The sequence below is a fragment of the Carex rostrata genome, chromosome 11 (assembly GCF_964058835.1).
Source record: "Carex rostrata chromosome 11, lpCarRost1.2, whole genome shotgun sequence".
NCBI lineage: Eukaryota > Viridiplantae > Streptophyta > Magnoliopsida > Poales > Cyperaceae > Carex > Carex rostrata.
In genome coordinates, this window is record NC_135928.1 from 3,892,398 (window position 1) to 4,036,576 (window position 144,179).

Consider the following 144,179-nt stretch of genomic DNA (forward strand, 5'->3'; position numbering starts at 1 on the left):
TAGGTTGTAGCAGGATTCAAATCTTAAGAAAAGGAGCACCCTCCTATTTTTCAATTCGAACCGTTTAAAATCGATCAAATGGCTTCAATTACTTTTTTCTTTTATATCAATATAATATATTAAAATGAATCATATGTAATTGAAGTTGTTTGATCGCTTTTGGACGTTTTGCATTGAAGAACAAGAGGGTGCTCCTTTTCTCAAAAAAGGAGCAAATTTGGATCCGTCATATATAGCAAACTTTGTTTCCTCCGCAATCTCCTTGAAAGTATCACCTGGCGATCTGAATAAGAAATTTTGAGAGTCGACGAAGCCTCCGCTCTTCGCCCTTTGCCCTCCGCCCTCCCCTCTTTCATTCTGCCCGGTCTACTTCACATTACTCAATTCGAGCAGTGCTTTTATTAATGGATCTGGCGACCGCTCCGCCTCACTACTCTCTCATCTCGACTTACCGGGTTTGGATGAAGGTAAATTTGTTCCACCTCGTATGTAGTATCTACTATCTATATACATAAATAAGGTACGTGTTTTGGTTGATGATAGTGATGTGTTTGTAGTAATGTGATCTTCTTCCTTCTGTTCTTCTCTCTTCCTTCTTCTCTTCGTCCTCTATATTCTCCTCTGCTTCGACCTTTCTTTGTCCTCGCCATATCATCAGGCACAAATCTCATCTGAGCATGAAGGCTCTCCTGAATTTCTCTGTCTTGTTTGATTTCAACAGCACTGTTTTGTGCTAACGACAATAAATTATGCAGGTTCACAATCTACTAATCTGAGCACGAGCACAAAAAATCATGCATGCTCAATATATATCTACTAATCTGAACCCAGAAATCTCTGGTTCTGTTTTTATTTTCTGATTTTTCTTGTCTACTTTTGTAAAGGAATATTTAGTTGTAATATTTAATGTACTAGTACAAATATTGTATGTACTGATACGAAATTATGTGTAACTGGTTTGTCTTGATTAATGAAAATACCTACAGATTTTAAAACCAAAAAAAAAAAAATCATACATCTCCAACTTCGCTTATTTTTATTGCTTATCTCTGCACTATCTGTTTAAGTGCAGCTAGGGTTGGCAATGAACCGGTTCGGTCTAAGTTAGATCAAGCTCATCACTTGTTCATTTTAACAACGAGCGAGCCATAAGTGAGCCAACATTAGAGTCCAAGATGAAATAATGGCTTGTGGCCAGATCTCCAAATTCTTACAAACATAGTTCACAAAATAAATTTATGTATATCAAATTCACAAAAATTTATACTTGGATCAAGCTGGCTCACCAGCGAGCTAAACCTCAGCTCAAACTCGTTAATTTAGGACCGAATTAGTGGCGAGCTGGCTTGTTAACATTTCGAACCATTAACAAACAAGCTGTTAGCGAACAAGTCAGATGTGAGTCATGCAACAAGAATGTGATCACAGTATCCGCTACAGTATTTGCGAGGGTATCGCCGCTGATACTTCTGTCGGTAATACCAACACACCCAGTAAAAACACTTTTCTATCAGTGTACTCGCAGATTGTCACTTTTTACCCTTGCAGATACTGTTTCATTCTTATAGTATGATCAATTCACTAGCTACGAGTTTTTTTGCCACCACTAAGTGCAGCGCATGTTAAGCACCAAAATAATTAAATAAGCGATTATTTCGCAAAATCTGTGCTTCTGATATATTCATAGTTAAATTATTATGACACAAATTCTATAGTTGCATAAAACAAAAATAGAATAACTAGAAACTTCAAGTTGGTTAAATAGCGTATGTATACATAGTTGACTTTCAAATTACAGTGTGCAGTGTGCACAGTGTTCATACAATATTTGAATTTTAAGATAAATTTCTCCTATATATTACTGATTCGCCCCAACATTATATTTTCGTGTGTAGATGGTTTGATGCATGGCAAAGAATTGAAAATGAAATTAGTCCTTGGTAATAGAGACTGAGGCTAGCTAGTTTCTTGTCATATATATAATATAAAGATGCATATATAACAGAGGGAGAAAAAATGTACTACCTGGTTCTGAAGTACTTAATTAATTTGTTCTGTGATTTATTGGAGAAATATTGCCTGAAAATGCAGGCCATGTCATAACATCAATAGGAAAGTAGGTACGTACTCTTGAAATGAGAAAATATAATACATGGTCGTAATATACTCTTTTTGTAAAATGAAAAATGTGATGATTGTAATCTACTTGCTATATGTAATTATGAATGTATGGAGGTGATGTGTACTTTTCAAATTTCTGTGTTTAAAATGAAGATTTTGCTCTTGAATAGTAAGTTTTCTTATTTGCTTCAAAATAAATGGAATCTACTTTTTGCAGAGTTTAAAGATGTCAGTGCTCTAGACTATGAAAATTCACTAACATGAATCATAGTTTCAATTTCCAAACATGTACCTACGTTCCTTTATCTCTTTTTACCTCAAAAGCAGCCCCAGTGAGTTGTAGCTGTACCAATTCTCTCTCCTTTTGTACCACTCAAGTGCTCTAGTACTTTTCTTTGCTTAATCCCATCCTCTTATCTCAGCATTTCCACTGTCACGGAGAATGCAGTTCAACCAGTAATGGGACCCACATGCCAACTATATAAGAGGTACTGTACTGTTGTTACTATTCGTCATGTAAGGATCCTTTAAAAGCATCAAAACAACAAATAAACCCTTCAAAACATGAGACAATGATTAGTTGTTCTGTGCGCCGCTTCCTCGTTTATTTCAAAAGATGCTTCATTATTTGATTTCTCTCTTTACAAACATGAAAAAAGTAGGCAGGGAATATTTTATTATCTCTAATAAATATGAATGGAAATAGGTTTTGTAATTTAATGTTCTTGATATTTTAATATTGTTTGTATAGATTTATCTCAATAATTATAAACATCTCCAATATGAATGGCTCGCTTATTTTTTATAAACCATAACTAAAAAAAAGATTTTTATGAAACCAGCATGATTTTTTTTTTTTATAAAAACCATAAGAACTGAAATGTCATTTCGGTCCAAATATTTTTTTCCGAGACAAAAATGGCAATTCGGTCCGAGATATTTTCACAATTTTTCAACTTATTTTTTTCTCGAAATCTGTGAAAACGACTCGAACCGAATTGCTATTTCGATCCAAAAATAAAAATAAAATAGGACCGAAATGGCATCTCAGTTCCTATGAATTTTGTAAAAAACAAAGCAATAAAGTTGGTTTGGTAAAATCTATTTTTTTATTTATAGTTTTAAAAAAAAATTCCAAACAGTATTTACAAAAACCTCCCTAACAATAAATATGTTCCTCTTGACTTTTTCCCCTCATTAAAAATCCCCTTTTTTACATAGACGGAAACCATTCAGAAACGGGTGTAAATTCACTATTAATATTAATATTCCCACAATATTTTATATTTTTATTCCATCATCCGCGCGTTTCTAGCCTTTTTCCCACGAAAGTTTTTAACAGTTTAAACTGTGTAGCGTTCTGTGTAGTGAGTGAAAATCCTTAAAAATGCTAGAAAATGTAGGAATTCTGGAAAATCCTGGAAATTGTATTCTTTCATCAAGAATTATTGGTTTTTTGTTTTCTATAATCATGTTTGATGTGTGATTTTTGAGAATTTAGCAGCTGGAACGAAAAATAGTTAAGTTGTCATGTAGTTTGAATATATACAATAATAACAACAACAACAACAACAACAACAACAACAACTAAGTTTTTAGTCCCAAACGAGTTGGGCTAGACTAGAAATGAAACCCAATCACAATCAAACAATAAAGATAAGTAATAATAAAGTAGTCATAAAATAAAAGTGAAAGTGAAAGTGATAGTAATAATACTAATACTAATATTAACTATATTCTACCTAATTGTAGAGGTCAAAGTCCTAAACTTACATCATAGACTCCAACTTTCTACTCCTATGACCTAAGACCTATAATATTATATCTAAATAATCCCTAACCATCACTAGGTCATGGTTCTGGTACGTGGATCGCTAGCTTCCATGCGGTCCTGTCCGAAGCCGACTCCTTAGCTATATTCCACTCCTTCAAGTCTCTTTTTACTGCTTCGTCCCATGTCAATCGTGGCCGACCTCTGCCTCTCCTTGTGTTTTCGATACGCCTTATAATTCTAGTACGCACCGGTGCTTCAGGAGGCCTCCTTTGGAGATGTCCAAACCATCTCAAACGATTTTGGATGATCTTCTCTTCAATCGGTGCTACCCCAAGTCTGTCACGTATATCATCATTTCTGATGCGGTCCTGTCTTGTATGCCCACAACTCCATCGCAACATACGCATCTCTACCACACTTATCTTCTGAACATGTTGCCTTTTAGTAGCCCAACATTCTGCACCATATAATATCGCAGGTCTGATAGCCGTCTTGAATATATACACAAATCTTAAATCATAATATTATTGTTAATAAACAAAATTTTGAACTTATATTTATTCTTGAAAGTCCTCATCTCTAAACAGCTCCAATCTCCAACTATTTTTGGACCTTTTGTTTTAACAAAAAACCGAATAGACAAATATAAATTGTGCAATAATTAAGCATGTATTGTACATTTGTACAATAGACAAGTATGTAATTTACGTGTAGTCCGGATAATGAATACGAAAGTTAAACAAAATGTATTATGCATTATCAAACAAGCATTCTAAAATAACTTTTGGTATCTATTTTTGCAATAATCATGTATACAATTGATGAGATTAAGAAAATAAATTCAAAAGTTCAAGATAACTGTCAATATTAATTTGTTCTGAATTCCATAACATTTTCCAACCATGAACATCATATTACAATAAATAGTGTGTTACTTTATAAGAGTGAGGTTATGGTAATTTGTAAAGTATGGATCGGTCCATGATGTGAATTCATGATATTCTATCTTTAAAATTTAAAATAGTCGATTTGAGCTGCATATGAAGATCCTCTTGAACAGTTTAGATCGACTATTTGAACTTTAAAAATGAAAAAATGAATTTATAGCACAAAACGTTCCGCATTGTACAAAGTATTGTTACCTCACTCATTTTAGAATTAAATATTTATTTCAAAATTGCGTAAAAAAATTGTGATTTTTGTTTTTGTTTTTTTTTAAATATGGAGTTCATAAAAATAGTTACCATGCATGCTCGTTTTTTTTTGTTTTTTGTTTTGTTTATCTAGTAGATATAGAGAATATATAACATCTCATGTTCCTATTCTCTCAAACTCTTCCACGGGCTCTCAATATATAACAAAGAAGAATTCCGTGAGAGATAAATTAAATTAAGTTGGATTAAGAATATCCCAACTTCCCCGGCGATACATGCTTTCAAATTTAAGGCTTACAGCCCAAGTATTTATTAAAAGATATTGGATCAAAATTTGTTGCTAGAGGCTTGATAGCCCAACTATCATATGTTCCTATTGCCTCATTGGGCTTGAAATCCAACAGATTTGAAAATTCCCAATATTTTTGGAGCACCCAACCTGGAGTACAAACTCAGAGGATGAGGTTTAAAAAATACAAATTCATTGTATCTTTGGAATTTAACACCAATAGATTTGAAAAATAATAAACTAAACTAAAATCCATTTTTTTCTGTAAGAAAATGATGATAATTTATGGTGCAATTGTGAATACTTAATACAGATACATATAATTGTTAGATAAGGATATTTTTCACACTACGTATCCATTACGAACAGAGATGGATGCATTATTTCTGTCTGAGGGGCAAAGTCGGATTGAAATAATTTATCGGATTCAAATCCATTAACTAATTGAATACTATATAAATAGCTTATCATATTCAATTATGTGTTTCTAGCTCTCTTTTATGTATCTCTCTACAAAATAAAAAAATAATAATTATTGAATAAATTGATAACTCATATAACTTAAGAAGAGAGATTCAATTAACATCATTTTATGGTGACACATCTCGACACCATATACTTATATGTTATTTTTGTGATTTCAAAGTTCAAACAATTGATCCGAACCGCTCAACATGATTTTCATAATAAAATGTGCTGGAAGATCAAATTTTACATTTTTTGGAACTTTTTTTAGCATTCATAAAGAGGGCATAAAAATTGTTATTTCCACCCAATTCTAAACTATTGAAAAACAACGATTTTAAAAATTTCTAAAAAATAGTAAACAATTTCCAAAAAAAAATGTAAAATTTGGTCTCCAAGCACATTTTAATATAGAGATCATATTGATTGTTCAGATCAACTGTTTGAATTTTGAAATCACAAAAATGACTTATAAATATATGGTGTCAAAATGTGTCAGCGTAAAATAATGTAATTGGATCCCTCCTCATAATTTAATAAAATAATATAACAAATAAATAAAATATATCAAACTTATCACGTTTGTTATCATTAAATATAAAATTTATAATTTTTTATCCTATTATTTTTAAAAATATATAATTTATTAATTAAATAAAACCATTTAAAATGTTGTACAAATAAATTTTATCTCAAATTACTAATTAAAAACTAAATAAAAAATTAGATAAATCAAGCTTATCATAAATTACTAATTAAAAATTTTAAAAAATATTTTATAAATCAATCTAATTACAATAATAAAATTATATAGTCATAGTACAAATAAAAAATTATCATTGTAATATTATATTTATCAATTATCTTATAAGATAGTAAATACAAAATAATTTTTATCTATACTTTTACTTGATAAGTTATCAAAATATTTTTTCTACTCATACTCAATACTAATACATATCCATACTCGTTATTCTTGTTCACACTTATCTTATCAAATAACGAATCAGATGAAAATAAATAAATAAATAAAGTTTTATTGACACTTCTAACAAATGCTATTGGACTTATTTTTTCAAATGTTAACTTTTTCGTACTTATCTTATCGAATACAATACGAATAGTATAAAATAAATGAGCTTTATTGACACTTCCAACGAACGATATTTGCCTATTGAGCTTATCCTTTCCCGAATGCTAACTTCTCTAGTCAACAGATGACATATTTGGTTCACTTTTCTCCAACTTTGCCTATTAAGATAACCCATCAATAGTCCTTCAACCAGACATCAACCCACCATGCCGAATTTCTACTATTCAATCATTCACTCTTAAGTAACTAATTAACTTTTTTTTTTTTGTAAGGTTGCATGTTCAAATCAATCACCTATTGAATGCCGACAGTATTGTTTTATTAGAGACTGATAATTGCCGAATTTCTACTATTCAATCATTCACTCTTAAGTAACTAATTAACTTTTTTTTTTGTAAGGTTGCATGTTCGAATCAATCACCTGTTAAATATCGACAGTATTGTTTTATTAGAGACTGATAATTACTTCTGAAATTAATCTCCGATTGCAATGTTATTAGAACCGGACCGGACATCAATCCGGTAATGCTCTGGATCAATGGTTTATTGGTCGGACCGGTGGATCAACTGGTTCAATTGCTGATTTTTTAGTAACACTAGATTTATTAATAATAAAAAGGTTATTCTCCAAATAAAATGAAAGCATTAGTCATTAATTAATTTTAGCTAAGTGCAAGGGTATAAAAATAGATATTGTCGAACTATTTTTAAAAAAATATATTTTTTTGAAGCTCAAAATCTGGTGAACTTATTTTTAAGATTATTAAAATAAAACATCATACGAGCGGTTTTTTTTCATCAAAGAAATTTTACAGTTTTATACTTTTATTTTAGAATTGAATAATTAACAATATAGAAATTCTTCATTTTTTTTATAAAATGAATCCTCAACAATCTATATTAATATTTTTGCATTTTAATTTTTTTAATAAAAATATAATATTTTAACGATTGATAGTTTGATACACATAATTGTTTAAAATTGTTTGAAAGAAAACGTTGTAGCAACACAAAAGGTCATATAAATATGCTCACAGAATAACACATCTTAGGTGCTTCTACCCAGTGTTGTAAAAAATGGCCTTAATCGGAAACGGCGGCCAAACCGTCACGAATACACTTAACGGAGTACTTTTTGCGGATTTTTTCGATTAATCGGCCGTTTATTCCCGTTTTTTCCAAAAAAATTTAGATTTTTTTTTCACATTGATTTTTTTTTATGTGATAACTCAAAAGTATTTCTTCATAAATCTCATTTGAAAGAGAAAATCGAGTAGAAAACGTTCGTATTTTTAGATTCGTAAAATTTATCACGGATAGTTGGAAAAATAAACGAGAATGGTTAGAGAAAAAATAACAAAATAGTGGGTGAAAAAATATTTTATTTTTTAGCTTGAAGACAAAAATAGTTAATAGTTTAAAATACACAGATTTAGGATTTAAATGCTTGCAAATAGATGTTTAAATGCTTGAGAGTAATATTGTAAAATGTTATAAATATAATTTTAAAAATTTGGATATGAGTGTTGGAAATGAAAGCTAGGTAAAATTGAAAATTTTTTTTTTCTGTTAAACTAGTTGGGGGGTGCGCTCGGATATGATGGCTCGAGGGTCAGAACATTTGATAAGCATAAAATATATACACTTTTGCTTAGGGTTTTGTATTGATAACTTGACCAATCTCCACGTATTTAGGTTAATTTAGCATAATTTAGTTTAGAAATACATCAAGAACCAAGTTACTGCTGTTTGCTCATTTTATTTGTAGTTTTGGAGCATTTGCAAGCTTTGGAACGGTCTCTGAGGCACTTGGTGCCACCGTATCCACTTTTGAAGAAGCCTTGATAAAAAGGAACAAAACCAGCCGAGTCAGAGAGGTTGTGCGGCCTAAGGTGCAGCCTGGCCGACCCGCACACCTCTCAAAAGTGTCAGAAGACAACCACATCACATTAGTGCGACCCCCTATGTGGCCACCACTGCCCGCACTCCTGCCCGCACACCTCGGCAGAATGACACCCAAAATATAGTGGGCTTTTGCGAGTGAAGGTACAGCCACCCCTGCCCGCACACCTCCATCTCTTTTCACAGCGCAACCTGACTAGGTCGCACCCTGGGCGGCATCAGCTAGAATTTCAGTAGATTTTGTGAATTTATTACGAGATCTTCGCCCGATTCACTTTCAGATTGCGCCTGATTATTCCCCAAGTCACAAATTTGGTTATAAAAGGTAGTAGGCAGCCATTTGGAGACTCATCTTTGGATACCACATTTCTCTTCCATCAAACCCTAATCACCTTCTCCATCTATCTTATCTCTCAAGTGAATCAAAAGCGTGAAGGATTGAAGGACTTAGTAAATCTCGAGGAGCTTGCAAGAAAGAACTGGGGCGTAACTTGGAAATTGGCGTACTCTATTTCTCTTGTTATTATCTTATTTTTCTTGTATTAGTTTACTTGTTTTCTATCATGGATGTTATTAATTTTGTGATTGCACCCATGAGAGACTAATTTCCTCTCTAAGGGCTTAGGTTGTATCGTGAAATTGTGTTAGTTTATTTATTTGGATGTTCTTTTTATAATGATTATTTTGGCTTGATGTTTGGTTCTATTTTATATTTGTGAGTCATGCATGATTGTGTTTTGGTAACCGGACCTTGCGGAGGTAGTGACAGTACCTCCTGTCTCTATGGTTGCGTTGGTATAGAAGAAACCCTTTCATTGTACACAAATCACCTTAGGGATAATAGGTTAGATGGACCAAATCTAGTTTACCCTGGATTCATGGAACCAAAAGTTCGATATGGAAAGCTATGGGAAACCACATGTACGATTACATCCGTTAATCAGAAGTCTACCAAATACAAGTACCAAGTAGTAGTAGATGACTTTAATTAAAGAATCCAAATAGGTAGTGACAGACCTAGGCTGGAGGTATATTAATGTGAAGACATGAATTACAAAAGATAGATGTTAGGAGGTAGATATAATCCCCATCAAGACAATAACATGAATTTAGAGAACTCCAAAAGTAAATAGAATGATCAAGTGATTGTTGACCAAAAACCCTTAGACCTCTTGTTACAAACCAACTGCTTCGGGTATTGAATCCAAATTTAGTTACTTTGCTACAAAACCTCCCATTTACTTATTTGAATTTACTTAGATTTAATTTAGTTTAAGTAGAGATTACAACTGCCTTAGTCTTTGGATCGATACCTTATTTACTACAAAGATAGATTGTGCGCTTGCAATTCAATCTTCTTTGTGTATTTACGTTTATAAATTTAAAGAAAAAGTGTAAGAATTAGACCCAAAATATCTACACCTAAAATACACAACAACATTTCTCTTGTTTTTTTACAAATTAAAAAGGATAAATTTCACCAGTGGTCACTAAATTTTGTCCTCTATCAATCAAGTTTAATTTATCTCTATAGAGTGAGAGAAAATGAAATCAGGAAAGAGTTTGTGACACATTTCAAGAAAATTTATGCAGCGAACCCTATGTTTCAGCAAAATCTGCTTCAGGATTTAACGGGGGAGTTGGAGGGGAAAATTGCAAAAATTCCCCAATCAACGGTAGTAGACCTAGACAGGACCCCGACGGAGGCATAAATTTATTGGGCTGTGCATGCCCTTGGTCCAACAAAATCGCCCGGGCCAGGTATAATAGTAGCACTGGCCCAATAATCTCAGCAGAAGTCTTGAAATTCTTCCAATCGACTAAAATGGAATCGGCTATTGCTCACTCTAACTTGGTTCTCATACCTAAGGTTGAGTCACCGATCAAAGTCACTGACTTCCGCCCAGTTAGTGTCTGCAATCTAGTCTACAAGATAATATCAAAAATTCTCGCTAAACGTATGCAATCGCTGATGAATGGTATTATCTCCAATGCCCAAATGGCTTTTATTCCAGGGCGAGAGATCGGGGAGATATAACTCTATTGAGGGAGATCATACATAGCTTCAAAAAATCCTTTAATGCGGATCAATAATTTGTTCTAAAAGAAAATTTGGCGAAAGCTTTTGATAGACTAAATTAGAGCTACTTGTTCCATCTTCTGCCTCTCTACGGGTCCCACCGAGATTTTGTCAATGGATAGAAGCATGTGTGAAATCGGCGAAGTTCACTATTATGTTCAACGGCAGTGGAGACGAGTTTTTTAATCTGTCAAGAGGCTTACGACAGGGATGTGCCATGTCACCGTACTTGTTCATCATAACTATGGACCCCCTTAGCTCAAATCCTTAACCTCAACCAGAAATTGGGCCTCATAAGTGGTCTTAAGCTTGCCAGAACATCGAACCCACTGACTTGCTCCCTTTTTGCGGATGACCTACTACTCATGTGGAAACTTACCACAGTGGAGGTAATTAACTTTATCTCTACTCTTAACAGAGTTTTAGTGTTTCAGGTCTGAGCATAAATGAAGCAAAATCAAAAATTTGGTTTTCGGCAAATACGATGCAGCAGAGTAAGGAGATCCTCACAAGTAGACTAAGGGTCAGTAAGGAAACTTCTGAAGAAAAATACCTAGGCTGCCCGATCACGGTGGAAGGAGATAAAGCTTTCGACTACTTAATTGAAAAAGTGTGAAATGAGGCTCAACCACTGGAAGTCGAATTTTCTGTCTCACGCGGAAAGATTGGTGCTCATTCAATAGGTGCTCAATAGCCTCCCTATTTATGTCGTGGGTACTATACTGATTCCAAAAAAGGTGATTGTCAGACTCACGACAATTACATGGAATTTTTTCTGGGGGGGAGGTATGATAAACAAAGCCTTGCATATGTAGCATGGGTTGTGGTGACTACGCCTAAGGGAATGGGTGGACTGGGGTTAAGAAAATTGGAAGATGTTAACAAGACTTTGGTCCTTAAAACTTTATGGAAGATGGCTGAGGGATCAGAGGACCAATAGATACAAGCTATGGAGGCGAAATATTTCCCTAGGGGAGCTCTCTGGTCCACTCAAAGGAGAAGTAGGTGTTCAAAACTTTGGAAGCAACTCATGACCCTCAGACCCTTGATGGCAATCCATGTGGTGTGAAAGATTGGGAATGGAGCAAACATATCAATTTACTCACAGTCATGGGCGCTAGGGTGGCAACTGTACCGTGCAGTCTCAGGACAGCAGAGACATGCTAAGGTATCAACCCTTTTAGACCCATTAACCCGTCAATGGATCTTTGAAAAACTAGAGTAGGAATTTGGGTTTGTGAGAGCTTTGCAAATTGCAACTCTTAACACAATCCAACTTGCCCAAAGCCCGGCTTGTGATACCCTACTATTTACTTATGCAAAGAATGGTGCCTTCACTGTTAAAAAAATATATCAGCTCGTAAGAAGGATAAACATGCAGGGGACAGATAGAAAATTATGGGAGTGGGTGTGGAAGGGTACAAATCTGCCTCTCAAATTAAAATTATTCTTATGGAGGTCAGTTCATGGGGCCTTGCCAGTAAGGGCTGTGTTGGCTACAAGGATCCGACATACATCACACCTATGTCAGCTATGTGGGGTACAATCAGAAATGGTGATGCATGCCATCTTCCACTGCGAATTCGCTAAACGGGCATGGTTGGTCTCCACAGTACCATTGAGAACTGAATCATTGGTTGATAGCTTCAAAGATACTGTAACCTTCTTGGCACAATCGTTATCGGAGCAAGAAGTGTGCTTTTGTTTGCACGGCATGGGCGATATGGAGGTTGAGAAATGAAGCTGTGCATGCGAGCAAAAAGTAAACGATTGAGCTATGTAGAAGATATTATCAAAAGGAACTGGACTCATGCAACATCAGAAGACTAGCTCAAGGGAGATTAGTCACACCCCCAATGCAACAGGAATGAGGGATTCACAGTCAACAGGTACAACCTTTTGTGTGCCTTGTAGATGGGTCTTGAGAGCAGGAAGGCAAAGCTGGAATAGGGGTATGCCTAATGCACAATGGAGTGGTAGTACACTGGATCTCAAAGGCTGTTCAGGCAGTCAACCTAGCACAGGTAGAAGCAAAGGCAGTCTTAGAGGGGTACAAACTACTACTGCATAAGGCAAATGGTGTGGGGACTGTATTCTCGGATTCAAAGGAAACAATGTTTTCACTTGCTGGTACACTGCCCAATATACAAGATTGGAGATCATATGAGGATGTATAGTAGGCATGGTCAATCCAAACAAGTGAACCAATCTCAAGAGATGACCAAAACCTAATCATAGGAGATGGGCTATGGTGAGTTGCGAAGTAAAGCAACTATTTTACTTCACGCTCATATTTTGCGATTTTAAAGTTCAAAACGTCGATCCGAACTGTTCATCTTGTTCTCCATATTGAAATGTGATTGGAGACCAAATTTTACATTTTTTGGAATTTTTTTTACTATTTATTAAGCAATTTTGAAAGTCGCTGATTTGATGGTCCAAAAAATTTTACTGTTTTTTACTGTTCACAGCAAAACAACAATTTTCAAAAATGCTTAATAAATAGTAAAAAAATTCAAAAAAAATGTAAAATTTGGTCTCCAAGCACATTTCAATATGGATTAAACATCTAACGGTTCGGATCGATCGTTTGGACTTTCAAAATAAAAATACGACGTGAAGTAGAAACGCGTTTTACTTCGCAACTCACCGTAGCCCATCTCCTAATTATAGCACATAAGCTAGCAACACAGGGTAAAATGTATGGGTGAGATAATTGGAGTACATCAGAATCAATTTTTGAGATAGAGGAGATTTTGTAGGCCTACGGGCCATGGAAGAACCAAAAAAAAAAAAAATAACACATATATTTATGCGCCAATCCAATACAATGTTAAGAGAAATTTAGTCAGTTTTGTTAATTTTATAAACATAAAGTGAGATCAAATTTTAAAAATACAAAGAGGCGTACACAATGAATTGTAAATGAATTCAGCATATTTGTTTACGTATAATTCACGGACCAGTTGATTATAATATTTAGAGCACATTTATTAGTATTGAAGATTTTATAACATAACAATTGATTAAAAACAGGAACACAGGCAACGACCGAAATTTTTATTAATAGGAAATATAATAAATAAATATCCAAATTGAAGAACGCTTTTGGATTTTTTTGAGATATAGGGAAAACACGATGATTAATCACGGCCTCTGGCCGTTATGGTTTATCACGGACAGGATTAGCGATGCTAATCACACATATTAACTTAAAAAAAAAAAAAAAAAATTATGTCCGTGACTATCAATCACGGCCAAGCAAACTATAGGCAAATGATGTTACTTCATAGACAATTTCTGTCCGTGATTATCAATCACGGCCAGGATTATTTTTTTTTTTTTTTTTTTTTTTTAGTTAATTAATAAGTACGGTGATTAACATCGCTAATCCTGTCCGTGATAAACCATAACGGCCAGAGGCCGTGATTAATCATCGTGTTTTCCTTATATCTCAAAAAAATTCAAAAGCGTTCTTCAATTTGGATATTTATTTATTTTATTTCCTATTAATAAAAATTTCGGCAGGCAACGAGCTTCTCCTGTATCATTTATATATGTAGTCAGTCAAAGCAATAAATGCATATTTTCGTCTCGCCTGGCATTTATGATTTATTTATGTAATCACTAATCAGTGTATGTCTTCTCCGGGTCTCACTGGTCAAGTCGGGGTCTAAGGTCTGTAGACTGTACCTAACCAGGTACAAATTACAATGAGATTCAGATCGCTTATTTATATTATTTAAATCTGGCGGGAATATAAAATAACCCCAAGTCCCCAACCCCGTATAAAGTTGATATTTTATATGCAGTATTGCAGTATGCTGTGTGCCAGTATCCCCCGGTCTAGCTGAGAATAAATGAGTAAATCCGGACTGTTCTTTATCATGACACGAATCTCGAAACGGGTCCTCTGTATCTTTCAGGTTCCGGATTTCTTTTGATCGGCTGGGAATACTCGGCAAATATTAGACTGACAGGAGTCAGACGCGAAGGATCTTCGATGGTCCCCGAACTTGTCTGGTGATCGTTTGAACGTACGATCTTCATCCAACGGCATTGATAGGGTTAATTGGGTCCGGCCTGTCCTCAAGAGTGCGTATCCTCTGAGATATCTCAACTTTTGCGTGACCGACGTGTCCGGTGCCTATTCGGGGGTGTTGTAGGGGGTCAGTATTATGTGTGCTTTGAGATTCGTGCAGAACGTAGTTAAACGGTTGGGATTTTCCATAAAGTCACGCAAAGTTTGAGATATCTCATGAATTCTGTCCTCAAGACCCGAACCATTTATAACGCAGAGAAACTGAAAAAATTGTCTTCTAGAAGCGCTCCCTTTGGAAATATAACAGAAGAGTAAGAAAACAGCAGCTCACGTCAAATCAACCGGTGAATTTATTACCTTTATCTCTAATCTTGGTTCTCATATAAAAAATTTCTTTTATAAATTTTGGTGTTGATATGTTATGATTTTTTTGGGAAAAAGCCAAAAAAAAAAAGAGAATTTGATGCTCATATTAACGGTGGATTTATTACCATTAATTTAGATTATTTAATCGCTTTGCATGTGGTGATAAAAAGACGAGATAGAGAAGCAAGCGGCGGAGAGGTAAAGAGTGGGGTAGCAGAGCGTACTGAAGCAAAGCGCTATTCTCTCTCCGTCTCTATAAATCTCTCAAATTTAATTAAGGTAACTTGTTCTTTCTTTGTATCTATTGCTCAGTACTGGTTGCTTCTCTTGCATGGTTTCAGACGTAAAGCTAACGAGCGTAGATTCCTCGGGGTTTATAACTTTTTCTAACCCGGATTTGATGGCTTATTTCAACATTATATTATCTTAATTAAAGCAATAGATTCTTTTCTTTTCATTATACTGTTTACTATCAGCTGTTGTTGATAATTTTTGGACAGCATCGACTGTTTTGGGATTAAATATTTGGAATAAGTCTCTCACGAAGCATGAGAATTCCGTCATTGTGGACTTATTCCAATCAAATGGGGATTAAATATTTGGAATAAGTCTCCTAGAAAGCTTGAGAATTGCGTCATTAATTGTGGACTTCTTGTTGCAACCAATGGAAATTTAATATTTCTTTGATTTAGTCGTAATTACATTTCTGATAAAAGTTTTTAGCTTAAGATTCTATTGATCTTAAATTTCATCCAAGTGGAAACTGAGCCATAATGAGAATAAAAACTACAGTATAAGTAGCACTCCTCTTAGGACCTTGTTCCAATAGTCTTGTCCCTTTTTTGTGGTTTATTCCAATAAAAATTATTCTGATTCCTTACCTCTAGACAACTTGTGTGCCTTGTAAGAAATTGGTCCTTTTTCTCTATGTTAATTAATAAATGTTACTTTGTTCTACCATATGGGATCATGTGACAATTATATAAACTCGTGATAACCTAATGTATTATACTTGGTACTTCCACTTTCTCTTGGAATTTATTCCATTTTAATTTTTGTACAATCTCAACCGTTAATTGCTTCCTTTCTTCAAACTAGCATATTCTCTCATATCTTATACAGTGTCACATCATTACCTTTTAAGCTGCCCATAAATTGCTGAGTAGATCAACTTAGCAAGTTCAAGGTTCTTCTTCTAGGATCTACTGAGGGATAGAAGGGGGGGCAGAGAGTAAGAGAGACAGAGGAAGAGTCATGAGCACTGCAGGGGAGGCCAGGAATGCACCGCCGCAGTTTATCAGCAGCCATGCAAATAGGTCTGATTCAAATGGACATAGTGAACCATTAATTGATAGTATAGATGTTGATCAAATCGTTATTTCAGAGGTACCACCTATTCCTTCTATTCTCATTTCATATTGGGGCCAGTTTCCTTAATATTTTGAAAGGGTGTTTATTTTGATGAGAAGATAGTCGTCAAGGGAAGTCCATTACCAATTGTGCATTGATATTTATACTAAACTTTACTGGTGCATTTAGGTTTTAGGGTTTTCAGCCAAAGATCCTGAGAAAAACTTGTCAAGATAGAATGCGTGGTCCATACTAGAGCTGACTGGACACCACATCCACTGGCCACAAAATTTATGCAGTGATGAGCTGCAATTTGCACTTGCTCTGTCCAATCTAAATTGGACGGTTCAAATAAGATCAACTAAACCACCCAAAAACAATTGAAGTGAAATCTGGACCATTTTATTTTTGATTCAGCAGCCAAAAAACTGTTGCTTGGGTGCCTTAACTAATGTGTCAGCAGATGCAGACTTGAGCTGACCGGAATGGTGCTGAATCATAAGAAAGCGCATTACCTTAAAAGGCTCAATAATTAGATGCACTCGTCTTATGCATGCTAATTTTGTGATAATTTTTTTTAACAGAAAAGTAGCTGGAAGAACTTATTTGCGTATATGGGTCCTGGTTTTCTGGTATCCATAGCATATATTGATCCTGGAAATTGTAAAGTTTTATGCCTCTCCCCCCCAATTAACTTATATTTTTCCTTTATATAAATTCCTGAAAATAAGCAGGGGTAATTTTTTTTTTCCTGACATTTCAGTTGAGACTGACTTGCAATCTGGAGCCCAATACAAGTATGAGGTGAATGTATTTTCTGAATTAAGAACTGTATTCTATTGTACGCTGTATGTGGACTTAAATTATTAACCGTCAATTTCTTTATGTGTAATAGCTTCTGTGGATTATACTTTTAGCCTCTTGTGCTGCTCTTGTCATACAATCCCTTGCCGCCAAGTTAGGAGTTGTAACAGGTATTTGCAATTTGACTTTTCTTAAAGCTTTTGTCCAATAACAAAAATTGAAAAATCCTCCTTGAGATACACCTTTTCCATCTATGTAGATGTTCATTTTTGATACTTTTCTCTTTTTATGGAAAAATAGGGAAGCATTTGGCTGAGCATTGTAGAGCAGAATATGAAAAGGTACCTAATTTTATATTATGGATGCTCGCTGAGCTGGCAGTCATCGCGTGTGACATTCCTGAAGGTATCTCATCTTTGTCTTTTCCTATTTATTGTTATACCATTCCGATCAGTTGCAATTTAAAGTAGAGATCCAAAATGGTATGGTTTCAGTCAATAGCAAATTAAAGCCGAGATCCAGAAAAGAAAATAAAATTAAGCCAGTGCAATTTCTTAATTAAGTTTGCAACATTGGATCCTCAGCTGTTTTCAAATTTACCTTTTCAGTAATTGGTACTGCCTTTGCACTGAATATGCTTTTTAAGTTACCGGTATGGATTGGAGTTCTCGTAACAGGTCTCAGCACCCTTATGCTCCTTCTACTGCAACAATACGGAGTAAGATATTGTTTGTACCACAAATTACTATCTCACTGATTTGAGGCATGCTGGACCATGTCACCAGTAGGTGCTGCTTGGTTTTCATTTTTTTTTTTTTTTTGGCTTGCTTATTATTTATGAAAGATTTAGTACTTAGTTGATAATTCAAACTAACAAAGAGTTGCAGTTATTGTTTCAAAGAAACAAAGAGCTGACCTATTGTGCACTTGATGGTCTGTTGTTTCTTCATAGTTACTCTAGAATTACTTCTAGTTATGACCACAGTAGAGACATTACAGAGCTGCTTTTTATTGCAGATAATGATAAAACAGGGGCTTTATGCAATTATTAATAATATGGGAAAATCTTTGGTGTTTTCCTAAAAATCACTTTGATGTAGGTAAGAAAGCTCGAACTTTTTATATCGGGTCTGGTGTTTCTCATGGCTGCATGTTTCTTCGTTGAATTTGCTTATGCAAAACCGAATGCATCAGAGGTTTTAAGGGGTCTGTTTGTACCATCTCTCAAAGGAAATGGTGCAACTGCTTTGGCAATCTCTCTTCTTGGTGCCATGGTCATGCCGTAAGCCCAACTTACATTTATTTTTTGTTTATTTTTTATCTTTTGGGAAAATTTCATGCGGAAGGCATGGTTGTGATATATCAGGCTAGCTCTATAAGATGTTGGCATCATCATGTCTGCCCCTACATAAAGGATCAGGCAAATGATGCCCCCTTCCTGTTTTGCAGAATATAATTGAAATTCAATCCTTTGCAGGGGCACACCTTAAACTAATTCCACCTTTTGCTAAAATTGTTAATGTAGGCATAACCTCTTTCTACATTCGGCTTTAGTGCTATCGAGAAAAGTGCCTCGATCAGTCTGTGGAATCAAGGTAAACTAATAGTCTATATTTAAGGATAGAACCATCAGATCTGCTTGTTTGTATAAATACTGGTACAGATGAGTTAATAATTTTCTTTTTATTGAAGGCAAGTATGCCTTGGCCACCAAAAATATATTAAATTTATTAAATGAAAAAGGACATTTTATTTGCAAGCCCAAAATTGTTACAAGTCATAAGAAGATCCTTCATTCAAGTCATAAGAACATTTTGTCATAAATTCCTAAATTCACATTACATTTTCATTACATGTACAAAACGATCCTTGTTATAGAAGAACTTATAAAATACTTTTTTCCTAACAAAGCAAATTCCTTTGAACAAAGATAGCAAGCACAAAATCCCAGAAATTAAACCACTTTTACATGGTTTGTCCTTACTATCTTGCATAATTAACTACTTTGGCACTTTGTGGTCTACCTAAAACTTTAATAATTTATTTTGACTTGCTTATTATACAATTTTCAGGAGGCAATCACATTTTACACATTAGAGAGTGCATTTGCACTTACCATAGCATTTCTCATAAATGTGTCAATCATTTCTGTCAGTGGGGCCGTGTGCGGCTCGGACACTTTAAATCAGCAAGATCAAGCCAACTGTGATGACCTCGACCTTAACAAGGCCTCATTTCTACTAAAGGTTCCATAATATTTTCTAATGTTATTCTTTTTTTCTTGCAGTATATATTGTTAAAATGCCTTCTTGCCTCTGCAAATTGTCTGGGGTTTGATATTTGTAATTATGCAAGATGTGTGAAGCTCGAGAATTTTAGAACCTTCTTTTTCTCACCCTTGAGTTGTAGCAAGAGTTTAATTGTTTTTATTGTTGTAGAATGTGTTGGGGGCATGGAGTTCAAAATTATTCGCAGTGGCTTTATTGGCATCTGGTCAGAGCTCAACCATCACTGGTACTTACGCCGGCCAATATGTCATGCAGGTAAATCTGAATTCTATACCATAATTTGAGAGTATAAAGAAACTTTGGCTATGTTAAAACTTCACTTGTAGCATCAGAGGTAAAGGGAGGGGGCCAGGTCCGCCCTATAAATTGAAAATTTGCACTTTTGTCCTTTCAACTTTGTAATTTGTGCAGGCACCAATATTTTCAATCCCTCCCCCACCCCCCCCCCCCCCCCCCCCCCCCCGCCTATAAAATTAAACTGTGCAGCTCTGGATGAACTATGAACTAAAACTTCTCCATCAATGAGTTAGAAATTTGTACTCCTTGTCACTAAATTTTTAAATTTGATGCTAAATGCAACCTGAAAATATATTCTCAGACACAAAATCAATACTCTTTGTTGTTCTTTTATAGGGATTTCTGGATCTGAGGATGAAACCATGGAAAAGAAACTTCTTTACAAGAACTCTTGCAATTTTACCGAGCCTCATTGTCTCAATAATTGGAGGCTCTGCTGCAGCTGGAAAGCTTATAATCATTGCCTCGGTAGTTTTACTATCTACTATTTGTATTAAAGTTTTTCTTACCATATATCAATATCAATTAATGATATATATATCAATGCAGATGATACTATCTTTTGAACTTCCTTTCGCTCTAGTACCACTCCTAAAATTTACGAGCAGTAATACCAAGATGGGGCAATACAAAAATTCAATTATAGTAAGTTACTCTTAATCATTCATATTAGGCTGAAAGTTTTTGAAAAAATGATCCTTGTCAGAATAATCAACAAAGAGCCCTTACCCTTATTTATTTTTCTAGTGCCCAAAAAGTTATAGTACTGTTTGACGACTCTCTCACCAGGGGCACCATATTGATTTATGCAGATCGCAGCTCTCACATGGATAATAGGCTCCTTCATCATGATCATAAACACATACTACCTCACATCGAGCTTTTCAAAGCTCCTAATTCATAGTGGGCTGAATACTGTTTCAAAGGTCTTCGCAGGTATTTTTGGGTTTCTAGGCTTGCTCATTTACGTTGTAGCAGTTATCTATCTATCCTTAAGAAAAAACCGCAAATCAATGAAGCCTCTGCTACAGCAGTCTTCTGATGCAGAGCTAGCCTCAGTGGGAAATTCAGATTTGCCGACCGAGGCAACTAATGGTACACTATATCATTTGCCTAGGGAGGATATCACTAGCATGCAACTTCCCAATGGGACACCTGATAAGGATCCTGTTTTAAATTGATTTAATAGAAATTTTGGTCCGTGGGTTTCTGGGGTTTGTTGCTGCTACCTTACAATAAATATTTTAGCGACAAATATAGCAGTAGATTTAACGAGGAAGCAAAAATATGCTGGTTTTAAGTTATAACCGACCACCTTCTGTCTAGGATTTACAGCAATGTTTAGAAATTTTGGATCAAGACTACAAGGGGACGGATCAAATGCTTGTATTTTCATCCTCTGTCATGGCGTGGGATGTAAGACACTCAAATAGTTTTGACATAAAAACTCAAGTAATGATATACTACCATCATACATGATTTAGGTTTCTCAACTCTTGGCTCTTTATTCTGTTGATTTTGGATTTGAATGTTGCGTGAGAGCAAAACTTTTCTTTCTTGATTATTTTTCTACAAGGCCAAGACAATGTCAACTAATGGAGCTTTAATGTCAAACACTCGGACTCGTACATTGTTACATAATGCCTTAAATAATTATGCAAAAGTAGGCTTTTCTTTTGAAAAAAAAAAAAGAACAAACAAAACAGTCTTGTAACATTGAAATGAAAATGGAAAGCTAAGTCTGGCAATTTTACAATGTTTCCAGCTCAATAGTCACTTCAAGGCCACAGACATGAGAGAAATAAACTAGAGCAAGAACTAATGCAAAAGTGTACCAGTTGACAGTGCCAAAAATAATGGTAAAACAACCATTACAAATGCTAACCTTGATGCAAAGCTCATCCTTATTAGAATACAACAAGATCTTATCTAGCAAGCTAAAGAGAAAAAAAATATCACTAAATCCCTTGAGAATATACCCAGCTGAGTATTGTTCTTGAGCTAACTCTCCCCTGAATCCTTCAACAGCGTATCGGAGCCTTCCTCTTCGTTCTTTGATTGTCTGTAGATAGAACAAAAACGGCTGAAATAAAAGACAGATCTTTTGTTTTTCTAGAAATGATTATAAATAATAAAAAAACATAAGAATACAATTCAAAGCAAAATTAGAACCTTCTTCTGGGGGAGTTTGGCGACTAGAGGATCCCTTCAAGGCATCAGGAATGAGAACTGCTTTCATCTGAGCATCTGGAAAAGGAACAACAATTCTTGAACTGTCAGGGATATCAACCTCGTCACGGTATTCCAAAGAAAGACATTTTCCTTATTTTCAAGCTTGTTCTTCCAGACAAAATTAATTTCCTCGAAAGGATTAGCAGCGACATGGTTGACAAACTTCCACTCATCCTCAGTGAGCTTGAGTTTAATCAGACTGTTTATGCCACTAAATGTTTGGAGGATCACCCACCCATTGTTCATTAAAGGTAAATCTTCGATGTGTTCATTTTTGAAAGATTAGAAGAACCATTCAAACTTCCAACCCCTTTTTTCATCGGCAAGTCCCGTTTTTGGTGATAGATTCTTGGGCACGTCTAGAGAAAGTATAAAAACATCCTTTGCTGCCATGGTTTTTGGTGAGTTGGTAAAAGTAACGAAACAGCTCTGAAGTGGGCTTTAGGTTTTGCTGGTCGCAAGCCCAGGAAAACAGAGCCAAGACCCTCCAACCTTGAGGGGTAACTTGGGAAGAAGAAATTTCATAAAATCTAATCAGATCTACTATAAAAGACCTGACTGGAAATCGGAGACCATATTCAATGCATCTCGTAAAGATGCATTGAGCACTATCTGTCAGACACGAGATCTGACGATACACTCTGAAATCGCAATTGAGCCCAATTAGAGCTTCTTGGACGAATCTCAGTAAAAATGGATAACCATGGCGATAGAGAAAGGAGAGGTGAAAAAGATGGTTTTCATTAAAATTGACATAATCCAAACGGTTACAGCTATAGCCTATATATAGGCGAAGTAAAAGAACAACGTAATTTGGTAAAAGATACAACGGATCATTCTAATGAACCGCGAGTTGCCACGTAAGCTAGAGCAATGTCAGAGAGTAACAAACTTCTCTAACCGACTGCTGATATTTCCTCTCCGTTCCCAGCTTCGTTAGTCATCTCCATTTCGAACGAGGGCGACCCCACTTGCCATTCTGATGTTTCAAATAAAGGAACGGTCTCTTCCCTTATTGCTGGTCCCATCTGCAGCGCTTCAATTTCAAATGACGGGCTGCCCGTCTCCTCCTTCCTTCCTCTCTTCTCAACATTTTTCCCCAAATCGGTACCGCATCTTTCTTTGCTCACAACATTCATCTCCGATCGTGACACTATCGTCAGAGGCGTATGCTTCGTCTTTGCTAGGGAGGCGGCACAGCCATGTCTCTTCTAGATGTTTGTGTTTCTTTAGGAACTGTTTAAACTGTTCCTCTGTGAGTTCAGAACCCAAAACACAGCCGACAGCATTTTCAGAGGGTTTTCCTTTTTTATTGCCTCCCTTCTTTGATAAGGCAGATCTAGAGCTAGATTTAGGTTTCTTTTTCTTGACGGCCCTAGAGATTTTTTTTGGTAAACTTAGTTGATCTTCGTCTAGTTTTTTAAAATATTCAAGATCAGAATCAGAATTGGAATCAAAATCAGGACAAAGAGTTTCATCAAGTTGTTTAAAGTATTCCAGCTCTGAAGAACTATAACTTGAGTTGGAATTTGTTGAAGAACTTGCCATAATATACGGACTATTGGCAATAAAATAAGAAAGGAAGACAAAAAGGATATTTAGGTTGTATTTTGGAAAATAAGATTTGAGATCTCGGATGTACTTCCAAAGGGATAAAAGCTCAGAGAAGGAAAGAGTTAAATAAATCTTAAGAGTGAGAAAACAATGGAAGTAAAAGATAATGTTTTTCTCAGATTCTATTATAAAACCAAAGCCCACTAATAAAGCCCTTCCAATTGGCAGATTTAGGGTTTAGGGGTTAGGGTATCAAAGGTAAAATTCACTTTCGAACGGTCGCATTACAGTGCTATTATCTAATGTAACTGTCCAATTATGAAATGATTCGACAGCTGGCGTATTAGAGATTCCAGACAAACCCAGAAGTACTGAACGCATTATTAGAAGTTTGAAGGCCACAAAAACCATTCAAATCACGTGAAGTTGGCTGGTTTTATGTGATTAACAACCCATTACCATTGTATATTTCATAGACCACTATAAAGAACACAGTATTACAAAAATAAATATAGGTGACTCACTACACTGAAACCTTACAATTGAAATCTACGAACCGTGACATGACAAAGGACAACCTTTAGTTCTAAATTCCTAATATTGTTCAGTATGGAGAAGTCCTCTTAAATTGCTCCACAAACGATAGCTGTGCACTAATTTCCCCACGGGTGATTATGAGGAGAAAAGAGGCAATAAATTGCCTGTAAGTTATAACCCATTCAATGAAATACATAAATAAAGAAACACTAGTTTGCCAAATTTGTTCATTCTTTATAGCTTAACACTGACATTTGCAAGAGCCTTATTATCTCTCTCCAACAAAAAATCCATTTGAAATTTGTACTATGAAAGTTCAATCAAATACAAAAGGTAAGACTAAGCTCCTTTGCCCAGCAATGCTAGTATGGATAATGGAAAATAATCCAAATAAGGTGGGCCTAGTTTGACCACATTTTGTTATCAGTGTAAAGGAAAAAAACATAAGTGTATTAGCATCATAATTCAGATGCATTACCATTAGTGTGGCCAGAGACTGAGACAAGACATGATCACCAACAAGCAACCTGTGCCGATTTATGCGTGCAAGAGGGCAACTTCCTTGCTTTTTATCTTCACATCAGAATAAAATCTGGTGTGCAAAAATAAGATAGCATATAAATACGGGTATGTTCAAAGACACACAATGACTTAGAAGTCTCAGTGTAAGAAATTTTTTGAACAAGTTTACGTCTTCTCAAAATTAGGACATTTGAAAGATTACCTCTAGGAAGTCCCTTCCTCTTGCAAATAAATTTAAAGGTTACACAGTTAACTATTCGAAGGTGTTTAGAGATGTTCATACAAGTGTATTAAACTGTTGACGAGCAACAAAGATCGGCTTTTGGACCCTATGGTATAAAACAACTACTATGAACCCAACAATGAATTATCCGATATTCATAAATTGTCATATGAGCTTAAGTCCAAATACCAATAAATGTCACAAAAACCCAATCCAGTCCAAACCACGACAATATTAGATGATTAGGGATCATCCAATTGAAGAGCCTTACACCAACAATTGCTATCGAAAACATAAAATTTGAGCAATTGAATTTCTCACTCTCACAATCAGTGCCCATGAAAATAACATCATGCATTACTTGATTTCTAGTCTGCTGTTTAATTTTTCAAGTTCAAGTTCGTCACTATCGATGCTGAATCAACTATACACCAATTTAGCTACCTCGGAGAGGGTAGGTGATCTGGGTGCAACGGCGAACGCGTAGCAGGTAGACCACATCTAGGGTTCGAATCCGTCGTAAGCATTGTCGTTCTGCGGTACGGATGCAACTAAAAAAGAAGAAAGAATGGAGGTTTGTGAACTTGTGAATTGTGATATAATGAATTCATATCGTGAGGTAACTCAGATTTTGAGTTTAGATCCAGACCGTCCGATTTGTTCAGCGCGAATATTAGGGGCACAGTGCATTCTTTGCACCGGATTGGCCTGGATTCTGATCGGACGGTCCAGATTTAAACTCAAAATTTGAGTTACTAGGATCCGGACTAGTGTTATAATTCCTTCGGAAAAAGGGAAAAAAAAAGAGAGAGAAAGAAAGAGGGAGAGCCTGGGAGGCTAATGCTTAGCTGCAAATAGACTAGGATTCTGAATCCTCTGCCTCCTGGGTGCAGGAATTTTCTGCCCTTCAGTCACTGTATGTGGGGCCGGTCACTTTTAATTTTTGAACTGAGGGTCCATCTCGGATCCACACGCAGTGACTCTGGGGACAGAAAATTCCTGTCTGTGCGGGAGGCGCAGATGATTCAGTTCCATAGACTAGCGGGCCAGTCTGGGATGGGTTCATTGATTCAGCGACTTTCTTGTTCTTTTTGGGTTTTAAGATATTGGCCGGGACAGAAATGCTCATTTGTTTATTTCAGTTCAAAGAAACTATTCACAGTGGTAAAATGTGTGGTAAACAAAAAACATTTGAAGGTATTTGAAAGATAACTCTTACAATAACTATAGTATCCTCTTCATATATACATGTGTGAACCACAAATTTTAACTCCCGTCTCAGTTCTGTTTCGCATCTGAATTGGTACAAGTGGACTGATCTGAAGTAAAATTGACGACATCGAAACAAATGACTCGGTACATGAAATAAAACAAAACCTACGATAACCTGAACAAAAATTGATCTGACCCTTTGATGCTTCAATCTAATAAATATATATATTTCAAATTTCATAGGGCAACTTTAACAGAACCAGGCAGCAGTTGTCACCAAGAAAGATTGATATTATTACTAAAGCATTGTAATTATAATTTGGTTAAGCAAAAGTGAAATGATATAAGAGGAGGGATCAAGTTACAACAATTTTTGAGTTACAATAAGTTACAACAAGTTATAACAAGTATTTTTTACATTTTCAAAGTCTAAATGGTCGATCCAAATCGTTAGATGTGATCTCCATGCACATTTTATTGTAGAGATCACATCTAACGGTTTGGATCGACCATTTGGACTTTAAAAATGTAGAAAATGATTGTTGTAACTCAAAAATTATTGTAACTTGATCCCTCCTCATGATATAATACCATTGCCATTACCCACTCAGTGCCTGTCTATCATTGTAGAGAAATGAAGAGTCGGGATTATGGAGATAGCTCATATTATCCACATGGGCAGAATTATAAACTTTAAATTGAGGAGCTGAAACGTAAAATGTATAATGTGTGATCATTAATTAAATTACAAGAATGAAATTCTAACTCTTTAAGTTACAACCACACATTTAATCTTTCATAAAAAACCGAATTATATATAAAAAAAATCAATTAAGTTTCAATATATATAAATAATATTTTATAATTAAGTAACTACTGAAGCATTCCTGACTTGAGCCCTGATTATTCGCACAAGTTAAAAAAAAAAAAAAAAAAAAATTCAGAATTCAAGATTTTAAAGCTGAAACGGCGCACACAATCATGCATAAGCAATCCCAATGCCAATACCGGCAACCAATGGTTGTTGGTACACAGATCAAAAGATATGTCCCATACTTTACGGCTACAAGAATACAAAAACAGAAACACAACAATGAAAGGTACGCTTGCTTTTTTTCTAAAGAAGTACATAAAGTTATTTTCTTGCATATAGTTAGTTATACACTTATCCTTCAAAATGTTACCGAAAACAGAAAAGGAAAATTTACACAAAAATCTGAGAGTATATATCAACTATAAAGTGAGACGAGCTGCAATATATCAACTATCACGATAATGTTTTTTTGTTCTTTTGACTTTGATGGGTTTACTTCAATACACGCAAAAAGAAAGATCAGTCTTACCTTATATCAATATATTAAGACCAATATATTTTTCTATAATAGTTTATATCATAATGTTCAATATTCGTATGTAACAATCTATATTTAGTTTATGATAATTGCAGTGTACATTCAATTTTTAAGATAAATATATATGAAAATTATTATTCAAATTACAAGATTTAAATTGTAATTTGTTTTCAATTATTTAGATAGGACGTCGTGTATCATATTTGAACAATTTGGAATTTGATTGGTCTCTCATCATAAAATTATTATAATTTTAATGGTTAAAAATAAAAATGTATTGCTAGAAGGCTAAACGTTTTTTAAATTGATCAAAATTTAATACGTGCCCTATCTAAATAATTAAGAACACATTTACAATTTTAATTTTTAATTTGAGTAATATTTTTCAAAAATATGTACCATATATAACTGAGGCAGACTTACAAATAAATTTAGATGTATGCATGCTATACAATTACCCGTTGTTTTGTATATTGAAATATCCCTGTTATAAGAGCGGCTAAGGGTTTTTTTTCTTTTACTAAAAAGAAGAAGCGAGAAGGTTTATAATTATTTGTTGATCAAAATTAACGAGCTCCTGTTATGGTATATGGTATGTATGTCAGATAATAATTATTAGGGGGAATTTCACGTATATCCCTCAAAAACTTCGAAATTACGTATTTCTCCCTCTAAAATTTGAAATTACATATTTCCCCCTCTAAACATCAAAAACTCACATATTTACCCATTTTATTGTCTTTTCTATTAAAACACATTCTAAATTTATAAAATACCTATTTTACCCTTTTATTAAAAAGCATAAAACACTCATCTGACTCAAATTTGAATCTAAAGGTTCCTCTACAGTCTGAATTGCTTTGAGATCCGTGCGCACTAGATCAGCACAAATCTTGAAGCGAACAAACACTGAAATTGATGCAATGTACAGATCAAAATTGCTTTGAGATTTGTGCGGGCTAGATTAGCACGAATCTTGAAGCGAACACGCAATAATCTTATTGCAATACGTGCGGATCGGACGGTAGAGAAACCCTTCAGATTCAAATTTGAGTTCGATGGGGCATTTTATACTTTTAATGAAGGGTAAAATAGGTATTTTATATATTTAGAATGAGTTTTAATATAAAAGACAATGAAATGGGTAAATATGTGAGTTTTTGAACTTTAGAGGGGAAATACGTAATATCCAAATTTAGAGGGGAAAATACGTAATTTTGAAGTTTTTGAGGAGTATACGTGAAATTCCCCCTAATTATTAATTCATACAAAACATGCATTAAATAAGTGGCTCGTGATGTTAAAAAAAAAAAAAAACTTTGAACTGAAGATTTCAAAACAGTTTCATTCATATTTACACCAAAGACAACCCGTCATTCATAAACAAGAAATAAATTATCATTTGAAGCAGGGTGGATCTACTGTAGCATGACGGGCAGGGGGGGGAGGCGCCTCCTCTGAATTTCGAGTTATTTCTTAAATTATGATTAGTAATATTAATTATAAGTTATAGGATTAGAAATTATAAGTCAGTGTATTGGAAAATATAAGTTAAAACATTATTTTTTTTATCGAGTACTCAATTAATTAGTTAATGGATTTAAATCCGATTCGATATTTTTTAGCCCCCAATGAAAATACTAGGTCCGCCCCTAATTTGAAGCAAGATAATAATTTAATTAGTATGGGCCACTCAAACTTGGATTGTTCAATACCAACATTCAAAAATCAAAAGGAGTACAATGCATATAATTTAAAATGAGATTAGACCACTCACCAGTCTCCTTTTGACTTTATATATCCAATCAACTTAGAAGGGGTTTACACACACAAAAAAAAATATATATATATATATGGGAGTTTCCATGGGGACTAAACCCCTCTCTCCCATTTCCCTAATTCTCTTCTACTGTTTCTCTATTACCTTCCTCTTGTACTCTTGTTCTTGCTCTCAAGAGGAGCAAGTTGGTTATGGCTACCAGGTCGGATCGGTTGTGCGGGACCCATCAGAGAGGTGGCTCAGTGCCGAGCTTTCGGTCATAGAGAAATCGTCGGTGTATGGAGACGATATTGAAAATCTCAATCTCGTTGCGAGGTAATACACTAATCTCAATCTCAATCTCAATTCTTTGTAATGGATATTAGCATATTTGTTCTGAGCATGAATCCAAATATTAGTAATTTAGTGAAAGGTCAAGATAAATGTGAACACAAGCGCGGAAAATTTTAGCTGTAGCGTTGATCTCTTTGTACTGCAATTGCATTTTGCAGATGTTTATTCTCCCTAATTAATATATATATATATGAAATCAGTTTGTATTAGAAAAAAAAAGTTGTAATAGTGCATGAACACATTTTTTTTACTAATGACCATGAAAATAACTAAAATATTTTGTTTCTAAACTTATAAATTCTATTGACAGGAAATACATATTATTTAGCTAGCTATTTGTTTATATATATATATACCAGAGTTAGGCTGGGGTGCTATGGATAGCATAGTGGCCTCCCGTGCTACGGCTCAATATTCGAGTTTTCAAAATCCAAACGGTCGATCCGAACCGTTCATCTTATTCTCCATATTAATATCTGCTTGGAGACCAAATTTTATAATTTTCTGAATTTTTTTACTATTTATTAAGCCACTTTGAAAATCGATAATCCAACGGTTTTACTGTTTTGTGCAGCCACCGTTGGATCAACAATTTTGTAAAATACTTAATAAATAGTAAAAAAATTCAGAAAAATGTAAAATTTGGTCTCCAAGCAGATATTAATATGGAGAATAAGATGAACGGTTCGGATCGACCGTTTGGATTTTGAAAACTCGAATATTGAGCCGTAGCATAGAGGCCACTATGCTATCCATAGCACCCCAGCCTAACTCTATATACCAACTATCCATACAATATACAGTTACTCGTACTGATAAAATGAGTGAGAGCCTAATATAAAAATATATGTATTTAGAGTGATTTTACATAAAAAATAATCTGATTAGGATTCATTAACAATGACTTAATAATTTTCGCAAAATTTAACAAATAAAAATAAATTCTTACAAGAAAGACATGTTATTAACATCATTATTATAAGTTACTTATGAATCATTAACTTTCATATAACTGAAATATAATATTTTATCAAATCAAATATGTTGTCATCTGAATACTTCAAATAATTTGGAGCTATTTCATAAACGTTAGAACCTGTATCGAATTTCATCTTTTTTTATGAAGAGTATGTGAAAATTTATGAAGAATATATGAACTATTAATTCTGATGTCGTCAAGATTAGAAGTTAATTAGTTACTAATAAATTCTTAACAAATATTTTTCCTAATTCCACGAGCTATTTGTTAAGTTCTTTGGAAAATATGAAAGCTATTTGTTAAGTATCTCCTTTAGAGGTGGGGAGGACATACAATATCTGTGGCTATTGTCGAGTCAGGGACTCCAAAAAAGGCGGAGAATTATATGGCATGTGGTATGGGCAGCGGGTGCAAGGGCACTATAGAGAGAGAAACGGACGCTTGTTTACATACAAATGGAGAGTAGTCCCATATGTAATCAATGATACAACTCTGGAAGTTAAGAGATGACTGAATAATAACTGAGAATTTACTTACTGTTTTAGATCTGCTTAACGGAATTTACATTTTCTAATAAAAATACCTATTCATTGTACAGTTAGGAGGGGAGATGCAGTTTATTTTTACTAGGACTTTGTAAATACTCCTTTTTATCAATATATATGTTGTCGATAATGACCTACAACGATCCAAAGAAAAAAAAAGAACAATTTGACAATGACGATCCAACTTTCTCAAGATAAGCATGATCTCTCTTTGCACAAACGTGGTACACAGTGATATATCGGACCACTTGCAGTCAATTCCTAATTAAGACAATCATATTAATAAATTCATTGATCACGATAACGAACTGTCCTTCTCCTTCACTAATGAAATGATATCCCAATGATAAAACCCAAAAGCTACAATTGACTACTTGATTAATGCATGCCTGGATTTGAATGGTATTTATTGGGCCTGTATAATTATTGGAGCCGCCGTCCTGGCCCAATAGACATGTCTGCCTACTGCTAGAATTAATGCCATTCAGGATTAAATTGAAAGGTTGGAAAAAAATGATTTGCTAAAGAGTGGTGCATTTACATTAACGCTATGAGCACCTAAGTGATAGTAAATAAAAGAGGCTTGACATGCTTAATTTTAAAAATCTATCAAATTAATTTCAAACGACGAATTCTAACTGTTTAAACAAATATACTTCACAAATGATGCTTTTACATGTCAAATTGGTAAGTTTTCAAATTAATTTAGTATAAAGTTAAACGATAACAAATTGCCATTATTCTTCACAAATGATGTTTCAAGAAGTAAATCGATTTTAACAATTTAATTGATCGTTTGAAGTCAATTCAATTTATTTTAGAGTTAAACTCACTAAGAATTTAATGATGCCGGAATAGGAAAAAAAAATATTTTTTTTCAATCAATAATAACTGAATTATCCTTTGTAAATCGATTGGGTGGCTTGACCTTTAATCTTTACTTAAAAGAAAATTTATTTTTGATAAACTTAAGAACAACCTAGTTCTACTCTAGAAATATAAATTTTATTGGAGAATATTTATGTTCTTAACTTCTAGATTCAAATTCAACTTTGACTCTAGATACTTCAACAGTACATCTTCGCATAACGCGAAAGATATAGCCTGAATTTGGTGATATTAATTTGTTGCTCTTTCCTTGCATTACATGTGCTCAAGCAAAGTTTTGCATCTTGCAAAACTTAAATAATGATAACTGAAAACTTTTTTTTAGAAAAGAAAGGTAGAAAAAAACAATTTTTAAAACAGTTGGTTACTTAAAGGTTAAGAGTTCAATTCTTTTTTATAACTTTGCAATTTCGGTGAATATTTAAAAAAAAATAACTCAGTTAGTTAGAAAAAAGTTCTAAAATAATTGCTTAAAGATTGAGAGTTCGATTCTCTCTCACAATTTTACAGTTTCTGCGAAGATTTTTAAAAGAAATAACTGAAAACCTTGTAGTTTCTTCGAAGATTTTTAAAAGAAATAACTGAAAACCTTTTCAACTTTCGTTTTTTTTTTTAATTAAGAAGTCTCAAAGAAATCATTGTTACTTGACGTATTCAATAAAATACATGTAACTTTCCCTTGTATTCAGTTGAATAATGATCGCTTTATAGTTTTATGTTGAGCACTTGCAACTGAAAACTTTTTCATAAACCAAAATCGCTGATCTATTTTTTATTTTTTTTCGTTTTGTATTTTTTTTAAGTTAAAGCTTCACTGACGTGACATTGATAATTAAATAATAGTTATTTGGCATGTTTGTTAGGAGCATGAAATTATTTGTGAACCACTCAAGCTAAGCTCGGTGTGTTATATCATCACATTTTTTTATGTTTAATTGTGAAATTTAGATAGTAGAAAAGGAATAGTTGAAATTATTCTTGTTTTAAAAATATAAATAATAATGATAGTAATTAATAATAGAAAAATGATAACACCGGTAACATTAATAACAAAAATAAAACAAAAACTATAATAATTATAATATTAATTTTGTTGATAATAATAACAACAAAAATGTATCTTGATATGCCAATTACACCTAGACCAAGTAAAATGTAGCATGAACAACACAGCGTAGTGCCACAACAGATCTTCAAATAATAACTTAAGCTTTGTAGGTGCCTGAAAACAATCGACTGATCTTTAAAGTATATAAAAAGCGACTATTACTCTTATCAGTGGAATTATAATAGTTTTGAATTGCATTATATATATGATAATCACAAGTCAATTGACAACTCAACGGGGTCAAATTCGTGGTTAAAATGAGGGCCTCATTTACAACCCGTCTTCTCATTTGGTTTATGTTCTTAATCGCTTGCTCTGCTTCCTCTTGCTCTCATAAAAGTCGGGTTACCGGTTACGGGTATCATCTCGTATCAGTGTCCCTGAACCCGTCAAGTAATTCTTTTCATGCTCGTCTTCAGTTAATCCGCAATTCATCAGTCTATGGACCCGACATCCAAAATCTTGATATAATTGCAAGGCAAGTTTTAACACATATAATGAATCAATTTTTTCCATAGGTTGTTAACTGTAGGTATGTTGATTTATAAAGCAATGCAAGTTTGTCTGTATACTTTATGAAAATTTAATTTGTTATGAACTGTATATGAAAATTAAAACATAGCTTCACACTAGCATGTATTATGTTTTCACTTATTAATTAATTTATCAATCTTTCCTTGTGCAGCTATGAGACCAAAGACCGGTTGCGTGTCAGAATCACTGATTCAAAGCACCAGAGATGGGAAATCCCACAACATGTTATACCTCGCGAACCAATTCCCACTCACAAATTCATGCCCAAAATTAACCGGCCTGGATCCTTACCTGAAACCCAAATCCTCTCCTCAAAAAACTCCGACCTGGTTTTCACCCTCCATGACACATCACCTTCACGGTTTACTGTATCTCGTCGCTCAACCGGAGATATACTGTTCGACACTTCGCCTAGTATAGTGTTCAAGGATAAATACTTGGAGATCACTTCAAATTTACCCGCTGAAAAATCAAACCTATACGGTTTGGGAGAGCATACCAAAAGAACTTTTAGGCTGGTAACAAATGATACATTTACATTATGGAATGCAGATATAGGAGCACTTTCAGTGGATCTAAATTTGTATGGGTCCCATCCGTTTTACATGGATGTACGATCTTCTCCGGCCGGGGCAACACATGGCGTGCTACTTTTGAATAGTAACGGAATGGATGTGGTGTATGGAGGGTCCTATATAACATACAAGGTGATTGGAGGCATTTTCGACTTTTATTTCTTTGCTGGGCCAACACCGCTTGAGGTTGTGGATCAATATACTGAACTTATTGGGCGACCGGCTCCTATGCCGTACTGGTCTTTTGGTTAGTAAAATGATCTTTGCTATTAATTTTAACATGGGGAAATTTTTTCAAAGATAGAGGGATGAAGGGCTTGATACATCTTTTTTGTGTTTTGTACAGGTATACGAGAATTTTTTTTTTTTTGAAGAAAGTCTGAAAAGTGAAAACAGCCCATGTGTATTTACCAGTCAGATTTACAAAGTAACTTGCGCAACATTTAAAAAAGCAAAATGAACCCACTAAAAACATACAAGATAATCACATCAAGATTAGTTTACATAAGTATTTAGCAAGTACTTCTCTTGAGTTTTATAAGGCTATTGAGAGGCATAATTCTATTTTCTAACAGGATTCCACCAATGTCGGTACGGGTACAAAAATGTATCGGATCTAGAGGGCGTAGTAGCAGGATATGCCAAAGCAAATATCCCACTAGAAGTGATGTGGACTGACATCGATTACATGGATGCTTTCAAGGATTTCACACTCGATCCGGTCAATTTTCCTGCTGAAAAGATGCATAAATTTGTTGATAAACTTCATGAAAATGGGCAGAAATATGTTGTCATCCTTGATCCAGGTAAATGAAAACTTCATTAATTATACATTGATAAGTACTTTCAGAGTAACTGATATTTACATTTATTTTTTTTAGTAATATTTTCATGGGGATCTTCATTTATATTTATGTTTTCAGAACTTAGGTTATTATTTGTTCAATTTTTATCCGGGAATGTTTCCCTTAATATTTCTCTTTTGTAGGTATTAATGTAAATGAAAGCTATCCGACCTTCGTACGAGGAATGCAAGATGATGTATTTCTAAAGTGGAATGGAACTAATTACCTTGGAAAGGTCTGGCCGGGACCTGTTTACTTCCCAGATTTTCTTAACCCAGCTGCTGTGGAATTTTGGGCTCGTGAAATCTCAATCTTTCGAAAAACATTGCCAGTGGATGGCCTATGGATAGACATGAATGAGATATCAAATTTCATAGATCCTCCTGTGCTCAATTCCCTCGATGACCCGCCATATAAAATCAACAACTCTGGTGTGAAAAGACCCCTTAATGGAAAAACTGTACCTGCATCCGCAATCCACTATGGCAATGTGACAGAATACGATGCTCATAATTTGTTTGGGTTTCTGGAGTCAAGGGCTACCAACTATGCACTGATAAAGGATACTGGTAAAAGGCCATTTGTTCTTACCAGGTCGACCTTCGTCGGGTCTGGCAAGTATGTGGCTCACTGGACTGGTGATAATGCCGCGACTTGGAACGATTTGGGGTACTCCATCTCGACCATTCTTAATTTTGGACTGTTTGGTATGCCAATGGTTGGAGCAGATATATGTGGTTTTAATGGTGACACAACTGAGGAGCTTTGCAATCGTTGGATTCAGGTACATGAAATTTAATATACAATTTTCACATTTCAAAGGAAGTTACAAGAAAAGTTGCTGAATTTGTTCTATTTTTTTTTTAAGCTTGGTGCATTCTACCCATTTTCAAGAGACCACTCTGCAATTAATACAGTCCGACGTGAGCTCTATCTTTGGGAGTCTGTTGCCACATCAGCAAAAAAGGCTCTCGGTCTTCGCTACCGCCTCCTACCATACTTCTACACACTCATGTACGGGGCTCACATGACCGGTGCACCAATAGCACGACCCCTTTTCTTCTCTTTCCCGCAAGACACCAACACCTACGGCATAAACACCCAATTCTTATTAGGAAATGGTGTCATGATATCGCCAGTGCTTAATCCGGGAGAAGTAACAGTTGAAGCATATTTCCCCAAAGGGAGGTGGTTCAATCTTTTTGACTATGCACAAATCATTCATGAAGACAATGGCACACATGTAACTCTTGATGCGCCAGAGGATACGATCAACGTGCATTTGAATGGAGGGAATATAATTCCCATGCAACAAGAGGCGTTAACTACAGAATTAGTTAAAAAGAGCGAATTTGAATTGTTGGTTGCATATGGTGAGGAGAGGATTGCAAGTGGAGAGTTGTTTTTGGATGATGGTGAATCCGTGGAAATGGCGAGAGATGACAATCATTGGAGTTTAATTAGTTTTGAAAGTGAGGTAGTTGAAGGTAGTGAAATTAGGATTAGGTCAAAAGTGATGAATGGAGGAGATGGTTTTGGCAAAGACATGGTTGTAGAGAAGATCATTTTCTTGGGTTTGGATTTTGATTTGAAGGTAAATGGAGTTTCAATAAATGGAAATTATTCAGATGTGAAGGTTGAATATAAAAAGAAGGGTGAGTTTGGAGCTATGGAGATCCAAGGGCTTAAGCAATCAATTAGTGAGGTGTTTGAGATTAAAATTGAGATCTCAGAAGCTAATTCTTGAATTTTGTATTGAAACTGAGATTATGAAATAAGTTTTTATAATATATGTATATCATGTGATAAAATTTGATGTACTTGAATAATGGAGGTTCATAAATTTCTTTTTCTCATGATTTATCAAAAGAATTAGTTCGTGCTGTGAGAGATTGATCAACTATAATATCCTACATACATTAACAATAAGTTTAATGAAATATATTCCAATAATTATTCTCTTTTTGGTCAGGTATAAAAAGTTATGCAAGCAATTAAAGTATAATAGTACTTAAGTATGCAATAAAATAATAATATTATTTTCTCCATTTATCCAACACAAACCCTCTTTTCTCTTATCATGTCATAGCCCCACGACTATGCTAAACAGTAGTCTTATTGGGTCTGTTCCACAAGGGTGATACACCTAAATTAGGGAGAATTTCATAGATATCTCTAAAAAAAAAAATTAAAATTACGTATTTCTCTCTCTAAAATTCATAATATCATATTTATTCTTCTAAATTTTAAAATTTCACAAATTTACCTATATTATTTCCTTTCCTATTAAAACTCATTTTAAATTTGAAAAATACTTATTTTATTCTTTTATTAAAATAAAAGAAATCATGTTTAAGAAAAATCTAGTCTTGTTTTCAAGGACAAATAATGGGTTTCTCTATGTTTGGCACATGAGGAGGGTTCAAATGCCTCCATTTTTTGTGTCTCCATCATGCCTCCATTTTTTAAAACTTTAATAATTCAAAATTTAAAACTTAAAAATCAAAATAAAACCGTTGGATATGATCTACATCATTTTATCTATGCACATGTAAGAAATTATGACATTTCAATTTTATTTTGATTGTCATCAAGAGCTTGTAAAAAATGCACTAATTTGGATGATTTCTAGACGTTGATTTTTGAACTTATTGATTCACATAAAAACAAAATTGAAATGTGATAATTTTTTATGAGCACGTAGAGAAAATAACATATATCACATCTAACGGTTTTATTTTGACTTTTAAGTTTTAAATCTTGAGTTATTAAAGTTTTAAAAAATGGAGGCATGATGGAGGCACAAAAAATGGAGGCATTTGAACCCTCCTCTTGGCACATACACTAACATTTAGGTATATACTTGTGTAAGTGTCAGAAATAGAGAAATGAAGCATTTTTCCTATAAAACTAAACTATTAGAATACTAACATTTTTCTTTAACATGATACATATTTTTTATATTTTTTAATAAAAGTTAAAGTTGGCGTTTTATAAATTTAAAATGAGTTTTAATAAAAAATAATAATAAAATAGATAAATTTGTGAGTTTTTTTAAATTTAGAAGGTAATTATGATATTATGATTTATAGAGAGAGAAATATGTAATTTAATAAGTATACATGAAATTCCTCCTAAATTAACCTTAAAAAAAAACTTTAAGTTTTCTCAAGGAAGAAAGTATTTAGTAGCGAAATAGAAGATGAATAATTAATTTTGTTATGGACATTTTTAATGTGTCTTGAGCTATGAAAAATTTAGATAAACTTATAAAAAGTTAGCAAAAAAAAATCTCAAACCTTTTATAATAAAATACGTGCTTGACAATTTGCCCTTGAATCAGTGAATTCATTTACTGACATGGAGCACTTCATGCCGTTACTGACACTGTCATGTTGTAATCGGTACCATCACATTATGTTACGGTTACATCACGACACTTATATTGATTGCCAGCAGGTAAGTGACATCTCTTTTCGATAAAAAAATAACTTGTTACATCACATCATGTAATTGGATCATGTCGAATTCGCTCTATTTACACCACTACGTCTGTCTCTATCAAGATTCTAAATAGCGATTATAGCGGCATAGCGGGAAGACAAAAAAAAAAAACTATTGCGAATAGCGTAGCTATAGCGGAAGCTATCACACATAGCGATTTTTCCTTTTCAAACTTTATATTCTATATTTCTACTAATTATCAACATAATCAATATTAGAGAATTGATGTAACAACTACATGACAATTAATCTAAGTCTATACTTTTTATCAATTACACAAATAATAAGGAAAAAAATCTATAAAATAACATTATTTAATAGTTTATACTTCATGGTATTACATATTATAATAGACAAAGAGCAATTAATTTTATAAGGTAAATAAAGTCAATATACATATTTAAACATTTTATAATTATAATAATAATCAAAATCAGCTTTCAATTGAAACGAACGATAATAATTTTACAAATGAATACTATAAAAAGAGTAATCAAAATGAAGAATTAGTATTTAAATATTTCTCGATATAGAATGATAGAATACTATAATAATGTTACTGCCTATTTTCATTCTGTGGCAACTTCCAAAAAAAGGTCAAATAACATTCAGATAATTGAATATGAAGGACAGGAACATAGAAGTCAAGGTGCAAAGCTAAGGGTGTTCTGGAATTTCTATGCAAGATTAATGGGGCATAATTCAGCAGAAATGCCAGCAATAAATTGGGCAAATTTGTACTCAGACAATTTGGACCTTCAGGATATAACAAAGGAAATAACAGAAGAAGAAATTCAAGTGGTTATTAATAGCTTGCCAAACAACAAAAGCCCAGGACCAGATGGATTTACTGGCGAATTTTACAAGGAATTTCAAGATGTCATGATAAAGGACTTGTTAGCAGCACTGACAGAAGTAATGAACAATGATCTTGATTTGGAGGGCCTTAATACTTCTTTCATAATCCTCATCCCAAAGAAGGATGAAGCAAGGGAACCCAAAGACTTTAGACCAATAAGTTTAGTGCATTCGGTTCAAAAATTGTTCTCTAAAATCATGGCAAACAGGCTGCAACCTTTCATTCATCAGATGATCAAACACAATCAAACAGGATTTGTAAAGGGACGACAAATCACAGAGGGCTTCTTATACGCGCAGCAAGTAGTACAAATGGCGAAGGAAAGAGGAATTCCAATAGCACTGTTTAAAGCAGATATTCATAAAGCATTCGACACACTAAGTTGAGAATTCTTGATCAAGGTATTGACAGGGATAGGCTTTCCTGGTAAATGGATTGGATGGATACAAAACTGTGTTTTAAAAGGTTCTTCACAAATCATTATCAATGGTCTGTTGAGTAAAAGAATCCAATTGAGAAGAGGGGTTCGGCAAGGAGATCCAATATCACCTCTATTGTTCATATTGGCAATGGACTTTCTACCTAGATGGCTTGACAAACTGGTACAAAATGGAACTTGGCAGGTGCCTTTCGATGGAATGAAGCCATGTCTGCACTATGCTGATGACTCACTATTTTTTATCAAACCAGATCTAAGGCAAACACAGACTCTGAAGATCATTTTGACTGTGTTCCATGCAATTTCAGGATTATCAGTTAATATGGACAAATCAGAGTTACTGGTGTCAACGGAAAATCAGCATCTTTCTCATCAGATAGCAGAAGTTCTAGGATGTAAAAGAGGAGAATTCCCTTTTATTTACTTGGGCCTTCCACTCTCTGATAAAAGACTACCAAAAACAACATATGTGACTCTAATACAAAAAAATAAGTAACAGATTGCAAGGTTGGGCAGCAAGTAAATTGTCATTAGCAGGTCGGGTAGTTCTAATCAATTCAGTCCTTTCTTCAATTCCAACTTATTTCATGTCGGTGTTTAAGCTGCCATGCTGGACAATAAATGAGATTGACAAAATCAGAAGGAACTTCTTATGGAAAAGAAATTCAGAGGAAGGAAGAGGGATCCATTTGGCAAATTGGGAACTGGTTTGTAAACCGAAGAAACTTGGAGGGATGGGCATCATAGATCTAAAAACATTCAATGATGCACTTCTGGCAAAATGGTACTGGTATTGGATAAAACCAACGCAAAATTTATGGAAGTCAATTATTATAGCTGCACATGACATGGATAGACCTTCCTCTTTGCCAGAATGCAAATTCTTTCAACAAATTCTGAGCAAAATACAAAACTTCTGCGACTGCTTTATAACAAGAACACTGGGAGATGGCACAAAGATCAAATTCTGGACCCAAAATTGGGGATTTGGTCTTTTATACACAGTATATCCGATCCTTTTTAATGAGGCAAAAGACAAAGAAATATCTGTGCATCAGGTGTTTCACACTCAAAATATACCCCAATTGTTTCATTACGCAGATTCTGATGAATTCTCCAATCAGATGGAAGAGTTTCAAACATTTTTACAAACACCAATTCAGTTCAGCACAATTGAAGATGATGCTACATGGAATTTATCTGCTTCAGGATCCTTCACTGTCAGATCAGCATATCATGGGCTCAAAGACCTACCAAGAATTGCATTTGATGTACACAGAATATGGAAACTCAAAGTGCAGCCTAGATTAAAGATATTTGGTTGGTTAGTGTTTTACAAAAAAATACTAACAGCTGAAAATCTTGAGAAGAGAGGATGGCAACTACCAAGTATGTGTGTAATGTGTAGATGCCAATGTGAAACTGTACAACATCTTTTTTCCACTTGTCAGTTTGCATTAAACCTATACAGTAGGTTAAATCAGGTTTTTGATCTGCCACTACGAGATTGGAAGACACTATTTGCAGCGCAGGAAGCACATAATTGGATTGTAGGACAAGGAAATGATAAAAAGTCTACAGAGGTTATACTTATTGCAATGTTCATCTTATGGAGGGAGAGATGTACAAGAATCTTCAGAGAGACTTGCAAAGGGCTGACAAATTTAGTTGCAGAAGTAGAAGAACAGTGGAAATATTCACACTGAATTGAAAGAAGAAGATTTAAATTTTCAACCTTATTTTATTTTCTTTCATTTTTGTTTTCAAATTATTCAATGAAAATTGAATACACTCTGTAACTTTGCCTGACAGGTTTCACTTTGAAACCTTGATATCAATAAAGCAAATAAGGACTTAGATCCTTATTTTTTTTTCTCAAAAATAGAAGCATATAGTTTGGTTTAGTATACTTATCGTAGAAGACCATGTAGCATTAGAAATAATAATAGAAGTACAGAAGTTCATATAAATTGCAAAAAAAAAAACCATGTAGCATAGCGGTAGCTATAGCGGGTCTCATATAGCGGTAATAGCAGTCAGCTATTATAGCTATAGCGGTCGTAGCTGAGTTAGCGCAATTTTATCTCATAACTTAGCGTTTATGGTCCAGAAAAGCTATAGCGTAGCTATAGTGCCGCTATAGCTAGCTATTTAGAACTCTGGTCTCTATTCAATCAAAAATTTTACTCGTTTCAAAATAAATAAATCTAGTACATCCGGGCTGCCTAAGGTCCAAAGCACTGGTTATATTAATAACTTCAACATCGCTGGATACAAAGCGAATAATAAAAAAAAAGACGGCTCTGCTATTTTAGCGAGTTAGAGAGCAAAAAAAAGAAAGGTTGTTACTACTTCAGTTGTTCTCTGTTTTTTTATTTTATTTTATTTTATACTTTTGTTAGCATTTTGTATTTTAACTAATGAGATTCTATAGTAAAAATAAAATATTTTATATTGTTATTAATATTTTGTGTCTACTTCTGACTGAAATTTTGAATATCTCTGATTATAACCCAATCCTTTTTTTCTCTTTTTTATAGTTACATCTGTAGCTCCCGACATTTGATTTAGCATCGATAGTAACGAACTAGAACTTGAAAAAATAAATTCAATTGCAGACTTAGATCAAGTATAACTATGCAAAGCTAGTAGGGGTCCTGGTATTTGCATGGGAGTGTTCATTATGTTACTTGTATGCACTGATTGTGATGACTGTGAGAAATTCAATTGCTCAATTTTTATGTTTTTGTTAGTAGTTGTCGGTGTAATACTGTGTTCTTTATAGTGGTCTGTGAAATATACAATGGTAATGGGTTGTTAATCACATAAAACCAGCCAACTTCACGTGACGTAAATGGTTTTTGTGGCCTTAAAACTTCTAATAATGCAATCAGCATTCTTGGTTTTGTCTGGAGTCTCTAATATGCTAGTTGTCAAATCATTTCATAATTGGACAATTACATTAGAGAATAGCACTGCAATGTGAGCATTTGTGGGTGAATTTTACCTTTGATACTGTTGAAGAATAGAATAAAGTAGAAGGGTAAAATTGTAATTTATAATAGTTAGAAATGAACCGTTGGAATGTCAACGGTAAAATAGAAAGGAAGAGATATATACCCCTGTACATGCTTTAGAAAATACAAGGTAAAATCAGAAAAATTACAAGTTCTCTCATCTCTCTGTTTCTATAAAAATTAACATGGTATCAGAGCAATTCTAAAAATCCGATACAAATACCCAACAACTCGATAGAGTTTCAAGCTTCCAATAACTCTTGATAAAACCCATCACAGAAATCCTCTCCACAAGAAACTGTTCTTGTCAGAAACTACAAAATCCATATATTTCCTATATAAACAAAAGAATCTGTTCTTATCAGATTTATACCATAAAACGAGAAATACTCTTTTTCTTATCAATAACCCAAAAAGGAGGCTTCAAGCTTCCATGCTCATCCATATACCAATAAAAAAATTCCAAATAGGAAATACATACCAGCATACCAGGTCAGAATAAAATCCACCCTGTTCAGACTAGCAAAAACAGCAAAATCAGACCAGGAAACCAGAAAACAGAAACGAGCAAAACCAGTTACTTCATTTACTAGAAAACCCAAAAAAAGCAGTATCATACAAAAATCCAGCAGGGCACGTACCAGAAATTAGCAATACAAAGAATACCCCAAAAACACAAACCAGAAAAATCAGCAAAGAAAACAACTACGATGCAATCCAATCGAAACCCTAACCTCAAGTCGGAGACGGGAGGAGCCTCCATCACTGTTCGGTGCACCAATTGCAATATAGAGGGCCACACCAGTAACAGTTGTTGGTTTCTTCATCCTCATCTCCGACCGAAATGGTGGAAGGAGAACGGTGGAGGCGATCGGACGAAAAACCCTAAGGGGGAGAAAAATTTCGATGATGTGGCGCTCTGCCTCTCTGTCGGATCGAACGAAGAACCTAGCAATGGGAAGAAAGAAACAGCAGAGGGTAATGGGTCCGCTCAAGTAAACGGATCTAGATCCGCCCAAATAAGCCGTGCAGAACTGGCGTCTATTTTGGCCCAACTAAGTGAGCTGCTAAACAGGCCTACCTCAGGTTTTTCTAAATCTCACCCATTTTTGTCTTGGCCCAGCTCAGAAAACCATAGGGGAAATGACAATTGCAGAAAACTTTGTCTAAGCCCAAATTCAAACCATGAGAAATATATAATACCAAACAAAAGAGTGAATGAAAACCCAAACATATTTGAAACCGAAAACTGTGAAATAAAATCAGAAAAATTTACACATTTAGGAAATTTAAAGCAAGAATATTCCAAAAATAATTTAGATTGGATTTTAGATTCCGGTGCAACCGACCATATGACCGGAAATAAAGATTTATTACGTAATTATAAAATAAGAAAAGGTCAAGGATTTGTCTATGTTGCAAATGGTGAAAAAATGGAAATTTGTGGTTATGGCTCAATTATTGCTTTTTCAAAAGAAATTAAAGATGTCATACATGTAAAAAATTGCACCGCCAATTTATTATATATGGGTAAACTTTCAAAAGAATTAAATTGTGAAATTATTTTTTCACCTCAAAATGTATTTTTTCAAGATATAGTATCTAAGAGGATGATTGGTGAAGGTGTTTTCAAAAATGGATTATATTTTTTGTATAGTCGAAAATACAATTTTAACACCCAAGTGCAAGACATGGGACACTTATGGCATCGAAGAATTTGGCATCCTTCCAATAGAACCTTAAAATATTTTTTTGATTTTTCTAATTTAGATTGTAGTAATTGTGAAGTATGCAAACTAGCTAAACATACAAGACTTCCTTTTGCAAGCTCAAATTCTAAGAGTAATCATATATTTGAACTTGTTCATTCCGATGTTTGGGGACCCGCTCCCGTAAACTCTTATAATGATTTCAAATATTTTGTTACATTTATAGACGATTTTTCACGACTAACATACTTATATTTATTAAAAAATAAAAGTGAGGTTTTTTCTCATTTCCAAGATTTTTCGAATTTAATTGAAAATCAATACAATACTAGAATTAAAATTCTTAGAACCGATAATGGAACGGAATTTGTAAATCAAAAATTTTCAAATTATTTGAAACAAAAGGGAATCATACATCAAACAACTTGTGTTTATACTCCACAACAAAATGGAATTTCTGAAAGAAAAAATCGTCATTTACTTGAAATGACAAGAGCACTTATGTTTCAAACCAATGTTCCAAAAATCTATTGGTCGGATGCCGTTCTCACCGCAACTTATTTGATAAATAGGTTGCCAAGTGTTGTTTTAAAAAATAAAAGTCCATTAGAAATTATTTACCAAAGAAAAATAATTTTTAGCCACCTAAGAATTTTTGGATGTACATGTTATGTACACCAAAATAAAAGAGATAAATTAGATCATACTTCTATAAAAACTATTTTTTTAGGATATTCATCTCAAAAAAAGGGTTACAAATGTTATGATCCTATAAATAAAAAACTTTATATTTCTAGAGATGTAACATTTTTTGAAAATGAGCCATATTTTAAAAATAAAGATGAGATTGATAATCAAATAATCACAAATGACTTTGTCATTCCCATGTCTACTAATCAAATTATTGAGCAAAGGATTGTAGGAAATGACGAAGAAGAAGGAGAAGGAGAAGGAGAAGGAGAAGAAAATAATAATACTCCTCAAAGTGGAACCGGGGAGGAAGAAAATGAAAATATTGAAGAAGAAAATATTGAAGAAGAACCTAGGAGGAGGTCAACTCGTCATCGACAACCATCAACAAGGTTACGAGATTTCGTAACCTATAAGGTTCAATATCCTATTGAAAAGTTTATTTCATATAAAAATATTTCAAAATCCCACCGTGCATTTCTTAGTTCAATTTCTAAAATAGATGAGCCAAGAAATTTTGAGGAAGTCATTAACCAACCGGTGTGGTATAAGGCTATGGAAGAAGAACTTCAAGCCTTAGAAAAAAATAACACATGGACTATTGTACCATTACCAAAAAATAAAAAACCGGTTGGATGCAAATGGGTTTATAAAATAAAATACCAAAGTGATGGTACCATAGAACGGTATAAAGCCCGGCTAGTTGCCAAAGGGTATACCCAAACATATGGTATTGATTACCAAGAGACCTTTGCTCCGGTAGCAAAGATGAACACCATAAGGATTTTACTTTCCATCGCGGTAAATAATGAGTGGAATTTATATCAAATGGATGTTAAAAACGCATTTCTTCAAGGAACACTTGAGGAAGAGGTTTATATGACTCTACCACCGGGTCATGTAAAAGAAAAAAAATACTAACCTTGTTTGTAGGTTAAAAAAATCAATTTACGGACTTAAACAATCTCCAAGGGCATGGTATGAAAAACTTTCTCAATTTTTAATTTTTCTTGGTTTTAAAGTAAGCCAATCGGATACCTCACTGTTTTCAAAACATGAAAATAATGATACCACAATTGTCCTTGTTTATGTTGATGACATAATTATAACCGGAAATAATTGTGAAAAAATTAACAATGTTAAAAAATACTTGAAAGAAAAATTCGAAATTAAAGACCTTGGTAAACTTAAATATTTTCTAGGAATTGAAATAGCTCATTCGGTCAAGGGTTTATTTATCTCACAAAGAAAATATACCATTGATCTTCTAAAAGAAACGGGAAAATTAGGATCCAAACCGGTCTCAACACCAATTGATAGTAATTGTAAATTAAATTCCGAAGAAGGGGAACCGTTGGAAGATATTAACCAATTCCAACGGCTTGTAGGTAAGTTAATTTACTTAACGGTAACTAGGCCGGATATATCATTTGCGGTAAGCCAAATTAGTAAATTTATGCATGCACCAAGGAAACCTCACTTGGATGCCATAGATAGAATTTTGAGATACTTGAAAAAATCACCCAGAAAGGGTATATGGATGAAAAATAATAAATCTAATGAAGTGTGTGGCTATTCCGATGCAGATTGGGCCGGAAGCTTTGATATAAAATCAACAACCGGCTATTGCACATTTGTAGGCGGAAATTTAGTCACATGGAAAAGCAAGAAACAAAATGTCGTGGCTCGATCAAGTGCGGAAGCGGAATATCGTGCCATGGCATCCACCGCAAGCGAACTCACGTGGATTAAACAATTGCTTGAAGAGTTGAACTTTAAAATTGACAAGCCAATGAAGATGTTTTGTGATAACAATGCGGCAAGGCACATTGCTTCAAATGCCGTATTTCATGAAAGAACAAAGCATATTGAAATTGATTGTCATTTCATAAGAGAGAAAGTACAAGCAAAGGAGATCGAAACCCCTTATGTGAAGAGTCAAGACCAATTAGCTGATATCTTCACTAAGGGACTAATTCCGAGAATATTTGAACAAATAACAAGCAAGCTAGGATTAATTGATATTTATAATCCTAGCTTGAGGGGGAGTGTTGAAGAATAGAATAAAGTAGAAGGGTAAAATTGTAATTTATAATAGTTAGAAATGAACCGTTGGAATGTCAACGGTAAAATAGAAAGGAAGAGATATATACCCCTGTACATGCTTTAGAAAATACAAGGAAAAATCAGAAAAATTACAAGTTCTCTCATCTCTCTGTTTCTATAAAAATTAACAGATACCCTAAACCGTAAATCCTAAATCTGCCTATTGAGAAGGCTTTACTGCTGGCTTCTGTTTTATAGATAGAATCTGAGCAAAGCATCATCTTTTACTTTCATTGTTTTCTGACTTTTTACACTCTTAAAACTTCTTTACCTCTTTCTTTTTCTCTAAGCTTTTATCTCTTTGGAACCTCTGAGATCTTAAATCTTTTTTTTTTTTCCAAAATACAACCTAAATATCCTTTTGCCTTTCTTTCGTATTTTGTTGCCAATTGTCTGTATATTATGGCAAGATCTTCAACAATCTGACTCAAGTATTAAATCTTCAGATCTGGAATACTTTAAACATCTTGATTAAGTTCTTTGTCCTGATTATGATTCCAATTCTGATTTTGATTATAATTTGAGCATTATGTCTTCAGATCTTGAATACTTAAAAATCTAGATAAATATCAACAGAGTTCCCCAAAAAGAATCTCTAGGGCCATCAACAAAAAGAAATGAGAATCTAGCTCTCAATCTGCCTTATCAAATAAGGGAGGAAATAAGATGTCAGCAATGGAGTGTGCAGGATTGGGAGTTACCGTTGAACAAAAGTTTGAACGAGTCAAGCCAGCAGTGAAGGAGAAAGAGAAGAATGGCACAAGTTCAATTGGGCTTCAAAAGGGCCTTGTAACCTTTAACACTCACAAAGAAAGGCCCACTAGAGGAGATTATTGCTACAGGAGAAATAAATGAGTCACTGACCAAGGAGGTCCACACAGTCAGCTCCAATGCTAATAACGTGGAGGCGGCAGATCATGATGCGAATGGGGACAAGCCTTGTTAGTTGTTACCATAGTATTCTCACCATTGAAACCGCACTGGAGAGTCAGTGAGACTAAGAGGGATATCGCCACTTAGAAAGGAAAGGGAGAAGTGGTGAGCAGCTTTACAAATCATTAGAATCACAGAGAAGCAGCAGCATGACAGTAGAATCTCCAATAGTTGAATTTCCTTTTTATCTTCCCAGTAATTAGTAAATTCCAGCTGTGATTGGTATATGTATCTTCCTTATAGCATTTTTGTCTTATCAAGTTATCATCGTTGTAATGGAATCAAAAACCTTATTTCTTCCTATAATGCAATTTTAACCCCAAAATTCCTTATTTTACCCTTTATCTCAGTTTCTTATCAAAATTCCTGAAATTAAACTCAATTGTAAATTGAGTTCATTACATAAGAAAGGAAAACCCTCTGAAAATGCTGCTGGCTGTGTTTTGGGTTATCTGATTAGATTTTATGAAAAAAAAAATTTCCCAAGTTACCCCTCAAGGTTGGGATTTGTATCCCCCCAAGGTACCTGACTCAAGCAAATTGAAATTGACGGTTCAGATTAATTCCAGTCGGATCAGACTCAATCCAGCTCCTGTGGAGATTGTAGGGGTCCATTTTGAGATTCGTGCCAGGCTAAAAGAACCGTCCGATTATAGTTGTGCTCAGTCAGGTAACTTGAGGGGATGTGAATTCTCAAGGTTGGAGGCTCTTGGCTCCACCTTTTTCAGACCTTACACAGTAAATTCGGTTAGATTTTATGAAATTTAAGAAGGACAAAGTGATGCATTGGTACCACGTCTGATAAACTCCGTAGGTTTCGTTTCTTAATGAAATCGGTGGTATGTACCACTTTTATCAAAAAAAAAAAAAAAGTGATGCATTGGTATTTGGATTAAGCTCATATGACACTTTGTGAATATTAGATAATTCATTGTTGGGTTCAAGAAGTTGTTTTATACGACATAGGGTCTAAAAGCCAATCTTAGTTGCATCGTCAACAGTACACGCATATGAGCATCTCTAAACACTAAAATTAGCTTCAATACAACACTCAAGATTTAGCTCCTGAAATCTCAATTTTAATCTCAAACTCGTTGCTAATTGATTGCTTAAGCCCTTGAATCTCCATAGCTCCAAAATCACCCTTTTTTTCATACTCAACCTTCACATTTGAATACTTTCCATTTATTAAAACTCCATGTACCTTCAAACCAAAATCCAAACCCAAGAGAACAATCTTCTCTACAACCATGTCTTTGCCAAAACCGTCTCCTCCATTCATCACTTTTGACTCAATCCTAATTTCACTACCTTCAACTACCTCACTTTCAAAACTAATTAAACTCCAATGATTTTTATCTCCTGCCATTTCCACGGATTCGCCATCATCCAAAAACAGCTCTCCAGTTGCAATCCTCTCCTCACCATATGCAACCAACAATTCAAATCTGCTCTTTTTGACTAAATCTGTAGTTAATGCCTCTTGTTGCATGGGAATTATATTCCCTCCATTCAAATGAACATTGATCGCATCCTCTGGCGCATCGAGAGTTACATGTGCGCCGTTGTTTTCATGAATGATTTGTGCATACTCAAAAAGATTGAACCACCTCCCTTTGGGGAAATATGCTTCAACTATTACTTCTCCTGGATTAAGCACCGGCGATATCATGATACTATTGCCTAATAAGAATTGGGTGTTTATGCCGTAGGTGTTGGTGTCTTGCGGGAAAGAGAAGAAGAGGGGTCGTGCGATTGGTGCACCGGTCATGTGAGCCCCGTACATGAGTGTATAGAAGTATGGTAGGAGGCGATAGCGAAGACCGAGAGCCTTTTTTGCTGACTTGGCAACAGAATCCCAAAGATAGAGCTCACGTCGGACTGTGTCAATTTCAGAATGGTCTCTTGAAAATGGATAGAATGCACCAAGCTTTAAAAATAGAAAATAGAACCAATTCAGCAACTTTTCTTGTAACTTTATCATTGGTTTTATGTTAGAATGTTCTGGGAAAAAATAATAGTATTAGTCAATTCCATGACAAGGAAATGTGTGTTAATAATGGAATGTAAAAATTGTATATTAAATTCATGTACCTGGATCCAGCGATTACAAAGCTCCTCAGTTGTGTCACCACTAAACCCACAAATATCTGCTCCAATCATTGGAATACCAAACAATCCGAAATTAAGAATGGTCGGGATAGAGTATCCCAAATCGTCCCAAGTTGCAGCATTATCACCAGTCCAGTGAGCCGCGTACTTGCCAGAACCGACAAAGGTCGACCTGGTAAGAACAAATGGCCTTTTACCAGTATCATTTATCAGTGCATAGTTAGTAGCCCTCGACTCAAGAAACCCGTGCAAATTATGTGCATCGTATTCCGTCACATTGCCATAGTGGATTGCGGATGCTGGTACAGTTTTGTCGTCAAGGTGTCTTTTCACACCGGAGTTGTTGATTTTGTATGGCGGGTCATCGAGGGAATTTAGCACATGAGGATTTATGAAATTGGATAGCTCGTTCATGTCTATCCATAGACCATCCACTGGCAAAGTTTTTCGAAAGATTGAGATTTCACGAGCCCAAAATTCCACAACAGCTGGGTTTAGAAAATCTGGGAAATAAACGGGTCCCGGCCAGACCTTTCCTAGATAGTTTGTCCCATTCCATTTTAGAAATACATCATCTTGGATTCCTCGTAGAAAGGTTTGATAGCTTTCATTTACACTAATACCTACCAATTGAAGAAAAAAATTAAGTGAAACATTCTAGGATATAAAGTTGAAAACAATACAAATAACATGTTCAGTCAACTAAACTGAGTTCTGAAAATATAAATATTAAAGTAGATCCCCATCAAATACTACTAAAAAAGAAGTTAAACAACACTTTTAAACTACTTATAAAGTGCTCATTTACCTGGATCGACGATGACAACATATTTCTGCCCATTTTCATGTAGTTTTTCAACAAATTTTTTCATCTCTTCGGCAGGAAAATTGATCGGATCAAGTGTGAAATCCTTGTAAGCATCCATGTAATCGATGTCAGTCCACATCACTTCTAGTGGAATATTTGCTTTGGCATATCCTGCCACTACACTCTCTAGATCTGATATATTTTTGTACCCCCATCGACATTGGTGGAATCCTGTTAGAAAATTAGAATAATACCATGTTAAATAGAAAGAAAAATCTCAATAGCCTTACAAAACACAAAAAAGAAACATCAAGCCTTTCATGCCTCTTTTTTTTTTTTTCTGAAAACTTCCCCATTTTATAATTAAGAGCAGAAATTGTTTTACTAACCAAAAGACCAGTAAGGCATAGGAGCTGGTCGTCCAATAAGTTCAGTATATTGATCCACAACCTCAAGCGGTGTTGGCCCAGCAAAGAAATATAAGTCGAAAATGCCTCCAATCACCTTGTATGTTATATAGGACCCTCCATACACCACATCCATCCCGTTACTATTCAATAGTAGCACGCCATGTGTTGCCCCAGCCGGAGAAGATCGCACATCCATGTAAAATGGATGGGACCCATACAAATTTAGATCCTCTGTTAATGCTGCTATATCTGCATTCCACAATGTAAATGTATCATTTGTTACCAGCCTAAAAGTTCTTTTGGTATGCTCTCCTAAACCGTATAGATTTGATTTTTCAGGGGGTAAATTCGAAGTGATCTCTAAGTATTTATCCTTGAACACAATTCTAGGAGAAGTGTCGAATAGTATATCTCCAGTTGATCGACGAGATACAGTAAACCGAAATGGTGATGTGGCGTGGAGGGCAAAAATTAGGTCAGAGTTTTCTGAGGAGAGGATTTGTGTTTCGGGCATGGATCCAAACTGGTTGCTTCTGAGCATGAATCTGAGATTGGGAACTGGTTTGCGGTGTATGACATGTTGTGGGATTTCCCATCTCTGGTGCCTCGAATCAGTTATTCTGACACGCAACCGGTTCTTGGTCTCATAGCTGCATAAGGAAGATAAATTAATTAATTAATAAATGAAAACATAATAAATGCTAGCGGTGTTTTTTTTATTATTATTTTTTATGTGTCAGTGCATGAAGAATTGAAATTTTATGAAGTAAACAGAACAAGAATGCATTGCTTTATAAATCAACATACCTACAATTAACCAGCCTATGGAAAAAAAATGTTCCATTATATGCACTAAAACTTGCTTCGAAAATAAATCAAGACTTTGGATGTCAGGTCCATAGACTGATGAATTGCGGATTAACTGAAGACGGTCATGAAAAGAATTACTTGACAGGTTCAAGGACACTGATACAGTGATACTGTAACCGGTAACACAACGCTTATGAGAGCAAGAGTGAGCAGCGAAAAGTGATTATGAACAGAAACAATACGAGAAGACTAGTTGTAAATGAGCCCCTCATTTCTAACAAGAATTGGACCCCGTTGAGTTAACAATTGACTTGTGATTATCATATAATGCAATTTAAAACTTTAATAAATCAGGCACCCACAAAGCTTCTCTTGACCTTTCAGTAATTTATAAATTGACTCTATTTTAAAGTTTGAGAATTGAGTGTACCTATATATCTACTCTATTTGGGTTCATGCTCAGAACAAATGCTAATATCCATTACACTGAAGGTTCAGATAATAAAACCCTTTGAAACAAATTAATGTATTACCTCGCAATGAGATTCAGATTCTCAATATCGTCTCCATACACCGAAGATTTCTTTACGACCGAAAGCTCGGCACTGAGCCACCTCTCTGACGAGTCCCGCACGACAGAACCGACCTTGTAGCCATAGCCAACTACTCGAGAACAAGAACAAGGATACAAGACCAAGGTAATAGAGAAACTGTAGAAGAGTATTAGTGAAATGGGAGAAGAGAGGGGTTTGGACCCCATGCTTTATTGTGAGTATAAACCCCTTTCTCAGTTCATTGTGCTATATAAAGATAAAAGATGCTGGTGGGCTGGTCTAATCCAAGGAGTGTCAACTTCTTAAGACTGCATACGCAATTATGCCCGGTGGCATACACTAATTTACCTTGCTTCTTAGAAGGAACAAATGATTATTTACCTTTTCAGATGTTTATTAATGACTTGTTGTAATTATGAATGGCCCTGTGTTGACTGTTTCAGTGATCCAGAGCTCTAAGTATTGGTAGTTAACTTAATTGCAGCTCGTGCCGCTGACTTGATCCTCTCAGATTTTGTGCTAAAATTTTCCTGTTTCTATTTTTCAGTAACATTTTCAAGTATAAACGAAGTGTATCTTTTTTTGGTAGTTAACTTAATTGCAGGAAGTGTGGAAAAAACGTGCTGTGCCGTGCCGTGACTAACACGCCGTGACTTTGGTCTCGTGCCGTGCCGTGCCATGACCAAGTGAACAGTGATTCGTGCCGTGACCAAAATGTCAAGGGGTGGTCACGGCATGCGAGTCACGCCGTGACTCGCGTACTGTGACTATTCACTTGCTGTGTCCAAACGTGACTGATTACGTTTCTTACATTTAACTATTTTTCATAATTTAAGTTAGTTTATTCATGATTCACCATTTGATGGTCCTAATTATAAATGACTCGCGTGATTATGTGTCGTGCCGTGATCGGATCTTTTACGTGCCGTGCAGTGACCAAAATGTCAAGGGGTGGTCGCAGCACGGGACACGCGAGTCACGGCACGGAACATGTGCCCGTGCCGTTCCATGCTGTAACCGTACCGTTCCGTGACGAAGCCGGCTCCGCCTGCCATTTTTCCCACACTAATTGCAGCTAGACATTGGTAAATGCCCCCGGGGGCTCAACTCGGACTGGTCCGCCTGTGTCCGTGCCCATGCCACAGGTATGCACGGGTACACGGGCACGGGTATTAAACGGGTCGGACCCGGTTTTTCAAAAAAAAAACCCGTGCATACCCGGACTGTCGTACCCGTTAACCCGTACCCGTGAGTCTGTGCCCGTGTACCAGTACCCGTTTTTTTCAAATTTTAATTTATTTGAAAATTCCCTCCAAACCAATACATTTTCACATAAAAAATAATATTTTAAACTAATTATATTAGACATGCATAAATTTATTTTATATAAAGTGACTAAAATATATAATTTAAATGACAATTTCATTTGCAATTTAATAGATATATGATAATTTCATATATTTTAATGAAATTACTTTCAAAACGTGATATTGACAAGTATATTAATTTTTATTTGATCCATCTCATAAATTAATTTCATATATATATTTTTTATTTTTAAACACTAAAAGCAATAAAAAAAATTAATTGCATGAGTACATTGCTTTGTTTTTTTTTGGATTTATAATTTACATATGTTTTAATGAATTTGGATTTATAATTTATTTATATTTCAATGAAAAAATAAATTTTTTATTTATATTTAATTATAACAAAAATTATTGAGTTCAAATATACAACCATGTCAAATGAATTTTAATTTGTATGAATTTGGATTTACAATTTATTTGTTTTCAAAGAAAAAAAAAGAAACAAAAAAGAAACAAAAATGGAAAAAAAAAAAAACCGGACCGCCTGGCCCCCCTACCCGGACCGTCCTGCCCCCGAACCCATGATGGGCACGGGTATTAAACGGGCAGGACAGAATTTTTGAAAAAAAAACCAGTAATGCCCGGCCCGTTGTACCTGTGTGCCCGTGATGCCCGTGACTGTGTCTACCTGTATCCGTGCCCGGATTTTGCCCGGGCCGTCCTGCCCCCGAACCCATGATGGGCACGGATATTAAACGGGCAGGACAGAATTTTTGAAAAAAAAACCAGTAATGCCCGACCCGTTGTACCTGTGTGCCCGTGATGCCCGTGTCCGTGTCTACCTGTATTCGTGCCCGGATTTTGCCCGGACCGCTCAGTCCGGACCGTTTACCATACACTAATTGCAGCTATATGCAAGAAAGAACTTTATGTACTTCTTTAGAAAAAACCAAGTGTACCTTTTTTTTTTTTTTCTCTCTCTTTCTGTTTTTGTTTTATGTAAAGTATGGGAGTATGGGACGTATCTTTGGGTTTCTGCACCAATGACCATTGGTTGTCAGTATTGGGCCTATTGGCGTTGGAAATCCCAATTGGGGATTGCTATGCCAGCCTGTAAAAGATTTTGTGCGCCGCCAGCTCTGAACTCTTTCTGGAATTCTGCATGTGCTTCATTTTTCAACTTAAATGTAAAAAATATGAGCCATCTACCTACTCGAAGTCGGAGACCTCTACAATGATACTCGCCGAGGGTAAATTCATTTTTGACTAACCATGTCCAATCTTAAATCTCTGATTACAATCTTTTAATGTGTTACAATTTATGTCTACGAATCTTTAAATCCTAAAATATGATAGTTTAACTTCTAATTACTTTTGTCTCCAAATTAAAAATTAAAAATTAAAAAATTTATTTAACCCACTTTTTTTTTTTCACGGATTATCCTTATCAATTTCTCTGATGATCTATGACGAATTTTGTAAATCTAAAAATACAAATGTCTTCTACTCAATTTTCTCTTTCAAATAAGATATAGAAAGAAGTAGTTTTTAGTTATATTTATGTTGTTGTTGTTTTTTTTTATAATAAAAATCCATAAACACTTTTTATTCTAAAAGTTTTTAAATATTTATCTACAATCATTTAAAGTACTCTTATTAAGACTTTAAATCTCTGTGTACACCCTTTAAAATACTCATTTCAAGCCTTTAAACATCTACTACAATCTTTTAAAGACTCGTGTCAAGCCTTTAAACATTTGTCTACAATCTTTAATTTTTTATTTTATTTTGCTTAACAAACATTTAAACCTTTGTATACAATCCTTTAAAGTACTCGTTTCAAGTCTTTAAATCTATGTCTGCAATTATTTAGAGTATTTGTTTTAAGCCTTTAAATATTTGTTTATTACTCTTAAAAATACTTGTGTCAAATCTTTAAACCTTTGTCTATAACTCTTAAATTATTAGTTTAAAGTACTTGTTTTAAGTTTTTAAATCTCTTTCTACAATCCTTTGATGATCAGAGTCAGATCGAGGGACATATAAAGACTGACACGGTCAAACACAGGACACGTCCTAAACACACCATAGATATCCCTTAGACATGTTGCACAAATTTATCCCAATTTTACATGGACACACACACAGAATAGCTCTCCGCCATATAAGACCAAGAATTACATTGAAGCAAGCAAGGCTGTTACTGGTGATTTTGATCGCGTACTGTGGCAACTCTCTCTTGTGACCGCGCCAACACCAAAATCTTCATCCGTGTAGACCGCGCCAACGCCAATCTCCATCCCGCTTCTGTGTAGACTGCGCCAACGCCCAATTCCTTTGTGCGCGTCTGTGGTAGACCGCGCCAACACCAGAGCCTCTCTCTCTCTCTCCGTTTTTCCCTTCCTAAACCCTAAACCTCACCCTCCCAGCTCGATCAAGTTAGGCTCACCCTCCTTTTTTTCTTTTTTCTTTTTTACTGATCCCAATTCCGAACCTGGTAGGCTCTCTTCATTTTTTTTTCTCTTCTATGTGTTTTCTCCTTCATTGTTCTCGCTGTAGCTTTTTACCCCAATCGGAGAAGTTGCACAAGTTAATACATGATCAGATCTGAGATCTTATCGTACTTTACTGTGATTGTAGTAATTTATGAGTTATTCCCATGTGTAATTTGAAATATTTTGGTTCTTATTGATGTTTTCTCTGGTTGACTTGTGATTTTTTTAATTTTTTTCTCTCTCTTCTCTGGAATAATGTAGGAATCTATTCAACAAATTTGATTTTATATTCAAATCGCAAATACTCTGTCTTCATAAAGAATGGGGAGCTATAGAGGTTCTCTCTCTATCTCTCATACTTGTTTGTTGTGCCAGATTAAACCAGCATAACCAGACCAATTTAGTACCAATCCTGTTGGTACATTCGGATGATTTTTGGCCTTATGTTGCTGTTACCTTTTCATTGTAACACATCAATTATTAATCATCATTACATTAAGCATCCTAAAAGAAAAAAATGACAACCTCAAAGGAAAATTGCAGTTCAACAGTACCAAACTGGGTTGCATATCAACTGGTACCTACCATTGCTGCACTGGTTCATGCATGTTATTGTCAAGTTTAATGTGAATAACTAATTTCTTTAATAGGCTTGGTAAGAGGAATGATTGGGCTTAAGAGATGCCAAACCATTCTTCAACCTCTACACAGAAGATCCCCTCAGGTGGCTTTTCTTTTATGGGTTTTTATTTTTGTATACTTGCAGCTCTATGAAAGGTTAACCTAAGTTGTAGATATGCTAAAAGAATTGCCCTCATGGTATGTGGTGAGTACCATTCTATATTATACTGATAGTGGCATCCATAATGTACTGAACGCAATTGGTATCATCCAACCGGAAAAACATGGGTTTGTAAATTGTCATATGCCACAAACTACTAACATTGTTTTTGGCAGCTTACTGCATTATCACGAACAAGTGCTTCGGGGACTCTGTTCAATCGATATTTATGTAGTGTGTCTACAACTTCAGGAGGGCAAAGTGATACGAAAACATTGCCAAAATCTGATTATGACAAGGGAAAAGGAGACAGTGGATCAGGCAAGACTGATACTTCAGAAGGGCAAAGTGACACAAAAACATTACCAAAATCTGATTATGATAAGGAAAAAGGAGACAGCAGATCGGGCAAGACTGGTTCTTCCAAGAAAGACGTCCGTGGAGGGGTAATTAATTATGTAAATATCAAAATTACTACAAAGTAATAAGTTACTCAAACACTAACTTATATTCTGTGGCTCTGTTGTTTTTTTTTTTTACAAAAATGAATGAATGACAAAATAAAATTAATTTACATGGTTGCACGATTTGTAACCGTTTGAATGACATCTGCAGCCAGTATCATGGTTGAGCCTCATTTTACTGCTGATAACTGGAGGAGGAATTGTCGTTTACTTTGATAGGGAGAAGAAGCGGCATATTGAAGGTACTTTGGTGAGTTGAAGCTTTAGGTTTTCTTGGAGAGAGATTTCTTGTTTAGCCCTGAAATATATCAAATTAACTATGTATCCTTGAATGCATTGCACCACTTCCCTACTCTATCACTCGTTCATGAAGAAAAAGAGGAAGTGAGCACTCAGAGCATAAACAGTGCCATATTTTACTAAAATCAGAACAGTAAGTTTATGATGATTTTCCATTGCTTCATAGCGGCAGTAGGATATTTGTCCGAGGAAGCAAATGACACAAATTGGTCCCTTAAATACCATATTTACCATTGGTCTCTGAAATAGTATAATATTAATAATTTCCATTTTGATCCTTGAAATTTTGATTTGTACAAGTTTCTCTTGTTTTGGTTTCTGATTAAAAAATTGTAAAAAATTTATGCGACCACACATACCACATCAGTTGAAGGAATACAAGCATATAAATCTAATTTCATGTACCTCACTGTTGATGTAAGATTTCGTCTCAATATATGATACAAATTGCAAAGCTTATGACTAAATGGGAACATCTACACTTCAGGGACCATATGTGAATTGATGAATTCTGCTTTAGGCATTGTTGTTTAATTTGAATTCCCACTTTAGATAGGTTTATTTTAGCACAATGTTACAAGAGAAATTGACTTTTCAAGTGTTCCAAACTTCCAGTCATTGTCTTCGTAGAATTACATATTAAAAGAATAGAAAAATTTAGAACTATAATTTACGATCTTACTTTCTGTTCTTATCATGACAGAATTGAAATCAAGAACGAGCTCGGTGAAGCCTGGGCCATCAGCTGGTACTGCTGCCATAGGGGGCCCATTTAAGCTGGTGGACCATAATGGAAATATAAAAACTGACAAGAACTTTTTGGGAAAATGGACGTTGATCTACTTTGGTTTCACTCACTGCCCTGATATCTGCCCTGATGAGCTCCAAAAAATGGTCACTGCTATCGATAAGATAAGTATGTATGTAAGACTTGTGTTACCTAGTTGAACTTATACATGCACCAAGTTGAGAACAATCTTTTGCACTTCTTTGGGTTTTTTTTTTTCTTTTCTCATTTTTGGATTTGGTATGTTAATTGAACAGTTGAGGTTAAATTAAAGCTAAGCTGAGGCAGTTGCGCAATTCAGTGCTAGGCTCAATTCCCTTAGGCTGAATTGTGAGAATGAGAACCAGCTCGATTAAGTTAGCCTTAAATTATCCTCAAATTCGAACCTGCAATTATAAGGCTTGATTATACTGGCAGAAATGCCAAGGCCTGACTGTGCTAATATGTCTCACTTATCACTACTAGCATATAAATGGTTCTTTATTTATGTAACATGTAGAGGAGAAGACAAAGATGGAAATTGTACCTGTTTTTATATCAGTTGATCCTGAGAGAGATACTGTGGAGCAAATTCACGATTATGTCAATGGTTTGCTTTCTATCTTCTTAATGAAATTTAACCTTTTCTACTTACAACATGGCTTGCATTTTTGCATCAGTCTGTGCTGATAGCTAATTGTACAAAATTGTCTTAATCCCATGATCAGGCAAGTTGGCACTTGTACCGAATATCTAAATCCCACTATCAGGTGAGTTGCCACTTGTACCAAATATCTAAATCCCATGATCAGGCAAGTTGCCACTTGTACCAAATTTCTAATTCCCATGATCAGGCCCAAGTTGCCACTTACGTGATTTTGGTTTTGGTGGAAACTGACCGTTACCGTACCAGCACAAGACAGCGCTGGTACTGTATTGAGATTTAGTAATTTGCGAGCATTAATAATTACAAGTGGGTCTTACCACAAAATGTTATATGTAGTGTTATGTTAATTAATCTGGCATAGTTTTTTTGCAGAGTTTCATCCAAGATTGATAGGTTTAACTGGTAAGCCAGATGAGATAAGGCAAGTTGCGCGTGCATTCCGAGTTTATTATATGAAGACTGATGAGCAAGACTCTGATTACCTTGTCGACCATTCTATTGTCATGTATGCGCTTTACCTCTAATCTATTTACAGTCTAGTCATCAGTTGCAAGGTGAACAAGCTGTTACCTTGTTTGCATTTTGTTCTAGTCAATTTCTCTCCTTGGTTGCATTTTGTCCTAGTCATCACTGCTCTGCATCAAATTGAGGTCTTGAGTTGTCCATTTGGATCTTGTGCTCCATTTCCTTTTTTGGTTGGGCCAATCAGGGTAAACTAGTCATTTGTTTTTTGGTTTGGTTTGAGTTAGGCGTAGATCATTTCAAAGTTTTTAATCAAAAGTGCATGTCTTTTCAACTTAGATTTATTTTCCAGTTAGGTTAAGATCATGTTCCAGTTGTCTGGGTTGATTGCTTTGGGTTCTGTAATTTTTGACTGATGATTCCAAATCAATTCGGGTTTATGTGGATTGTTCTGGATCAGTTCACATTTGGCTCTTGCACTGAGTCATCGTATTCCATCAGGCTAGGAACCCATTATACCAGTTAAATCTATCAATTCTTGTTTCCCTTGTGTAAAGTTCTGAATTTGGAAAAGTGAATCGTCCGAAATATAGAAAGGTATATAACACTTGCTCGGGTAGTATACTTCTCAGTTGCCATACAGGAATGCAGTGTGGATAGGTATTTGGTATTAGTGATGGTATGTTCTATAGTTTGAATTTACCTAGGCATTCAGTTCTGTAGTTGACACAAGCAACTTTTAGCCTCCAGTTATAAAAAACAGGATATTTGTTTCTTGTTTCTTGTAACTCACTGTACTTCTTTTATGTTTTATGTTCTCTGAAGTTGATTAGTCCATCAATATTCTTAATTTTCATACTGATTGTCCGCCATTTTCAGGTACTTGATGAACCCAAAGATGGAGTTTGTCAAATTTTTTGGAAAGAATTATGATGTGGATACACTTACAGAAGGCATCATAAAGGAGATAACTGCTCACAAATGAGGCATGATTTATTCTTTTTCTTTAAATCTGGGTTCATTAAATAATTTTGCATACTAAACCCCTTTCGCTGATAATTTCATATTTGGGCATACTTTGATTAGCTTTTGGAGCTAATTTTTTGTTGTAATTTTGTTTCCTCGGAAAATCAAAATCAGTCGAGTTGCAAAATTTCCTGTTTGTATGTTGAATCAACAATGCCATTTTTTTTTATTATGAGAGGCAACTAACAATTCACCAGAAAAAAAAAACTTTGTTAGTTTTGAAATGGATATTATATGTATGTATACAATCATGTATGTTGATGCAAGAGTAAATGCTCAGCAAGTCAGTGTTATACGTTTATTACAAATTGAACTTCCCTCTAATTCTATTTGAACATATAATGTTCAATCATTCCCATCATTGTCAACATCACCGGGACAGCATGAACTAGCAAACCAGAGGTTCTATCATTAAAAAGATGTCGGTCTAATGCAATTTTGAGTGTGTCATTCTTACACTCGGACGAAGCACGGAAATAAATCTGCTACGATCCTAAGGAGATTGTAGGTCCTAAAATTCGAAATCCATCTTTTTAGTTTTTAGGTTGTACGAATTGTTTTTATGCACGAATCTCAAAACCAATAAAATATTGGATTTGGAATTTTAGGAACCTACAGTCTCCTCAGGATCGTAGCAGATTTATTTCCGACGAAGCACAAGGAGCTGGTTTCTGCATCTTCGCTATTGCTACAGCAGCACAACATTGGTATTTGGTAGCGTAACGCAAGTAGGAGTCTGGTTTTCTATGGGCTTTTAGCTAAGCCGTAACCTGTTTTAAATCTTAAATATTTATTGACCGGGCTCGGACTGAAAAGATAGAAATCTACTCCATATTCTTATCTCCTCGTCTGCTTTTACCTAAGCCGTAGCCTGTTTGGTTGTTTTCGTATTTTGGTGTACTATTCAAGTGAAAATTATCCAACTTCTATATGACTATATCCCATATGTTATTTGGGGCTGTTCGGCTGGACAAGATTAAGCCTCCTTAAGGCTAAAAGAGCCTCCTTTAGCTTTCTTAATCGCTTAATTCTATCGAATACCGGTTCCTTAGCACGGATTAAGTTTACCTCCTTTAGCCTCCTTTTGCCTGGATCTTAATCTGTTGCCCATTCCTTAAGGCACCTTCTCCCCCTCCTTTAGCTTCCTTAATCTGTTGCCCCTTCCTTTAGCTTACCAAACATCGGTTCCTTAAGCTTTCTTAGGACTTAATCCTAACTAAGATTAAGGGGTGTTGCTGAACAGCCCCGTTGTGTTGTTTTAAATTCCTAACGGGTTGATTTCTTAGAAGTATACTGTCCGTATTTTTTTATGCTGGTCAAATATGCCATATTGATCACAACGTAATACTCAATTATTAAGTTTGGTTGAGAAATTTTTTATTCATAGAAATCATAAAATTAGAACAAAGTATCTCGTTTGTATCAAATATAGTAAGACCGAACTTATTGAGTCTGATCCATAGATTTTTTTTTTCTTTTAAAAAGTCGCACAAAGAATTTGCAAAAAGAAAAAAAAATTATGGATCAGACTTAATGAGTCTTATGTGGCACAAACCCCTCTGTATTTACGGATACAAAGAGATACAAAGGGTTTTGTGCCACATAAAATCAGTTAGAAAATTTATGAATTGGACTCAATGATTCCGATCCATAAAGGGGTTGATTTTCTATGGCACAAAACCCTTTGTTTTCGTAGAAAATCAACCCATTCATAGATCGGAATTATTGAGTCTGATCCATAATTTTTTTTCTCTCTGCCACAATTAAAAAAAAAGAAAAAAAATCTATGGATCAGAATCAATGAGTCTGATCTTACTATATTTGATTATTTTTATCTTTGTACGTCTGAATTTTATAATTTTTATGGATAAAACATTTCCGTTTGGTAGAGTGTTGACATGGGTGTTAGTACAGATAACTTCCTTATTAGTTCTAAGAAAATATATAGTTAAAATTGTTATCGTTATAAAACGGGTTATAAATTGATTTATGAAGGTTGAGATGTCGTATATTGAATCTTTGCAAGAAGTTTTTTTTTGTTTTTTTTTTCTTTTCCAAATTCATTTTACTTATAATAAGGCATCACAACTAAAAATAAAACATTCAACGATAACAGATGCAATATTCTCAGAAAAGATAAAAAAAAAAATTATATGACACCCTGATATTTGCTGATTTCTTTTGTGTAACAAATTTAAACAGAAGCTCCTTCCTCTGTATTTCTTCCCGGCCGTAATGGTACAAATGAGAAAAGAGCGTCGATTGTGGCATTTTCTTTTCGTATTTATTGTCAACGTATATTATATAAGTACAAGAGCACATGATTGGAGCCTATTATTATAGATCCAACTTGGAATTAAATGGCATGCTAATTCCTTCTTGCACATAAATTAGTGCACGAGAATGATTGTTTGGATCTAGCACTCCTATTGAAGTAATATATTTATTGAACTAAGATATCAATTGGTGGGCCTGAATGAATTCATGTGTTGAGTTCTGACTTTTCTCTCTCATTCCTTTGCCACCCTTTTTTGAAACAAATTGCACATGATTAGTTTTTCATGTTTGAATAAACATAATTATTTTCCATCAAAGGAAAGAATCTTAAAATGATAAAAATATTCTTCCATATAATTAAAAACTTAAGCAAAAATTATCAACAATATCATAGGAAATTATGAATATATATTGTTAAAAATAAATAAAATCAATGGTTAATTAAAGTATAACTAATAATTGTCTCCTGTAGATATAATGAATGTTATATGTCGGAATAAATTTTTCTTGTTGGTTTCCAATAAACGGGCAGTCGCATGCCTTTTTAAAATATATATATATATATGTATATATATATATGTGTGTGTGTGTGTGTGTGTGTGTGTGTGTGTCGGAAAAGATATAAATTCAGATTATTAATTTGAACGCTACACATTTCTTTGTTGCGCTGCTGAGTATGTATCATTGAAAGAGTTAATTTTGTTTGGCCAAAAAAAAGTAGCACAATAAAATAGAGTTAATTAGTATTTTAATTTAAATAATTAATTTTTAATCTAACAAAATAATAAACTTTATTTACTGATCTTCTTTCATGCAAATTTATTTTAATATTGTATTCTTATCGTTTAAATGTCTTTTTCAATGTTATTGATGAATGATTGTTAGCTGATCAATCATTATGATTACTTATGTATTAAATACTGATGTAGACTAGTCTAAAGTGATGATTCGATCAGTACTTGCTTTGTATTGTTAAATTAAAATTTAGACAGTCTAAGTTTGATAGTTAGCTATATATGTGTTGCTTTCGATAATTGAATTGTTTAAGAAATAAAGGCTTGATCAAAGTAATATAATATAGTATATATATATATTGTCAACACAGGGAAGGAGTTTAGGTACACGTACTTGGTTGATTTCTTTGACTTGGGCTTTTAATTAATAGAAATGATTTTTCATTTCTGCTGCGCATTTCCCACCATGAGCTCTAGCATAATGCTATACCATTATGAAATAATAGAGGTTGGTTAAGTTCAAAATATTTTTTTCTAGCCTCCAGAATAAACAACTCGGTTTTTTGATTTTCAAAGTCCAAACAGTCGATCCAAACCGTTAGATGTTCAATCTATATTAAAATATACTTGGAGACCAAATTTTACATTTTTTTGAATTTTTTTACTATTTATTAAGATGGTTTGAAAATCGTTATTTTTATTAAATTTATTCACCATTAAAAAACAGAAATTTTCAAACCATCTTAATAAAAAGTAAAAAAAAAATTCAAAAAATGGGTACTGTGCAATCTTCTGAAATCATCAAAAAATGGGCACTGTAGATCCACCCTTGAATGAAATAATCCGGCCTCCTGTTTCTTTCCTCCTATAGATTTCAGAAGATTGCTTTTGAGAAAGCTGTTCTTCGATGCCTGCGGTATGGTTCTTTCTTAACTTGATCCAAGTCACCATCTGGCATGCGGCTGTCTATATGAGGCGGTTGCAAAAGGCACAGTGCCCACTAAACGGCCAATTCCTCTTTCTTACATTTACTGATATTAGTAGTCGATCTGTTTAATTTGATGAACCAGTCATAGAAAGATCTCTTAATTCTTCCTGGTACATATATGTTAATTTGCTATGTAGGATTGCACCCCACTACCCCAGTATCAATCAGCTAAGAAGTGGCAAGAGACAGAAGATTCCGTTTTGATCCCAATGCCATGTGGTGATGGTCCCATATATCACCAAGTTGCGTTTATAAATCATATTTTAATTTGTTCACTCAGATTTTATTAAAACACGACGCTGTAACAATTTGACATGTATTGTAGCCTTAAACCCAGAAATACAAGTTTTTGTTGTATTCGTTACTATCGTTAGCAGTATATAAAAGATTCAATGATATCTATTACATATATGCCCGCACATAATATAGTAAGGAGATATTTTCGTTCACTTTTTAATATGTTTATTAATTGTTTGCTCTTATATTTATCTGTCTAATTGCCAACAGAAACATATATGAGCACTTAAAATTGGTTAAGGTGCCGTAAAATATAACATTTATCCATTCCTTTGATGGATTTATGTATAGTTTTCTTTTTCCAAAAGGAAAAATAAAATAAAAAATAACCCAGAAAGCCCATTACTTATCCTCGAGTGCAGTAAATCACAAACAACACAAAGAGACTAGTTTTGTGTTCATGAGCAAACAAAACGCAATAAAATAATAAATTTTGTTATTATTTTCTGTATCAATATCATAAGTCTTTCAAAACAACACAAAATCCTTAGATAATTCAGTACTTGCAGAAACTATGTATAATCCAAAGTTAACCAATCATTCTTTAATTTTCAACGAACTTTTTCGTTTTGTTTCAGTACTATATACAAAGCCTAGATGAAACCAAGTTATCAGCCAAAAGCGCAATCCTAAAACAATTCCTGTCTGCTAAAAAAACAAGGGTTTCTCCAATCAATTCCACAGATTAATTAAACATGAATATTTCTCGCAATATGCAAATCATCACGCGATTCTCGCTCTTAACTAGCATGTATTCAGCAAATGAGAAAGACCGTTCTCCATCAAGTAGTTCTCAATTCCTGCTTGCCCCAAATTCTGAGGGGATTCTCTCTTTATAGCCCCATCAAACCTGGCAAATTGGTTGAAGGCTTTGTTTCCACCTTCTACCATCGGCACATGGTTGCTGCTAGTTGGCATTGCACTTTGGAGAAGTGTGGAGAAGCAGGACACTTGCTGATACCCTTCCATGCTTCGCTGTTGAGCCTGGTCAAAGTTTATAAATGTCGTGTCAACAAGGGGCGGGAGAGAGGTTGAGGCCGTGTCGGTCAGGTAGCTGTTCTCCATTGTAGGTCTATTATTAGAGGTAGCTATCATGCTCCGACTCTTGAAGAAAACGCGGCATAACACCCAATCCTCCTATTTCAAGAGAAGTAAACATAATTAATTAAAAGATTAATCTCTAGGTATAGGCTTCAAAAATATATATGTGATTGTTTATATTTATCTGATTACAGATTATTCTTTTTAGTTGAGTTATGTGATGTTAGTGACATAAATTAAAACTACCAAGCTAGACTAGTGATGGAAATATGGTATTTTCTTGAAGCCAGTCAAATAAAATAATTGCTATATATCAATTATGTCTTTTCGTTCTGTGGTATTCCCATTAGGAGGAGTCATATTCCTCACGTTTGGTATAAATTTTTTGCATACTTTTCCCATTTTTCTGAGTTCACAACACAAACTAAAAAAGAAAAAGCATCTTAACTATGTTTTCGGCTGTGGTTAGAATGCACTTGATCATAAAAAAAATAGAAGAAAACTTAGTGTCGAATTAGGAGATGTAATTCCTTAATTAGCATGCTCTTAACCATAGAAATAGAAGAAAACTTGGACTTGTAGTAAGATAAAAAAAAAAAAAAAAAAATTAAGTCCACTTCATTTTAATTATTTATATTTATTATATATATTGCTGGCGTCGGTTGTATTTTGTGCCTAATTGATCTCAGAAGAAATATTGTGTCACTGTTTAATTTGCTTGATAAGGATGTAATCAAGTAATTGCAAAATAAGATTTAGAAGCTAAACTATTCAATTTAATTAGACTTTGTTATGAGAGACTAGAAAATAGACCTGATGTTTTGCCTTAATCTTGAATAATTGGCGAATAATTAATATTCTTTGGGAATCTATAGAGAAAGAACTTATATTCTGAATACATGTAGTTGGCACAATAGTGACTTCATTTTCGTTCCAACTATATAAAAGATAAATATAAAAGGCACACTAATTTTCTTAGTTGAACTCGCCTCCAATCGCCTATGTGCACATGAGATTAGTATATATCTCTAGCATATGTACATGGATCTTTTATATGGCAAAGAATGATCTATCGCCTTTGTTTGAATCCAAAACCACATGCTATTAGTTTTTTCATTAAAAATAAGCATGGACTTTTCACATGAGTTTCAAGTAGACTTCTACATATATGCTTATGAAATTAGTATATATATCTTACATCATATCCATTCAAAGACAGCTCATTATCTCTACGTTGAGATGAAATACATGTTACAACTATATATACTACATGCGTCAAAAGTTAATTCATAGACCAAGTACGTAGTACTTTTAATTTTGTTAATAATCAAAAGTTCATTTTAGTTTACTAATTTTGACCCGAAAACTACTGCATGTTATCTTCATTATATAAAAATTAAAAAATATATTAGGATTGATCTTTTTGTACTTTAATATGCTGGGGATGAGCAGCTGTCACTCGTTCATATCAGTAAAATGAAATTTTTTTTATCACTTCCAAATTCCAATATAAACTTGTAATTAACTTATTTAAAAGAATTCTATTTTCAAGCAAAAATCGTAACCAGAAAGAACTACTTCAGAAACTTATCATAGGAAACAAGAATATCCTAATAGCACCTACACTTTTCATAAATCAATTAAGCATACTTAGTTGCGATCTAAAAAAAAAATATCATATAGCACGCCTACCTGACTCCTCTTTTTCTCTAAATGAATATCATCAAGAGATCCACAATTGTATGTAATGTCACTACTTTCAATTAGGAAGAAAGGTTTAATTAAACATAACTTAGACTTTAAAGACGTTAGCTAGGCTTGTAAACTATTTATAAATATAAAAATTCTAGGAACTTTGTCAGTTACCTTGAAGAACTTTGTCATTTCGCCTTGCCCTTCCCGACGGAACTCGTGCATAACCCAGTCGCTCTTCTTTCCCTTTGGCGCCCTTCCTTGGTAAAACACAAGTGTCTTTCTCATGCCGACGGGCACCCCTTTGCGGCTAACTTGGCGATCCTTTCCTGTTGCCTTCCAGTATCCTGATTCAGTTGCTCTGTTAGTACGCTGCCCGGTTGCGTACTTTCGGTCTCGCATGCTGTAAAAGTACCAATCCTTTCCTCCCACACATGCCTCCACTGTATTAAGGTCCAAAAATAAATAAATAAATATATAAATAAGAACATCTAATATATATATATTTTTTTTTTTTGTAAGTTAATTATGACTTGTACTCGGTAAATTTTTCTGAATTGTTCAATATATCCTTGTTGAAAAAGACTTTTCTAATATGTAATAAAATAGTAGAATCGTTTGCTATCATGAACTTCCTTTTCACAAATAATAAAATGAATTATTCCTCTTGAAATTCAAGTTTTGTTCCTTCTGCTTTATGCATTTATCAAAAAGAAGTAAATTGACCATATTAGAAAACTTTTCCATATTTCATAAAAAGAACCATATATAGTTGTTGCTCTGTTGGGAAAAATGCTCATTAATTTAAAAAAAAACGCAGAATTTATCTAACTTTTTTGGAATCTTCATAAGAAAGGAACAAAGCATATTTCCTACAAAATTTTGAGATGAGATATTTTTTTTTGTCCTTTTCCGAAATAAAATGGTTAGCATTTCCATCAATAGGTTGGATTAGTTTGTCCCCATCTGAATTTGGTTTTCGCAAAATTGAATTGGTTAAGGTGGTTTCTAAACTTTTATGGCATCTATTAATGTTGTATTGTATAGAGAATTGAATATATGCCTAAGCAGTGAATTGTTGCATATTAATTTATTCAACAAAAGACACAGAAAAACCAATTTTCTTTATAAGGGGATATAAAGTGAGCACGCCATCATGTTAGAGGCATGCCACATCCCACATGTAAGAGGTTTAGAAGGGGCCACACTCTTTCGGAAAAAGGAATAATTTTCTGTTATTTTAGGATTTTTTTGTGGAAAAAGCCAAAATAAGAAAACAAGACGTGTGAACTTGTTCTCATTAATTATAAATTGATGCTCTTGTATCCTAGGAACATACTATTTAAGGGATATTACCCACTTCATAAAATAAAAAAATTCCCCAAGTAAATTAAATTAATTTCTTGAATTCCGTTAATTCCGAGGACAAAAAATGAAAATAATTGTAGTGGAGCAACGCATGTGCAAGGTGCTTTCTGAAAATAGTAGAAGTCATATTAAATTATTATTTTAGAAAGTTGAAATATCACAAGTGTCAGGGACCTATACGACAAAAGTATCGATCGATCAAATTAAATAAAAATCTTCAGAAGTGATGCCACATGAATTTGATATATTAATTACATCAAAGCAGAGATCAATCAAGTTTTACTTAGTTCATAATAATGGTATTTTAGGTTACAAATTTTCAAGTTCAGAATAGATGTATAGTACCGCATCATATTAGGAGATGCATGATAGCATGTGACATTAGAGCAAATTTTTTTCATGATTTTGTGCCAGATAGTCCTGTCTGTTCTTAACCAGAAAAATTAATATCCAAAATTACCTTATGAAATACCTATATATTATCCTAAAGATCATGTCTCTACGATTATACTGCATACAAAATTTGAGGAATTTTTGTTGCATATCATTTGAGAAAAGCAAGATAAAAGATAACGCCATGTCAGATCAATTCACAGTGCACCAAGAAACCTATGCAACTATATGAACAGAGTTATGCAAGAACAAACCACGAAAAAAATTAATAGAAATAGGGTAACAGAACTAACCAGGAAGGTCCCACGGCTCGACTCTGTTCAAGTCGACATCGACCAAAGTCGGGAAGCCATAGAAATTGTTGACGCTTCCACCGCCGCCTCCAGCTTTCTTGCAGAGGTAGTCGAGCACTAGTTCGTCATCTTGTGGGTGGAACCTGAAGCCGGGAGGCAACTTTGCCTCCACCATGCTGAGGTAGTTCATATTCATGGCCATGATTCTCCAAAGAGAATTTTTTATTTTTATTTTGAAACTAAAGAGAATTAGAAGAGAAGAATGGAGAAAAGGAGGGGGGAAGGTAGGGTATTAATAGAGGGTACAAGTCAACTTCTATTGTGAGAGAGAGAGGTAGAGGGAGAGAGAGAGTGGTAAGTTGTTTTCCTTGAAAAGAGTGCCATGCCACCTGGCAAGATGATGTGGAATATGTCGGTGGGCCTCCAATCTCATGTGTCATGCTAATATCATTTTCCAGGCAAAGCGTAGAACTTAGTGAGCCAGCTGCTTGAACTGCCATCTGGTGTAAACCCTAATCCAGGATCTGATCAATGGTGTTATATATTTTAAGATCCTCAGCATGTACCTAGTCATTTTTTTTTTGGAACAATGTTGTAATGGTAAATTGCATAGTGCCGTAAATGAAAAAAAAATTATACCAAGTTTTCGATAATTAATTTATATATAACATATATATTATTCAGAATGAATGCTTAGTAAAATATCTACCGACTAAGTGTACATGTGAAAGGTCGTAGATATTTTAAAAGAAACTTTTCTGGATTATTTAAGTTGAGAGAATTGATCTCATCTTTTATCTTAAAGGCATATTAATTTATTCATTACGAAAGAACAATTTAAATATTGAATTAGGATGGGATAATAAATAAGGGAAGTTGTAAATATTTTCTAAATATATATTATTATTAACATATATAACAATAAATTTAAATTGATGAAATTTAGTGCAGATTTAATAAAACTTCTGCAAAATAATTTTTGTAGCGCAAATCATCATAGAGAACATCGATAAATTACGTACTGTTTAAGTTTGGATGAATCTAAAATAAATTATGTAATTATTTTTTCTATAAAAAGAAGAAGAATTCAGGTAGATTTTATATGTACGACGTTAAGAGGTGATGCTGACTAAAAAATATATCAACATTATAAAAATAAAACAGTTGTAGAGTGCGTTACTTCACATTTCAAATTTTAGGTACTGACATATTTGGCAGTACCTATCAGGGGCCCAAATAAGCAAAGAGACAATGTTTGGGTTCACCCTCTTATCCTTTGTTTTATAATATCATTAGTTCCACTAAAAAAAAATAAAAAAAAATCATTAGTTCTTTTGATAAACTTTAATGGTGTGTTAAAACCTCATGAGTCATGATCTTAGTCATTAAATATAACGGTTAGTCATTAAATTAGTTGCCAAACAGGGTAATACCTAAAATTGTATATGGTCAACAAATATCCAATATCCTAACAAAAACTGCAAATTTAAACCTGAAAAAAAATCCCATATTAGCACTGCAAAACAAATAAAACATGTTGTCTATAATCTTATCATATATGTGATGTGAAGTTAAAGAAAAATTCATTAATATTCAAAAACCTTACTGCAATATTGTGTTTACAATTAGACATATATATATAGGAGTTGGCTATGGTGCTACGAGTAGCATAGAGGACCTCTATGCAACGGCTCAATATTTGAGTTTTCAAAATCCTAACTGTCAATCCGAACCGTTCAACATGTTCTCCATATGAATATGCACTTGCAAACCAAATTTTACATTTTTTAGAATTTTTTTAGTATTTTTTTAGATATGTAGAAAATCACTTGATCTGAATGCATGGTGCAGAATTTTCAGATCAAGTGATTTTCTACCTATCTAAAAAAATAGTTAAAAAATTCTAAAAAATATAAAATTTGGTAAGCAAGTACATATTCATATGGAGATCATGTTGAAAGGTTCGGATCGACCGTTAGGGTTTTAAAAACTCAAATATTAAGCCGTTGCACGGAGGTCCTCTATGCTACGCATAACATATTAGCATTTTTCTATATATATTTAAGAAGTAGGGTAATTTGGACATTACAAAATGTCGAGATGACGGGTCTTGTGCTTCAACAAATCTGCATGCGAAGGTAATTAAAAGTGCTTAATTAATAACGTTGGTACTGTGTTGCAGATACTTTCGTCAGTAATACAATACCTTTGAAAATAACAAATTTTGTTGGTTTATTCTCGACAATAGTCATTTTGGAAATATATATTTTATGGCAGATTCACATTTTAAGGATAAATATTTTGAAGTATGCTAACAACCGTCCAATATAATTTCATTGCACATATACTTTTAATTTCATTGCACATACACATATTTCAATTTATACAGTATTCACATTAAAAAAAAAAGTAAGTTCATAAAACAATGTGAAATCATGTAAGAGAAGAGATATTTTACAAAGGGTAGCGCTATACTGAAGGCAATTTTTGTTATTTTGAGAGCCAAGACAATTTTTTTTCTAAATACCTATATTACCCTTTCACTCTATTGTATCTAATTAATGAAAGAAGATAATAAAGGAATGTATTTAATTAATGAAAGAAACTAATAAAGGAAAGTAATTCCTTCCTACAGGCAAAATCTAACGCCTCGAATTCTTCTTGTATCTAATTGCAAATGTATTTCCAATATTCCTCTTATTTGCATTTGATTATAATACACAAATAACATCTCAATTGCTAGATTATACACACGGTATACAATTTGCTAACTCAAATGCAAGAGTCGTTTTTATTTTTTGTTCTTTCAACCACATTTATTAACTGTTGGAAATATTTACATTATCGAGTTATTTTAACTGAATTTACCATGCCACATTTATTCTAGAAAAAAAAGAGTTCATCACTAGCCTATGAATTTCTACTAAAATGAAAAAATAATCTTCATCATTGCATGAAAATTGAAAAGTCTAATTATGAGTATACTCAGAGATAAGGTGAAAAAAATAATAATAAAGTGCAAATGAAAAAACTTTATACTAATGACAGCTTGTTAAAATCCAGCTCCTAAATCTATTCCTATGTGTAGAAGCCAACATTTCATTAACTCGCAAAGTTTAAATGAGTACAAACTATAGAAGGTCGAAACTATTGAAAGATGTTCCCCAAACTGTTAGATGTTTAATCTATATTAAAATGTGCTTGGAGATCAAATTTTACATTTTTTGAAATTTTTTTACTATTTATTAAGATGGTTTGAAAATCGCTGTTTTTTAATGGTGCAGAATTTTAATAAAAACAGCGATTTTCAAACCATCTTAATAAATAGTAAAAAAATTCCAAAAAATGTAAAATTTGGTCTCCAAGCACATTTTAATATAGATTAAACATCTAACGGTTTGGATCGGCTATTTGAACTTCGAAACTAGAGATATGAGCGCAAATTAAAACATTATGTTTAATTTGCAAAGTAGCGTAACCTTACTCTATATATATATATAGAGTTAGGCTGGGGTGCTATGGATAGCATAGTGGCTTTTATGCTACGGCTCAATATTCGAGTTTTCAAAATCCAAACGGTTGATCCGAACCGTTCATCTTATTCTCCATATTAATATCTGCTTGGAGACCAAATTTTATAATTTTATGAATTTTTTTACTATTTATTAAGCCACTTTGAAAATCGCTAATCCAACGGTTTTACTGTTTTGGGCAGCCACCGTTGGATCAACAATTTTGTAAAATACTTAATAAATAGTAAAAAAATTCAGAAAAATGTAAAATTTGGTCTCCAAGCAGATATTAATATGGAGAATAAGATGAACGGTTCGGATCGACCGTTTGGATTTTGAAAACTCGAATATTGAGCCGTAACATAGAGGCCACTATGCTATCCATAGCACCCCAGCCTAACTCTATATATATATATATATATATAGCCGAAAGAAATTTAAATAAAAATCAGAAGAAACTTGGCGGAGCGTTATAACGAGGAGAACTTCAAATGCAATGAGGTCCAAAAAAAAAAAACAATCAATTGTGTAAATTGGAGCAAAAGAGTTGTCATGAATGTAGCTAGAGAGGGGAAAAGAGATATGAGATAAAAATCATTTTTTTTTCCTTAAATAACATTCTCATTTAATAAGATAGATATTAGAGAGAGAAAGATTTGAAGGGTAAAACAGATACTTAGAGAGGAAATTTTCTCTTAGCCCTCAATATTGTAATAGTTGACCTCAAAATAGCACTCCCCTTTTACAAATGATGCTCATGTAGGGGTGTCAACGGGTACGATACGGGTCGGGTGGAGATATTTTCATACCCATATCCGTTATGATAACGAAAAAAATCTTTACCCTTACCTGTCTTTTCGAATACAGTACGGATCGGGTAAACGGATAAAAAAAGTATCATTAACATTACGATTTGTGCTTTTGATAAAATATTTTTCAAAATAAAACAAATAATAATGAATACAACTAATTTGTATTATGAAAATTTAATAAAATACAAAAATTTATTGTATCATGTATCATCTTCATACAAATATATATCTATATATATAATTTTATTTTTAAAAATTATCTTATACGAAAACGGGTAAGATAACGGAAAAAAATAATTACCCGTATCCGATTAGCTAATGAAAAAAAATATTACTCTTACCTGTGTTTTCGGATACAATACGGGTTGGGTAAATGGGTAAAAGGGTGCCATTGACACCCCCATGCTCATGATGAAAATTATTTTCCAATTAATGTTCTTAGGTAAGCTACAATATGAGATATTTTACACAATTGACAGTTAGTCATAATTAAAGGGGACTCACTGGCACCTGAATTTATTATATATTTTGTAATAAAGCCATAACCCAAAGAGTACTCGAGTAACCCAGATTTAATGAAATTGTTAAATTTATAATTTGTATTTAAGTATCTATATATTAAGTAAATTAAAATATGTTTATATGGATGAATACATCGTGAGAACGAACAAGCGAAAGAGTTCAAATTTATTATAAATTTTTGAAACCTTGATAAAAAAGACTGTGCAGCATGCAACTTGTGATATCAAAATACTGTGACACTGAAATGCTCTTTTGTCAATATCTTAGTATCTCAAGTTTGCACTTGAACAATCACTTAAACATGTAATGAAATTTTTTACCTTTCAAATCACTGTTAAGTCTTAACTAATTTCTTGCATTTGATTTCGTACGTGCGCCACTCGATCAAAAAATAATATCAACCGGAAATTAATTTTTCTTCGACACGTTGATGCAAACTGGTTCGAAACATTTTGTTTCTGCAATAGATTTCTTGGGGATAAAAGGAATAGTTTTATATGATCTGAAGCTCTGAAAATATATATGGTCCAATAAAGGTGAAATTCCAAAGAAAAGATATATATGCAGTATATTAATTATCAAAATTAAAATTAAAATTATTAGGTTTTTATTGAATTCATCCAAACAAAATAAATATAGACATCCATACATTTATATTTACTTTCTAGACAAGCATGGTACGTATTATGAAATTGTTAAATTAATAGCTCAGAGTTCACATCAATGATTAATTAATTATCAAGATGATTCTAGAGGAGTCAGACCCGTTACATCCTTATTTAACATTCTTTTTATATTCTCTGAGCAATCATATAATTTATTCCACGGGCCGGGTTGCCTTTTAAAATTATCCCCTTGAATTAGTCCCTTGTTAAAAATAAGAGATGATTATCTAATTGTCACAAAAGACTTTGATAGAGACACATTACGGTTCCAATACACTGCATCCAATTGGGTCTAATTTTACACCCAATCTCCCACATGGCATGCACGTGTCATTTGCCATGTGTCCAGATCAAGGCAATTCATCCACAATCAAAGGGCTCTTAACACCAAACACATTGTTCTCATAGGGACCACATTGATTCACCTCTACCACGCCTTCTACATCTTCGGATGAAGATCGGACTGGTTACAAAAATAGAAATCTCTATTGACAACAGTGTGCGCTGTTCATATTATCTTTTATAGAGAAACCAGTTGTGTTTTGATGCTTGACCTGTCTGTTCAGCCATTTGGGTCACAATCCTATTGGGGTTATCTGTAGCAAACTTTTTTTTTTTTTTTTTTTTTTTTTGCAAATATATGTGTAGCGACTCTTCAGTAATAATCTATTAGTGACCATACGATTACGACAAAACACCTAATAATTATGAACAGGTTAATGCTACACAAAAAGTCACAGATAAGTTTCTACAGAAGAAGAGGTTAATGTACAGGAACAAAGTGATGAGACCCTCTTTTGTAAATCTGCTATTTTATTTTTTATCTCAAGGAAAGAAAGAGGACTATAAGGATGCTTTCTATACACATCCTTAAAACACCAGTAATTTTCATTTGTCACCCTGTAAAGTTCAATATTTAATCAAACTCAAAACAGTCCTGATTTTTTCTTTTAAACTTTGACAGTGAAATAATGAATGAATGGACTTTGTTCCACTTCCATCCCATTCTCTTACAATAATAAGCAACGGTTATTAATTGATAAAATGAAAAAAAATTTATATATTTAAGGCTATTACTACAAATTTGCATCACTCATTGCCTATGTTCTTATAAGTTGTCACCATAAACTAAAAGGGTTAGATGTGAACTAGAGAGGCTGTATCATACATGGATTGTCCAATAATACAAAAGCCGATGACGGTGATTGGCCGATCTAGCACCACTTGGCGGCATCTAATGGGACCAATGAAAACTATTTGGCATCAATTTGGGCCACCCAATTGGTTGTTCAAACAGAATAATGTTAGGTTTTATGACATAGGCCCATTTGGCATGTCTTTAAAACCTACGTCATTCATCATGCATGCCTGCTCATGTTTTGGTTGTTTTTTTTGTGTACATCTTTCACAATTTTGATAACATTTGTCAGATTTGGTTGGCAGTTGTCTTGAGCCCGGATCATGAAACCTGCTTTGATCAACATGTATTTTTTAATATCAATAAGTCCTTAATTTGGGTATTTAATTTTAATAATTGTAGAAGGTTTCATGTTCACATAGTTGCTGATAAATAGTTTGCCAAAATTGGGTGTTTAGAAATAATTATAAAAAAAATTGATTTACATGGGCCCGTACAGCTAAACTAAGTTCTGCTGAGATCATTAATATTAATTATGAATGAAAAAATTTATTGGTAGATGAATAAACAACCCCTTAGAATTTCTAGAGAAAATATGAAGAAGGTATATCTCATTTTTCAATAAACAACATATGTACACCTATCTGTAAGTCATCCATTGCTTGAATATTTTATTGCATATAATTTAGACTTTAAACGTTTTGAGACTCATGAAAGAATTTTAAATTTCTACGGTTTGAAAAAAAAATATAAAAGCGATAGGGATTACTGTGGAAAAATAAAATAAAAGAGATTGACTAATTATTAAATTTCTTTCATGAGAGTGACTTTTGAGAAATACCCAATTAATGTATAGAAATTTCATGTTGAGGTCTTTTCTTGATAGGTCAATGATTAAATGAGATGATCATCCAGGTTGGCATCCATTTCTTGTGATTATTCATGTACTTGGAAATGTTAATTAGAAAATAATGCTATATTTGCATACTAGCCCACCAAACTTTCCAGTCTTCCTGCTACCCCCTAGCTAAATGCCTTCCTTTTTTTTTTCCAAAATGAAATGCCTTTCTGTTAAAAAAAATTAACCACTACGTACTAAAGATGCTAATTAATCTCAATATATGTAATAATTTACAACAATTAATACTGCAATCAATTAATTATAGTAAAATATAAATATTTGGAGTTAGGTCTAGATATCACGCTATGGAAAAATTTAACTGAATTGATGTATAACACATGCTTCAACAGTTCACCCCTTCAGCCAATCAAATTCCTTATAGTTCACCTAAACTTTCTGGTTTAGATAAGAAATCACAAGCAAGTAACTGTTGATGGGATTCCAGAGAGAAAATTGTACAGGGAAATAGGCATATACCTAAATTGAAATAGAAAAAAAAGCTTACTAATTACTAATCATGTGTGTGGATATTTGATTTTTTTTTCTTCAACAGTAATAAAAGGGACAAATTTGGTGTCCAAGCAATCCAACAAAAAATGAATTAGAGATAGAGCGGTAGCACAGTTGGCTAGACCTTTTCACGACTTTCAAAACAAAACAAAATGAACAAATTAAGTTAATTATAAAAAATAATATTTTGGGTTTATTTGCAAATTAAAGATTAAACACTGGAACGGAGAGTACTAGGAGATAACTAAGAAGATAACGCCCATTAATTAACACTAATTGACCTTGTCAGACTCCATCCGCTAATAGAATATAAAATATGACAATTATTTTTTATGAACCTGATAGTCATTGAAGTAGTTGTAAATTAAGGGAAAAGATAATCTTAATGACATTTGAAGTAATTAACCCAAGGAGTCAATATTGACAGGTTATAATTAAAATTGCTTCATATAATACGATATAATTAAGCAGCCAACTGCCTAATTAACACACTAACTAAATAACTTGTTCATTTCTGATAACCGTTACATCAATTTTAACCACCCCTCGTGCTGCTTCATGTACATTTTAACAAATTAAATCAACATTTGTCTAAATTCAAATACACATGTCATACGCATTTTGATTGAATCAACGCTTATCTAGATTCAGATATACGTACCCTTGGCTTCGAATATGTTGTACAATCATCAAGAATGTGAAAAAAAAAAATTTAATTGTCATGCAATTTGATAGTAATAAATACTAATAGCAAGTAGTCTCTGTTCTACAAAATCACACGTGCATTTGAATGACTGTGTGGTAATCCACAGGTTCGATCGATGGACTGATGGAATTCGAAACATTTCAAACGTGCATTTGAATGACTGTGTGGTAATCCACAGGTTCGATGGACTGATGGGAAATTGGTCACTTGATCTTAGATCTTAACACCCTGTTTAGATGGAGAGCAGAGGAAGGAAGGGGAGGTGAAGAATAGAAATGAAGATTAATATATTTAACTTTTTTGTATTTGGATGACTGATGAGAGAAAATAATTTTAGTGATGAGAAGATTGTTTTTCTCCGTACGTAGTACAACTAGATTGTTCATCTTATATATCTATCTATCTATCTATATATATATATATATATTTTTTTTTTATTTTTTTTATTTCCCCTATCTGTTACTGTTAGTACTAAATGATATCCTCAAACTTAAAAAAAAAAAAAAAATGAAATTTGTCTCATGTCCAGTCTAAGCTATTCGGTCTCATTCAAAACCATAAGTACAAATCTCGATGTGAATTGAACTTCTGACGAATTTCGGTCCGGATCCCTTTTGCTCCAAGAAAAGTTATTAGTTGGAACACTTGGAGTCTAAAACATATAAAAATGGTATAAAAAAAATTACGAAGAAAAAGGTTTCAATCTAGCTACAAGCCTACAATATAACAGACTTTATCAATTAGAAGCCTTTTTAATGGGGATTTTTTTTTATAGAGATTAGCATATGAACACAATAATATTTATGAATATATCATATATACTAAAATTTGCTATTGTAAACACGTATATTATATCAAGAAATTGTTGGTATGTTTGAATGTTTCTTCACAAGAAAAAAAAAAAACAAGAAATTGTTTGCATGGAGATCCCAAATGTTTTCTTTGTAATGAAAGTTAAACTGTTCATCACTTTTCTTGAATTGCTCTGATCTTCAGACTACATGGCACTTGCTAATTATGATAATTATAGATCCTCATTTATAGTGTATAGCTGAGATTTGCCAAATTATCATACAAATGAAAGGAATTACAAAGAAATATTTCACTATTTAGGTAGTGAAATATTTCACTCTTTTGAATGGACAGTATATTTCTTACTCTCTAGGGGCCTCCTTGCAAAAGTATATTTGGGTTCTTGTTCGATTGTGAAGTGTGTACTAACTGTGCAAATTGGTTGCTCAATATTTTTCTTGTTGGATTAGTTGGGGGCATTAAAGTCAGAAGTTACGATGATTCAACAAGGGTGGGAACAATTTTTTTTTTTTAAATAGAATCAATTTTAATTATTTTAACATAACAAGTATCATTGAGTTGATTTTTTATAAAAAAAACAGTTCCACCGATTTCAGTGGAGGAAAGAATAGGGAGAAATAAATAATGCATATTTTGTAGAACAAAATTTAAATTATCTCCATTGATCTCTATGATCAAAGCTGTTTTTTATAAAAGAACAAATTAATGGTACTTGTTTTGTTAAAATAATTAAAATTGATTCTATTTTAAAAAAAAAAAATCGTGGAAACACATCCCTCTTTTCTTCTCTGAGGCCTTAGGCTCAGAATTAAAGGTTTCAACTTGAAACTTTCAAGTGGGTACAATTTAAGTCACGGAAGTGGTTTGAAACATGGATCATCAATTGGTTTTTGCTTTGATGTTGTTAGGAACTATTTCATTATAACTCCAAATAATTGAAAATTTTATGGTGAAAATATTCATCATTTAAAATAATCAATTTTTATATGGAAATGTCAGCGTACCATAATTGCATATTTATGACAGTATAAATTCATAACAACTGTAGAATTTATTTGGAAATTGGAAGTTATAAGAGTCACCAACGGATCTATTCTTGATAGAATTAACAATCCCTAATGCTGGACAATTAACATGACATGTTGACATTATGTTTTTATCCTCTCATACGGGTCTTATAATTGGAACTGGATCACCTGTCTCCGGAAGACAGGAAATTTCTGCTCTTACAGTCACTGTCGGGTGGATCCGGAGTAAATTTTATTTAAATATTTGACATAATTTTGTCTCGAGTCCACTCCGGACCCACCAACAATGACTGTAGAGGCAGGAATATGCTGCCCTCCGAAGGGCAGGATATTCGGTTCCCTTATAATTTTGTCTAAATTTTCAAGTCAGAAGTTATCTTACATTCAATCCACACCTAACCATTATAATTTACAATTGGTTGGATCTGTATTTTACTATTTTATTACGCTGTCTTATAGTGTCTTATAGCTTTTTAGTTATTGAAGGTTGGTGGATAATAGAGTATTATAGCTTTATATATATTATGCAATTTTTTTTTAATTAAGAACTCGGTGAACCTCCATATTCATTTTCTTGTAGATGTCTCTTTCGGCAATTGAACATGTGACTTGGTAGATTTACATTCTATGACACATCCTAATATATACACAAGGATGTGCTGCTCTCTCTCTCTCTCTCTCTTAATTTTTATCTGAGTAGAACTAGGGTGTTCTTAAGTTCACCTAATCTCTTGGTGAACTCAAGTCTAAAATCCGTCAAATCAATTTCAAATGACAAATCTGAACTGTTGAAACCTGTCTACTTTACGAGTGATGCATTTACATATGCAAAATTTTAACATTTCAATTAATTTAGTATAAAGTCAACCGGTCAAAATTAGAAGGTTAATAAATTAATTTTAATGCATTCATTTTTTGAAATTTTTTTACCACTTGACTCTATTCAAAATTAAAATGTTTTACATGTAGACGCATCACTCATAAAGTAAGCGGGTTTCCACGGTTTGAATTAGTCATTTGAAGCCAATTTGACGAGTTTTAAACTTGAGTTCACCAAGGGGCTTGGTGAACTTAAGAACATCCTAGTTATACTCTTTTTATCTAATGTTAATATAATTGATTTTCTATTTTTTTCAAAAATTATTTGAAAAATAAAAATCTCTAAAAAATTATATATTTGTTGTCATTATTGAGAGAAGCTATATTAATCTTTTTCACGGTTGTACTCATAGGAGGATGGAAAATCTAGCAAATTTGGGGTAGATTCACAAAAAAATATTATGTTTGAAGTTAAATTATATTTATGCTATATTTTTTTTAATAAAAGAGCTCTGTATTGTACTTAATCACAATTAATCTGTTTTAAAATTTTTTAATGTTCCTTAGGAAGCATTTATCCCACTTTCTTAGTGATCAATTAAATTAAAGGTGTCTATAATACTGACCAAATAAAAATATTCAGAATTAATTAACAACTATTGAATAATGTTCACTTTTTTTTGTCAAAACAGAGCCAGAATTCAAGGCAGAATTCTAGCCTAGAACTTTAAGCTACCTTATTTCAGTAGAACACAAGAACATTTATAAAAGAAAATTATAAAATATTCTACAATTGCTCGAGTTCATGATCAAAATTTATCCTAGTTCCAGTCCTGTTCCGTTGCCAAAAATTCTTTTGATGCACCTAATATGTTAGGATTCTTAGAAAATGAGACAGTTTCTAGACAGACAGAAATCACATTTAATGAAGAAATAATAATTGGTAGGAGACCAGATCAATAATTTCGTGAGGAAAAAATGCTTCAAAATCAGGATTTTTAGTGAGGTCATCATACTCTTATGAAAATGACTCAAACATATTGGTTGTGACTTGATGGCGAAAAAGTCATATTATGAGGCACATTCGCATAAATTAATGAGAAGAAATCTAATACAAGAGAACGCAGTAGGTTTTGGGCATCGGATTTACTTTTTAATCTGATAGACTTTAGGACTGTATGATCCACTTTAAGATCTGTGTGTACGAAAATTGACACAGACATGCACGAATCTTAAAGCAAATTAAACGGTCATTGGTGTCAAATGATGCATGTCAATTACTTGAATATTAATTAATTACAATAGGATTTATTGCCCTCAAGAAACTTGGTTCGTTAATTTTGTTAGCTCTTGATGTATACAGAAATAATCAAAATAATTAATGTATTTTCTGTATGTATATAGTGTAAAATACATGATACTGTAATTGTTGGCAACTATGCTTATCTGGGTCTCTGCTTATGATTAAATACAAGTTTCAAATCTACTTATTTAACAAATAGATTGTAATTGTGCGTAATTCGAAATGTACAAATCAAAGATGAATCGTATAAAAATGGATAGATTGCAAAAGTTGAGTGATCTCTCGTGAAATTTATATCATAAAGAGAGAATAAATGAGGAATATGTCTTAGTGTTTTTAACCATATAATAGAGAAGAGCATTTTCAGAGGTAAAAATGATTTTTTTGGTTTTAAAAGTTCATACAAGATTTATCTCAAAAAAAAAAAAAAATTAGGTGGACACATCCATCTAACTAATTTAACATTTAAACTGTTTGAAAATTCTTGTAGAATGGTACAAGTCAAATTATCTATATAAAAAAAAAAAAAATCACATCAGCAGATTTTGAATTGTATATGCAAGATATGATCTTCATTATAAGCCTATTTTGTACTTTTGATTGCGACAGAGAATGATAGGTGGATATTTAATTTAATGCGTATGGGAAACTTATTGTGCATGAGGTAAGCCCCTGTGCTACATAGGCCGTTATACCTCATGAATTTTGCATGTTTCAAGGTGTTAGAATAATGCAACTTAATATTTTATTCATACTACATATTACACATATTACGTTCTAAATAGCGTGCTATTGCAGCGTTATAGTATTTTTGGACTATAAAAACTATGACGCTCACACTATAGCGATACAATATGACAATGGTATCGTTTTTTTTTTACTATTATCCTGTGACGTGATAAACGCTATTTAAATATTTGCTACTATTAAACTAAGACAAGATTTGTGGAAGCAAATTATTTAAACTTTTTTAATTTAGACCGTTCTTTGCCAATTGATTTCATTGGGGAGATAGGTATGGATACTAATTACATCAAGTGAAAATGTTGAGTTCTGGATTTAAACATGTTAATATGAATAAAGTAATATTTTTAAATTCTATGCCATTTTTTAATTAATTTGTCAAGTATTACAACAGATGTCAATTTTATTTTATTTTTTCTGCTTGATACGTACTCATTGAGAAACTTTATGTTTCCTTTTACTATTTTATTTTTTTTATTTATCAATACATATAAAATTAGGAGCCCCCAAAAAAAAAATTACCAGCATTTAACTGTACTTTAATCATAGATGTATGTTTGTTTTGTAGTATTGATTCCCATTGTAAAAAAGAAAAAAAAAATCATTCCAACACTAAGCTTCTCATTTGACAGGAAACATCAATGACGACTCAAATTAACATGATTTTCACTTTGCTTTAAAAATCATAACGAAGAACTTTACAAATATTATTTTCCAATCTTATTTGCTGTTTTTCTCTTAGCAATTTAAAATCTTCCTCTCAATTTGACAATTTTTTTATGGACCCATTTTAATTACTAATAAATTTACTTCCTCTCCGATGAAAAACACTGACGGGATTCGATAAAAAAAAAAAAAAAATCCTTAATATAAATTATAAATGGTGCGCATTTGTTTTGTTTGTTACTGTTTACGTGGAAGTTAATTGAAGTAAATAGAAAAGATTTTAGTAGAAAATATATATAATTTGAGGATATCTTGTAAAATTTCCTTAATAAATGGTCCCCTCAGGCCTTCCGCGGCCCCGCCGCTATTTAATTAGCATGTACTGATTCCAACCAAAAAACAAAAAAACAAAATAGAAAATGAAATTGACCAAATAATTGCAAATCAAACATTTTTCTTGGTACATGTTCGTACTTAATGAAAAATATTTGATCTTTGTATGTGTTTATGGTTATGTTTTGAGGTATTATTATGTTGAGGAGAGTTTCAATATCTTATGTTTTTTATATTTTATTATATTTCATATTATATATTTTTTATTTTTAAAGACTAAATTGTTGATCTGAACTGCTTAATATGATATTTATACTAAAATATGTTTTGGAATGAATTTTTTTTTAATATTTTACTATTTTTTAAGATATGTACAAAATTACTGGTTTTTGTATTGTTAAAAAACAATAATTTTGTACCTATCTTAAAAAATAGTAAAAAAATTTCAAAAATTATAAATTTCATCTTCAAACATATTTTAGTATAGATATTATGTTGAGCGGTTCAGATTGACAATTTGAACTTTGAAAACGAAAATATTAATATGAAGTATGAAAGGCATAAAGTATTTGAACCACCCTCTATTATATATTTAATATTTGTGTGAATTCTTATCCGACGGTTCAGATTAAAATTTAGAAGATCGGAATTCACAGTGTTGGAACCATGTGAGGATAAAAGAGAGGCCCTGCCTCCGTTATCAAAATATTTTTTCTTAAGAGGAAGGTTTCAATAATACCTTTCATACCTCATCGTATCTCATATTTTATATATTTGTTTTCAAAGTCTAAATTGTTCATCCAAAGTGCTTAACATGATATTCAAACTAAAATATGTTTCGAGATAAAATTTTATTATTTTTGAAAAAAGTTTACTATTTTTTAAAATAGATACAAAATCATTGTTTTGAACCGTTCAAAAATAATAATTTTCTACCTATCTAAAAAAATAGTAAATAATTTTCAATAAATATAAAATTTCATCCCAAACATATTTTAGTATGGATATATATCATGTTGAACGGTTCAGACTGACAATTTGAACTTTAAAAACGAAAATATGAAATATGAGATACGATGAAATATAAAAGATATTAGGTATTGGAACCCTCCTCTTTTTTTAAAATATACCTCTAAAGATAATTTTTGACTATACAAAAATATAAAAATAATATATTTGTATTTTAAAATAATTATAAGTTGTACTTCGTTGACAAAAATATATTGTAAATATAACTCCATAGTTATAAATATGAACTTGAAATAGGGGTGTAAACGAATCAGATATTATCCGATTTTATCCGGATCTGAATCTAAAAAAAAATCTAAATTATCTGATCCGTATCTGTATCCGAGACTATCCATATCCGTATCCGAAAAATTATAACGAATAAGGATACGATAAGACCTTTAACTATCCGTATCTGACCGTTTATACTTTTAAACCACAACAACTGTGTTATATGTTCTTAAATTGATTTATTAAATTGCATATTGTACCAATAATTTATTATATATAACAAATGTGCTATATGTTTTTAAATTGATTTATTAAATTGCATATATATATATATGAGGAGAGTTCAAATGCACCCAAATTTTTGTGCACCCAAATGCACCCTATCTTTAAAATCTTTTTTTTTCCGTTTTCAAAGTTTGAATAGTCAATCCGAACCGTTAGATGCGATCTATATATTAAGGTGTGCTTGGAGACCAAATTTTACATTTTTTGGAATTTTTTACTATTTATTAAGCCACTTTGAAAATCGCTGATTTTACATTTTCTGGACCATTGGATCAGCGATTTTTCAAAGTGGCTTAATGAATAGTAAAAAAATTTCAAAAAATGTAAAATTTGGTCTCCAAGCACATCTTAATATATAGATCGCATCTAACGGTTCGGATTGACTATTCGGACTTTGAAAATGGAGAAAAAGGATAGGGTGCATTTGAGTGCACAAAAATTTGGGTGCATTTGAACCCTCCTCTATATATATATATATATATATATTAATGAACAATATAACAATATGACATAATTAGTGACTAATATTTTAATAATATAATAGATATTTTGTAACCAACAAGTTAATTATAAAAAATATCCGTATATGTCCAATATCCAATCCATATCCGTAACATTTAATATCCGATCCGTATCCGTATCTGAGACTATCCGTATCCCTATCCGAAAAAATTATAATAGATACGGATACGGTAAGACCACTATCCGACCGTTTACACCCCTAACTTGAAATGTTATAAAAATTTAAAAATTTACAAAATATTATAAAATTATATTCTATCTTAATTTTGTTTTTCCATCGTGTCCCAGCCTCCACCTCCGAGTACAGACAACGCATAGGACGACTAAAATAAGAAAATATATGAAGATATTATTGTCCGCGAGAAGCAAAATTCGAAACATTAAATTTTCTTCGCCTTTAGATAAATACTAGGTCGCTTTCATCTTTTATAAAAAGTAACATTTGGTTTAGGTATTCATATGTAGAGTGGAGCCTATTGAAAGATTTGTGCTTCTTTACACAAAATTTGGTATGCTCTTAATTAGTTGAATATGATGTAATAACATAATATATTTAGAGTGAGACTATGGTAATATACATATTACACAACCGTCCATGCTATGAAATCATATTTTTATTTTTAAATTTGCAAACAATCATTCTAAACTGTTCAACATGATCTTCATGTGAAAATGTACTTGTAAAATTAATTTTTTTTTTTTTAAAATTTTTTCTATTAATTTTTTACATATAGATTCACTTCATTTAGAGATTTTGGACCATTCAAAACCAACGATTTTCTACCTATCTAAAATATTGTAAAAAAAATTCTAAAAAAAATATAAATTTTTGTCTACTAATATATTTTAATATGAAGATTATGTTAAACAGTGCAGATCAACTGTTTGAACCTTTGAAAATAGAGATATGAATCTATAGCACGGATCGATTTATAATATGCATATTACCATAGCCTCACTAATATATTTTTTGAGGAAAATGGAGGTCTAGCCTCTATTTGATTAAAGAATGAAGAGTTACATGAGTCATGTTACAAATCATATCTTGAAAGATAAATAACAGAAAAACAAAAACAAAAGGTTAATATGGATTAAATATATTTCTTTATAAAGTTGTGATATTTTAATAGAAATGATTATGATGAAACGTATCACTAATAACTAGTTACTGTTTTTTTGTATCTTTAATATTTTATATCTTTAATATTTTTACTTTGTTGAGGTTATAACTTATAAACTGCCGAACCGAGATAACTTTTTTTCCCCCAAAAAATTATCATATGACTCTACGAATCTTAGCGTATCTTACAATTAAAAAAAATGAGAATCTTAACAAGATTTGAAGCATCACATACAAAATGGTTTTCTAGACAAGCTTCATACATACGTATAAAAATTAAGATTGGACTGTTACCGTAATTTTTTGGTTATTGGTTCCATCGGCAACCAACAAATGGCTGTATTATACCTCCTTTTACCGAGAATTGTATTTGTATGTAAAAACGCTTCGTGAATAATCTCCATTCTATTATTAAGCACGTTGGGTGTCCGATCCGCCAACAGCTACGATTGAGAGATGAAACTTCAGATTTGATCTCAGCTCTCCAATTACATAATTTGTCTTCTTTTGATTAAATACATCTCTTTTATGTATAGAAGTTTAAATTTAGCTAAAAACATACCCACCACATGTGCTGCCACACGATACGTTACAATTTAAAATGAACAAATTCTAAAATTTAGTTATATATTTATTTGTTTCTTTATTCCTTTATTTTCATATTTTTCCTCCTCAATTGAGAAGACTCCACCTTCCATTTTCTTATTTATTGTTTCCTTACTTCTTCGTTTCTATACGAATCACAATGGAAATCATTTTTTTTTAATTTCCTTATTTTTCTTTCTTTATTTCTATACATATTGGTGTGGGCAATTTAGAATATATTTCCAATATATAATATATCAATATGTGTGTATGTGTGTGTGTATTCTAAATTGGAAACAAAGAAAAATATAAATTGGAACGTGTGTGTGAATATATATTTTTCTCATAATATGTGTGTGTGTGTGTGTGTATCCTATACATACAAACGATAACACTTTTTATTTATGTTTTTTGATATCATATTATATGTTGATATTGAATTGTTGTATGATATTTGATATTAGATTCAAATCGAGCTATTATTTGATATCATTGGTACTTAAAAATAAAGAATCATCACATCATTAAATTGTTATCAGAGATCACGATTAAAGTTAATTAAAAATACATAATCATATAAATTTTCTATTAACATGTGTTTTAATTTTTAGATAATTATTATTTTCATTGATATATTTGTTTCTTATAATATGTCCCCGTTGCAATGCACGAGTATAATACTAGTATTGTAATAAACATATACAAATGAAATCAATAAAAAAAATGTTGAAATATAAATGTATTAAAATTAACTTATAATTTTTTTTTTTACCGTTTTGAATTTATACTAAATTAATTTGGAAGGGATACAAATGAATTGTATAATCCTTCTAAGAAAGAAAGGAAATTTAATCGATAGAAGATGAATATTTATTCACTTATCCAAGATAATTCAACATATATTTTTGTACATCAATAGACCAATATGTTTATTGGATGGTTATCATTTAATTTTTTTTTTTTTTTTAAAAGATGCCAAAGCCCATTTTCATTGCTGAAAACATAAAATTACAGGAATAGGCCAGATATTGGTTGTTCAGGAATACCCAAAAACCACAAACTCCAAAAGAGTGGTACAGTCAAGTTAGCAACCATGCAACATAACAACCAAGCAAGAGAAGTATCTAACAATCAAAATATTTTCAAACTAGCTAGTGCTAAGCCTCTGAATACAGGTAATAACAAAAAGTTTGTGATAAATCTTGGTCTTCATTCAGTATTGAGAGGTACTCCAGGAGGGGTGAACACCACCATCTCTCTATCAGGGGGGATAGCATCCAGGGGTACAGCATCCTCTATGATTGGCATCCAGCCCATGGCAGCTTCCTTGATCTTCTTCTTCACTGGACCTGTCCAGTAGATAACAGTAAATTTACTGAGTAAAATAATAGTTCTGACAGATTTGGGTAAACCGTCATTAAAACGAACCTCATTCCTATGTTTCCAAAGTACCCAACATACTGCACTAAATACTAGTAAGAAGCCTTGAGTGTCAACTACATGAAGAGTAAGTGCAAAGTGAAAAATATCCTCCCAGGAGGTCCAAGTGTGCATATACCATTGGCTTTTGCGTAACCAGAACCAAATCTGTTGTACAAGGTGACATGTGAGAAAGAGGTGATCTCTAGTTTCATCCTCAGTACAAAAGTGGCAAGTTCTAACACATGTCCAACCTTTTGTAGTCAAGATGTCTTTAGTGAGAATTTTCCTATGCATATTAAGCCACATAAAAATTCTGATTTTGTGTGGTACAAGGAGAGACCACCAGATTAAAGGTTGGGAAGCTAGTACCCCTCTATTGTATAAGAATTTATACATGGCTTGTGTAGTGAACTTCCCTGTGGAATCACATCTCAGAGTGAGGCCATCACAATCTGTTTGAAAAGAAACTGAACTAATAATTTGCAAGAGTTCTAATCAGTCTGTGTGATTCATACCTACCAGGGTCCGTCTAAACTTCAACACATTACCTTTAGAGTGGAGAACTATTGACAGCAGGATGTTCTTATGAAAACACAGTTGGTACAATTGGGGGTAGGTAGTAGCTAGGGAACAGTTTTGGTACCAAAGGTCTTTCCAAAACTTGACCTGTGAGTTTTCTCCTGGTACATAACTAACACTAATAGTACCTAATTGTTCTAGTTTGCTAATGGCATTGTAAAAAGGAGAGTGAGGGGAGTTAGTGCCCAAATGATACTTCATAAGAATCAAGGTTTTCCAGGTGCTACTGTATGAGGGATTTTTGAGTTTCCACCACCATTTAAGCAATAGAGAGACATTCATATCCCTGAGATTAAGAATACCCATGCCTCCTAACTGTTTAGCTAAGCAAGCAACATACCATTTCATCAAAATGTATTTTCTTTTGGCTCTATTACTACCTTGCCAGAGGAACTGTCGTCTAACCTTATCTATTCTGTTAATGATAGTCACTGAAATTTTGTAGACAGACAAGGTATATAAAAGTATGGTGGATAGTACTGCATTAATTAATGTAAGTTTACCCCCATGGAGAGGAAATGGTCTTTTCAACTGGAGAGTCTATGTTCTACCTTATCTACTAGAAATTACCAGTTTGCTAGAGTCAGTTTTTTGGGACTTAGAGGTAATCCTAAATAAGTGAAAGGGAAGGTTCCCTAAGGGCATCTAAAAAACTAATTGAGTTGAGATTCTCTCGAAATATTAATTGGGTACATAACTGTTTTGTCATAGTTCATTTTGATCTCTGAAAGAGCCTCAAAGGCCATCATAGCCCACCATGCAGATTCTACATTCTCCTCAGAAGCTGCGAGAAAGAGAATAGTATCATCTGCATAGTGGCAATTAGTAACAGCTCTTTGGTTCAGATAAGGGGGTATTATCATTTAATTAAAAAATATTAAAGTTAAGAACATTAAAATTATTTTAATATTTATAATCAATGGGAAGAATATCAACTGAACCCCAACAAACTTATGTATAGCACTCAATTATTATAATTCAATCTACTAGATTTGTTATAAAAAAAAAAATCGACACTAAATATTTAAAATTTTCATATTTTCTTTGTTAATTGAACGACTGGAAATAATTATAATATCTTTCCTATTAAAAGTTAATGTACTTGAACAAAATTCTAACCTGTATTTTATTCATGGTTCACACTTAATTAGCATTTATGTTGCGCAAAATTTATTGATGGACGGTTTCAAATCAAAATTGTGAGAAATATTCATTATATTATGGGTGCGTTTGGATGAGATTTGAATTAATGAAAATAGTGAACAAACTCAAAATTGAAATAGTGAGCTAACACAATTTTTCATTTAATAAAATAAAATTATAATCTACCAAAGACAAACAAAGAATAATTCTTTTTTGCTAAACCAAACACATTTAAACATAGAATAATAATTCAAAATAGTAGCTAATTCAAATTAACATTATTATTTACCTCATCCAAACATAAAATTAGAATGCAATGCAAGTTACCAGGGCTGTTACACAGGCTATTTTAAAAAATAAAAATAAAATATATTAGAAAGTGAAATTTTTTAAAAAGACAATTTCATGTGAATATTTAAATAAGAAACCAGAAGCAAAGTCTAGCTTTTGCATCGATCCATGAATTAACAGCTGTTCAATGTGATAAATTAAATCGAAATTGAGTAACAATCAAGTTGACAAGAATCGAACTTTATCATAAACCATGATTTTTATAATTTTAAACAAGCTTGTGTCACTATCAAGTCTACAAACTATGCTCTTATCTTCCTTTATTTTAAATTGGTTAAAATAATATTATCAATTTTCTATTCCTTTTTTCTATTTAAAATACATGAGTTCTTTCATACCTATAAAATTATGCAGTCCAATTTATTAAAATAAGCATTAAAAAATGAAATTCTGCTAGATTTTTTTTTCTGTATTCTAATAATTGTTCCACATCAATTTACAACAGATATGAAAAGGAAGGGTAAAGGATTAGGACTTGCTCAATGGTTTTGTTGACTAGTTGATCGATTTGACACAAATTTAAAAAAAAAAATAGAGAGACTGAGAATTAAATCACAAAGTCAATAGATTATTCATCCAAGTTTAACTGTGTAAGCAGGGCAAAGATAGAACAAAAAATTTAAATTGGGGTTGAATTATAAATACACAATGTGCTGTAGTTAGAATTTAAACTCAAGTTTACACAGTAACATGTAGAAGTCTATCCGTTAATCTATAGTCACAAAATCATATAGATACATTTAAAAGGGATAAAATTGCTAATTTGTATTTATAAATATGGTTTAGTCACTCTAAGTTTCTCTGAATCCACCTCTGAAACAGAGAACATAGCTGGAATTTTGAACGAAAACAATTAATATAGAAGTCTAACCGTTAATCTATAGTCACAAAAAAATATAGATATCTTTAAAAATTATAAAATGTAAAAGATAAAATTGTTAATTTTTATTTATGGAGATGATTTAGTCACTCTGGATTACTTTAAAATTTAAATCCACTTCTGAAGAGAACATAGTCGGAATTTCAAATGGTAACAATATAGAAGTCTAACTTTTAATCTATAATCACAAAAACATATAGATGCTTTTACAAATTATAAAATGTAAGGATAAAATTGCTAATTTGTATTTATAGAGATAGTTTAATCACTCAGGATTTTTTTTAAAGCCATCTCTGAAACAGATAACGTAGCTGAAATTTCGAACTTTTGAGAGAAACTATAACTATCTAGCCAAAAAAAAAAAAAAAATCTACTGTAACTATACCTCCTATAAATAAACATGGTTTATCAAATTATAGAATTTTCAATTAACTCTAATAAAGTACGGATGAAGATAGTGAATTTTTTTGTCAACTAACTCGACGGTCAATTATAGGGTACCTTTCATTATTTTGTTTTAAATTACTGAAAACATAACCATAGTAGCAACATTATTTTGAGATTAAATTATTGACCCCAATTATGTCAACATGAATCCAGACAATAGGAGTCGACAAGATCCCTTCATAATAAAATTATTTATTTATTTTTGTCAATATTTATTCATTATTTGAAAATTTTAGAAATTAAAATTAAATTTACTTGATTCGTTGTGGGATCCAACTAAAAGCATACTCATTTAAGTTTTATGCATATGATTTTTTTAAGTAAATTTTAGGATTTCAAATCACTCAACTATTTAATATCCACTGAGAATATCTTTGAATCTCCAACCTCCTACACATATGATATTATCTTTGCCACTATACCAATAATTGATTCTCCATGCATATAATTATTGTTAATAATATATCAAGTACCGTCAGATTTCTCTCTTAAAAATTCAAATTGTTTGGTAAATTATAAGAATATATCAAATCTCATAAATTTTATATGCATGGCATGTGTTCCATATTAACTACATCCTATAATAATATAAGTTTCTTACTTGAATTATCATATCATAATAATTTTTACAATCACCATTTTATCTTTGCACTTGTTAGAATAACGATAGATTGGTGTTTCTTCTTAATTAAAAGGCGGAAGAGAAAATGGAACCTTAAATATGGTCAGAAATAAACAAAATCATCTAAGTTAGCTTACGGGTAGGGGTGTCAATGGATACGATACGGGTAGGGTAGAAGCATTTTTATACCCATACCCATTAAGAATGATCTTACCGTATCTTATTCTTACCAATTAAGATTTGATCTTATCCTACCCTATTCTTACTCGTTAAAATTATCAGGTAATGGAACAGTAATGAGTAAATAATAAATAATACTACTATAATAATTAGTTTTATTATATTTTACAAATAGAACATCAAAAATCATTTATTTTGCACATATGCAATGATATTACTAATAAAAAATAATACAATCAATTTCAACTAAATTGTATTTTCTATAAAACAAATATATATCTTCCAACAAATTTAATTATTTAATTAAAGAACAAAACATACAAATAAAAATAATATGTTTAATTTTTTTCTTACAACAAAAATAATACACTAAATAACAAAAATACTCACGAATTATTGCTCAAACATTATCATATTATTATATTTTATATAATTATCCTATAGGGTAATAGGTACAAAATAGTCTTTACCCATACCCTTGCTCATTTAGCTAATGAAAAAAAAAATCCTTACCCATATTCATACCCAATAAGCTACTGAAAAAAAAAATTATCCATACCCGCCTTATCAAATACGGTACGGATCGGATAAACGGCTAAAAGGGTATCATTGACACCCCTACTCACGGGCCGTTTGCCGAAGAAAAAAAAAAAAATCATGCAAGTTGCAATCAAGAAAGCATAGTTTCTCTGTGTCTTGATTAGTAACAAAATTCACAACTTACCCATTTTGGTCCGCTAAATAATTAAACATAATATTGGGCTTCTATATCCTAAAACTTCTTAATAAATATATAGAAGGCTCAGTCTCGCTCATAAATACGAGCTGCTGTTGATATCTACCCTTGTAAGCTTTTTTTTGGAGTTTAATCATGTACATAGTACATTGAAATTTCACTATTTTTTTTAAATAAAAATTGGAAAAGACTAGCGTGCTATCCGTAGCATACTGACAGACCATGCTATCTCCTCAAAAATTTATTGAATATGCTTCAACGATGAATTCAACTGCTGAAACCATTCTACTTTATGAGTAATGCATTTACATATAAAATTTATAAATTTTTACATTCATTTAGTATAAAGTAAGCGCTAAAAATTTAATAAAAAATGATGCATTAAAATTAACTTATATATAGTTCAATGTTTCTCGTAAAATATAAAATATGTATTTTTAGCTTAGTAATTAAGTTTTTACTCTGTGGTTGTAGAAATTTGAGTTCAAATTATGATTGTCACGTATTTATATGCATGTTTCAGTCCCTCGTATAAATGAATTCTATTTAGTAGAATAAAAAAATCAGTGTTGAATTAGGAGGTTAAAAAATTACACCACTAAAAGTGAGGTCATTTATTTTAACAAACAAAAAGTGCAAATTACATGGTTGATTTAAGAATATGAATTTTCTTGTTGTGCCCTCAGAAATTATAAAATTTGCAGTTTGCTGCAATAGAACTATATGCACCAACCTAATTACGTCGTTACCTCCTCTTAAACGAGGGAAATATGAGATTGTAGGGACCTACGATTCTAAATCCAACCTTTTATTTTTTTGAGTTGTACGAATTTTCATAGAACTTGTTTTTTACACACGAATCTCAAAACAAATAAAATGTTGGATTTAGAATCGTAGGACCCTACAATCCCCATAGGATCGTAGCAGATTAATTTCCCTTAAACGAGTATTATCCTCTACAATACCTCAAATTTTGAGTTAGGAATATGAACTGTCGATAAGAATCCGGATCAATCTGACTCAACTAAAAATTCACAACCCCTTTAATATTTGTGCTAATGCGAATTGGATGGTTCGAGTTTATTCTGCATAAATATATATATTTTGAATTTTGAGGAATGATTTCAATAGAGATTTGTTTTATGCAAACTATCTGGCGCTCCAGTCTGCCATTAGACTTGATTTTGGGTTAGATGGACCTCTTATAAAGTACGGAAAAAAACAAAACTGAAGTTACTGTCATAGAAGAGTCTGGGTTAAAATGTCTCGTTATTTTGATATCTCAATCAGAGACAGATGTAGAATTTTTACTAGAGAGGTCAGAAATTTGATTCAAATAGCTTATTGTGTTCAAACTTATTAACTAATTTGATAAATTTATAAAATTAGAGCTCAAGTGTATTTGTTCTAATTTATCCTAATTCAAGTAAATTTATGCAATTCTAATATATCCTAAATTCAAGTAAAATTTGGTCTCCAAGCACATATTAATAACGTCATAACTTAGACTGAAATTATAACGTTATGACATATTGACATTAGCCGGACTATATATATATTTTCCAGAGAAATACGAACGAGTTATAGAGGAGAGATCAGAAAGGGTGAATTGGGTTTTGCTTTGGTGATTTTTTTTTTTTTTTTTTTGTTAATGTCCGCTAGTGGTGAAAATGGCAGCCTATTTATTTTTTTGTTAATTTATTGGTTTTTATCAAAGCTTGGCCCATTAGATTTCAGAGAGAGAAGCCTATTATTATAAAGTGTGATTGGCCCATTACATTGAATACATTTTTCTTTTTATCGAAGGTCTAAAGCATATGATATTATGATAGCTTTTAGGGCGTGATTTAAATACAGTTATTTTAATAATAGGAAATATTTATTAATTTCTTATAGAAATTAGCAAAAACTACATGTAAAGAAAGAGGGGGGCTAGAGAGAAATAAGTTTTGCATGATCTATCATATAATTATTACTCTATTCAATTTTTATATAAAGTATCTTCCGGATAATGTAAACTATGATAATTATTAATTATGTCTACTTTAAATTTTTTTATTAGAATAACTTGATAAAAAATGTGTTTTGTAATATTTTATAAATATTTTGATATTTCGCGAGACTAGAGAAAATCAACAAATACCATTACCATTAATTTTGATATTTCAGTTTTTTCATTACAATAAGTTAAGCATTTAACTTGAACTAATTGTATTAATTCAACTTATTTGTGGTGAAATTGTGTATTTTATCTTAACTAACAATTGCAAATCTAGGTAAGTGCTACCCAAACTAATAACAACAGAAGAGAGCACCAATCTCACAATGATTAGTTTTTAACTCTATAGATAGATATACATTTCTACTATTGATATTAGCTTTTTAGCTTAATAAATTACTGAATTTTATTTGATTTATTATATTGTAAATTGTGTTTTTTCAGAGGCACACAAAACTACAATGAGATCAAACTATCAGCTCTTAGAATGGGTAATTATTTTTAAATGCGATGTTCCGCATATTTATTGATGCCCCGACTTTAACTTAAAATTGTGATAGACAAAGCTTTGTTTTTCATTAGAAATATAAATAGAGAAATTCTCTAAAAGTATTGAAATATTTTATATAACAAATTAATGCTAAGTTACCGGGGCTGTTAGACAGTCTACTTTCAAAAATTACAATATAAAATAATTTATAAGAAAGTGCTTTTTAAAAAAGGTAATTTCATGTCAATATTTAAATAAGAACTCAGAAACAAAGCTTTGCATTGATCCATGAATTAACAACTGTTCAATATTATAAATTAAATGAAATTTTAGCAATAATCAAGTTGACACTAAATAAAAAAAAATAGGGAGACCGAGAATTAAATCAGAAAATCAAGTGATTAATCATTCGGCGTTAACTATTGAAGTTGTAAGCAGAGCAAGGGTAGAACAAGAAATTTTAATTTCAGAGTTCAAATATAAAATACAATAATGTGTCACAGCTAGAATTCGAATTCAAGTCTCTGTAGTAACAACGTATAACTCTAACTATTAATCTACAATCACACATTTAATATTTTATGAGAAAAGACATAAATATATAAACATTTTTTTAAAATTACAAAAATGTAAAAAATAAAATTACTAATTTGTATTTATTGAGGTGGTTTAGTCACCCTGGATTGTCATTAACTCAAATGGCGTAGTCAGAATTTTGAGCTTTCAAGAGAAACTATATATTGTTACTTAAGAAAAACATGGTTTAATAAATTATACAATTTCATGTGAACTCTAAATTTCAACTTCTAAAAGTACGGATGAACATAGTGAAAGATTCTGTCAATTAACTTGACAGTCAATATTTAATTCAAAAAAAAAAAGACAGTCAATATCAGAGTACCTTTTATTATTTTGTTTTAAATTACTGAAAACATAAGCATACTACACCATTTTTTTATATTAAATGATTATTTGGCCCAATTATGTGAACATGCATCCAGAGTCCAGACAATAGGGTTCGACAAGACCCCTTCATAATAAAAATATTTAATTATTTTGACAATATTTTTCATTAACTTGGAAATTTTAGAAATTAAATTTACTTGATACGTTGTGGGGCACAACTAAAAGCATACTCATCAAGTTTCATGAATATGATTGTTGTTAATAAAATATTAAGGACCATCACATTTATCTCTTAAAAATTCAAATTGTTTGGTAGATGATCATAAAAAATATATCAAATCACATAAATTTTATATGCATGGCATGTCTTCCTTATTAACTATATCGTATAATATTAGTTTCTTATTTGAATTATTATATCCTAATAATTTTGACAATCATCATTTTATCTTTGCAGCTGTTAGAATGGAGTGAAGCTATGAAAATATGCATAGCGTAGTTCAATTCGTACTTTTGATTCATATCTACGTTTTTAAAAGTTCAAATAGTCGACATGAACATTTTAACATATTTTCTATATGAAAAAGTACTTTGATACCAAATTTTACATTTTTTTAAAAAAAATTTACTATTTTTGTAGACAAATCATATGATTCTCTACCTGTCTAAAAAAAATATAAAATTTAGTCAGTAAGTACTTTTTCATAGATTGGACTGTTCTTCTTAAGAAAAAAGCAGAAGGAAAAAAAAAATGAAACCTGAATTGTAGCCAGAAATATAAAACAAGATAATTAAAGTTGCAACAATCAAGCATAGTTTCTCTAAATCTTGATTAGTCAAAAATTCAAAAATTATCTTTTTTGGGCCGCTAAAGAGTTAAACGGGATGTTGGGCTTGTACACACTAAACTTCTCAAGAAACAAATGATGCTCTCAGGAAGCCCAATTAGAATTTTATAGCCCGCTTCTATATTAATACAAACATCATTTTTTTTTAATAATCCAAGTTGTTGTTAATATTTACCTTCCATGTAAGTTTTCTCAGAGACTAAGAGTTCAATCAGAGTGGATCTCCAGCTCTGAAACATTCCTATAATTTTAAATTTTAACTATGTGCATTAAAATTTAATTGTACCTTTTTCTAACAAAAGCTTATTTACAGTATAGTCTTTTCACAAAATATTAAATGTGTATTTGCAGCTTAATGATTAGATTTTTACTTTGTAGTGAAGAGATTTGAGTTCAAATTATGGTTGCCGCGTATTTTATATTTTATGTTTCAACAATTTAATTTAATTTTTTCTATTTCCGCCTCTGAATTCAACCAAGTCGAAGAATAGAGGCGAGATAAAAACCAATAATCAAAATTTTAAACGTTTTCGTAATATTTGAAAAAAAAACCTACATCAACCTAATAAACATAAAAATTTATCACTTTCATGTTTAAGATTTTTTAATTAATGTATTCCAAAGAGAGCAGGTAAGCTTTTTAAAGCATGAACCAAATGATGGCATACTTCTATTTAAGAAATAAAAAAAAAATCAATGATGAATTAGGAGGTAAAATAATTGCACTGATTATTGCAGCTAGTAATATCACATTGACCACTAAAAGTGAGGTCATAATTTTTTTTTAAATGCAAAATTACCCGGTTGATTATTTTAAGAATATGATCTTCTTGTTTTTTTCCTGGGAAATTATAAACTCATGTGCAGTTTGCTGCAAAATATCAATATGCACCAACCTAATTATAAATTTTGAATATTGAGGAATTATTACATATATAGATTGATTTTACGCAAACACTAAAAGTAAATTTATATTAGTAGTGGTAAAAACAATGACATATAAAGCATGATATAAAATACTGTAAAGTAGTGAAAGAGTTTTTTTGACAAAAGTGTAGGTCAACCTAGAGGTTTGCTCTCGGGTAGGGTATGGGTACCTCGCGTAAACCCGGAACGGGTAACGGGTAGGGCGGGTAACGGGTAGGACGGGTACTCGGGTAGAACGGGTACGGGTAGGTGGGTTTTTTTTTTCAAAAACTCTACTATACCCGTTTCATACCCGTGCCCGTCTTGGGTAGGGGTAACGGGTACCTCAGGTACGGGTAACAGATATCTTGGGTAGGGCCGGGTTTTTTTTACAGTGTCGTACGAATATTATTATGTGTTTATAATTCGATTTTTAAAATCTGAATAGTTCGATATCAAATAGTGTATATATATATACATGAAATTATCAAGTCGCATCTTTATAATTTCTAAATAAATAAAATTTGTAAGTTATATATAAATAAAAAAAAACCGGGATGGGACGGGTTGGGCCCGGCCGGTCCGGGTTTGATTTGATAGGTCCAGGCCCGGGTGGGGGGGGGGGGGGGGGAAATTTGAAAAAATTCAAATTAAAAACAAAAACGGGTAAACAGGTAGGGTATGAGTTCCTCGGGTAAACCCGGGACAGGTAAACGGGTAGGGTACGGGTGGCGGGTACGTCCGTAATGGGCGGCGGACACGGGTACGGATATGGGCGGGTTTTTTTCAAAAAAGGTGGGTCCGACCCGTCTAATACCCGTACTTGTTTACCCATTTATATCCGGCCTCGGATACGGGTACCCCCGGGTAGCGGGTACGGACGAACCGAGTTCGAGTAACCCGTTATGGGTTTTAGCAAACCACTAGGTCAACCCATGCCACCAGTTTTATTATGAAACTAATAGTTTGTTCTTAAAAATAAACTTGTCAAATTATAAAATCATTTTTAATTAAACTGACTGGAATTTTAATTTGGAATCCAGCTAGTATGATGTCAATGTCATTTCAATCTATATAACACTAGCTTTAAAATCTATTGAATCGACTTCAAATGAAAAATTCAAACCATTCAAACCAATCTAATTCATTAGTTCTGCATTACATGCAAAATTTATAATTTTTGTTAGTTTATTTAGTATCAAGTCAAGCGGTCAAATGTGAGAGTTTTAAAACTAATTTTAATGCATTCATTTTTTTAATATTTTTTACCGCTTGATTTGATACTAAAATAACTTGAAAATATATAAAATTGGCATATAAACGCATCACTCAGTAAATCAGTTTGAATTTATTGTTTAAAGTTTATTCGATAAATATTAAAATTATATTATATAACACCAATATTATACTCTTTAATTTGAGCATAGGTTCTCTAAAAGTTCAATCTGAGAGTATATATTACTCCAGGCCTGCAAAAAAGAAAAAATAAATCTCTCCCACCTGACGCTATTAATTTCATTGAAGACACATTTGGAGAAGACATGACTATAACAACTTTAATATTAATATTTTATTATAGTTTTCATCACCAACAACTTTACGAGTTTATGATTTTCAATGTTACTTAAAACAGAAGGAAATATAATTCCACAGTCATTTTGGTGCACTGGATAGAACTTGGTAAACCTGTCCTGGACGATTTGATTTTTTTTTCTTGGTTAAAAGATAAATGGTAAACAATTTAAAATTTAAATATTTAGAAGAGATCGATCCTCGGATGGATTTTGAACTTTTCATCTTTCATATATATAAAGAGCATTTTCTTAACCACTAGATCAAAGACTTATACTTTTGTTAAATTCATTCTAAACTGTTAACCTATAAAACAAGGTTTCATTCAATTGGGGTATATCAATAATGATCAATTCATGTTCATATCAATTCTACTACTTTATATATGTCCATGATTTAAATGCTTGTCTGGTGTATTTAAGATGTAGATAAAACCAGAAGGAATTTTCTGATAAATGGGCTAAGGAAGTACATAAGAAATGTTGCCCATTTAAATGGAATGCAGTGTGATTAACAAAAAAATCACGATTAGAGATTTTTGGAAATATTGTTGGAGTTGAGCTTAATTAAGGAGTTGAAACACTATTTTTCTCAATTAAAAAATATTATTGAAGAACTGAAAAAATAATTTTACAACATATCATAATATTATGCCTCAAATTCTAAGAAAATATAATTAATTTTCAGAAACATTGAAGAAGGGCCTTGTGGGCCCTCCTTATCTCAATAAAGCTCCATCTCCTGTGTACCGGAAAATGATAAAGTTTATTATCAAACTCATTTAATGAAACAAAGTATACAAGACTGTGTCAAAAACTTGAGTATTATAAATCAGTTATTCTATAAAGATTCTATTCTTTCAAAGTACAATTTTATTTTAGCCTACCAACACTGGGGTTACCATCTTAAATAAAATAATAATAATAATAGTTAAAATTAAATATTTTTAGATTAAGAATCAATCTTTGATCTTGAGACTGAGGCAATGCACGGTATATGAAAGATCGCAAATTCAAAATTCAGCTGAGATAATATTGTACTACTAGAAAATATTTTTAAATTGCAACGGTTATATGTCTCCCTGGACAGTACCACAGGAGTACTCCTAGCCGAACCAAATTTACTTTGGAACCTATTTTAATAATCAGAGGCTCTGCTTTGAGATTCGTGTCAGATTAAAACGGACAGCTCGGATCTCATTCTACACGGTCGATCAGAGATTGTACTGGATCAGAATTCATTGCATATATATGGCAGATGGTGTTTGCTGCGCCTGCACATGAAAACATCTGCCTCAAGAAATTTCAAGATGAACTATATATCACAGATAAATAGCATCCTATGGAGTATGGATGGAAATATGGAATAATAAAGAGGTAAACAACAAGGCAAATTCAACTATTCAAGAACCATGCCAAAATATGCTACCAGAAGATAGCAAATCTGGATTGCAGAAACCCACATAAATTCGGCAGTGTAAAAGTTTGTATTCGGTCAGAAAGTGTCTAATATGAAATTAAGAAACTACACGGAAGGATACGTACCTAGCCAACCCTAACCTTGCACTCCGTTCCAAAATATCAGAACTCTGCTTTCTTTGTTCTTTCCTCCCTTATAAATGTTGTATGACATAAATTAAACTCTGCTAGGCTGCTAGCTCTGCTAGCCTTGTTTCAATACATATTTTATTAGGAACATTTTTTTTTCATCTACCCTGATTCATTAAAAATTTACAATTAAAACATGAGGACAAAATTATTGGTTTGAATCATGGTAATTTGAGATTAGAAGTAAATTTCGCTGATCTCAAAAGACGGTGTGTATATTAAGATCTGGCCTTTATTGCAGCGGAAAAGGCAACAAGTTGCGCTTGATGTATAGTTGTATAAAGCGATTTATTATGGTTAAATTAAGAAATAGTATTTGTTCAGGAAAGAGCATCCAATACATAAACTAATAGGAAAAAATAAATTCAGGATATGGAAGCATAAAGAAGTAATAACACCAAAACCAGGCCCCTGAACCACTGTCACACTGACATTGTCTAATATGGACATGGCCCACCAAATTGCCTCCAAATCTACCGATTGTTCTCAGGCATGTCATCATCTATGTAACGGGTCGGGTTGATCCAGTGCGATACCCTAACATAGTGACAAATGAATTATTCAAGTTCAGTTCGGCGAGGTCAAAAATTTGTGATTCGGAAATAATTCGGGTATAATTCGAGAATAATTCGGAATTATTTGGACCAGATATCTCAGTCCTGCAAGGGAGCAAAAAAAAATGTTCTAGGAAAAATTCGAGAATAATTCGTAAAATTCGAGAAAAATCCATAAAATTCGCGAATTACTCAGATTTAATTCAGTCAACCGAATAATTCGACGTTCGGTTCGACATCACCAAAAAAACGAATTATTCAGGTTTAATTTGCGAATCTTGTGACTATGTGCCCTACCGTGTAGAATGAGATTTGCATCATCCATTTTATTCTGACACAAATCTCAAAGGGACCCCTATAATTCAAATACACACCAACATAATCTTAGCTCGGCCGAAAGTCACCCTGACGGGTCACAGTCCTGATTTGCACGATTTGATTATAATATATATAGTTTAAATCTTGCAAATTATGAACTATAATTTCCAAATAAAATTATAATGTTGCACTTCAACATCATATGTTTATAAATTATTTTTATGTTTTCAAAGTTCAAACAGTTAATCCGAACCGTTCAACATGATATCCATAATAAAATGTACTTGGAGACCAAATTTTACATTTTTTGGAAGTTTTTACTATTTTTAAGGTAAGTAGAAAATTATTATTTTTTATATTTCAGAATCTACTGAATCAATGAATTTTTTATTTGCCTTAAAAAATTGTAAAAAACATTCAAAAAATATAAAATTTGGTCTTCAAGTATATTTTATTACAGATGTCATGTTAAACAGTTTGAATTGATCATTTGGACTTTGAAAACGTAAAAATGACTTATAAACATATGATGTTGAAGTAACTATACAATTATATTAGTCAGACTCTGTTACTGGAGATATTTTTTATGTTGTAGTTTACATATGTTAAAAGTTCATAAAGCTTGAGGTGGTGTGAGTTGTTGATTGTTTTGGTGCATTTGAAAGAATTATTGGTTTTGATGTGTGTCATTAATTTATGTCTAATAACATGCTAAGCACATTGGTGTCATCTTCTTTAGTACATAAACAATTCTCTCATCACACATTGTTTAATAAGTTCAACATGCTTAGGAGACCGAGTGACAACACATTCATATACGAAGACTGGCCTTGCATTTGATTATTTTTTATCCACTTTTGTTGCAATTAGAATGATAGAGAGAGGAGAGAGAGAGAGCGGGAAGATCAAACTTTCTATGGGCACTGTAAGCCAACATATTCAGCTAAAAATTCTTTTTTCATGTAATTATCATCGAGTGAGACTGTATTTTGTATGTACATTTTTTATACAACAACCGTCGTTGAATGTGCTTCAATTTTCATTCAGTGCGCATTTTGATAGAAATCCAACGCTTGCTGTATCGAAATACATTATATAGGTGTACATTGCAAAATACCGTAACCTCACTCAAATATTAATATTAAATCCAATAAAAGCCTAATTAGTAACTCTTTTATTAATAAACGAATAAAAATAAAAAATATTTTTTTCTTAATTTTAAATTCAATATTATTAACACGTTCATGTTTTATCTTTTATAAGTGATATGAAAATTTTAATGGTAAATTAACAGTACATAGATATTACAAAACATTATTAATAGATAATTGTTATGAATAAATTATTAATGTGGATGTCCATAACTCCTAACATTCATTCTCCACTTACCCCACTACTATTGGAATTCATATCCCACTCCCATTGGAATTCATTTTTACATTTATTCTTGTAATTAATTTAGATAGTTTTTCATTCACAATTTGTGGCTTATAAATAGAGCATTTGTAATCTTGTATTGTATACATATATGAGAAATATATGAATAAATATATTGTCATCTTTTTTCTCTCTATCTTGTTTATTCTTCTTTATGCTTGTTCATCTTTATTTTATAACACGTTATCAGCACGAGAGCTCTACTAGTTGAAGATTCGATGTAACTTTGATATATTTTATTTAAATTCCATTTAAATAAATAATGCTTATAGTAAGTAATTGTTAAATGGAATAAGTTATCAATTTATGTACATTTATTTTTAAGATTTTTAGTGTGGTTCATATAATTTTAGAAGAAGTGCAATTTCTTTTAATCTTCCGAAATAAGATTTAAAGAAATCTTCCTAAGAAGATATATATGATATAGAAAAATTAATTTGAGAAGATTTTAATAAATCTTCCTGAAGAAAATTTATATGATGTACAAATTTTGTATGATGATTATTTTATTTCTCTCAATAATTTAATCTTCTTGAAGAAGATTTCAAGAAATATAATTTATGCAAGAAGATTTTAAGAAATTTTTCTGAAGAAAAGTCGAAGAAAATTTATATCATGCGCAAGTTTTACATGATGTTCATACTAATTTTTCATCCAACAATTTAATCTTCCTGGAGAAGATTCAAAAATATTATGAGTTGATTTATTCTCTTTCTGATTGAACTATATAATGAGTTGTTGAACAAAATATTCTACTTAGTTCTACTCCATTCCCTAAAGTGAATGTGCTATTATGGACAAACTCGTCATGTGAACAAAATTGAGGTTATCATTATGGTGATAATTCCACAAACATATATTTCCACCCGAAGTGGAAATATAACGAAGAAAATAATGGAAAGAACAATAAACAAGAAAATTTATATTATCATTGGTCATGTACCTGTTGTATGCCAACATACCTATAGTACACTGAAACATCATGTTCACCTACGTAAAGCATCATTAAAAAACAAATAATAGGAGAAAAAGATTGAGACAAAATTTTATTTGTGATTGTGATCTCGATCTTAACTAAATTAATATTACTCATTTAAATGGTGTTGATTTCATTAACGAAGAAATTCATATATTACATAAAGTATCATTATTATTACTTCTATCAAGTATTTCATATTAGATAAATGTCTAATCTTACCACATATGATATTATAATTTATATTGGATTTGTATATAAACAACATTTATATTTTATTTTTATTTTTTATTTTGCTTGATGTTTCGAATCTCAGTTTTTTTTTAAGAAAATAAATAACGAAAATCTTTGATCAATATATACTTATTGAAATAAAGTATATTATTATTTTGATTATATTTTTTCTTAATTATTTTTCTGTAAAAAATTTATAAAAAAATAAACATAATAACTTAGCAATATAACATATGTAAATAAAATATTTATATATGATAGAAAAAGAAAAGAAGCAACCACCAATTTTACCTTTCTATTTCTATCATTTAAATTCAGATACATTATCATTAGTGTGTATATGTACTGTACTATAATTTATTATAAGATAATACTAGCACTCACTAGTTCTAATTTACAGTAACCATCAGTATGGGTCACCAAAAGAAAAAAATGCATAAACATATACGTTTTTAATTCTATATTTTTATATATGAACAATCTATTAATTTGCATAAATGATGGAAAATTTAATATATGATGTACATTATGATGCATTAAAAAAAAGTTTCTTATTTAGTAATGCAAGAATCAAATATTAGTATTATTTTGGGTAATACACAAATTGATTAAAAAGCTCTAGAAGAGCTATTTTGTTATTACATGGAGGAATACAAATTTATATTGATGATATATTATATTATTGTAAGTCTCAAAGGAATTTGTTAAGCTTTAAAAATATCCGCCGAAATGGATATCATATTGAGACAACTAATGAAAAAAATATTGAATATATGGAAAACAATGCATATGTTTTTCCTCCGACTTGTACTACACATATATTAGTACAATTAAAGCACATGTTATTGTCAACCAGTTTTTTACATACAAGAATATGTTTATAGTTTGGCATGACCGGTTGGGCCATTCCGGATCAATAATGATGCGAAAAATAATAGAGAATTAATGTGAACATTCATCAAAGAACCAGAAGATTCTTTAATCTGATGAATTTCTATGTGTTAATTTTATTTCTATAACGTATACAATATGATATTTGTGAAATATTATATCCAACATGTGAACCATTTGAATATGTTATGATTTTAATTGATGCATCAACAAGATGATCACATGTATCTCGATAAATTATATCATAAATGAAATAAGATAGAACCGAGATGAAATTGATATCAATAATATTTTTGTATATAATATAGCGTTAAACATAATAAATATTGAGGATCATGACTAGAAGTCTATTAAAGAATGTCGACAAAGAAATGATTGGCCAAAATTGAAAGGTGCAATTGAGGTAGAGTTAAATTCTCTTGAAAAATGAAAAGTTTTTGGACCTGTAGTCCTTGTACCTCAATGTATAAAACTAGTAGGATATAAATGAATATTTATGAGAAAATAAAATGAGAAAGGTGAAATTTTGAGATATACTCACTTGTGGTGGATGCAACAACTTTTTGATATATAATTAGTCTCGCAGTCCATGAAGGACTTAATTTGCACCTAATGGATATTGTTACAGCATATTTAAATGGCTCGCTTGATAATGATATTTATATGAAAATCTCAGAAAGATTTAAGATGCCTAAAGCATGTAATTTAGGTTCTCGAGAACATTATTCAGTTAAATTGAATAAATTTTTATATCGATTAAAGCAATATGGACGCATATGCTATAATCATGTAAGTGAATATTTATTGAAACATGGATATAAGAATGATACGACCTATCCATGTATTTTCATGAAAAGATATAGAAATGATTTTGTTATAATTGCAGTTTATGTTGACAATCTAAGTATCATTGGAACTCCTGAAGAGCTTCCAAAAGTAATAAATTATTTAAAAGAAGAATTTGAGATGAAAGATCTTGGGAGAACAAAATTTTGCATTGGATTGCAAATCGAACATTTAAAAATTATATTTTTATGCATCAAAAAAATTATATTGAAAGAGTGCTGAAATAATTTTATCTATTAAGCACTCCGATGGTTGTAAGATCATTAGATGTGAATAAAAATTCTTTTAGACCTCGAGAAAATGATGAAGAACTATTTGGTCCTGAAGTATCATAACTTAGTACAATATGTGCACTTATATATCTTGATAGACATACAATGCATGATATATCATTTGATGTAAATTTAGCAAGATATAGTTCTTCTCCCACGCAAAGATATTGGCATATAATTAAACATATACTCCGCTACCTATGAGAAAATTTAGCAATACACAAAAGCAAGCCGAGTATGTGTTTGGTTAAGATATGTGATTCAATACATTTGTCAGACATGTAGCTTGTTTTTTACAGAAATGATCCCGACGATCATATATGAATATAATATTGTATGTATTGCTCAATGAAAGGAATGATATATTAAAGGAGATAGAACAAAACATATTTCACCAAAATTCTTTTTCACACATGATCTCCAAAAGAATCATGTTATTAATGTTCAGCAAATCCGTTCAAGTGAAAAAATCCAACAGATTTATTCACTAAGGCGTTCCCTACTACAATATTCGAAAAGCTAGTTCGTAATATTGGAGTTCGCCAACTTAAAGATCTTGATTGATGCTGTCATGAGGGGGAGTTAATATGCACTATATTTTACTTAACCATGGTTTTTCCCACTGGATTTTCCTGGTAAGGTTGTAGTTGCGTATTTAGAAGAATATTGTACTCTTTTTCCTTCACTAGGTTTCATCCCATAGGATTTTTCCTAGGAAGGTTTTAATGAGGCACATTCTTAGGTAATGAAAATCCAAGGGGGAGTTATATGAATAAATTATTAATGTGGATGTCCATAACTCCCAACATTCATTCTCCACTAACCCCACTACTATTGGAATTCATATCCCACTGCTATTGGAATTCATTTTTACATTTATTCTTGTAATTAATTTAAATGGTTTTTCATTCACAATTTGTGGCCTATAAATAGAGTCTTTGTAATCTTGTACTGTATACATATATGAGAAATATATGAATAAAGAGATTGTTATCTTTTTTCTTTCTATCTTGTTTATTCTTCTTTATACTTGTTCATCTTTATTTTATAACAATAATATATTTTTCAAACCGTAAAACTATAAACTTGTTATTTTTTAACCTTTGAAAAGTTATTTTGAAAATATTATATAAATTCTCAAAATAAAAATCGCAGTACAAGTACAAAAAGGAATAATAAATCTTGCGGGATTTTGGAAGAAGATTGGTTGATGCTTACTCTACAATATTGTAGTATAACAATTTTGAACGCTAAATGATGGGTAATTAATTATGGATCATGTCAACAAAACTTTGTTAAAACTAATACAGATTTATTAACTAATCAAAGGATCTAATTTGCTCTGGAGTACCTCAATCAAGTCATTAAATCTGAATTAATCATGAGAATTATGACATTATTTAATAATCACGCAAGAAAAAACACATGGCTAGAGGACCTAGATATGTTCATATGCACCCTGTAAACCACCAACCCAATTTTCAAACACAGCTCTAAACAAAATTAACCAAAGAGTAGAAACAAAATTCCAAAATTTAAATATATATAACCAATCTCAACTTACTAGGACATACTGGCACTGAGACTAATACATGGTACAGCTAGCTAATTAGAGCACTTGGGTTTTATTTTGTCTCTCCATTAGTCACTACGAGACAAACTACCATTCAATAATTATCCCCACACCTACATACCATAAGCTCTTTATTTATACACATCTTGTCACATTTCATGCCCCTAATAACTAATTAATATTGCTAGATTAATATTCAATTAAGATTACAGAATCTTTGCCTCCCTGTGTAGGGGCAGAGATTCAGAGCACCGTCATGTGATCTGATTAGATGGATTATGGATATTGGATATAATCCTCGTTAACATTTTTCACAAATCAAAATGCTCTCTGTATACTTGCTGTAGCGGGTGATTAATTGAACGGCCAGGATCTCCTTTTCAAATCTAGAAAATGAATTTGGCTCCAGATATAATTGTTTAGATTGCAAGGCCTTACACAGAAATAATTATGTGGTGGCAGACTGGCAGTGCTAGTTCTCTTCTCTACCAAGACTAGCTCAAGAGATCTACGCGTGATTCATTTTCTTGCCACCCAGAAAGCACGCAGGCTGCAGGGATAGGCGTGATTTATGGACAGGACGATCTCAGCCGTCAGAAGACATCACATCATGGCCTGGCACTGTTTTAATTTATTGGACTGGAAAATCTCAGCCGTCAGAGCGCATCACATCAAGGCCTGACGCTCTATTAATTACCAGGAGGAAGCAACCGAGCAGGTTGGAGCCTTGGAGGAATCACATGCGTACTTCATCCAACGGTTCATATTGGTTTAATAAATGGACCACCAGGTACCTTTTTTTATTGATTTTTTTTTTTCTGATAAGAAACCCAGATTTCTGAGTGTATTAAACCAGACTGAAATTTAAAAAAATGGGAAAAAGCAGACAGACTTTCTCTGAAAAGCCCTTTGATATACTGCATTTTCGTAATCGCCCCCTTGATGTTTTTGTCAGACAGAACATAATGCACATTGGTTGCAATTTAGCACAATCATTCTTTAACACCGAATGAAGTACAAATCTGAAAATTTATAATGTCAAATTATGCAATCAAAAGATGTTTTCTGTAGGGAACTTGCGACAAACATCTTACAAATGGTACTGTATGTTGCACTTCTGCTCCACTGGTAGGGGCACACTGTTTGTATTTTTTTTTTTTTTTTGAATAATTCCAAAATTAAGGAACAAAACTAAAAAAGTATGACTGATATTTTTTTTCTCAAACTAAAATAATGTATGCTATTTTTAACGGGCCGATGCGCAAAGAAATTCACGAATTTTGAATAGACCACCCAAGTGGAGCAGAAAACGACAAGAGCAGCAGTGCAGTTACTGAAAAGGAGAGCTGTATTATTTTTATTTTATTTTTGAGGTGTAAAAAAAAACAAAAAACGCACAGACCCTGCAGTGCCAACGAGACTATCTTGCGCCCTCTCTCCCCAGCTCTCGTTAGCAACCAGTGTTTACTGTGGACAGCAATGATCGTCTCTAACGGCATCCACATCAAACTATTGTTAAAATGTAAAACAAAAGAAAAAAAATGTACTGAACAATGTAAAAAGTAAATTAATCCAAGACTTGGATTCACGGGTTTCTAAGCATTAAGCGCACATGGCGCACAGTGATCAGATCGATGCCAAAATGGAGATGTCCAGTTTGACTGGTCTAGAAGTAATAACGCACAGGTACACTGAGTAGATAGGTACAACATAAATTTCATAATTATAAAAGAAATTAATCTTCTCATTAAGTTAACAACAAGCAAAAATCAGAAACATTAACAAAATATTTACACGCTATTGCGAGCGGAAAAAAGATGCACCAGCCGCAAAACCAATTGGTGGTTAAAAAAAATAATAGGAAAACAAAAGGAAATTAAAAACCTTCTAAAGCCTAAAATAAATTTCGGTTAATTCTCGACCTGTTTCCCCTAAAAAAATTTCGACTCGACCCGTTATCCAAAACAGCAAACAACCATTTTCTAATCTCTTTAACCGGAAGAAACAACCTTCTCAACCCTAGTCCCTAGCCCTGGAGGCGGTTCGAGCCAGAGACGAGCCAGGTCGAACAGAGCCTGAACCGGTAAAAGAACCATCCCGATCCTTCTTCTGGGGAGAGAACAACTGCCCCAAACCAAAAACAGAACCGGATTTGGTCGAACCACGCAGAGAACAAACAGGCACATTAAGGACCGGGCTAACCCGAACCACGTTAGCCGAGTACGATCTCTCCATTCCATTCCTCGGCCGGACAGGTCTGGGACCGCCATTGAAACTCCCTGGGCTACTGGAGCTTCTTTCCAACCCTTGGAAAACAATCTTACCACTAGAGTTCATTCTCGGGCTATCAACAGACGCACCTCTGACAGGCGGGACCAGCGTCACGCTGTTATTTGACCTTCTAATTGGGCTTCGCCCCGCCCGAGCTGCTTCCAAACGAGCCCGAATCATCCTGACACGTGGCGGGATTTTGTCAGAATCTAGAGAAAGACGGGGTATATCCTGCTCGTTCCTCTCGGACGAGGAGGAAGAGGAGAGGGATAAACGGGCAGACATTGAAACAGAATCCGCATCCGAATCCCGGTGAAGTAATGGTAAGCTGAGAGCTGAATCGGATCTGGTGTTTCTGTGGATAAAATACTTTAAGGATCTTGCGGAAGTAGTAGGAATAGGGTTCGAATGAGATGTGGAGTTCTTGGAGAGGGAGGAAGGATTCCTCTGAGAAAGATCGGACTTGTTCGGGCTGTTTTGAGACTTTTTCAGACCAAGTAGCTCTCTCCAGCGGCTGGAGCAGCTTGGGGCTTTGGGAGAGAACACGTAGGGGTCGGATTCTAAGGCGATCGCCGGACAAGGACGAGATTTAATGGCATCCGGTCGTCGGATCTCAACGCAGTTGTCAACAGAGGCGCGATGTGGCCGGAGAGGGAGAAGCTTACCGTTTGAGAAAAGCTTGTCAGCTGAGATCATCTTGGCCGGATCATCATCCAGTGGAAACTCAAACTCAATGAAGTTCTTGTCAGGAGAAGGACACAGTGGCGTGGCGGGGAGAGAGGAGATCGGAGGAGAGAGGGGTGTGGTGGTGGCAGGGCCCACATTTGACGACATTTCGGTTTTGTCACTGCTGAAGGAGATTCGTGGGCTCATCCAGGGATGGGAGAGTGGGGAGCTCGGAGATGCAACTGCGGAGGCCATTGCTGTACTAATCTCCGGCGATCGTCGGAGTGTGGTGCGATTTGGAGGCTATTTTGCGAATACAGCGAAGGATAAGAGTGTGTGAGGGGGGCAGAAGAACGAATGGGACTATCCAGAGTACAACGGATCGTTATATATAAATGAAGATAGCTTTGTTTTATTTACTCTCCTCTCTTGTTTAACTAGAACTGGAGAAATATCACAGGTAAGGACTTGATCAGTTTGCTCTCCAGTTTTATGGGACCAGAATGGATATGCCGTATGTTTTGTCTCAAGGGTGCCTTCCCTCAATGGGAAACACACCTTTTAAAAAAGCATAGTTTCTATTCCCAGCTGTGATTTTTATTAATACCCTCAAACAAACAAAAAATAGTAAATATACCTAAGTTGAACAAATTTTAAAAATACTCTAACTGTCTAGCGTTTGAGCTTGTTTTACCAAATCGCTCAACATTTGAGCAGTAAGCTTATTTATTTATTTTACACGAAACCGCCCAGCGTTAGAGCGGTCAGCTACAGTAACTTTTTTTTAGAGATCTTAATATTTTCATCTAAAAATAGAAAATGAAAAATATTCAATTTTATAACAAACATTTATTTCGATATTTTTCTTAATGTTCAATTCAATGTTATAAATGAGAAATGTCAAGACAATAATCCCACGCCGCGAAACCTCTATGTAATAAATCTACTTGAAAGACAGTAAAAAATATATCAAAACATTAATTGTACACAAAATGATTGCTCGTTGTGCATTTGTGTCTCTAGTAGAACTAAGAAACTTTAAAGAAGCAAATAATGAAGAATATTGGATTTGTGCCATGCAAGAGGAACTTGCTCAATTTGTACATAATAAGGTTTGGGACTTAGTACCAAAACTAAAAGATCACATGATAATAGATACCAAATGGATCTTTAAAAATAAACGAGATGAAAATGGTAATGTGGTTAGAAATAAAGCTAGATTGGTAGCACAAGGATACACACAACAAGAGGGTATAGACTTTGATGAAACATTTGCACCCGTAGCTCGTTTAGAATTCATTCAAATGTTTTTGGCATATGTCGCTCACAAAGACTTTATCTTATACCAAATTAATGTTAAAAGTGTATTCTTGAAATGATATCTAGATGAGGAGGTTTATGTACAACAACCACCCGACTTTGTTGACCCAAATTGTCCAAATCATATTTATAAACTTACCAAAGTCCTACATGGTCTTAAACAAGCTCATAGAATAGTATGATAGACTTGGTGCATTTATAATTGATAATGGATTTAATAGAGGCAAAAATGACACTACATTGTTCACCAAAAAGAAAGGGAAGACAATCTGAATTATTCAAATCTATGTAAATGATTTATTTTTTGTTCAACTAATGCGACACTTAATGAGGAATTTTCAAATTTAATGCATAGTGAATTTGAGATGAGCAAGATGGGTGAACTCAAGTTCTTTTCGGTATTGCAAATCAAGCAATAAGGAGAATATACATTTGTAAGTCAAACCAAGTATGAAAAAGAGTTGATTAAGAAGTTTGACATGCCGGATAGCAAAACAAGTCTCATGCCTGTGGCCACCTCTGCTAATCTTGATTTGGATACAAGCAGAAAATTCGTGAATATCACTAAAATACCGAGGTATGATTAGTAGTTTACTTTATTTAACGGCTAGTAGGCCCGCTATCATGCATGCGGTATGTTTATGTTCTAGGTTTCAACCCAACTCCAAAGAATCACTTTACAAAGTCGTCAAACGAATCTTAAAATATGTAAAAGGTACATTAATTCTAGGTCTATGGTATGGTAAACAAACGACACTAGATCTTATAGGATACACTGACGCCGACTTTGCCAAAGATCGTGTCGATCGAAAGAGCACGAGTGATACATGTCAGTTCCTTTGTGGTTCCCTTATTTCTTGGTCAAGTCGTAAGCAAACCTCGGTCATGCTCTCCACCACGGAATCCGAGTATATCCCGGCCGGCAATTGTTGCACACAACTATATAGATGATTCAAACCATAAAAGACTATGAATTCAATTTTCGTAAAGTGCCTATCATGTGTTACAACACGAATACCATTAAAATATCCAAGATCTAGTGCTTCAATCCAAAACTAAATACATAGAAATAAGACATCATTTTATTATGGATCACATGGAAAAATGAGATGTTGAACTTATTTAGGTTGACAAAAAAAATCAAATAGCCGACATATTCACTAAACCTTTAAGTGCTCAACAATACAATGAACTTCGATTTAAATTGGGAATGTTATCCCTAAAAGGCTAAAATTACATTGCAACAATAATGTATAGGAGGATAGCAATCAATTAGGATCAATACATCTTTAAAAACTATGCAAGAACATTATTTTATCACTAACTATTGCAACGATTCCTTAACCATTGGAGCATAGCAATCAATTAGGATCAATACATCTTTAAAAACTATGCAAGAACATTATTTTATCACTAACCGTTGCAACGGTTCCTTAACCATTGCACAACGGTTTAAATCAAAACTCACTCCAAAAATCACAGAATTTGCCAAAGACAACCGTTACAAAAACCATTGTAACGGCAGTTAATTATTGTTTCCTGTCTAAAGCGCTAAATGTCATTTATTATTATTCTGACAATTTTCCACATTGTTGCAACGGTTCACTAACCATTGTAAAGGTTACTAGCAGCAGGCTGGCTCCTTTTAAGACTAATTTCTTACTCCTTTTGATTCATTCTCTCTTTCCATAATTTTCAACATTCCAAATTTAATCAAATTTGCTTCAAATTCTGGTGCCTTTCCTTTTTTCTTGACCTTCCATATTACACACCAATTAATTAATTTCTTTTATATAAAATTTATTGCCATATGAGAAAAGATGTGAGATCTTAATTATATCTCTTGGCTTACCTATTTATGCCCCAACTGCTTGTAGGGATTTCATGACGGTTAGATGGATGAAAAACAAAAAATTCCATCCCTCTTAATCATCTAAAACGAAACGTCTCTTTTATTCTAACTCTTATCAAATATTTATTCATACATTTTGCATACAAGACTAAAAATAATGATCTACATTTATTCAATATATTTAAATCAAGATTCAATATTTAGATCTCATACCTCATGTTAAATGTCAATTTAATGGTTAGAGAAAGTCGATTTTCTGTAAATCTTTTGAAAACCTTCACACTGTTGCCTCTAAGTGTTCACCTTGAACTAAACAATGATTAGTTCTAGATCTTGTTAGAGATCCACTAATCTATGCTTAGTGTAAAGCTAGTAACCCCTTGTTAGCCTCCAAAATTAATTTCTCAATTAATTTGCCAACCCAACTAAGTTAATCTAGAATTAACACAAGAGAGAGATGACAGAATTTTTGGTGTCTTTGTGGTAATTTTGGCCACAAAGAAGATAAGAGGGAGTGTAAAAAGTGTGTGTGAGTCACATGTGACGTGCTCCTTTTATTGAAAAAAAGTTATGGTAATTTTGGAGAGAATAAGACCAAAATTTTCCTCCTCTTTTTCATATGCAATCTCATGTCATCTTTGTGTGGCCAATCACACCATAACCAATTGTCTCATGGTGTGCCTCTCAATTATATATTCAATTCTAAATTAATTAATATTCATATTACAATAATAGTGTGATGTACATTATTATATTTATATGACATAATATTATGTTATGATACATTACATTTCATCAAATAATATATTCTTCACATATCTATTTTAATTTACACTAAGCTGTTATGACATGCAACATTTTATTTCAATATTCTTATCACATGTATTTTATTTCATATCATATGAAATATTACACACCATAAAAAATATTAAATAACCTTCTTGTTTCTTGTTTAGTTGGTATGACCTTTATCGAGAATCTATGTTAAATTGGTAATGGTGTAAAATATTTTATCACCACAAACTATAAGTGGTGTTCTAGCTACACATTATAGTCAACCAATTAACATAAATGTAATGTAACCAATTTATGTAACAAGATCGTATAGCAATGTTATGAATAACATTAATTATGTTCATTCCTTAACAAAATTTTATAAGAATAATTTTAACATTTACAATCTTGAACAAGAAGAACTTCAATAGTCTAATAGTGTTCCATCATAAAAAAAAAAAAGAGAAAAAATCTATTAATAAACAACAAAATGGTTCAAAATACTTTTTAACACTTCAAATTTCATATTTCTTATTGCTCATTTATATTTTCGAGTTCTCATTTTCTAAAAATAACGTAAGATGGCACCATCAATGACTCCCTCAAATATTCATTTCTTAGCATATGTTATTAAGAAATCATACATCCATTAATCACACATATTATTCAGTGGATTGTCTTTGACGAATTTCATTGCGAAAAATACTCTCTTTACAGAAGTTTCCCCAATAAAATCTATTCCAACTTTAGCTGAAGATAAACATGAGGATCGATGTATTATATGATTGTTGGTTTGTACCATAAATCATTCAAATTTGAGAATTTTTTAATTATGCGCATATCAATAATGAAATTCTCTAACTGATTGAAAATAGCTAAAAGACCAACACTAAATAATACTCCATAATAGAATAAAACCAACTTCCCCTACTTTTTTTAATCAAAAGCTTGAAATAAATCTCTTGAATTCACACAAGCCACACAGAGAATAAATTATAAATTTATCTCATCAATCTATTATTGAGCTATTGTAATTGTGTACCTATAATGACTCAAAATATATGTACTTGGTACCAATGAAGATGAGTAATATGAGAAGCCTGATATGTTGATGTACCTTGAAGAATAAATCTATAATCCATGTTAAGTATGTTGATTTCTTTCATTCAAAATGGGGACACCTCATCTAATAAACATGTCCTATCATCATTTATCAATGCTTACAAGCGGTCATTTGCGACTTGAACAAGAGACATCGCATTTCAATGTCTCAATATTTTTCTTATAGTACTAAAGAAAACTTAATTATTATCCCTCACACTTTTTTCATCAAGTGCAAGAAGAAAACAAAGTCAAAATATTGAATGAAAGCTTAATTGTATCCCTCGCACTTTTTTTATCAAGTGCAAGAGGAAAACAAAGTTAAAATATTGCAAGAATTTTACAAGTCGATTTGCTTCAATCTTTTGCTCTTACTATGGTATGTTTTCTCCAAAATTTAAAGCACCTCAATGGCACATGAGAAAGTAGCAATTAAGTTCAAAATGCTCCCGTAATGAGAGCCCCAATGAGTGTCACCCGGTCTTCTAACACCGAGCTCTTGATTCAACCATTTTTCAATTACAATATTGTCGCGACTTAATTATTAAAAAATCTTCATAGCTTGCTTTCTCGAAACAAATCATATCGCTTTACTAAACCTCTAAGAATATTGTAGGATTGAGTCAGAAAAACTCAATTATCATCATCATCACATCTTACTACATAAACAAGAACCAATGGACGTTAATGGGCAAAACAATGAATGTAATGTGCTGAAGGATTTTCTCTCAAGATCAAAGTTTTCAAACCATTAAACGAGCCACGTGTGTTACTTGCACCGTCAAAGCCTTTCCCTCATACTCTTGACAAACTTAAATTGAGACAAGAAAGCAAAGTACAAATTGCTTCTTTAAGAGATGAAGCACTAGTGTGAGATATTCATAATTTTATTAAATCACTCCAAGACTAAAACCACCATTTGCCCTTTATCTAAAACAACACAAGATTGATTCATTGAAATACCAACATTATTGGTTATGGCTTTTAATACTTCTTTAGCCGATTTTTTTAAAAATACCCCAAAGAAAAATTAAATTATTAATAATAACCAGGTTTTTAAAAAAAATTTAAAAATGCCCAAACCGCCAATAAATTCGGCGGTCCGGAATTTTTATTCCTAACCGCCTCAAAATTCGGCGGTCCGAGAATTTAATTATTTTTTTATTTTTTTTGTTTTGTTTTTAGGAAACTCAATTTTGCACCTCTGATTAACATAGCAAACGACCTTGAAAAATCGTGAAAATTTATCGACATGCAGTCTTGAGATGGTAGAACAAAACTGTGAAGTTTCATACAAAATCTCCGAACAGGTCATGAGATATCGGCTAACAAATATTGCCCGAACTGCTGAATATTTCATTCTCAGCCCAATTTTGCACCTCTGGTTAACATAGCAAACGACCTTGAAAAATCGTGAAAATTGATCGACATGCATTCTTGACATGGTAGAACAGGACTGTGAAGTTTCATACAAAATCTCTAAACAGGTCGTGAGATATCGGCTCTCAAATATTGCCCGAACTGCTGAATATTTCATTCTCAGCCCAATTTTGCACCTCTGGTTAACATAACAAACCACCTTCAAAAATCATGAAAATTGACCGACATGCAGTCTTGACATGGTAGAACAGGACTGTAAAGTTTCATACAAAATCTCCGAACAGGTCGTGAGATATCGGGTCTCAAATATTGCGGCACCAAACGATGTTTTTGAGACACCAAACGAAAATTTTAAACTGAATTTTTGATAAACCAAACGATTTTTTTGAAAATTCTGATGTTTTTTTGAGACACCAATCGTGAGAACAGCACTGCCAAGTTTCATGCAGAATCTCTAAACAGAACGTGAGATATAAGCTCGCAAAAATAGCCCCAACTGATGAATGTTTTATCCGGGGTCCAACTTTGCACCTCTGGTTTCCTTAGCAAAACATCTTATTTTGAAGTGTTTTTTTGTTCTTATTTTTTTAGTGTTTTTTTTTTCTAAAATTGTTTAATATTTTTTTATTGTACGAATACTATCATAAAACATAGTTCAACCCAAAACTAAAACTAAAACATAATAAAACATAATAAAACAAAATAAAACATAAAACATAATAAGCCCGATAAATCATAAAACATAATAAGCTAACTAAAAACTAAAACATAAAACATAATAAGCTAACTACAAACATAAAACATAATAAAATATAAAACACTAAATAATAAAACTATAAAACAAAAACCACGAGCTCTAAAACATAATAAAACTAACTAGAAACAAAACAAAACAAAACTAAGCGCTCAACGATACTGCGAAGGCGTATATCGGTCAGCTGGTTGGCCCCTGTTCTCTCTGGTGAAAACCCGAGCCTGATGCCAGTCATTCCACTGTACTTCTCCTTCCTGCGCCACACGAGCTGGTGTGATCTCCTCCTCGGGCTCAGCCTCTCTGCTCATCGTGAGTGCTGTACCCCATGGATCATCGGCGGTGTGGGTAGCTGGCGGTGGCGGGGGGGTATGGAACAAGGATACCGCAAGCTGGGAACCGTAGTCAGGCTGAGTCCCGCTACCAGAGGCCTCCCAATCATGAGACCTCTCTGGATACGGCTGACGCGGTGTCGGGGAGGCGGCTGTGTCCAACTGATACTCTGGAACAAAATCTGCAAGGATGAAAGTCAAGCTCTCATCCTGCGTAGTGGTCCAGGTAATACGTACTCCAATCTCTATTGTTATGATTACCGTGGGTCATCCTGTAATTATTATGTTATATTCAATTTAAAGACAACAACTAATATTAAGTACAAAATGCAAGAAAAACATAACTTGTACGTACCCGTGTAGTCCCATGATGATAGATCTCGGGATGTCTGGATCTGCGGGGATGAGTGGAGGAAGTCCAAACTGACGGAGCACCCGGTCTGGATAGTGGTGCTCCACTATCCAGAAGCAAACCAACGAACCCCTGTAGAGCCACATCTCCTCATCATCCGATACAATCTGCGGCAGCCTCCCCTCATCGTATAACTCACTGTACGGAGTCCAGCTCACCTGCGTGTCACCCAAACTCTGCAACTGACCTCGGACTAGCCTGATACCTACTGTCTTTCCGTGAGGCTGGTTAACATAGCGGTGATCTCCGTACCATTTCTTGCCAAATGCCGGGCGATATGCATCATCGGGCTCATTCGGCACGGGAACAGCCACTGGTATACGTGACCATGACCAATGCTGCAGTAGAAGTGTCGGTCCATAAATCTGCTTACTTTTAGGCTGTATTTTGAAGAATATTAGCCGTCGGGAAAAAGTTAAATAATTAAAATAAGAAAATAATTACAGGACAAGTTAAATAATCAAAATAACACAGCAATAACATACTGACTTTGCAAGCACGGCACAAGTTGGAGTAAAGATGTGCTAGGACAGCCCCACCCCAGTTGTACCTTCTTGACGTCCCAAGGTCTCGCAACAGCTCCAGATACATAATCGGGATGGAATCACTGCTCGAATCAGCGAACATGACAGTACCAAATAGATCCATCACGAAAGCCCGTGTGTATCTATAATGTCGAAATTACAGAGCACCTCATTTTTTAGTATGAAATATAGTACAAAATAAATATATATAATGGTTTATATGAGTACCTCTCAATGTCCTGCTCCGTGGATCCCCAATGCAGACCTCGATTGGCAAATAGAGCTCGCAGTGCCGTCTTCTTCACATGAAACCTCGACTTCCCGCCATTATCGTGTATAACTGGCTCCGCTCCCAACAGCTCTGCGAGGGTGGCATTAATCGTGTTATCATCAGTGGAGTCTGATATGCCACCGACGGGCACGCCCTGGATGGGCAAACCCCAAAAGACACTCACATCCTGGAGAGTCACTGTCATCTCTCCAAACTGGAAGTGGAACGTGTGCGTCTCGGGGCGCCATCGCTCCACTAGTGCCTGGATGAGGGATGCATTGGAAGCCTTGCTCTCCGTCTCCAAAATATCGACCAAATGGTACAATCCCAAATTTCGTAGATACGGGTCCATCAAAGAGTAGTACTGCATGCCATATGCCCGATTCTTACATTCTAGGGGGTCCTGACTCTGTGTTGAAAAAAAAAGAAAACAACATAAAAACCTAAAAAAATGAGCAATTAGCAAAAATTTAAACTTTAAAAAAAAGAAAGGAAAAAGTAATCAAGTACCTCTAGGGATGTCAGTGAGACTCGATGCTCACTATGAGGTATCCATAATAATGGACTAAAATGCTCCGTGCTGTCCACGGAAATGGGATCATCAGTATGGTCGGGTGGTGGTGGTCTCCTAGGTCGTCCCCTAGCCATCCTACATTTGGAAAAAAATTAGACATCCTACAATTGGTTAAATTACGTTAATATGAAAAAAAAATTATTCTTTGGGCAAAATATACTAAAAAAACATGTTATTCGGACAAGATATACTAAAATATGCTAAAATACGCTTATCACGGTAAAATATGCTAAAATACATTAATTACGACAAAAATATACTCAAATATGCTAAAATATACTCAAATATACTCAACTATCACTAATTATAACTAATTTTGTACCTACATTATTACTAATTACCACTAAATTGGTACCGTAATTAATTAATCCTAATTATAACTAATTAACACTAATTACCACTAATTAACACTAATTACGATCATAGCTTGGACTAAATAATCCAAAATAAAATTAAAACTAACTTTGGTACCATAATTATCACTAATTACAAATATTTTAGTACCTACATTGACACTAATAACCACTAAATTGGTACCGTAATTAATTAACCCTAATTATAACTAATTAGCACTAATTAAGGTTAAATTTTGGACTAAATAATCCAAAATAAAATTAAAACTAACTTTGGTACCATAATTATCACTAATTACAAATATTTTAGTACCTACATTGACACTAATAACCACTAAATTGGTACCGTAATTAATTAATCCTAATTATAACTAATTAGCACTAATTACGATTAAATTTTGGACTAAATAATTCAAGTTAAAATTAAAACTAACTTTGGTACCATAATTATCACTAATTATAAATATTGTGGTACCTACATTGATACTAATTACCACTAAATTGGTACCGTAATTATTTAATCCTAATTATAACTAATTAGCACTAACTCAACTAACTAAAAAAAAAAATACTAATTTTGGTACCTTACTAACATAATTGGACTAATCTACAACTTTTTTACACTACAAATGAAATTTCAAAAAAATATAGGGACTTACTTGCAAATTGGAAGAAGAGAGAAGAAGAGAGGAGAAAAGAGAGGAGAAATTCGGGTGGGGAGGAGAGAGAGTGAGATTTTGAGAAAATGAATTGTGAGGAGAGAGAAACAGTTATTTGGGGGTACAGGGGCGGAACCAGGACTTGAACTTGGGGGGGGGGGGGGCGAGTTGCCGAAAGACGAAAGAACAGCTGCATGGGGGTGCCAATCGGTATGCATCTGTAAAAAACCACATAAAAATAACCACCCCATTAAGCACTTCCACCTCAGTTGGGGGGTGCCTGGCCCGCCCTTGCACCCCCCTGGTTCCGCCCCTGTGGGGGTATATATAGGCCCGGACCGCCGAATTTTGGGGCGGTGAGGAATTAAAATTCCGGACCGCCGAATTTTGAGGCGGTTTGGGCATTTTTAAAATTTTGTCCAAAACCTGGTTATTTTTAATAATTTATTTTTTGTTTTGGGTATTTTTAAAAAAATCGGCTTCTTTAGCTAAGGCATTAGCGATATCCTTTTGGGTTTCTAGACATTTTCAAGTTTTTGATAGCATTTTTCATTATCACCCTACTCATGTCTTCATTGGCTTTAAACTTTCAATAAAGGTTCTCTTGTTATGAAAATTTTCAGATACATCATGTTCTCGGAAAGGTACTCATTGATGGAGCAGTAACCTTGTCGTAGTGATTGACGCTTTCATTCGTAAACGATAGCCACGTTTCGATTACTCAGTTTGTTTAGTAAGCAAGGTATGAATTGATAGTTTCTTATTTTTCAAAGCATCACGCTCTTCATTGCTTGGTTATGGAAAATATTGAGCCCATCAATATGTCTAAGTAATCTATCCTTCTTATTCCAACTTTTAAACCCCTCGGTTATAAATTTATCACCACCTTGTTTATTCTCATTAAACAAATAGCTATACAAACAATATACTTCTCCATCATATTCATTGTATTAACTAGTGAAAAAACTAGAATCAGGATTGGCCTATATGAAACAATTGATCCTAATAACTATCTAGATCGGTTTTCTTAAAAAAATCGATCCTAAAAACTATTCATATCGGTTTTTATAAACAACCGATCCTAATAAATTAACTATTAGGATCGGTTGTTTGTTAGAACCGATCCAGATACTATCAGGATTGGTTTTTACAAACAACCGATCCTAATAATTCATTAATTAGGATTGGTTGTTTCAAACAACTGATCCTGATAGTATAAAAAAATATTAATTTATACCACATATTATATAATTTTATGAAATTAGCAAAACAAAAAATTAAATTGATATCTTGATAACTCCCTAGGGTTCTTATTTTCATTCCACGTCTCTCATTTTCAACTTAGCGAAAATCAAACCCGCCTCTCAACTCCTCCGTCTCTCTCTGTCTCTGTCTCTCCCTCTTTTAGGGTTCTTATTTTTATTTCGCGCCTCTCATTTTCAACTTAGCAAAAATCAAACTCACCTCTCAACTCGTCCGTCTCTCTCTCTCGATCATGTCAAAAAAAGGCGAAGAAGACAAAAACTGACAAGGATGTGCCATCCATCTCTTCCAAGTTCATGGAATGAGATGAAGGATGATGCCACGGCTTATGCCCTTTGAGATTATTCTATTGGCGGTGAAGAGGTGCACTTTAAGGTATGCTAGCTAGGTTTTCCTTGTCTTTCAATTTAAATAATACATGTATCGAAGATGCACAAGCAAGCAATTAATGATATAAATATTTGTTCATATTTTGAAGTTTGCACTGGTGGAGATGATAAAAGAGGGAGTGTCATACATATGGCTGAATTTTATTTTGCTATTGCACCAAATTTCTTCAACTATTGTACTTCTTTTTATGTTTCATGAATTTTATTTTGTGTTCTTAATTGGTTTTGAGCTCCAATAAATCAATGGTAAATAAAAAAAAATATTTTATGCTGGCCAGCAAATATATATGGAAGCTCGCCAAATAAAAAATATATTTTTTTAGATCCAATATAATATCAGGATCAGTTGTTTCAAACAACTGATCCGATCCTGATAGTTATCAGTATCACCTTCATCAGAATCGGTTGTATTCCGATACTAATATGCGTATATAACCGATCCTGATTTCATATTTTCCACTCAACCAACTATCAAACTCCTTAAAATCTAACCACTCATTTTGATTTGTGCATCAAACCACTCATTTTGATTTGTTTAAAATCTACATATTTTGGTTGAGAAAGATCTTTTTGTAAATATTATCTTCTAACTTCAACAACTCGTTAGGTGGATACTCTCAGTGATCTTTGGTCGAACTGTAGGATTGTCATGGTACTTTTTTGGACAAATTTTGATTCTCTTTGACAGTTGAGAAGTGGATGTATTTTGAGACCTCGTTTCAGAAATTTCTCTGTTTATTTTCTATATTTGAGAGAATAATGAGTTAATACCATGTTTGAGCATAAAAAAAATGTCTTCTATATTTGCTTCATTTCAAAAATTTCTCCATTTAAATAACAAAATATATTAAATGGAGAGTACCACATGTATCATTTAGAACTTAGATTTCCTTCTATAAGCACCTCTTTCTTTATTTATGAAATAAATAAGGCACCACAATTAGCTAATTTACAGAAAAACCAACATAACAACGAAGTTGAGAAAAAAAAAAGAGCAAACATAAATAGCTGAAGAAAAACAAAATCAATTAAAGTGAATAAAAATTTGTCACTTCAACAAATCAATTTAAATATTAAAGTATTCAACCACAAAATTGAGGTACATATTTATAAGAGGAGGGTTCAAATGCCTCCATCATGCCTCCATTTTTAAAAACTTTAATAACTCAAAATTTAAATCTTAAAATTAAAAATAAAACCGTTTGATATGAACTATATCATTTTATCTATGCACATGTAAAAAATTATGGCATTTCAACTTTGTTTTGATTGTCATCTTGAGCTTGGAAAAATGTATACAAATGTGGATAATTTTTAGACATTGATTTTTCAACTTATTGATTCATATAAAAGCAAAATCAAAATGTGATAATTTTTTATGGGCACATAGAGAAAATAACATATATTACATTTAATGGTTTTATTTTGACATTTAAGTTTTAAACTTTGAGTTATTTAAGTTTTTAAAAATAGAGGCATGATGGAGGCACAAAAAATGGAGGCATTTGAACCCTCCTCATAAAATAGAGGAGAGATCGGATGACGTCCTTTTTTGGTGACATCGGATGACATCGTGCATTTTCAAAGTCCAAACAGTCTATCCAAACCGTTCAACTTGATGGATATGCTAAAATGTGCTTGCAGATCAAATTTTATATTTTTCTGAATTTTTTTACTATTTATTAAGATGAGTACAAAAATTCAACGGTCTGAATATAGCGATTTTGTTAAATACATAATAAATAGTAAAAAAATTCGGAAAAATATAAAATTTGATCTGCAAGCACATTTTAACATATCCATGAAGTTGAACGGTTTGGATTGACTGTTTGGACTTTGAAAACTTTGAAAATACACGATATTATTCGATGTCACCAAAAAAGAGTATCATCCGATCCCTCCTCATTTATAAATCAAGAAACAAAATGTCGAATGTGCCAGAAAATACAAAGGCACAGGATTCAAGTAAATAACGTAAAGAGGGGTAAGCCAGGAGTGGCGTTGCACGGGGTGATATGGGCACAATGTGGAGATGTAGCGAGAGGGTGCAGACACAACAATTAATGAATTAGCAATTGAAATTTTCAAATTTAAAATAAGAAGTGGTGAATGAGGACATTAGTAAATTTGAGTATTTTTTGGTGGAATTTTGAGAGAGAAGTGACATATATTACTATCCACAAACGAATGTTATTAATTCGGATATTTCATGGTGATATTTCTCAGTTGTACTGACAGAATATATTATCAATTTAAGTTACAAAGAAATATATTACTATATTTGTTGTTTGAAAACTTATTTCTACTCCTGAACTATGATCATTAGTTCAAATAAGCCTTTAATCTATTTTGTTAAAACAAGTCTATCAACTATCTGATTCGGTTTAGTGTAGCAATTCCATCAAATTAGTTGCTGAGGTGTCAGTCTCCCTCTTTTCTTCTCGTGATCTTTTCCACACTTCCAGTATATCTTCTCCTCTTCACTGGATTTTATTCTTTGCGCTGTGAGAATATTTAGGTGATACACAATTTCGAGAGGTGCTCTCAATCTTGAATCATTTGATCGAATCAGAATAAAAGAGAATTGAAGATGCATTCGATCGGTGCCTCTACTGAACTAATGTTAAAAGCCTCTCTACATTCATTTAATTAGTTTATTTTTCAACGACAATGACTACATATATAAATATATGCAATCATGATTGAATTAAAAGACAATTTAATAAAAGGACGAATCAATGTTAATTTTATTTCCGAGTGTCACGGATCTCAATATTTTAATGGACGCAATTCATTTTAGTATTTAAATTGATGCACTTCCTAAAGGATACACAATTTTATAACAGTTGTATTTAATTACTCAGTAATAAATGGGCTGGTATGGCCTTTCTAATAAAAAAAATAAAAGATACATAATTTTCGTAACTACCTATTTATTGACCCTTTTTGCCTTTTTTTTTGAACCGTCCATAAACCGAACAATGATCACACACATTAAAGCGCTTATATTTTGTTAAGAAAACTTGCTCTTATCCATACCATATCCAAAAACTTGTCCCATTAAATAAATGCATGATTATTAGGTAACACTCATCCAACGTACAACCGTTCAATTTTTTTAATTACTGTTTTTATCACTACAACAACACGTAACGTCCCTTTTTTTTCCATTGGCTCAAGTATAAACATCTGTTACTGTTCCACTAACGGCCCTTTTTTATCCAGCCCGCCATTCCCAAAATTTTGACCGTTTCCCGCTCTCCCAAATTTTGACCGCTCTCTTTCACTGGAAATATCCATTTGGAAGAGGAATTGAGGGTTCTAAGCAGTACGACACTAACTCCTAAGCACGTGACCGTCCAAACTCCAAAGGCAAGGACTGGTCTCCCCTATCTTTTCTCCAAAAGATCAGGGCCGTCCATCACTTTCGTTCGTCGCTTCAACGGTAGAGAACCGGAATAAGATCTACGCCCCACGTGATCATCAGCTGTCAAGATAACTTATTGATATTTTGGACACGTGGCTGATGGAGGAGAAAGACAACTCGTCCGACGAGGCCCGCCGCCCATCACTTTAGCTGTCTCCCGGCTGTTGCCGCAGCTGGAGAAAAATTCAAACTATGTTTCCCAGAATGCCCCTGATTTTTTTGTATAATACCCGTACAATACTTCCTGTCATTGAATTCAGAAAGTAGAATTTTTTTTTTTAGAAACCATGAATAAAAAAATATATTTTATCAAACCAACTTGTATTTTTTTTTTTTAACAAAAATCATAAGAACCGAGATGCCATAAAACCGAATTGTTATTTCGGTCTCAGCCGTTTCCACTGATTTCGAGAAAAAAATACATTGAAAAAATGTAAAAATACCTGAGACCGAATTGCGATTTTGATTCCAAAAAAAAATAATAAAAAATTTTTTTGGAATCGAGATGGCATTTCGATTCTTGTGGTTTTTGTAAAAAAATAAAAAAGTAATCATGTTAATTTCATAAAAATCTTTTTTCTAATTATGGTTTATAAAAAAAAATCCAGAAAGTAGGGCTGTTTGTCCAGAACTTTTACACCCTCTAGAAATTTTGCTGTTAGAATTGGATTCACAAAATAAATGCATTTCAGAAAAAAGATATAAAATTTTATTTTATTTTATTTTTAAGCATTCAACAATGTTTTCCAATAATAGTTTGAACATTATCATGCCACAACTAGGCGTCAATTTGGTATCTTTTGGCAGTGAAAAATTGGCTCATGATATTAACACTACTAATTTTTTAATTAACACAATACTATCTAAATATTTTAATATATATACAAATTTATTCTTTATTAACTATTTTCTTAAAAAACTGTATCTCTCATTCACCATTATAGGTTTTTTTTTTCCTTAAAAGTTTCTTAGAAAATAATAATATTCCTTCACTCTCATACATTATTATATATATTTATTTCTTTAAAAGTTAAATTAATAAATTAAAGAAATATTTGATCATATTCATTATTTATATATTTCATCATATTTTTAAGATTTTTCAATATATTACAAAAATGAAATATTTTAATATATTATTGAAAATCTATCATTATATTTGTTTATTTTAGCCAACTCCACAAATATCTACTTAAAGAAAAAAAATTGGTAAGATGTTATTTGTTGGATATAAATCTGTGGATACTAACATGTATAAATTTCACCAACAATACTTTTTTCAGACATGATCTTTTCAATTATTTTTCATTGAATATATTCATCACTATATTTGTTGTAGATAATAAAGCACATTTAAATGAAGAAATCAAGAAAAAACATGTTAGAAAAAGGCTTTTTCAAAATGAAAAACGTTTGTAATATATCTTTTAAATGAAGATTCCATGCTCTATGTTGTAATATTTTGAATATTTGTGTTATAATTAAATTTATTAATTATCAAAAAAATATTTTGCTGTTCAGAAAGAGGAGGGTTCAAATGCCTCCATTTTTAAAAACTTTAATAACTCAAAATTTAAAATTTAGAAGTCAAAATAAAATCATTGGATATGATCTACATCATTTTATTTATGCACGTGTAAAAAATTATGACATTTCAACTTTACTTTGGTTGTCATCAAGAGCTTGTAAAAACCTACTAATGTGGATAATTTCTAGACGTTGATTTTTCAACTTATTGATTCACATTAAAAGAAAGCCGAAATATGATAAAAAAAAATTTGAGCACATAGATAAAATAAAATAAGAAAGATCACATCTAACGGTTTTATTTTAAAGTTTACGATTTAAATTTTGAGTTATTAACATTTTTAAAAATGGAGGTATTTGAACCCTTCTCGTTGAGAAAAGAGATATATAGACAAGTTTTTAATTTTATTATTATTTTTGGATGGGAAGAGGATGGAAAAATTTCATGGGACGGTGGAAAGGGAGTATATGTGTTTTTTTTTTCTCTTTAGATAAACAAGATTTCAATTTAGATAATAAAAGGTGATCCATAAAAATCAATTTGTTTTAAAAGAAAATAGTAGAAAACCAAAAAAGAACCTTCTAATAGCTTGATAAATATTAAATAACAATAGAATCATTGAAACCTCCAATATATTGTATTTTTTTTTCCTCTATGAAGAAGATAGACAAATTACGAAAGTACATTAGAAATATATTAGTATTAAAAGGTTTTCAAATTAAGGAAGCAACAGAAGTAATTGATTGTAGAGGGCAATTTTGTCTATCAAATAGAAATTTTAAATTGTGTCGTGTTAATAACATATCTTATAGGAAGACCCGCACCTCCCACTCCCCATTTATCCCTATAGAAACTTCAAAAATAATCATTGGGGGGGGGGGGGGGGGGGGGGAGCGCTCAATCATAAATGAACTGCTAGTGTTTAATTTGAAGCATTAAAGTATTTATGCTGAATTCAAGAAAGTATTAATCACTATGCAATGATCTCTATTTATGAAAGAATAAATCAATCCATCATTTATCCCCCCCCCCCCCCACACACACACACTGTCACACCCCGGAACAGGGGGTCGCGCAGTTTTGTTTTAAAATGCGGTTCTGTTCATGCAGATCTATATATATATATATAAAACGTTATGTTTATGTGTGTGGGCCCGATTCTATTAGTATGCGGGGGGTGGCAGGGGGGCGGCAGCCCCCTGCGAGCGTTGTCTGAGGTTACGAAGCACCGACGGCCCAGATTAGTCAAATTATCATATGATTTGATTTATAACAAGTTTGGTTCAAAACCGATTTAATTTGGCTAAGTTATACCCAAAACAGTATTTTTTTGGGAACCCATTGCGGCCTGCAATAGGTCTGTTGCGGCCCGCAACCCTTCCCAAAATTTCCAGCCTCTGCAAACTGCCTCTGACTCCATTCATTGCGGCCCGCAATGAATTTATTGCGGCCCGCAACAATTTCCAAATTTCCCAGCCTCTGAAGGGAGCCTCTGCCTCCATTTATTGCGGCCCGCAATGGCCTGGTTGGCTGCTAACCTGCGAACTTCCCTCTGTCTACTCTCATTGCGGCCCGCAATAGGGTTATTGCGGCCCGCAATAAGGGTACTGATTTTCATTCCTTTGCCCATTTTCGTGAAATTTCACCCCGTTTTCAAACCCGATCAAATCCCCGTATAACTAAACAATTATTCCCCATCCACTAGCAATTTTAATGACATTTAAAATGCAATTTCAACATTTAAATCATAACAACCATTTAAAACATACCGTTAGGGTTTTAGAACATAATACGGTTCGATAACAACCTATTCATCAAAATAACCGACTACGGGTTCAACTACACATTCAAAATGGACATAAAAGGGTTTGGCATAACCTATTAGCTCGGCCTAAACTCACGCGTCGAGCCCGAGTCCCACTTCACTCGCGTTTACCTGCACATATCAGTTTAAAGGGAAAAATTCCCCGAGGGGAGGGGGTGAGAAAACCTGTCATCCGTTTCTCAGTGCGGAATTTAAAGGGCTACTGGATTTGTGAGAAATCCATCACCAGAACTAAATACACTAGCAATAGAGCTTCTATTTAATTATTCACCAACAATAATAAATGCACATGTACCGGGAATAGATTCAAACGGATTTCAATTCACATCTCATCAACATCAATCAACGAATTTCCAGAAAGATTTGGTTTCACAGATATAATATATATACGTCTGGTTATGAGGTACAGATATCAACTATCGATCACCTCCGGCTTAACAGTTCTAATTTCTGGTTTCAAGTCATACAATTTCATCAATTCATCACTTAAAATATGCACGGGCATATTCCGCGAATATGCAACAGAATATAAATTTTCTGTAAAAGAATCACCGACACTTTCACTGAATCACTGAACCACTGAACCACAGTTCTACCTAAAATTACACTGCACTTCCCTTACCCAACCGATACTGGGTTCACTAGGGCCATTCTCCAGATGCGCATAAGGGTCCTGGATGAAAGTCTAGTAGCTAGCTAGACTTTCCACTATGATACACTGTTCACTTCACACAATCAATCCAAGTCATACTGTGGTTCCACTCACTTAGTCAAAACGACAGATCAACAATCGATAAACCGTACCAACATGAGAATCAAAACAGTTATACAATTCAATTTCACTAATATCACAATTAATGCAATGCGGCAACAAATGCTTTCAATCAGAGATTCAACATGCTATGCACAATTTATTTAAATCAAGCAATCAACATAAATATAATAATATGCACCGTTATTTAGTTCTACGAATAAACCCCAAAACAGATCCCGTGAACCCCCGCACCTGGTTATGTAGGGCACGTAGAGGGTCCGCGATCTCGCGACTCGGTAAGCTCGTCAATCCAGCTAGCCGTGCTCGTTAGGATCTATACATAGGTCAATTTATTAAATTCCGGCACTTTTACAATTTAAACCCTCAAATCAATTTTTTTGGGAAAAATCCGTAAATTGGAATTTGGTTGCACTTTGGAACACGGAATCAGTCAATTTACACTATATAAACAACAAAGGCACGGAATAATCAATTTGGTACGATTCTACGGGTTTTCACCGAAACCCTAAAAACAAGGAATCACGAAATGAGAGAGAAATAGGAAGGGGAATTACCAATGGAACGGATGGATGTGCGAGATTTGAGCTCCTCTTTCTAAATCTCCGTTTTCGCGCAATACGGTCACCGGGATGCCTCTCTCTCACTCTCTCTCTCTCTCGTTCTTTCTCTCTTGGCGGAAACAAAGGAAAAGAAGAAGAAAAGGAAAGGGTGGGGGCAGGAAAGGAAAGGAAGGAGGGGAAGAGGAGGGAATGACAAGGGCCCCCACTTGTAAGTGGTATTTTTGCAAAATAAACCCTCCACTTGTTCGATATTGTTTAAATGAGTTATATAACCCCAATTGCTCCTCTCTCTTAACACAATTAATCGTATAATTATTTTTCACCATCCACGTCACTAATTTCGTATATACGTATATATATATTATTTGATTTAACCACTTATTATTTTAATTAAATCTGAATTTTAAAAGTTCACGGTGTTACACACACACACACAAAATTTCCTTTTATTTTCTATCATCCCTCCACAACTTGAGACCATTAAATAAATAATTCCCCACCCAGTAATAAATACTTGTCAGTTATCCCCCATAAAATTTTCTTTTTTTTTTCTTTCATTCTCTCACAACTGGGGACCATTAAATAAACAATTCTCTCATCCAGTAATAAATACTTCTCAGACTTAATCATAAAATACTTGTCATAAACAATGATTAATACTTTCTTGAACATCAATAAACAGATAAACATTTATTTCTAAACATTTTAATTGCAGCTTTCAATAAAACGTTTAGATTAGATGAATATTTTACGTTACATGGATAAATACTTGATGATACAAAAATGAATACTTTGTTTTTGAACTTGTCAATAAGTAATGTTACATGGTTAATTTTTCTTAGAAACAAGGATAAATATTTCTCAGAAATAACGATAAATACTTTTTTGAACTTGTCAGTAAGTAATGTTTAATCAAATCAATGGATCTTCATTTCAGAGACAATGATAAATATTTCTTAGACATTATGATAAATACTTGTTAGAAACAATGATAAATATTTCCCTGAACATCAATAAACATATAAATATTTATTAGCCTAGATTGTTATTAGAGGACAATATAATTAATGCGAGATAAATGAAAATTATTAGCGTAATTAGTGGGGGGATAAAAGGCAACTAAGGAAATTAATTTTGAGAGAGAGAGTGTAACACTGTGAACTTTTAAAATTCAGATTAATGAAAATAATATGTGGTTAAATCAAATAATATATATATACGTATATACGAAATTAGTGACGTGGATGGTGAAAAATAATTATACGATTAATTGTGTTAAGAGAGAGGAGCAATTGGGGTTATATAAATCATTTAAACAATATCGAACAAGTGGAGGGTTTATTTTGCAAAAATACCACTTACAAGTGGGGGCCCCTTGTCATTCCCTCCTCTTCCCCTCCTTCCTTTCCTTTCCTGCCCCATCTCTTTTCTTCTTCTTTTCCTTCGTTTCCGCCAAGAGAGAAAGAACGAGAGAGAGAGAGAGTGAGAGAGAGGCACCCCGGTGACCGTATTGCGCGAAAACGGAGATTTAGGAAGAGGAGCTCAAATCTCGCACATCCATCCGTTCCATTGGTAATTCCCCTTCCTATTTCTCTCTCATTTCGTGATTCCTTGTTTTTAGGGTTTCGGTGAAAACCCGTAGAATCGTACCAAATTGATTATTCCGTGCCTTTGTTGTTTATATAGTGTAAATTGACTGATTCCGTGTTCCAAAGTGCAACCAAATTCCAATTTACGGATTTTTCCCAAAAAAATTGATTTGAGGGTTTAAATTGTAAAAGTGCCGGAATTTAATAAATTGACCTATGGATAGATCCTAACGAGCACGGCTAGCGGGATTGACGAGCTTACCGAGTCGCGAGATCGCGGACCCTCTACGTGCCCTACATAACCAGGTGCGGGGGTTCACGGGATCTGTTTTGGGGTTTATTCGTAGAACTAAATAACGGTGCATATTATTATATTTATGTTGATTGCTTGATTTAAATAAACTGTGCATAGCATGTTGAATCTCTGATTGAAAGCATTTGTTGCCGCATTGCATTAATTGTGATATTAGTGAAATTGAATTGTATAACTGTTATGATTCTCATGTTGGTACGGTTTATCGATTGTTGATCTGTCATTTTGAATAAGTGAGTGGAACCACAGTATGACTTGGATTGATTGTGTGAAGTGAACAGTGTATCATAGTGGAAAGTCTAGCTAGCTACTAGACTTTCATCCAGGACCCTTATGCGCATCTGGAGAATGGCCCTAGTGAACCCAGTACCGGTTGGGTAAGGGAAGTGCAGTGTAATTTTAGGTAGAACTGTGGTTCAGTAATTCAGTGATTCAGTGATAGTGTCAGTGATTTCTTTTTGAGAAAAGTGGTATTCTGTTGCATATTCGCGGAATATGCCCGTGTTTATTTTAAGTGATGAATTGATGAGATTGTATGACTTGAAACCAGAAAATAGAACTGTTAAGCCGGAGGTGATCGATAGTTGATATCTGTACCTCATAACCAGACTTATATATATTATATCTGTGAAACCAAATCTTTCTGGAAAATTCGTTGATTGATGTTGATGAGATGTGAATTGAAATCCGTTTGAATCTATTCCCGGTACATGTGCATTTATTATTACTGGTAAATGAATAAATATATGCCCTATTGCTAGTGTATTTAGTTCTGGTGATGGATTTCGCACAAATCCAGTAGCCCTTTAAATTCCGCACTGAGAAAACGGATGACAGGTTTTCTCACCCCCTCCCCTCGGGGAATTTTTCCCTTTGAACTGATATGTGCAGGTAAACGCGAGTGAAGTGGGACTCGGGCTCGACTCGTGAGTATAGGCCGAGCTAATAGGTTATGCCAAACCCTTTTTGTACCCATTTTGAATGTGTAGTTGAACCCGTAGTCGGTTATTTTGATGTATAGGTTGTTATCGAACCGTATTATGTTATAAAACCCTAACGGTATGTTTTAAATGGTTGTTATGATTTAAATGTTGAAATTGCATTTTAAATGTCATTAAAATTGCTAGTGAATGGGGAATAATTGTTTAGTTATACGGGGATTTGATCGGGTTTGAAAACGGGGTGAAATTTCACGAAAATGGGCAAAGGAATGAAAATCAGTACCCTTATTGCGGGCCGCAATAACCCTATTGCGGGCCGCAATGAGAGTAGACAGAAAAATTCGCAGCTTAACAAGCCAACCAGGTCATTGCGGGCCGCAATAAATTCATTGCGGGCCGCAATGAATGGAGGCAGAGGCTCCCTTCAGAGGCTGGGAAATTTTGGAACTTGTTGCGGGCCGCAATAAATTCATTGCGGGCCGCAATGAACGGAGTCAGAGGTAGTTTGCAGAGGCTGGAAATTTTGGGAAGGGTTGCGGGCCGCAACAGCCCTATTGCGGGCCGCAATGGGTTCCCAAAAATACTGTTTTGGGTATAACTTAGCCAAATTAAATCGGTTTTGAACCAAACTTGTTTTAAATCAAATCATATGATAATTGGACTAATCTGGACCGTCGGTTAAAGGATTTTCATGCAATTTGACTTCTTCAAAATAAAATTTTCCGTGCTCTATTGAGCGGTGCTTCGTAACCTCAGACAACGCTCGCAGGGGGCTGCCGCCCCCCCTGCCACCCCCCGCATACTAATAGAATCGGGCCCACACACATAAACATAACAATTTATATATATATATATAAATCTACATGAACAAAACCGTATTTTAAAACAAAACTGCGCGACCCCCTGTTCCGGGGTGTGACAGTTTTCAGTTGGTATCAGAGCTCAGGTTTAAACCCTAACCAGACCGAACCATAACCAGACTTGATAGGATTCGCGAGTGGGGTAATCTAGATTGGGACGGTAGTGTAAGTTATTGTGAGTCGTAACGTGAATGTGTTGAGTTTTCAGAAATGGAGAGAACTCTCGAAGAGATGCTAATTGCGGCCTACGAGCGAGGTCGTAGAACTGAGCAGCAGGCTCAAGGACCACCAGGGCCAACCGTACCAGTAATTCCAGTGGTACCGGGGGAAGAGTTCAGACAACTCTATGAGGCATTCATGCGCCTTGCGCCCCCTCGGTTTGACGGGTCGGGAGGATACCCGGAAGTGGAGGAATGGATGGTGAGTCTCAAGGCTAAGTTCACCCTGTGCCGGGTGCCTGAGGTAAACAAAGTTGAGCTGGCAGTGCAGTTGTTGGAGAAGTCGGGTAGACACTGGTGGGAGGGTGTAAAGATGGAATTTGAGGGAGTGGAACAAGAGATCCCTTGGACCTGGTTCGAGCAACGGTTCGGGGAGCAATATTTGAGTGATCTGCATCAGGAGGCTCTGAGGAGCCAGTTCCTGAACCTCCGCCAGCGTGAAAGATCGGTTGAGGAATACAACAGGAAATTCTTTGAGCTGGCACGGTATGCCCCGGATGTGAAAGGGGATCCGGTAAGGTACCGAAGACAGTACCTAGACGGGTTGGACCCGGCCATTGCCCTAGCGATTCATCACTCATTAGCTGCTGGGGTTCCTGCCCTAATGAAACAAGCTGAGCAGACGGAGGTGTATCTCAAGAGGAGTGCACAACAGACCAATACCCGCAACGTGAGACCCAAGTTCGATCACAAGAAGCAAGCTAGCGGGTCAGGAACTCGACCCCAACCTGCGGGTCAGCCAACAGGGCAAATGGTGGTATCCGGGTTTACCCCGGGAGCCGCTAAACCGTGGTGCAATGTGTGCAGGATGGCACACACACAGTCAGACTGCCGCCGCCTCAGGGGTGCGTGTATCATGTGCGGCAGTATGGACCACTGGGCGAAAGACTGCCCTAAGTCTCAGTCGGGTGCTTGCCGCATATGTGGTGGCATGGGCCACTGGGCTAGAGAGTGCCCGAGAGCTCAGTTGAGTGCATCCGGGAGCGGTGGTTATAGAGGTCCACAGGGGCGTGGACAGGGAGGCGTACCTCCTCTGCGAGGCCGAGGCACTCCACCGATGTTGAGGGGAGGCCGTACAGGCGGCCGAGTTGGTGCTCACGCGGTGCATGCGATCGAGCTGCCGGACAAAGAAGAAGAGCGGGCATCTGGCTCTGCTCAGACGGACTTATTGGCAGGTATTATTTCTATCTCCGGGGTTCTAGCTTACGTGTTGATTGATACGGGTTGTAGTCACTCGATCATATCGAGTGCTTTAGTTGAGAAATGTGGGTGGTTAACAGAGTCGAGTGGGAGAAGTTTGGATATCCGTACCCCTCTCGGTTCTACTACCAAAATGTCAAGGACCTGCCGAAACCTGAAAATACGAGTCGATGGAAGGGATTTTCCAGCGGACATGTTAGTTATGAATATCACGGAGTATGATGCTTTATTGGGTATAGACTGGTTGACCAGACATGTAGCTACCATCGATTGTGTCCGTCATACAGTCCAGTTTACCCTGTTGAACGGTTCAACCTGTACCCTGAGATGTAGAGGAGTAAAGGAGGTGGTACCGTTTATCTCGGCAATTGAAACCAAACATCTGGTAGAGTCCGGGTGTACCGCATATCTGGTAATGGTGATGAGTGCTACTGCTGAAGTTCCGGAAATAGCTACCATTCCGGTTGTCTCGGAATTTGAGGATGTATTTCCTGAGGAAATCCCTGGGTTACCCCCGGCACGAGAAATGGAGTTTAACGTAAACCTGATACCCGGTACAAATCCTATTTCTAAAGCCCCATACCGTATGGCTCCCGCGGAGTTAAAGGAATTGAAAGTACAGCTAGAAGAGATGTTAGAAAAGGGTTTGATAAGACCAAGCACGTCCCCGTGGGGCGCACCAGTGTTATTCGTGAGGAAGAAGGACGGAACTCTGCGGTTGTGCATAGATTACCGGGAGTTGAATAAAGTGACCGTGAAGAACAAGTATCCGTTGCCTCGGATAGATGACCTGTTTGATCAGTTACAGGGATCATCGGTCTATTCCAAGCTCGATTTACGGACGGGTTACCACCAGCTGAGAATAAGTTTGAGTGATGTGGAGAAGACTGCTTTCCGTACTAGGTACGGGCATTATGAGTACATGGTCATGCCATTTGGGCTGACGAATGCCCCCGCGGCATTTATGGATCTTATGCAGCGAGTGTTCCGAGATTTATTGGACACTACAGTGGTGGTATTTATTGATGACATCCTGGTTTATTCCCGGACGTATGAGGAGCACGCGGCTCATCTCCGAGTTGTGTTGCAGCGGTTACGGGATCATCAGCTGTACGCGAAATTTTCGAAGTGTGAGTTCTGGATGAACCAAGTAGCGTTTTTGGGTCATATAGTGTCGGGTGAAGGATTAGCGGTGGATTCCGAAAAGATTCGAGCAGTGACAGAGTGGAAGAGACCAACCACGGTTACCGAGATCCGTAGCTTTCTCGGTTTAGCCGGGTACTATCGAAGGTTCGTATTGGGATTCTCCGGATTGGCCAGTCCTCTTACGAAACTGCTTCACAAAGGGGTAAAGTTCGAATGGGGTGAATCGCAAGAAAAGAGTTTCGAAGAATTGAAGCGTCGGTTGGTGTCCGCACCGATTCTTGCAATGCCAGTGACGGGAAAGGATTACACGGTGTATACCGATGCATCCCGATCGGGTCTGGGGTGTGTATTGATGCAAGATGGGCATGTGATTGCCTATGCTTCCCGACAGTTGCGACCGCACGAACAGAATTATCCGACCCACGACATGGAGTTAGCAGCGGTGATTTTTGCGCTCAAAATCTGGCGACATTATCTGTACGGTGTGAAGTGCCAGATTTTTACCGATCACAAGAGCTTGAAGTATATTTTTACTCAGAAGGAGTTGAACTTGAGACAGCGGCGATGGTTGGAGTTGATGAAGGATTATGACCTCGATATCCAATATCACGCGGGCAAAGCAAATGTGGTAGCCGATGCGCTAAGCCGAAAGAGTCAGGTGAACCTGGCACAAATGATTACGAGTGAGGCACCGTTGATCGAAGAAATGAGAATGATGAGTCTGCACGTTGGAGTGTCCCAGGAGTTAGCCATGGCTACAGCAACTCGCCTGCTTGGAGCAGAGGCGGGTACGAGTACGTCCGCAGGTATGTCCATCATTTCAGCTGCTATTGAGGTGAGACCCGAATTACATGACCGTATTCGGGTAGCGCAACACGAGGATCCGAAGTGCCAAAAGTTCCGAAACCACGCGAAATCAGATCGAGAGACTCCTTTCAGGATCGATGATGAGGGTACCCTGCGGTTTGGCAACCGCATCTGCATTCCTGAAGGTTCAGACCTGAAAACCCTAATTCTGACCGAAGCGCACGATTCGGGGTATACGATACACCCGGGTGAAGTGAAAATGTATCAGAATCTGAGGCGATACTTCTGGTGGCCGGGTATGAAAAATGACGTGAGGAAGTACGTCGAAAAGTGTCAGGTCTGTCAGCAGGTGAAGGCCGATAGACGAAGGTCGGCCGGATTACTCCAGCCGTTGGATAGAAAAAGAGGTAAATTTGAAGTGATCACGATGGATTTTGTGAGTGGTTTCCCACGGACGACGGGGCGTTGTGATACGATATGGGTGATCGTAGACACACTGACCAAAGTGGCGCATTTTATTCCACTCGGGCCTGATACCTCGGGTCGGACTCTCGCAGGTTTGTTTATAAAACTTTTCTTCAGGTATCATGGGTGTCCGCGCGAGATTATCTCCGATCGAGATACGAGGTTCACATCGCACTTCTGGAAGAGCTTCCAGGAGTCAATGGGCACAAAGTTGCGGTTCAGTACCGCGCACCATCCGCAGACGGATGGACAGTCGGAAAGGACAATTCAGACATTGGAAGACATGCTTCGGGCGTGTGCTTTGAGCTTCCAAGGATCATGGCTGGATCATCTGCCGCTGGTGGAATTTGCATACAACAATAGCTATCACTCGAGCATTGGAATGCCACCGCTAGAGGCACTCACGGGAGAGACTTGCCGTACGCCGTTGTGGTGGGGTCCGGCGGGTACTTATCCGCCTACTGGACCGGAAATGATACAAGAAGCGGCAGAAAAGACGCACGTTATCTTGAGCCGACTAAAGTCAGCTCGAGATCGGCAAAAGAGGTATGCGGATGTGCACCGAAGGCATTTGGAATTCCAAGAGGGCGATCACGTGTGGCTCCGAGTATCTCCAGTTCGGGGAGTACACCGGTTCGGTGTATCGGGCAAGCTGAGTCCGAGATATATCGGTCCGTTTCAGATCCAGAATCGAGTGGGATCAGTGGCGTATGAGCTCGGGTTACCGCCGGCTTTGAGCCGGGTTCATCCGGTGTTTCACGTGTCACAGCTTCGGAAATATGTGCGAGACCCATCTCACTGCATCGATCATTCCGACTTGTACCTCGATGAGAACTTGAATTATAACGAAGGACCGATGCGAATACTGGACCGGAAGGAGCAAAAGTTGAGGAACCGAACGATTTCGGTTGTGTTAGTGCAGTGGGGACGACACTCGGAAAAAGAGGCAACGTGGGAGCTGGAGACGAAAATTCGCGAGCAACATCCTGAGTTATTCGCCGATCAGGTACGTGGTTAAGTTCAAAGGATTGAACTTCATTTTTAAGTGAGGGAGAAATGTAACACTGTGAACTTTTAAAATTCAGATTAATGAAAATAATATGTGGTTAAATCAAATAATATATATATACGTATATACGAAATTAGTGACGTGGATGGTGAAAAATAATTATACGATTAATTGTGTTAAGAGAGAGGAGCAATTGGGGTTATATAAATCATTTAAACAATATCGAACAAGTGGAGGGTTTATTTTGCAAAAATACCACTTACAAGTGGGGGCCCCTTGTCATTCCCTCCTCTTCCCCTCCTTCCTTTCCTTTCCTGCCCCATCTCTTTTCTTCTTCTTTTCCTTCGTTTCCGCCAAGAGAGAAAGAACGAGAGAGAGAGAGAGTGAGAGAGAGGCACCCCGGTGACCGTATTGCGCGAAAACGGAGATTTAGGAAGAGGAGCTCAAATCTCGCACATCCATCCGTTCCATTGGTAATTCCCCTTCCTATTTCTCTCTCATTTCGTGATTCCTTGTTTTTAGGGTTTCGGTGAAAACCCGTAGAATCGTACCAAATTGATTATTCCGTGCCTTTGTTGTTTATATAGTGTAAATTGACTGATTCCGTGTTCCAAAGTGCAACCAAATTCCAATTTACGGATTTTTCCCAAAAAAATTGATTTGAGGGTTTAAATTGTAAAAGTGCCGGAATTTAATAAATTGACCTATGGATAGATCCTAACGAGCACGGCTAGCGGGATTGACGAGCTTACCGAGTCGCGAGATCGCGGACCCTCTACGTGCCCTACATAACCAGGTGCGGGGGTTCACGGGATCTGTTTTGGGGTTTATTCGTAGAACTAAATAACGGTGCATATTATTATATTTATGTTGATTGCTTGATTTAAATAAACTGTGCATAGCATGTTGAATCTCTGATTGAAAGCATTTGTTGCCGCATTGCATTAATTGTGATATTAGTGAAATTGAATTGTATAACTGTTATGATTCTCATGTTGGTACGGTTTATCGATTGTTGATCTGTCATTTTGAATAAGTGAGTGGAACCACAGTATGACTTGGATTGATTGTGTGAAGTGAACAGTGTATCATAGTGGAAAGTCTAGCTAGCTACTAGACTTTCATCCAGGACCCTTATGCGCATCTGGAGAATGGCCCTAGTGAACCCAGTACCGGTTGGGTAAGGGAAGTGCAGTGTAATTTTAGGTAGAACTGTGGTTCAGTAATTCAGTGATTCAGTGATAGTGTCAGTGATTTCTTTTTGAGAAAAGTGGTATTCTGTTGCATATTCGCGGAATATGCCCGTGTTTATTTTAAGTGATGAATTGATGAGATTGTATGACTTGAAACCAGAAAATAGAACTGTTAAGCCGGAGGTGATCGATAGTTGATATCTGTACCTCATAACCAGACTTATATATATTATATCTGTGAAACCAAATCTTTCTGGAAAATTCGTTGATTGATGTTGATGAGATGTGAATTGAAATCCGTTTGAATCTATTCCCGGTACATGTGCATTTATTATTACTGGTAAATGAATAAATATATGCCCTATTGCTAGTGTATTTAGTTCTGGTGATGGATTTCGCACAAATCCAGTAGCCCTTTAAATTCCGCACTGAGAAAACGGATGACAGGTTTTCTCACCCCCTCCCCTCGGGGAATTTTTCCCTTTGAACTGATATGTGCAGGTAAACGCGAGTGAAGTGGGACTCGGGCTCGACTCGTGAGTATAGGCCGAGCTAATAGGTTATGCCAAACCCTTTTTGTACCCATTTTGAATGTGTAGTTGAACCCGTAGTCGGTTATTTTGATGTATAGGTTGTTATCGAACCGTATTATGTTATAAAACCCTAACGGTATGTTTTAAATGGTTGTTATGATTTAAATGTTGAAATTGCATTTTAAATGTCATTAAAATTGCTAGTGAATGGGGAATAATTGTTTAGTTATACGGGGATTTGATCGGGTTTGAAAACGGGGTGAAATTTCACGAAAATGGGCAAAGGAATGAAAATCAGTACCCTTATTGCGGGCCGCAATAACCCTATTGCGGGCCG

At 33.8% G+C, this 144,179-nt stretch overlaps 7 protein-coding genes and 2 long non-coding RNA genes across 12 annotated transcripts; 3 read left to right on the top strand and 6 right to left on the bottom strand.

Moving 5' to 3' along the window:
• Positions 1-3,972: 3,972 nt before the first annotated feature.
• LOC144561944 (uncharacterized) lies at positions 3,973-4,302 on the bottom strand. Its single transcript, XM_078311052.1, has one exon. The coding sequence runs from the start codon at positions 4,300-4,302 to the stop codon at positions 3,973-3,975; it is 330 nt and encodes a 109-aa protein (XP_078167178.1).
• Positions 4,303-15,252: 10,950 nt separating this feature from the next.
• On the bottom strand, positions 15,253-16,625 carry LOC144561904 (uncharacterized). The gene is made up of 3 exons (XR_013513937.1): positions 16,493-16,625; positions 15,412-15,529; positions 15,253-15,277 (listed from the first exon to the last, which is right to left on the bottom strand). It is a non-coding gene; the product is annotated as an uncharacterized LOC144561904 (long non-coding RNA).
• Positions 16,532-21,497, top strand: LOC144561903 (metal transporter Nramp3-like). Of its 3 annotated transcripts, none has more exons than XM_078311006.1 (14): positions 16,532-16,672; positions 17,054-17,124; positions 17,226-17,299; positions 17,400-17,440; positions 17,532-17,610; positions 17,741-17,845; positions 18,049-18,158; positions 18,541-18,722; positions 18,966-19,035; positions 19,513-19,686; positions 19,879-19,983; positions 20,362-20,493; positions 20,575-20,670; positions 20,838-21,497. In XM_078311006.1, the coding sequence occupies exons 3-14, from the start codon at positions 17,251-17,253 to the stop codon at positions 21,204-21,206; spliced, it is 1,512 nt and encodes a 503-aa protein (XP_078167132.1). In that variant the 5' UTR covers positions 16,532-16,672; positions 17,054-17,124; positions 17,226-17,250; the 3' UTR covers positions 21,207-21,497. The 3 variants fall into 3 exon arrangements, with proteins under 3 accessions (XP_078167132.1, XP_078167134.1, XP_078167131.1); XM_078311008.1 differs by having other exon boundaries at positions 17,057-17,124; XM_078311005.1 differs by lacking the exon at positions 17,054-17,124 and having other exon boundaries at positions 16,536-16,672; positions 17,221-17,299.
• Positions 21,498-21,642: 145 nt separating this feature from the next.
• Positions 21,643-25,638, bottom strand: LOC144561905 (uncharacterized). The gene is made up of 4 exons (XR_013513938.1): positions 25,538-25,638; positions 24,827-24,940; positions 22,198-22,272; positions 21,643-22,087 (listed from the first exon to the last, which is right to left on the bottom strand). It is a non-coding gene; the product is annotated as an uncharacterized LOC144561905 (long non-coding RNA).
• Positions 25,639-29,391: 3,753 nt separating this feature from the next.
• On the top strand, positions 29,392-37,113 carry LOC144561906 (putative alpha-glucosidase Os06g0675700). Its single transcript, XM_078311009.1, has 5 exons — positions 29,392-29,752; positions 33,976-34,646; positions 34,975-35,205; positions 35,388-36,028; positions 36,113-37,113. The coding sequence occupies exons 1-5, from the start codon at positions 29,511-29,513 to the stop codon at positions 36,989-36,991; spliced, it is 2,664 nt and encodes an 887-aa protein (XP_078167135.1). The 5' UTR covers positions 29,392-29,510; the 3' UTR covers positions 36,992-37,113.
• Positions 37,114-49,466: 12,353 nt separating this feature from the next.
• LOC144562253 (putative alpha-glucosidase Os06g0675700) lies at positions 49,467-53,428 on the bottom strand. The gene is made up of 5 exons (XM_078311442.1): positions 53,175-53,428; positions 51,811-52,481; positions 51,422-51,652; positions 50,596-51,236; positions 49,467-50,431 (listed from the first exon to the last, which is right to left on the bottom strand). Exons 1-5 carry the CDS (start codon positions 53,399-53,401, stop codon positions 49,553-49,555), a joined length of 2,649 nt encoding a protein of 882 aa, XP_078167568.1. The 5' UTR covers positions 53,402-53,428; the 3' UTR covers positions 49,467-49,552.
• A 3,420-nt stretch (positions 53,429-56,848) lies between these two features.
• HCC1 (electron transport SCO1/SenC family protein) lies at positions 56,849-61,690 on the top strand. Of its 2 annotated transcripts, none has more exons than XM_078311303.1 (9): positions 56,849-57,002; positions 57,262-57,337; positions 57,651-57,724; positions 57,958-58,227; positions 58,397-58,487; positions 59,249-59,461; positions 59,832-59,921; positions 60,351-60,483; positions 61,320-61,690. In XM_078311303.1, the coding sequence occupies exons 2-9, from the start codon at positions 57,322-57,324 to the stop codon at positions 61,423-61,425; spliced, it is 993 nt and encodes a 330-aa protein (XP_078167429.1). In that variant the 5' UTR covers positions 56,849-57,002; positions 57,262-57,321; the 3' UTR covers positions 61,426-61,690. The 2 variants fall into 2 exon arrangements, with proteins under 2 accessions (XP_078167429.1, XP_078167430.1); XM_078311304.1 differs by having other exon boundaries at positions 56,927-56,943.
• A 4,632-nt stretch (positions 61,691-66,322) lies between these two features.
• Positions 66,323-71,064, bottom strand: LOC144561907 (NAC domain-containing protein 21/22-like). The gene is made up of 4 exons (XM_078311010.1): positions 70,791-71,064; positions 70,550-70,759; positions 68,670-68,938; positions 66,323-66,899 (listed from the first exon to the last, which is right to left on the bottom strand). The coding sequence occupies exons 1-4, from the start codon at positions 71,047-71,049 to the stop codon at positions 66,507-66,509; spliced, it is 1,131 nt and encodes a 376-aa protein (XP_078167136.1). The 5' UTR covers positions 71,050-71,064; the 3' UTR covers positions 66,323-66,506.
• Positions 71,065-112,282: 41,218 nt separating this feature from the next.
• LOC144562177 (uncharacterized) lies at positions 112,283-113,995 on the bottom strand. The gene has a single exon (XM_078311349.1). The coding sequence runs from the start codon at positions 113,751-113,753 to the stop codon at positions 112,581-112,583; it is 1,173 nt and encodes a 390-aa protein (XP_078167475.1). The 5' UTR covers positions 113,754-113,995; the 3' UTR covers positions 112,283-112,580.
• Between the last annotated feature and the right edge of the window lie 30,184 nt (positions 113,996-144,179).

Excerpts from the sequence above, each read along its gene's own strand:
- LOC144561944 (XM_078311052.1), bottom strand. The coding sequence starts at position 4,302 with ATGCGTATGTTGCGATGGAGTTGTGGGCATACAAGACAGGACCGCATC.
- LOC144561903 (XM_078311005.1), top strand. The coding sequence starts at position 16,541 with ATGAGCACTGCAGGGGAGGCCAGGAATGCACCGCCGCAGTTTATCAGC. Across the intron at positions 17,441-17,531 it reads GAGCCCAATACAAGTATGAG|CTTCTGTGGATTATACTTTT; the intron begins GTGAATGTATTT and ends TATGTGTAATAG. Across the intron at positions 20,671-20,837 it reads AATACAAAAATTCAATTATA|ATCGCAGCTCTCACATGGAT; the intron begins GTAAGTTACTCT and ends TGATTTATGCAG.
- LOC144562177 (XM_078311349.1), bottom strand. The coding sequence starts at position 113,753 with ATGGCCTCCGCAGTTGCATCTCCGAGCTCCCCACTCTCCCATCCCTGG.
- LOC144562253 (XM_078311442.1), bottom strand. The coding sequence starts at position 53,401 with ATGGGGTCCAAACCCCTCTCTTCTCCCATTTCACTAATACTCTTCTAC. Across the intron at positions 52,482-53,174 it reads AATCTGAATCTCATTGCGAG|CTATGAGACCAAGAACCGGT; the intron begins GTAATACATTAA and ends TTCCTTATGCAG. Across the intron at positions 51,653-51,810 it reads TATGCCTTACTGGTCTTTTG|GATTCCACCAATGTCGATGG; the intron begins GTTAGTAAAACA and ends ATTTTCTAACAG.
- LOC144561906 (XM_078311009.1), top strand. The coding sequence starts at position 29,511 with ATGGGAGTTTCCATGGGGACTAAACCCCTCTCTCCCATTTCCCTAATT. Across the intron at positions 29,753-33,975 it reads AATCTCAATCTCGTTGCGAG|CTATGAGACCAAAGACCGGT; the intron begins GTAATACACTAA and ends TTCCTTGTGCAG. Across the intron at positions 36,029-36,112 it reads TTTGCAATCGTTGGATTCAG|CTTGGTGCATTCTACCCATT; the intron begins GTACATGAAATT and ends TTTTTTTTTAAG.
- LOC144561907 (XM_078311010.1), bottom strand. The coding sequence starts at position 71,049 with ATGGCAGTTCAAGCAGCTGGCTCACTAAGTTCTACGCTTTGCCTGGAA. Across the intron at positions 70,760-70,790 it reads CTTCTCTTCTAATTCTCTTT|GGAGAATCATGGCCATGAAT; the intron begins AGTTTCAAAATA and ends AAAATTCTCTTT. Across the intron at positions 66,900-68,669 it reads AAATGACAAAGTTCTTCAAG|GAGGATTGGGTGTTATGCCG; the intron begins GTAACTGACAAA and ends CTCTTGAAATAG.
- HCC1 (XM_078311303.1), top strand. Across the intron at positions 58,228-58,396 it reads AGAAAGACGTCCGTGGAGGG|CCAGTATCATGGTTGAGCCT; the intron begins GTAATTAATTAT and ends TGACATCTGCAG. Across the intron at positions 59,462-59,831 it reads CACTGCTATCGATAAGATAA|AGGAGAAGACAAAGATGGAA; the intron begins GTATGTATGTAA and ends TGTAACATGTAG.